General features: G+C 48.8%; 3 protein-coding genes and 1 long non-coding RNA gene across 7 annotated transcripts; 2 read left to right on the top strand and 2 right to left on the bottom strand.

Moving 5' to 3' along the window:
* Positions 1-4,284: 4,284 nt before the first annotated feature.
* Positions 4,285-13,989, top strand: LOC149367672 (uncharacterized). Its single transcript, XM_089575283.1, has 3 exons — positions 4,285-5,467; positions 13,424-13,639; positions 13,730-13,989. Exons 1-3 carry the CDS (start codon positions 4,285-4,287, stop codon positions 13,987-13,989), a joined length of 1,659 nt encoding a protein of 552 aa, XP_089431409.1.
* A 21,057-nt stretch (positions 13,990-35,046) lies between these two features.
* LOC149367671 (D-lactate dehydrogenase, mitochondrial-like) lies at positions 35,047-109,383 on the bottom strand. 4 transcript variants are annotated; one of them, XM_089556735.1, is made up of 7 exons: positions 109,255-109,383; positions 102,884-103,107; positions 94,175-94,516; positions 78,642-78,800; positions 72,553-72,768; positions 70,100-70,446; positions 35,047-35,778 (listed from the first exon to the last, which is right to left on the bottom strand). In XM_089556735.1, exons 1-7 carry the CDS (start codon positions 109,295-109,297, stop codon positions 35,613-35,615), a joined length of 1,497 nt encoding a protein of 498 aa, XP_089412861.1. In that variant the 5' UTR covers positions 109,298-109,383; the 3' UTR covers positions 35,047-35,612. The 4 variants fall into 4 exon arrangements, with proteins under 4 accessions (XP_089412861.1, XP_089412879.1, XP_089412887.1 ...); XM_089556753.1 differs by lacking the exon at positions 109,255-109,383 and adding an exon at positions 108,966-109,124; XM_089556761.1 differs by lacking the exon at positions 109,255-109,383 and adding an exon at positions 104,995-105,018.
* A 5,601-nt stretch (positions 109,384-114,984) lies between these two features.
* Positions 114,985-117,209, top strand: LOC149367670 (uncharacterized). The gene is made up of 2 exons (XR_016287724.1): positions 114,985-115,300; positions 116,878-117,209. It is a non-coding gene; the product is annotated as an uncharacterized LOC149367670 (long non-coding RNA).
* Positions 117,210-125,818: 8,609 nt separating this feature from the next.
* On the bottom strand, positions 125,819-127,047 carry LOC149367669 (uncharacterized). Its single transcript, XM_089567391.1, has one exon. It carries the CDS (start codon positions 126,918-126,920, stop codon positions 125,988-125,990), a length of 933 nt encoding a protein of 310 aa, XP_089423517.1. The 5' UTR covers positions 126,921-127,047; the 3' UTR covers positions 125,819-125,987.
* Between the last annotated feature and the right edge of the window lie 17,132 nt (positions 127,048-144,179).

Below are 144,179 nucleotides of genomic sequence, written 5' to 3'. Positions count from 1 at the left end.
AATACCGGGTGCAGGAGGAGTTGAGGTGCTGAGGATACATCCTTGAGGTGGAAGGGTAGGCGAAACAGCAGACGCATTAATAGCAGGATGTGTCCTTTCCATGTCATAATTACTGTTCATGTCCGTTGGCCAGGCTGAGGTAGGCCTGCGCGCTTCACAAAACGAAAGTAGGCATTGTGAAGGCAGTGTCGGAGGGTCCGTCCCGAGATCTTGTGGCGTTCTTGGGATCTTCAGGCAGCGTGAACCAGGCAGCGGAAACCACTTTATTCTTACTCTTCTGTCTTGCAGTTTAGTCGCTCGTAGTACGCGCTCGGCCTCCCTGCAGACTTGACCTTTGGCGAAGTTTCGCACCGCCTGTCTCGAGTCACTCAGCACCGTGTAGCAGTCTGCGTCGGCGATGGCCAGGGCGATGGCCACCTCCTCCGCTTGTTCCGCTCCGGCGCTTCTCACGCTCGCTGCCGTCCTCGTGGCGCCGGTCGACGCTTCTATGACGACCGCTGCGAAGGCGTTCCGTTGGTATTCGGCCGCGTCCACGTACCGCGCGTGCTCGTCGTTGGCGTGCAGGTCGATGAGAGCATTGGCCCTCGCCGCTCTTCTTCCCTTGTTATACTCGGGGTTCATGTTCTTGGGTATGGGGTCGATTCTGGTCTGGCGTCGGACCTCTTCGGGGACGGGGAGCTTCGTCTCCGCCTCGTTCGAGTGTCCTTTTCCCAGGTCGTCCAGTATCTTCCTCCCGGCTTTGGTCGTGGACAGCCGCTCCAGTTTAGAGGTCTGCTGCGCTTCGGCTATTTCTTCGAGCGTGTTGTGTATCCCGAGTTGTAAGAGGCGGGTCGTGCTCGTGGACTCGAACAGGCCCAGCGCCGCCTTGTACGCTCTCCTGATGATCACATTAATTTTGTTGCGTTCGTGTTGCAGCCATCTGTGGTAGGCTGCAACGTACGCGACGTGGCTGATGATGAAGGATTGGACGAGCCTGATTAGGCTCTCCTCTCTCATGCCAGCCTTCCGGGAAGTGACTCTTTTGGGAGTCGCATAGCGTTGGCCGCTTTGCCGTGAGACGGGCGATAGTTTCGCCGTTTCTTCCATGCTTTTCGATGATTATGCCTAGGATCCTGATTTTGCTGACCTCGGGGATCACGTTGCCGGATTTGGTTACGATTCTGATTTTTTCGCATTCGCGTTGTCTGGTCTTGTATCTGCCATTGTTGGTAGGTGGGAGTATGAGGAGCTCCGATTTGCTCGGCGAACATCTCAAGCCGGTGCCTTCCAGGTGGTCTTCTATCGCGTCGACGGCGGCTTGCAGAACGCCCTCGATGTGGGCGTCGCTGCCGCTGGTCACCCACAGTGTGATATCGTCCGCGTAGATGGTGTGCCTGACGTCTTCGATGTCCGCGAGCTTCTCGGCCACTCCGATCATTACCAGGTTGAACAGCATCGGCGAAATGACCGATCCCTGCGGTGTGCCGGTGCTCCCGAGCTTCTTCTCTTGCGTTTGTAGGTCGCCTGCTCGTAGCTCGGTATTTGAGCTGCAGCATCGCGTCCTGCGTGCTGAGGTGCTCTCTGAAGCCGATCACCGTGGCCGGATACAGCCCTTCTCGTTCTAGGTAGTCTTGCCACCTGTTTAGCAGGACGTGCTCCAGCACCTTGCCCAGGCAGGACGTGAGCGAGATGGGCAGAAGGTTGTCCGTGTCCGGTGGCTTCCCCGGCTTGGGTATCAGGATAGTCTTGGCTGTCTTCCACTGCTTTGGTAGCGCGGCCGCTCTCCAGCACTTGTTGAAGTATTTTGCGAGGTTCTCAATCGAGCCGTCGTCGAGGTTCTTGAGCGCCTTGTTCGTGACGAGGTCTGGGCCAGCTGCCGACCGGCTGTTGAGGGCGTGCAGGGCCGCGCGGACCTCCTCGACGTCGATGTCACGATCGAGCTTCGCGTTGGGTAGGCCGCCGTACGGCGCGTGTTGTTCGGTGGGTGTAGTGGGCAGGTATTTGTCATTGATGCGCCTGGTGAATTCATTGGCGCCGTGTACCGAGACCGCCCGATGTAGGAGCTTGGCGAGTCTGTCCCTTTGGTGCGACTTGGTCTTGGTTTCGTCGAGCAGGTGCCGCAGCACGTTCCACGTCTTCCCGCTATGCATCTGCCCGTCTGCGGCGTTGCAGGTCTCGATCCACTGTTGCGTGCATAGAGCGCGGCAGTGCTCCTCGATCGCTCTGTTGACCTCCGCCACCTTCTTTCTGAGTCTGCGGTTGAGCCGTTGGTTCTTCCAGCGACTGAGTATTGACTGCTTGGCTTCGATGAGATGCGCTAGCCGGCTGTCTACTTTATCAATCGCAGCGTCCGTTTCAATTTCTTTGGTCGCGTCGCGTACGCTCTTGGTGATTTCGGCCGTCCACGTCTCTATGTCTTCAATCTCGCCGTCAGCGTCTGTCTTCTGGCTTCTGGCGTCTCGGAAGGCATCCCAGTCTACCCATCTGTGTGTTTTGATGCTGGTGTCGTTGTGTTCCGGTATGCTGATTTCCACGATGGTGTGGTCGCTGCCGAGGTCGGCTCCCGTGTTTCGCCAGGTGATCGCGCCCCGGACGTCGTTCTTGACGAACGTGAGGTCCGGAGTGGTGTCCCGGGACACAGAGTTACCGATTCTCGTCGGATGCGCCGGGTCCGTGATGAGGGTGAAGTCGAGTTCCATGGCGTCTTGGTACAGGTCGAGGCCCTTTGCTGTGTACTAGTTGTAGCCCCAGGCTGGGTTCATCGCGTTGAAGTCGCCGCAGATGATTAGCGTGTTGCGGCCTGCCGCGGTGCTGGCTCTGTGTAGTATTGTTTTGAATCTCTGTTTTCTCTGTGATGGGTTGCTGTATATGTTGAGCAGAAAAATGCTTCCTTTTCTCTTCTTGCCCGGGATGATTTCGGTGAGTGTGTGCTCGATCTTGATATTGCTTTGCAGCTCGTGCTCAACGAACGTGAGTCCCTTCCTGACCAGGGTGCACAGGCCTCTCCCGTCGGGCTGGCCCTTGTGCATTCTGTAGCCGGGCAGGGATTTCCCGCCACTCGACAAGCCGCCAGCTGCGGGAAAGTCAAGGACTCCATCTGAGAACCGCGCGCCAAATTCCAGAGACAGCAGCTGCAAGAGAAGCCTCAGTAGGAAAAGGTCACCATCACGTGAGCGAGTCAGCTGGGCTGACGCAGCTAAAGGGAACAATATAAGGAACGCGCATAAAATCACCGAGCCCACGAAGAAAGACGATATAAACAAGATGCGAGAAGCCAACGAGACATTAAGACAAGAGAACGCGGCGCTGCGCACGACCATCAACAGCCTCACGAGAGAGATCGCCGAGATCCGTAAGTTGCTGCTATGCAACAACGAGCCTCCACAGAGACGCAAAACAACGAATTCTCCGGGAAGCCCGTTCCAAGAAAACTGCACCCTTTGTTCAACTTTTTCTACAATTTATTAAAAATAGTATGAAAAAAATGGCTGAGGCTTAACTTGGTTAAGCCTGGAGAATGCGAAGCATCATCGTGTCACGTGATTTGGAGGCGACAACCACAGCGACGGCGCGAGGTGGGCCCCCGTTTCTCCACTGTCGTGACGTCATCGTGTCACGTGGTGTGACGTCATGTATCACGTGATTTGGAGGCGCACAACCACAGCGACGGCGCAAGGTGGGCCCCCGTTTCTCCACTGTCGTGACGTCATCGTGTCACGTGGTGTGACGTCATGTATCACGTGATTTGGAGGCGCACAACCACAGCGACGGCGCGAGGTAGGCCCCCGTTTCTCTTCTGTCGTGACGTCATCGCGTCACGTGGTGTGACGTCATGTATCACGTGATTTGGAGGCGCATAACCATGGTGAAGGGCTGAAGGGGTAGCTAAAGTAGTATGCTTCGCATAAAATTCCGGGGGGCTCTTTGTTGACCTAAAGTGCGGTGAGGCGAAAGCCATAAGCGCGGTGTTGCTGCTTGTGTCACTGATGTGTGGTTAAAATGTTAAGCTTCGCCTCTAAGTGCGGAACACGACAGCGTCTCTCAACGCTGCTAGAGAGTCCATACAACGCCATTGCCCGTTCGGTTCTACGCCTTGCTCGTCGGTAAATTGGTTTTTGAGGAAAGGAAATGTATCTGTCTCTCATATCTCGGTGGACACCTAAACCTCGCTGTAACGGGAAGGGAGGAAGATGGGAGTGAACGAAGACACCTTATTCACTAGACGTGCCTTTGTTCATTCCAAACCATCGAGCAGGCATGGCGGACTGGAATCTGCTTCCGGCCACCGAGCGTGACGGACGTACGATGACGAGCTCCGTTGGAGCGGCTACAGCGGCCATGCCCCGCCGCGGAAACAGGTCTTTTGCTTCTGATTTGTCCTCAGGATCCGAGTACCAGGTTGTATTGCCGAGTCTGCCCACCGGGCGTTTCGTTGTGAACACCGTATTTTTGCACGCTGATGTCAGGGCCCGCCCATACCGGGTGGAAGATTTTCGAGACGCGCTCGCTCAGCTATCGCTCTTGCCGGAAGTGGTCGCCCTAGGGGCGTATCGCATGAACCATGTCTGGGCTGTGACTTTCAAAGACGATGAAACGCTGAAGAAGATTGTTAGCGCCGGGGAGTTGAAAGTGAAAAGTGCCCGCTGTCTCGTAATCGACCCCGCTAACCAGGACGTACGAATGAAACTGCACTGGCTGCTTCACATTGTTCCTGACGAAGATGTGCGGCTTGCCCTCGCACCATTTGGAAAGGTGACGGACGTGTCGAGGGAGCGGTGGCGCGTACACGGAGTGTCTGACAAGGGCTCAACAACGAGGCTCGTGACTTTGAAGTTGAACGCCGGCGTGAAGCTGGACGACCTGCCCCATCAAGTGAGCGTCTCTGGCGAGCTGGCGCTCGTGGTCGTCCCAGGCAGGGCTCCGCTCTGCCTTCGATGCCGTGGTACAGGACATATCCGCCGGGAGTGCCGGATCCCGCGGTGCGGTTCCTGCTGTCGGTACGGGCACGAGGAGGAGCAGTGTGCTCGTACTTATGCCAACGTCACCGGGCGGGTGAGCAACGAGGACTGCTCGGAGCTGCTAATGGACGAAGCCGACGCGGAGGAGGTATCGAAAGCGGCAAGTGAGCCAGCGGCGCAAGAACCCACGTTGACGCCTCCCCAGACGGATCAACCAGAGGTGCTACCCAACGTCACTGCAGCACCTGGAAAGCTGCTAGGAGCTCCCGTAGCTCCTGCATCAGTCCCCGCCACACCGAAGGGTCGGACAGAAACATACGTGGACTCTTTGGAGGGTGGCACCCAACCTTCGGAGGAGCCCATGGACGCTCTCTCGGCCGCAACCGGGAAACGCACGCATGATGAAGCCGGTTGTAGTGCGTCTCAACTGGACGCCAGCGGTAGCGACGAGCCTCCGCCCAAAGCGCCAGGTACGAGGCGTTCGACTTTAAAGAGGCGGACAAACGCGCCGGCCGACTCACGGCAGCCGGGTAAACCGCCTCCTTAGGTTTTTTTCTGCTGCTGAGCTTCCTTTAGGGTGTGGGGGGGTGAGAGATGTGTGTCACGACGGTAAATACCACATAATAAGGCGTCCTTTGTATTCGACATGGCAGCTAACCTACGCGAAGTGCTACGTGTAGCCACTTTAAACGTTAGAGGCCTCGGAGCGAGAAGGCGGCAATGTCAGCTAAGTCGGCTTCTTATTGAGAACGACCTTCACGTAGTTGCAATACAGGAAACAAAAATTGAAAGCCAAGAAGCGACTGAAAGAATGGTGTCTACCTTTCGTACGCACTTTAATGCGTGTGTATGTCATTCTGTCGGTGCGTCAGGGGGCTGTGTTCTCTTTATTAGGAATAACAAAGGCATAACAATGCAATCGCTCTTTTCGTGTGAAAGCGGTCGTCTCCTGGTCGCCGATTTTTTGTACTGCGATCTGCCTTTTCGAGTTATTTGTGTGTATGCACCAAATGTAGAAAAGGAACGTAAATTGTTTTTTGAGCGAATTGAGTCGTTTTTAAAATGTGACAAGATTGTTATGTTCTTGGGTGACATGAACTGTGTTTGTGAGACAGTCGACCGGGCCAAGCCTTCGCCCGTACGTGATAAGAGTGCTGAATTCTTGCATGCTCTGGTCAGTGAATACTGTTTAGAGGATATAGGAAGTGTTTATATGACTGGGACGCGACCGCAATACACGCACTTTCAGGGAGACAGCCATGCCCGACTGGACCGTTTATATGTGTCGTCAGACTTTGTTCCTTTGTGTACCTCGTACGAAGTCAAACCGGTTCCATTTAGCGACCATTGTCTAGTGGCTGCAAACTTTGGCAGGATACGCTTTAAAAAGCCGTTTAATTGGGCTTTATGGAAACTCAATGTAAAGTTATTGGAGCAAGAACGCTTTGTCAGTACAGTAGGAAAAGAGCTCGAAAAGCTGCTCATGGACCAACCGTCAAGTTACGCTGTTCAGTGGGAAGAATTTAAGCAGTTCGTCAAAATGAGGGCAATTGAAATAAGCAGTGTTATCAGATTTGAAGAAAAGCAGAAGGAAATCCAGCTCCGTGAGCAGCTAGCGCTGCTCATTTATGTTGAAAGCAGTCAGCCAGGAACTTGTTTTAATGAAATAAGAAATACAAAAGCGCAGTTGGAAAAAATAGACACAGATAAGTACAGAGCAGCGGTGGTGCGCGCACGTGCTGAGAAACTGTGGGCAGGGGAATCGCCAACAAAACGAGCATTAGGCGATGAAAAAAGATATACTTGTCAAAAAAAATTACGCCAGATACAAAACGGTGACGAGGTATCGGCCGATAGCGTCATTATCAAGGGCGTAATCAGAGACCATTTCAGTGACTTGCTGGGTCACACGCGAAGGGCGGAGGGCAGTTTCCATAACGATTTCCTACCGTTTATGCCAAGGCTCGACGATGAAGTCAGAATTCGTCTTGAACAGCCAATAACCGTTACAGAGCTAGAGGAAGCAATAGATCAACTGCCATTGGGTAAAGCACCCGGTCCTGATGGTTTAGGAGCCGCCTTTTACAAATATTTCAAGTCAGAAATCGCTCTAATTCTGCTGAAAGTTATTGTCGAAGCGTACGAGAAAAAGCGTGCGCCATTGTCATTCACAACATCGCACACTGTACTCATACCGAAGTTTGCTGAGCCAGAAAAACGTCTGTTGGTGGGGTCTTATCGCCGGATAAGCCTCACAAACGTAGATTATAAGATATTCGTGAAGGTTCTGGCAAAGCGAATTCAGGGCGTCATAACCATGCTAGTGGGGAGTCATCAAACTTGCGGTATCAAGGGTCGGAGCATAGCCACTAATATACACATAGCGCGAAGTGTGCTTGAGTGCTGCGATGCACTAGGCGACAGGGTGGCAATGATGCTGCTAGATCTCGCAAAGGCCTTTGACCATGTATCTCATGAGGTTCTGTTCAGCTTGCTAGATCAGGCTAATGTGGGCCGTGTAATAACGGAGGGCGTACGAATGGCGTACGCGAACTGCACAACGCGCGTCATTGTTAATGGGGAGCTGACTGAAAGCCTACACGTACGATCTTCAGTGAGGCAGGGATGTCCTTTGTCACCTCTATTGTTCGCAATCTATCTTGAGCCCCTTTGTCTGGCTATACTAAACTCTGAGTGTATAACTGGCTTCAGGTTACTGTCAGCGCATGTCAAAATCTTAGCTTATGCTGACGACATCGCCGTGTTCTGCTCAAGTAAACAGAGTATCTGTGAAGCCACGGCTGTTGTTGAGAAGTTTTGTAAATGCACCGGGGCGCAAATAAATTGGGAGAAGAGTTATGGATTCTGGCATGGTGACTGGGAGGAAACGCCAGACTATTACTCCCGACTTCGGTGGGCCACAACTCCGACGACGTATCTTGGAGTACCGCTGAACTCTTATAGCAACCCCGAACCATACTGGAATGAACAATTGGCAATAGCAAAGGAAAAGGCCAGTGGGTGGCAGGGGCGACCACTATCAATGTTCTCGCGCGCCACTGTGTGTAACCTGTTCCTCATCTCCAAGATATGGTATGTCATGAATGTGTTCAGCACCTCGCGGATCAATATTCAAAGGATACATCGGGTTTTTGCTGTATTTATTTGGGCGTCGACATGGGAAAGAACTAGTCGAACAAACTTATTCTTGCCCGTGAAGAGAGGAGGTCTCGGTCTTGTTCATTTATTTGTACGACAAATCGTGTCCCGCTTTATGTTTCTTCGCGACCAGAACGATTTTTTTCTTCGCACAGTTATGCAAGTTCGTTTATTTCGATTGCTACCAGGAGTTGTAGTATGCTCTGTTGAAAACATGCGTGGTACAGTGAAAGGTTGTCTGCGTGAAGTTGTGCTTGCGTGCAGAATGTTACAAGTGCGATTTTCAATGCAGTACCTCTCCAATGTCACTAGGAAAAATCTGTATAAAGATTTAATTGAATCAATGCTCCCTGTACCCATTTACCGATTGTCAAACTGCGGAGGCCCAGGAGCAGATGTGGTCAAAAGGGTTAAAAGAATGCCAGTTTACCCATCTTTGAAAACTTTCTTCTTCAAACTTCATACCGGAACTCTGTCGGTGAAAGCATGGAAGCATGATAAAGGACTCTTTGTCCCTTGGTCAACAGATTGCTTTCTATGTAAAAAACCTGAAACAATAGATCACGTTTTTTTAGATTGTTGGGATGCGGTTTTTTTCTGGGATGTGCTTCAAAGAACACTAAAGAAAGATTTACCGCTACACCCGCATGGCATCAGGTTCTTACCGGTAGGACAACAGGACATCCCTTATGACACTATTATGCTCCTTGGCCTCCATAGTTTATGGAAAACAAGGACACGATTCAACAATGCAGAAGTAGTTGTGAGATCTCCACGCGAGCATTTCATTGAAGGTGTCATACGTCTGAAGGAAGTGTATCAGGCACTGCCTGATCAGCCAACTTGGTTAAATGTGTTGGATGACTTGGTTGAACTCGCAAGGAGGCACTTTCCGCGGAAGGGAACGTTTGAAAGCTTCGATGCCTTTTTATACCGTCGAGACACTGCAAGGCTGATTAAAGAGCTGGTTTGAACCCCGTTTATTGCGATACAGGCAATGGTTTCAATGTGGTGCTATATTTCTTTCCCTTTATGTTTTGTTATCATAACTTTGCATCGCCAGGCTGGCCTCCCCTAATAGGGAAGAAAAGGAAAGAGAGTAAGAAATCACGCCTCATGCAGTCTCAAATATTAATCATGAGCATGCGCTCTACGGCTAGGCGAGATCTTGCGAACTGATATTGTGGCAGGGAGTATATCCTCGTGCTCGGAACAGGGTAGCAGACGACGCTCTCCCTTAGTGCGCGTGCGCGAACTCTCGCCTTGTTGCGCGCTTATCGCTGTTATAAGGCGCTACCACCAGTTCGGTCGATGCTCGCGCTATATTATTAAAAATCAGGGCGGCTGTACATCTAAAGATATGGATTACAACAGCACGAATCGCGTTACTCTTCGCTCCTGCTTGTCCGGCTGGAGTGGTTCTGCCAGCGGCTCGCTGGACCGTTGCCGGGGCTCCACCCCCTTACCACACTCAATGGTCACAAGGCGTGGTACTTGACTGCCCGGGCGCCACAACACCGGCCTTGGCGTCCGGCCCTAGTTTGCACGTGTCTTCCCAAAGGTATTCCCTGTTCTGACAATCTAGCCTTTTGCTGGGTTGCAAAGCGCAACGTAAGCTAAAGTGTGACTTCAAACAACCCACGAAAAGCAGGATGACAAGAATCTGTGCCCCTTAAAAATTCTGCTTATTAAGTTGTACGAGCACGGGTATTTATAGCACCGTTGCAATGCCACAATATCGATTTTAATGCCCCGCTGTCCCAAAAACATGTCGTTTTGCCGCCTTCCCGCATCACTGGAGAAAACCTGAAGCGCGCTCAATTCAGTTCATGTGTCCGTTGTGCATGGGCACTCCTTTTTCTTTGTGCAGCAGACGCTTAGAAAACCTTCTTTTGTTTTCTTGCTTTTTTCAAAGAATGCCCGCTCACCTTCATCCGGTGATAAGAAAAAACAATCGCGAATTACACGGACGTGCATGATAGAGATCTCGTGGAAGAAAAATTCGCACATTGAAACTGACGCAAAACAAGGAATTCTCCGGGAAGCCCGTTCCAAGAAAACTGCACCTCTTATTCGACTTTTTTTTTAATTTGAAATTGGATGGAAAGCCTCTGCTGGTGCAGATCACGACCATCTCATGCCGTGGAGCTCATACCGTGAAAAACCATACCGCACAGCAGGTCAGCTGGTTAATGCGTTTAAGTGCTGGACGCTGTATAAACAGAGTTCGCCTATGCCTTTCCCATTCTGCCGCAGCCGCCGCGGTGGCTCAGTGGCTATGGTGCTCGGCTGCTGGCCCGAAAGACGTGGGTTCGATCCCGGCTGCGGCGGCTGAATTTCTTTGGAGGAGAAATTCGAGGCCCGTGTACTGTGCGATGTCAGTGCACGTTAAAGAACCCCAGGTGGTCGAAATTTCCGGAGCCCTCCACTACGGCGTCTCTCATAGCCTTAGTCGTTTTGGGACGTTAAACCCCATAAACCAACCAACCATTCTGCCGCAATCATTTGTTATTCTATATATGCCCGGCATCTGTTCTTTCTTAAGTCATTTCAGAGCCAACAGGTGCTATCGCTGTGACGCACAACGTTGGATCTCGGCGTGGCGAAATCCGCCGTGAAGAACAAGAGAAAGTAAACAAATGAATGGAACAAAAGTTCAAAGCAATATTTATTCATACACAGTGGAATAGATATGGAAATATCTTGACCGATAGCCTTAGGGCTAGTGGACGGTTGAGTCCAATATACACTTCATCAGGCAGCCTTGACAAAAAGAGGAAAGACATTAAAGCATCAAAATACCTACAAAAAAGTACACATTTGAGTGAACAGCAATATGAATCAAAGCAAAAACATTGAATACGGGAAGGAAAGAAAAACAAGGTAGGAGGGGGGGGGGGCTCGGGGCACTTCCCGGCTGTTAATGCATATGCATAGGTTCGAAGGTTGCTCCAGCCCTAAGCTACATTTATCTTGCCCAGGTAGACAAGGAAATAAAAAACAAAATTGGGGGTCTTGCAATGCATATTTCAAGATTTGTTGATGATTTTTTAGTTTTAGTAGACAGGGACAGTGTCAATACAAGAGTGAATGACATTCTAAAGGTTTTTCAAGAATGTGGTAAAGGACTGTCCTTCACTTTCGAGTTGCCGTCAGAAAATGCACTGCAGTTTTTAAATTTGAAATTGTTTTTTAGGGAAGAGCACATCTGCTGGATGCATTCACCCCGATCCCAAAAACCGGTGTTAAGTTTTACCTCGGGGCACTCAAAGCTAGTAAAGAATGGAATTGCAATGACTACGTTACGTTCAAGCCTCACAAATTCATGCCATCACTGCATAGCCGACAGTCTGATGTTACGAGTAAGTAGATTAGAAGCAGCAGGGTTTCCACAGGGGGTGATTTCAGCAACTTGCGAGAAGCTGGTGAGGGCAGTGCGGAAAGATTTCTTGAATACAAAATTGGACAGAACGGGAAAAAAATTTGCTGTTATTCCGTATATGCACCGAACGGCTCATAATCTAAAAAAGGTGGCGGGCAGATTTGACCTGAATGTGGTGTTTTCTGCGCCACACAAGTTGGGGGGGCTTTGTCGCATGATAGGGAACCGCCATGACAATATATCAAGAATCAGCCCATTTCGTTGTTTGGTTTCCCATAGATCAAGGTGTGTAGAGTGCTCATGTTCAGTTGTGTATGAACTTCCTCTTTCATGTAAAAAAGTATATATAGGACAGACCGGCCGATGTATAAATATTCGACTTAGGGAGCATCTTCGTTCACTATCAGATTCAAACTATTCGCATCTAAAAGAGCACTGCAAAGCTTGCAAGATTGAAAATAAGAAAGAATGCAGACCTTTAGTCGCGCACACACGTATTTTATTCCGCCATAGAGATAAGACGACAAGGGAGCTCATTGAGGCATATCATATTCGGAAAAGACGGGATGAATGCGTCAGTCAGGCTTCCTTATTGATGGTCGATAAAGAGGTCGCTTTTCTTGACAACACGTGATTTCTGTTTTGTTTTTTAGTGCCTTTGTTTTTTGTTTTCTGGCTGTCTCGTGATTTTTCGGTTAATCACAGTGTTCTGAAATCGCGTTGTAAGGTTTTAATCTTGACTGATGATATAGTTCTTAGACTGTTGTTTTCAGGGCATGTGCGCGAGTGACGTCAGGTCATGTGACTTTTTAACTATAAATGTCTGTTTTTTCTGAATAAAAAATTTTAGTTGTGAGTCAGCGCTCGTCCGTGTGGTTTCCTTCATCTTTGTCTTCCGTCCCTTTCGCGCTGTTTTTTCCACCCATAATGAAGAACAGCTTGGAACTGAGCATAAAGTTATTTGTAAGTTTCACATTGATAAGCTTAATAAGTACTGCATTGCAAATTTTTTCTCCTGAAAGTTTATTGGTTTGGTTTGGTTTATTAGGGTTTAACGTCCCATAGGAACTGAGGCTATGAGGGACGCCGTAGTGAAGGGCTCTGGAAATTTCGACCGCTTCGGTGGCTCTGGTTGTACAATCGGTTGTACAATGTATTAGCGACCTCATCTGAGATTACGCCAGCCGCGATAGATACTTTTTTCTTAAATCAACAACATCGCGTACAATTCCCCATATCATTTTGCAGTTACCTTCCTGCCGCGTAATTATCCTGGTATGGTATTGTTTCTTTGCATTCCTCATCATTGCGACTGACTTCTTTCGGTGATAACGAAACTGTTCCGTGTAATAACTATTGGTTGGATTATTGTTTCACTTGTGATAGTACGAATCTTTTTTTTTTTCAGGATTTCAAATATGTCTGTTGTCATCCAAGGGAATATACCGTGGTCGTTATTACGTCTAGTACATGTACGAGTGGTTTCATCGATGGGGTCGGGGATTTTGGCCACTAGATTCTGACATTCGGTATCTACGTCGTTATCGTATGCGCCTTCAAAATCAGTGCACTGAAGCAACGATCGCACGTGAGAGTAATCGATTGAGCAGCGCGTTCTTAAGGCGGATTGGAATGACAGCGTAAAGTGTCACAGGGATAAAGCGCAGAAGTTGGATTTTTGTCGGAAACGACTACGTCGCAGACCTTCCCTCTTCCCCATCTAGTTCTTTCCCTTTCCTTCAGGACGCTTATTGGTCTTTCCCTTCACATGCATCGTTCCCCTTTCCACACGTCCGCATAGCGAGACCCGACATAAGCACGCGCCCATTTTGTTCCTGACAGCGGCACTGGCCGGACGTTCCCGCTTCTTGGGGTTTGTGAAACTTTGTGAGTACCCTGTTCTTTTCTGTCATGGATAGGAACATACGCTCTATTCTCTCCGCAGCTATCCAGAAGATCCGGGACATTGACGAGGACCCTCGTGACCTGGGAATTCACCGACGCCTGCTGCTGGGGAGGCATTTACAGAAGTGGTGGTGGCTGACGGACTCTTCCAGCGACAGCAGCGAGGGCGACACCGACTCGGAAGATGACGTCGAAGCACCCGCCGCGCCTGCTGCCAACTGCTCCAGCCATAAGCGGCAGCGTGATCCTAGTGATGGTACGACCTTGGACGCTTCACTCTCCCTGTCGTTTAGACCCGGCATGAAAGGCGATACCCTAAACTCAAGTAACTCTTTCTACTCCGCAGACGAGCCCGGCCCTTCAAAGCGGTGCAGGATGGAGACGCCCTCGGACCCTGCTGCTGCGAGCCAGGATTGCGTCATGGCCATACCGGGACCCAGCGGACTCCGCCTCCGGGCCGAGGACAGCGCGCCGGCCCTTCAAGACGAGGAGGAGGACGATGCCTACCCAGTCACCGGAGCACCGTTCCCGGCCTGGCTGGACGGCGAGACCGTGCCGTCCGAGGAACCTGTCCAAGACCCGGACCTCTCCTTCCTGGACATCTAATACAAGGTGAAAGTTGTTCATTCTTCTGCTCTATAAGGCAGACTGCACGAGCACACACACGGAAATGATTTTACAAATTCATTCTCAACATTCATACTCTTCCAAAGATACACGTACATAGGTATACCGGGTGTTTTTTTTTTTAGAAGGTCCAACATTTTTTAAAAAAAAAAGGTAAATTGCTTTAGATATATTTTAGCACTGGGGCTATACTGGAGGCTATACGCCGGGCGCCAGGCAAGAGGAACACTGCTTTAATTAGTTCGCTGATAAATTAAATATGCTAATAAACTTGTCTAATTTTTATTTTAGGGGTTATGTTGTATTCGCAGAATTTCAGATCGTCCTTCAAACAGTCCAACCGAGAAAAAACAATGTCAATTCAAAATTTCTCCCGCACATTACGAGGCGCGAAAAAGTCACCCTGGTAGGCATCTTCACACCGTAACTCAGCGGCAGTGAGCGCCTCTGACGTAGTTCGCTTCGCCCTGCGCTTTGCGTCACACAGCTGATATCACCTGAAGCCCGGACGGGCGGCCTGCGCTATCGTTGCTTGCTTCGCTTTGCTCCGCGACCTCACGGAATGCCGCGTTGGAAAAAAAACGCACTGACACAAAGCGCAGGGCGGAGCGAGCTACGTCACAGGCGCTCACAGACGCTGTGTTACAGTGTGAAGCTGCCTACCAGGGTGAGTTTTTCTCGCTTCGTAACGTGCGCAAAAACTTTTTCATGAAAATCTTTTTTCTTGGCTGGACGGTTTGGAAGACGATCTACAATTCTGCTAATACAACATATCCCCTAAAATAAAAATTATAAAAGTTAATTAACGTATTCAGTTAATCAGCGAACTAATTGAAGTAGTTTGCCTCTTACCTGGCTTCCGCCGTAGCCCTCAGTATAGCCCCAGGGTTAAAATAAATCTGAAGGAATTTACCTTTCTTTAAAAATTTTGGACCTTCTAAAAAAACACCCGGTATGGCAACCATTTCTTGACGTCACAGTAGTACCTTCCAGAGGCGGTCACCAGGTCCGGCAGCAACAATTTCCCAGGAAAAGTGGATTCTGTGCCCTTTATTATTCAAATCAGCAGGTCGGATTCTTCAGTTTTTACCAGTAAATTCCCCTTTCTTTCCAAAATGCAGCTGTGAAAGTTCAGCTCAGTGACCCTTTAAGAGATGTCTTACTCATGTGACAAGATACAAACACAGTGTAACACTTATCTCAACATCTGTTTCTTGTAATGGAAGCATTTGGAATCGGTCATTTTATTATCATTTTTTCTCACTCACCATAAAGGCAAAATCTATGCATTAAAAAGTCTTTGAAGCCGCCTTGGTCTCTAGGTAATACTGTAGGGTTCTTTTTTACTCTCTTGCGCCTGAACCTTTGCGGTTATTTTAATTACTCGAGGTTCAAAAAACAAATTGAAACCGTTAAGTGTCCGTATCGTCATATTATCAAAAACTGGGCCCGATTACATCCCACCAAAAATGCAGGCAGCCTGGTTCAGTCCAAATTAGGAAACTGCTCTTCTGTAGTGCATGTTGGGGCCTAGAAGTAGAAAGCAGAGCGGGCTAATCAGTGAAGTCTGTCTGCTTTAAGAAACAGTTGCTGTACTACAGCTTGATTTTTGAATATCTCTTGCGTTCGTCTTTTATGAACTTTGATTCGTGAGCATTTATTCAAGGAAGCATGTTTAATACCTTGATTTGGAGAAGATCAATTCAATTTTTTTCCCAGCCATAACACTGGATATGGCTGCGCGTGCTGAGATATTAAAGCATGTACGATTTACACGTTGGTACGCTACGGTCTTGTTTCGCACCGCATTATTAATTATCAGCACAATCATGTCCCGATTGAACAAGATCAGTTACGTGAAGCTCCGAATGATGAACTGGCCACCGGTCACAGAGATGGCGTGGCGATTAGTGCCGGGCAACAACAACTGCGGTTGCCGCCGCTTTCTGCCAGCAGTGGTATCGTGTCCTAAGGAATTTCACGTGAAGATCACGTTGGAATTGCATTTTCTTATCAATTCTTCCTTCAGAGTAAGTAGAAAACCAGCGGAAACGACGCGTTGACAAGTAGGAGAAGTACACCGGACAATTCTGGAAACCAAGCTTTGCAGCAGAGGTAGGCAGTGGTGCTGACGCAGAAGGCAGCCTGGTGTCATGGAGGCTCAACATGTAGAAAGTTCCCGAGAAAGGAAGCATAGTATTGAAGAAGCGTAGCTTGTTGGGCCAGTTGGCGCATGGTAAGTAGAAAACCAGCGGAAAGGACGCCTTCACAAGAAGTACACAGGACAACGCTGGAAACCGAGCTTTGCAGGAGAGGTACGCAATGGTGCTGACGCACAAGGCACCAACTGGCCCAACAAGCTACGCTTCTTCAATACTATGCATCCTTTCTGGGCATATTTCTACATGTTCAGCCTCCATCAGATCAGGCTGCCTTCTGCATCAAATGTGAACGCGTCCTTTCGGCTGGTTTTCTACTTACCATGCACCAACTGGCCCAACAAGGTACGCTTCTTCAATACTATGCTTTCTTTCTGGGCATCTTCCTACATGTTCAGCCTCCATCAGATCAGGCTGCCTTCTGCGTCAAATGTGAACGCGTCCTTTCCGCTGGTTTTCTACTTACCATACACCAACAGGCCCAACAAGGTACGCTTGTTTAATGCTATGCTTCCTTTCTGGGCATCCTTCTACATTTTCAGCCGCCATCAGACCAGGCTGCCTTCTGCGTCAGCACCATTGCCTACCTCTCCTGCAAAGCTCAGTTTCCAGAGTTGTCCTGTGTACTTCTCCTTGTGAACAGGTCCTTTCCGCTGGTTTTCTATTTACCATGCGCCAACAGGCCCAACAAGGTACGCTTCTTCAATGCTATGCTTCCTTTCTGGGCATCCTTTACATTTTCAGCCTCCATCACACCAGGCTGCCTTCTGCGTCAGCACCATTGCCTACCTCTCCTGCAAAGCTCAGTTTCCAGAGTTGTCCTGTGTACTTCTCCTTGTGAACAGGTCCTTTCCACTGGTTTTCTATTTACCATGCACCAAAAGGCCCAACAAGGTACGCTTGTTCAATGCTATGCTTCCTTTCTTGGCATCCTTCTACATTTTCAGCCTTCATCAGACCAGGCTGTCTTCTGCGTCAGCACCATTGCCTACCTCTCCTGCAAAGCTCAGTTTCTAGAGTTGTCCTGTGTACTTCTCCTTGCGAACAGGTTCTTTCCGCTGGTTTTCTATTTACCATGCACCAACAGGCCCAACAAAGTACGCTTCTTCAATGCTATGCTTCCTTTCTGGGCATCCTTCTACATTTTCAGCCTCCATCAGACCAGGCTGCCTTCTGCGTCAGCACCATTGCCTACCTCTCCTGCAAAGCTCAGTTTCCAGAGTTGTCCTGTGTACTTCTCCTTGTGAACAGGTTCTTTCCGCTGGTTTTCTATTTACCATGCACCAACAGGCCCAACAAAGTACGCTTCTTCAATGCTATGCTTCCTTTCTGGGCATCCTTCTACATTTTCAGCCTCCATCACACCAGGCTGCCTTCTGCGTCAGCACCATTGCCTACCTCTCCTGCAAAGCTTAGTTTCCAGAGTTGTCCTGTGTCCTTCGCCTTGTGAACGGGTCCTTTCGGCTGGTTTTCTACTTACCATGCACAAACTGGCCCAACAAGCTACGCTTCTTCAATACTATGCTTCCTTTCTGGGCATCCTTCTACATTTTCAGCCTCCATCACACCAGGCTGCCTTCTGCGTCAGCACCATTGCCTACCTCTCCTGCAAAGCTTAGTTTCCAGAGTTGTCCTGTGTCCTTCGCCTTGTGAACGGGTCCTTTCGTCTGGTTTTCTACTTACCATGCACAAACTGGCCCAACAAGCTACGCTTCTTCAATACTATGCTTCCTTTCTGGGCATCCTTCTACAGTTTCAGCCTCCATCAGACCAGGCTGCCTTCTGCGTCAGCACCATTGCCTACCTCTCCTGCAAAGCTTAGTTTCTAGAGTTGTCCTGTGTCCTTCTCCTTGTGAACGGGTCCTTTCGGCTGGTTTTCTACTTACCATGCACAAACTGGCCCAACAAGCTACACTTCTTCAATACTATGGGTCCTTTCTGGGCATCCTTCTACAGTTTCAGCCTCCATCAGACGAGGCTGCCTTCTGCGTCAGCACCATTGCCTACCTCTCCTGCAAAGCTTAGTTTCCAGAGTTGTCCTGTGTCCTTCGCCTTGTGAACGGGTCCTTTCGGCTGGTTTTCTACTTACCATGCACAAACTGGCCCAACAAGCTACACTTCTTCAATACTATGGGTCCTTTCTGGGCATCTTTCTACATGTTCAGCCTCCATCAGATCAGGCTGCCTTCTGCGTCAAATGTGAACGCGTCCTTTCCGCTGGTTTTCTACTTACCATGCACCAACTGGCCCAACAAGCTACGCTTCTTCCTTCAGAGTACTTTTTTAGCTCATGTGCGAACAGTGTTGTGCATATGCAAGGTAAGGAAAGAGTTAAGATATAAAAGGGCATGAGAATAGTATCATCATATATAGTCAGGATTTGAAATCCCGCAAGCAGTAGTTGGCGATTATACTGCAATTACAGGATTAAATTAAATACACCCTATAGTCTCAATAAACAATTGACATTTGCTGCTGACCCATGCAGAGGTTTGGCCCATGCACTTTGCGATGTAAGCGCCCGTTAAAGAAACCCAGGTGGTCGAAATTTCCGGAGCCCTTCACTACGCGGCGTCTCTAATAGCTTGAGTCGCTTTGGGACGCTAAACCCTCCATAAAACAACCAGACCAAAAGCCGGCCCAAAGCGCTATTTTCACCCATGGATTGTTTTGGCTTCGTTTCTTGTTGGCTGTGATACGATCCTGGCTGGGCCGCCATTTTAGCATCATTTGCTCCTTTGTTCGGCCTCTGTCAACACCTGAACGTGTGGTTTCGTGGTCGCGCTTCGATTTTAGGCGGTGTGGTAAAGTTTCCTGTGGTCATGCAGGTTGTGCATCATTCTCACCGTGTATATTAGGACCTTGCGATCACTTGGTTCAGTGTAAAAAAAAAATGGTGTGCTTGCGTGGTTTGGGTGCTCGCACTTGTGCAGTGCCCTCGAAGACGCTGCAGCTTTCTCTGGAAAGTCTTGTCATAATTATTCGGCATAAATACGCTACCATTTCGCGTAATTTATGGGTTGGGCGAAGGGGCATATGTGCGCTCATCCATTTCGAGCATTCATCCTGATTTGCGCAGAGGATATGCAAGTCAATAATGTAAATTGATTACAAAGTGGGGCCAGGGTGAGAAATACGATCCAGGCATGATGGTTTTGCAGTCCCCGAGACATTAGACAGTTGAAGCGAGCAGTGCTTCCAAATATACGGGGTCGTCAACCTGAGCACGCGAGTGAGTGGCCGCACTCTGGACGGCCACTGCGTCTGACATGGCCGCTCATCGCAGCCAAGTGGCGCAGAAGTTGGACTTGGACGTGGGGCTTCGCGTCATCTGCCACTTCGCTTCGATGCACGGCCGTGTCGGACGCAGTGAACCTCCGAAGAGCACAACCATACGCTCGCGTATTCGTACTAACGGTGGACGACCCTGTACATTCCAGATGAAGGGCAGGGGTTTTCTAAACGTATTTTGTGAATATTGCCCACGCGCTAGCTAGTAAATTGCGCGGGGATCATGCGAACGTAAAAATGCTCTGCCTCATTCGAAGTTCCCAGGAATCGTTTACCCTGCGATGATTACTTGAGTCTACATCAGGGATAAAGCTAGAAATCTACCCAGGCAGCTGAAAGAGCACCGCAGTGATGCCGGCAGGAATCGAAGAGCCTCAAGTGCTATGGCAGAACATGCACTAACAGGGCGTGAAATTGCTTGGGAGAACGTGAAAATTTGCTAGCGCGGCTGCACCTGGAATCCTTTGTAATATAGACGATGCTGAAGACAGTCAACAGATCAAAGGGAAACCTTCACCAGGCCTATGCAAAAAGTCATTGCGCCGATTAGTTAAGGAACTGCTTTTTCATGACCGGTCCTTCATTGTGAGCAAGGAGCCTGTTAGGGTTATGAATTGTCAATCAACGTGTTCGACATGGTCAGTGACCAAAGTTTCATTCTACTAATAATGCAAAAATGGAAACTCCACGACAAAGAGTGCCCTATGCGCCGAAGCTAACGGCAGTTGTGCCCTAAGCCCACAATATATTCCACAATTAACACCAAAAAGGTGGCCAGCAGGTTTGGAATCCTTGATTCTTTTGTACCACTTCTCTCAAGATGTACTCTCGGAATCCACGCACTTTTTGTGTTAGAAAGCATGGATGGCAGAAAAGACATTCTAGACAATTGGTGTACTGCAGTAATGTACTGTGGGAATACTTAACTCTGTCAGTAGGACATGCTAGATGCTGTGGCAATGGAGTATACTCCCCCTTTAGACGCATTCACTTGCCTGTGAGATCGAACATCTTTTAAAAGGTTAGGGTACTGGTTCTAAAAAATGGCTGTGGCTCAACTTGGTTAAGCCGGGAAATCGCGAAAGCAATACCCATGGCTACGCCCTCGCTCACATGACAGTCATGCTGTTGTGGTGCTTGTGTGAAACTTGTTGTATACCTTGGTGCTACTGTGGTGATCACTTGGCTAATCTATGTAGATCGCACGTTCTCGCCGAGCCCCATACTGGGCACGTCGCTTAGCGAGTCTTTTTTCACGCTCTTCTGTCTCTGTAGCTCGCCGCTCTCTTTTACGCGCATTACGACGAGCCTCCCTAGTGGTAGGCGACATCGCCGCGAAGCAATGTTAAGGCGCTGGTGGTTGGCACAGCTACTGCTTTCTAGCGGCGTGAGTCGAGCCTAAACCTCTTCTGCGTAACGCCACAATCGCGCTCCTAGCGGAGAGCGCAGGAGTTAGGCGCCTGCGGTCGTGGCCGCCGCGATCTGCTCCGGCGGCGGCGCGTGCCGTTGCTCAAAAGCGCGCTTCGATCGCGGAGGCCACGCCGTGGTGGCACCGCCGCGGCTTGCGACGGCGCGAGTCGGTCGCCCTTCTCTTCGGCGTGACGTCACAAAGCACCTGTTGCGCTCCTAGCGGAGAGCGCAGGCGTTAGGCGCCGGTGGTGGTGGCACCGCCGCGCCACGGCAAAGGCACTTTGAAAGTGCAAGTAGTAAAATTACGAGGAACTTTAGCGGCTAAACTGGTGAAAGGCGAAAGCCTGAGTGCTGCATTCTGCTACGCGATTGTTCAGTGCACATTTTGTTGGTACATTAATTAACTGCCAATTAATGACGCTTAAGCTTCGCCTTTAGGAGTGGAACGCGACAGCGTGTTGTAGCAAAGCATATCAGTTTGAGCACACAAACAAGGCATGAACAGATGGGAAATAAGCTGCAATCAACCAATTTATTTCCTGTGTAGCAGGATTCCCGGGGAAAGGAACTTAGCGACAGATAGCCAAAATGCCGGTCCGAGCTTCGGTCATCCAGCCAGCGATCTCGCGCCGCGCGCTAGCGGAGCGGCGGCTGCCGCTGCTCATCTTCCTCTTTACAATCACCCCCGGGCTGAAGGCGAAGCCATCCTGGCGAGTCAGGGAGACGACAACACACACGGGTCATAGTACGGCTTCAGGCGTGACACATGAACAGTCTCGCCGCTGCGTCGGCGTTGATCTGTGGAGGGTGTCACCGGGTCGACAATGTAGTTAACCGGGGAAGTGCGCTCTACGATGCGGTAAGGTCCGTGGTACTTGGGGAGAAGTTTGGACGAAAGGCCAGGTGAGGTAGACGGCACGTGAAGCCAGACGAGAGAGCCGGGTAGAAAACTGTCATCAGTGTGGCTTGTGTCGAAACGGAATTTTTGACGCCCCTGCTCGCCGGATGTTAACGACCGAGCGAGCTGACGGCACTCCTCGGCATGCTTGGACGCCTCCGAAAGAGTGGTGCACTCGGACACGTCGGGCCGGTAAGGAAGTACTGTGTCGAGTGGTGAGGAAGGTTCGCGCCCGTAGAGGAGAAAAAATGGCGAGAAGCCGGTGGTGGTCTGCGTGGCGGTGTTGTAGGCGTAGGTAATGAACGGCAGGATCCTGTCCCAGTCGGAGTGGTCGGAAGACACGTACATCGACAGCATATCGCCCAAGGTGCGGTTAAACCGTTCCGTCAAACCGTTAGTCTGAGGATGGTAGGCCGTGGCGGTATGGTGAGTGATCTTACACTGTTTGAGAAGAGATTCCACGACATCGGACAGAAAAACGCGTCCACGGTCGCTCAGCAGTGCTCGGGGCGCTCCATGGCGAAGAATGAAGTGATGCAAGATGAAAGAGGCAACGTGTGGTGCCGTAGCAGCAGGAAGAGCCGCGGTTTCAGCGTAACGCGTGAGGTGGTCGACGGCTACAATAACCCAGCGGTTGCCAGCAGCAGTGTAAGGAAGGGGGCCGTAGAGGTCAATTCCAACTCTGTCAAAAGGACGGAAAGGGCAAGGGAGAGGCTGCATCTGGCCGACTGAGTGGTGAGGAGCCGGCTTGCGACGTTGACAGTCAGGGCACGAGCGGACGTATTTGCGGACGTAGGTGGACATACCGCGCCAATAATAGCGGAGACGGAGTCGCGTGTATGTTTTAAAGGCGCCGGCATGAGCAGACTGCGGGTCGTTGTGAAACAGGGCGCAGAATGTCGACCGCAGATGGGCAGGGACGACAAGCAACCACTTCCTGCCGGTAGGGACGTAGTTGCGGCGGTACAATAGACCATCACGAATGGCGAAGTGAGCAGCCTGGCGGCGGAGGGCACGAGGCACGGGTGCCGCCGAGGAATTTGAGAGAAAACGTACAAGCGAAGATATCCAGGGGTCCTTATTTTGCTCGCTGCCCATGGTATCTGTTTAAAACGACAGCGAAGCGCAACCGGTTGGCGAGTGGCAGACAACGTCTGGCGGCAGTGGAGAGCGGGACAATGCGTCGGCGTCGTTATGTTTTCGGCCGGAGCGATAGATGACACGGATATCATACTCCTGTAGGCGTAGGGCCCAGCGAGCGAGGCGGCCTGTAGGGTCTTTCAAGGAGGCCAGCCAGCACAGGGAATGATGGTCCGTGACGATATCGAAAGGGCGGCCATAAACGTAAGGGCGAAACTTTCCGATCGCCCAAACAATCGCCAAGCATTCCTTCTCGGTTACTGAGTAGTTGGATTCCGCTTTTGTCAGTGCACGGCTCGCGTAGGCAACGACATACTCGGGAAATCCGGGTTTACGTTGCGTAAGGACAGCGCCGAGGCCAACGCCACTGGCATCGGTGTGAATTTCAGTGGGAGCAGTGGGGTCGAAGTGGCGTAAAATGGGAGGCGCTGTGAGCAGCTGGCGTTAGGTGATGAAGGCGTCGTCGCAGTCAGGTGACCAATCGGACAGGTTGTTGGCGCCCCGAAGAAGTTTCGTAAGTGGTGCGATGATAGAGGCAAAATTTCGGACGAATTCCGGAAATAAGAACACAGGCCGAGAAAGCTGCGAAGTTCCTTCTGAGTCGACGGCTTGGGGAACTCAGCGACGGCACGAAGTTTGGCTGGGTCAGGAAGCACGCCGTCCTTAGAGACGACGTGACCTAAAATTGTCAGTTGGCGGGCGCCAAAGCGACACTTTTTGAGATTAAGTTGGAGCCCCGCGGCAGTTAAACATGTCAACACGTGCTCCAAGCGGTGAAGGTGCGTCTCAAAATCAGGCGCGAAGACGACAATGTCATCTAAGTAGCACAGGCACGTGGTCCACTTCAGGCCGCGTAAAATGGAGTCCATCATTCGCTCGAAAGTCGCTGGGGCATTACAAAGGCCGAAAGGCATGACGGTAAATTCGTACAGGCCATCTGGTGTAACAAAAGCCGTCTTGGCACGGTCAGCCTCGGCCACAGGGACCTGCCAATACCCCGAACGCAGGTCTAAAGAAGAAAAGAACTCCGCGCCTTGGAGGCAGTCAAGGGCGTCATCGATTCGCGGCAGCGGGTAAACGTCTTTGCGGGTGATCTTGTTAAGCCGCCGATAATCGACGCAAAATCGTATTGTGCCATTTTTTTTTGCTTCACTAGAACCACAGGAGAGGCCCATGGACTACTGGATGGTTGAATGACGCCTCGCTGAAGCATGTCGTCCACCTGAGTGTTGATAATCTGGCGTTCGGCTGCCGAAACTCGGTACGGGCGTTGACGAAGCGGCAAGTGGGCTCCGGTGTCGATCTCATGGGTCACGGTAGACGTGCGGCCGAGTCGGTTTTGAGCCACGTCGAAAGAAGAGCGAAACTGGTTCAGTAGGTGAAGTAGTTGGGCGCGTTGCGGTGTGGCAAGACTGGCGTCGACGGAATCGGCAAAGGCATCGTCTGTGGCCACAGCGGGAGATGCGGGCAAAGTAAGAGAATTAGTAGCAAGAGAACATGATTCGGCGCATCGTTCGGGATCGAGCAAAGAGTCGACGGGCTGAATGTGGCCAAGGCATTCGCCACGGAGAAATATGCAGGGGCTCAAAAAAGGGTTCGAGATCGGGATGAGGCTGCAGCCGTCTTGAACAGTGAGCAGAGCGAATGGCAGAGGCAGACCGTGTCGAGAGATGAAGACGTCGGATGGTGTAAAGACGACAGCGCCGTCAGATGCGGTGAGGCAGGAGACAGGGACAGGAACAGATGAGCACGGAGGAATCTCGATGTCGTCAGCCACAGACAGTTTGCCCCACGAAAATGACGTATCAGGCGAGGTAGCACTGCACGGAAGAAGTTCGAGCTCGGCACGAGCGCAGTCGATGAGGGCCTCATGTTGGGAAAGAAAGTCCCAACCTAAAATAATGTCATGCGAGCACGATGAGAGAACGACGAATTCAACAGTATATAAGGAACCGTAAATGATGACCCTGGCTGTGCAGGCGGCTAAAGGCGAGATGCGCTGTGCATTAGCTGTATGAAGCGAAAATCCGGATAACGGCGTCGTCACTTTGCGAAGTTTTCGGCACAGTTTCTCATTCATCACAGAAACAGCAGCGCCAGTATCAACAAGCGCCAAGGCGGTGTGGCCCTCCACAGAAACGTCGAGCACATTCGCTGGGGACAAACGAGGCCTTGAACTTGTCGCCGAATACGCAGTTCTTGCCTCGGGAACTGCGGCAACTAGTTTTCCTGGCGCATAGGGGAATGAGGACGCAGTGGCGAAACAGAACGGCGCCGCGGGGATGGCGAACGGCGGCGAGAATACGGGCGGCGATCGGAGGCATCAAGCTGTTCGGCGGCCGACGGACGTGGCGGGGGCTGTGGTGCCGCGTAGACGTAGGTTCTGGGGTCATCCACGGGTGGTGGCACACGGCGTCGGCACAGGCGCTCAACGTGGCCAGGGACACCACATGCATAGCAAATAGGACGGTTGTCACGGGTGCGCCAAGGGTTGACACGAGCAGGAGGTGGTCGGGTTGGAAAGGCAGGCGGCGGCGTCGGAGGATAATACGGGACAAACGGCTCGGCTCATGGTTTTCGGACGGCGTCGGCGTATGTGAGCGGCGCTGCAGCGGGAACCGGCGGACGAACAGATGGTAGCTCTTCGGTCACTTGCTCGTGAATCACCGTTTGTAGGGTCGGATCCAGGTTGGAGGGAGGCCCCTGCACGCCGTGAAGAAGTGACAGCTGTCGAGCCACCTCCTCACGTACAAAATCTTTTATCTGGTCAAGCAGCGAGCTGTGGGAGGTTGTCACGGCGAGGCTGGAAAGCGAGTCAGGCTGCACGGAAGGTGGTAGCACCAGAATGCGCTGCCTGCGGAGCTCATCGTAGCTCTGACACAGGTTGAACACTTCGGCAAAGGTGGTAGGGTTCCGGGCGATAAGCATCTGAAATGCTTCCGTTTCGATGCCTTTCAGGACATGCTTAATCCGGTCCGCCTCGGTCATAGACGAGTCCACCCTTGAACAGAGGTTGATGACATCCTCGATATAACTCGTGAACGATTCTCCGTGTAGCTGGGCTCTCACTCGCAGGCGCTGTTCAGCGCGCAGCTTGCGTACTGCAGGGCGCCCAAAGATGTCAGAAAAGGCTCTTTTGAAGGCAGACCAGGTGGTAAAGTCTGATTCATGGTTCCTGTGCCATAGGCTGGCCACGTCCGAGAGGTAAAACACCACGTTGTTCAATTTCATGGCGTCGTCCCACCGGTTGTGGCCGCTTACCCGCTCGTAGGAGGCAAGCCAATCCTCCACGTCGTGATCATCGGACCCGGTAAAAATGGCTGGGTCCCGCTGTCGGAGAGCGCCAGGGCAAACGACGGGCGTAGGCGAAAGGGAAGATGACTGGCTTGCGTCGGTGGACATGGCTGGAGCGATCGTTCTGCTGCGAAGCTCCAGGACGTTGGCCAAAGGCTGTACCCAGCACCTCCACCAAATTGTAGCAGGATTCCCGGGGAAAGGAACTTAGCGACAGATAGCCAAAATGCCGGTCCGAGCTTCGGTCATCCAGCCAGCGATCTCGCGCCGTGCGCTAGCGGAGCGGCGGCTGCCGCTGCTCATCTTCCTCTTTACACCTGGTTTAAGCACCGTACACAGGAAGAAATTAATCATTATTAGGATGGCTTCAATGCAAGTTTTTGCTGGAGTGGAGAGGGCGCGCTCCGACCGAAGCCGCGTGCCGCCATCTTACAAGAGGCAAAAAGCGCGCTTGGCGCCGGCTCGCGCCGCTATTTTCCGGAGTTGTTTTGCAGATTCCACCTGCCGATTCCACCAAAAACATTCAGTTTGTCTTAGATGCGTGTCACATGATAAAGCATGTGCGGAACTCATTGGCAACTGTAAGCCACGTTATTGACATGGAAGGAAATCACGTGAAGTGGGCTTATATAGTGGCATTGGAGACATTACAACGTGGCGAAGGGTTGCGGCTTGGAAAGAAGCTCACAAAAGTGCACGTCCAATGGGAAAACAAAAAATGAAAGTACGATATGCAGTACAAGCCCCGAGTGCTTGAGTTGCTGACGCCTTGGACTTCTGCGAACAAGTGCTCAAACTGCCATAGTTCAAGGGTGCCATTGCAACATCTAAGTTCATTAGGTTTTTTGATCACTTGTTCGACATCATGAACTCTCAAAATCCATTTGCATGATCATACAAGGCACCTCTTCGGTAGGAGAATGAAGGCTGCTGGAAGCTATTCTTTTCCGAGGCCCGTACCTACATACATGGGCTAAGAGATCCGGCAGGACGTCCAGTTATACAGGGACTGAAAAAAACTGGGTCTGTTGGATTTTTGGTGTGCATGACCACCACATAAATACTATAGCATGTACGATAGCATGTGAACAGTGCATCGCAGCCCTGCATTCGGATGAGCTGCCACCTTTAATTAGGCAAAAGAGCCGAGGTGGACTTATTTCACCGGCGCAAGACGTTGTTAGTCCTTGTGAAGCAGTTCAAAAGGGGCTTCGACGGCTACAGGCAGAATATGATACAATTAGAATGGTGACAAGATTGAAACACCTCATCCTTGAAGCCCTGGAAACCTCCACAGAGGAAAAGTGGTTTCAGAAACTGGAGGACCACATCCTTGACCTTGACCCACTTGACAACCATATTTATAGCTTGTGCAAAAAAATCGCAGAAAAATATGAAGAACTGGTCAAAAACAAAGTGAGACCCACTTTTGTCGAGGGTGATTATTTTCAATAACCAGTAGGGTATTTGTCATGATGTTTTTGACCGCGTGTAAGATTTTTTCCTTAATATCTGCGCAGTTGAGCTGTCCTCTGCACATCTGTTGGCTACTGGTTGATTGAAAATAAATGTCTAAATCTAGAATCGCGCATGTGCATTCCTTTCGAAATGCGAGCAGCTGCATCAGCAAAGCGAAAAGGCACGAGCGCGGCTGCACTACGCTTTTCTCCATAAAATTTATGCACTTAAACTGGCTTTTAGATGCCAGTTGGCTGCTAGTTGATGCAAACGAAACGTTTATAACTGGAATCACTCGTATTCGTTGCTCCGCAAATGCAAGCAACTTCATCCGCAGCGTGGAAAAGCACGAGCGACGCAGCGCTAAGCTTTTCTCCTTAATATCTGAGCTGGCAAACTGCCTACTACAAGCCAGTTTGCCGCTGGTTGACGAAAAATAGACGTTTACAACTAGAACCACTCGTTTGCGTTGCTTTGTAAACGCGAAAAAGCGCGGCTGCGCTATGCCTTTCTCCTAATATTTCCGTAGTTAAACTGCCTTCTTCACGCCAGTTGGCTGCTAGTTGATGGAAAATAAACGTTTACAACTAGAGCCACACGTTTTCGTTTATTTCTCAATGCTAGCAACTTCATGAGTAGCGCGAAAAACTAGAAGCACGGCTGCCATCCGCTGCCTTTTGCCTCTGCAGGCTGCGCTAAGCCTTTCTCCTTAATACTTCTGCAGTTAAACTGCCTTCTTCACAGCAGTTTGGTGCTGGTTGATGGGAAATAAGCGCTTACCACCAGAACCACTTGTCTTCATTGCTTTCTGAATGAGCGCAACTTCATCAGCAGCGCGAAAAAGCAGAAGCGCGGCCAAGCGCGGCTGCGCGCTGCGCTGCTTTTCGCCTCTGGTAAGATGGCCGCCGCCCGTTCGACGCGGCTTCCCCCTTGCCCATAGGCGCGTATAGGCGGCTTCCACTCCAGCAAGTTTTATATATCCTCTTTGGTTTTAGCGCTGCCACGGAGTCCAAAGAACGCCACCACCTGTTCGGCGCGGTGCGTTGCCCTTCGAACGCAACGCTTTTTGAGGAAAGGAAATGGTCTGTAATTCTCTGTCATCTCGGTGGACACCTGAGCCGCACCGTACAGGAAGGGAGGAAGTGTGAGTGAAAGAAGAAAGAGGGTCCGTAATGAACAAAATGAAAATTGTATTTGAGGAAAGGAAATTACTCATTAACTGTCTTACAGTTAATTACAGCTCAGTAGACACTAGTCGAAAATTGTATTTGAGGAAAGGAAGTTGCACAGTAACTGTCTCACATATTTCGGTGGACACCCGTCAAATCTCGCGCGCGATGACGTCACGACAACTTGGGTCAATCTGAAACGCGGACAAATACGCCTTGCTCGTCGGTGAATTGGTTTTTGAGGACAGGAAATGTATCTGTCTCTCATATCTCGGTGGACACCTAAGCCTCGCCGTAACGGGAAGGGAGGAAGATGGGAGTGAACGTAGACACCGTATTCACTAGACGCACCTTTGTTCATTCCAAACCATCGAGCTGGCATGGCGGAGTGGTAGCGCGCTCGACTCGCACTCCGGAGACCGGGGTTCGATTCCCAAGCTCAGCAGATTTCTTACTGGGTTTTATTTATTTATCTGGTCTGACTAGAAAGGTTTGACTAATTCGTTAAGTAGGGAATTAATTAAACTCAGTCAAACTTACTTGGAGCATCACTAAACGATCCCTTTAATTGGTTGCATGGTTAGTAGCCAAAGTACAATTGGCCCCGTTTGAAATTCGCGCACTGTGACGTCACGACCGTTTCGACCAATTGCAAAGCGTGACATTTCTGTCAACAGCTCCTGCTTACAACGATGAGGCATTAAAGGCCGCCTTAAAAGCGCGCTTCGATCGCGGAGGACACGCCGTGGTGGCACCGCCGCGGCTTGCGACGGCGCGAGTCGGTCGCCCTTCTCTTCGGCGTGACGTCACAAAGCACCTGTTGCGCTCCTAGCGGAGAGCGCAGGCGTTAGGTGCCGGTGGTGGTGGCACCGCCACGCCAAAGGCTGGAAGTAGTAAAGCTTTCGCTTTGATAACAGAATGTACGTGAACAACTTTCATAACTAGCTTGTCTTATGAATTTTATATTTAACTGCAGTATTTGTTTGCATTGAAGCCATCCTAATAATGATTCATTTCTTCCCGTGTACGGTGCTTCAACCAGGAAATAAATTGGTTGATTGCAGCTTATTTCCCATCTGTTCATTCCTTGTTTGTGGGCTTAAACTACTCAAACTGATAAGCTTTCTTTAATTCTAAGCCAACTTTCAAATAACTCACCTTGTAAGCAATTCATATAAGCAGAAGTAATTCAGAAGGCACATTTAACTTTGCCGTAAGTGTCACACAGACTCAAAATCGGCAACTTCGTATTGGGTAGCAGCAAGGGAAACCTTTTTTTCGTTGTAATAAATCTTGCTACTCTGTAGATATTTGTGTATGTTAGTTGCTGTTGACATGAGGTCCTCGACGTGAGCATGGTTGGCCGCAATTTCCTGGCACTTTGTGCACTGCCAACTTCGTGCTTCTACTAACAAGGCTTGATGAAGTGTTGTTCAAAGAGCTGGGATCATGTCTTATTGGGACCTGCTTAACGAGAACCACTGAAACTTGCAGAAGCACAAGGAGTCCTTCACCTGGGGCCATTTGATCTTAGTTTAATTATCATTTTAATGTCGGATAGTTGTAATGCAGCTCTTTCTGTCTTATTAATATGAGTGGTATACACCTTTGAGCAAGCCCTGAAATCACAACTTTGCAAACCAGAGCTGCAAACTGTGCTTGTAGGCATGACAGGTTTTGAGAAAAATTTTGTCAGTTTTGGCATTGGCAGCATTCAAAGCCCTGACGCCACCACTGCTACATTTAGTTTGAATTCCTTTCAGGCTGGGCTGATCATCGATTTGGAGCGACCATGAGTGTGTTGCAGTCCCGACGGCATTGCAACATCAGGCCGCGCTTTTCATTCGTTAAGTGCTCTTAGTTTGTAAAATAAGTGCCTTATTGGCCTAGACAACTAAATCAGCTATGCACCTCACATCCACTATGTGAATGGCCGGTTAGAATTGCGCAAAACACAAACTCACTAAACACAGATGATAATGCTCTAGATGTTGACGACTTGAGGCTGATTTACTTTATGCGTTAGAGAAGCATAGCTCTAGGCATACAGAAAGATGACGTGCTCCTTGCTTAGTGTCTTCCAAAGTAAGGTGACTTATTTTATGCATTCATGAAGGCACCAAATCAATGAATTATGTTGGTTGCATTTTTCTATCTATATGAATATAGATATATGAATGCTTAATTCCAGAAAGGCCGCCGCAGTGGCTCAGTGGTTATATTGCTCAGCTGCTGTCCTAAATGATGCGGCCGAATTCGGTCCCGGCTGCGGGGGTCGCATTTCTATGCAGGTGAAATGGCCCGTGTGGTGTACGATGTCAGTGCACGTTAGAGAACCCCGGATGATGGAAACTATCCGCGGCCCTGCACTATGGGGCCCATTGTTGTATGGCGTTAAACATCATAAAAATAAAAGATTAACCCCAGAAGGGGTTTAGCGATGTTGTGAAATCAAATAAATATATATAAGAAAATTGAACCACTTTATATTTTTTTGGTCCACGAATGGGTTTTAGATCTACGAAATGCAACCAATAAATATACCAAATTTTAAACATTGTAGGAAATAAAATGATCCAAATGAATACATAAAAGCTTAGGTGAAACAATGTGAAAAATGACATAAGCAATCTCAGAAGTACGACGTCAAACCCACAGCACACACGTACACACGAAAAAAAAAACAAATGAAAATTGACATGCTGAACCACATATAAGCATAAGAAACGAAGACAAACTTCAGATGTTAGGTCCAAGAAATCCACCGTCGACCATTTCCTCTGACTCGGCGCATTCCTTCCCTCTATACAAAGCCAAAGTAATTCTTGACTCCTTCCAGAGATAGCACGTTCAAAACACCCCAGTCCGTCTAAATCCCCTTCCACGTTCACACTCGTGAATTTAGTTCCACAATGCGCTCTTTTCCAGTAGACCCTCTATGCATGAGCAAGCATGCACGATCTCTACGCAAAGCGATAGAATTGTCTTCGGCCCTTGCCTGCGGGGTGTTTATAGCTGCTATGACATTGCTTTGTAAACACAGCTGTAGGTCGTGCACCCATAATTGGCCAAGTTTGTTTTCGCCTTCGGAGGAAACGCCTCGCAAACTGCAAACTGAACGAGAGCGGCGTCCACCTTTTGGCGCCCCTGTTAACTGCAGCGCACGAAGCTTGTAGCACTAGCAAACTGGGACGACGCTAATGCCCCGCTCACAACAGCGGCAATCTTCCCGCAGCTGGGCTCGGCCCGGAATGAGGTCCAAACTAGGCGCGTTTTGACAGCGCTGCGCTAGTCCCGTGACACCGGCCACTGCCGCCCGCGAGCACGGAAGAGGTTGCGCGCGCTCTCCGTGCGTCGTTTTCTCGTTGTTCTTACGTCGCTGTACGCGGCCGGCGGTAGATCAGTGACCTGTCGCCTAGACGTTCCTTGAGGAATGGGATAAATAGCGCCTAGACCGATCGTTCTGCGGAACATGTTGTCGAGGGTTCGACGGCATACCGTCTGGTCAGGAATAATGAGTTAACTGCGCGAAAGGGTTAGGACACCAGGGAGACACATTCACGACACTTAGAAGCACAGACCGGGACTGACATGTGGCAATCAAACTTGCACAAGAGATCGCCGCATCCGGTCTTGCTTGGGCAGAAAGGAAAGAGCCCGTGGTACTTGAAATATGTTGCAAAAAGATTTGCCGGGCTAGTTGGTTCATTTCAGAAATGAACCAACTAGCCCGGCAAATCGTTTTGGAAGGAATCATGGCTTGATGAGATGCAATGGTCACTGACCATGGTAAAACACAAATGACGTTTCGAGAGCGCTATGGCTCCCTTGTTCACAATGAGCCTTGCTCATTGGCTCAGTGTGGTCAGTGGCTCATTGTGAACAAGGGAGCCGTAGCGCTCCCGAAACGTCATTTGTGTTTGACCATGGTCAGTGACCATTGAATCTCATCGAGTTCTGCGGAACAGCAAACCAGCCGGTCTGCGGGAGGAAAATCGGTTTGTGCGGCAAGCGGCACGCGAAGATCACGGAGTCTCCGTCGGTCTCGACGTCACGAGATTAAATCAAGTGGAGAGAAAACAAAACGATAAATTTCCAAGTTCGATTTGTTTTGCCGCCGTACAAACACAACACTACCACAACACAGCCAAGAATCAACTTTTTTCACTCCGGACAAAATTAGATAGCGTTGTCCTCAATTTTCCTATATACGAGGTCTGTTAGAAAAGTATCCGACATTATTTTTTTTTTGCGAACACCTGATGGATATGAAACAAGTGCGCTTGCGTCAGCTGACCTTCAATCTTCGTGCGCAAGCACGAATTTTTTCCTGCCTGCCGATAACGTGAGTCGCTGGGACGCAGCATTTGAGTGAGGCAGTGCGCAGTGCTCTCGTCGGTTCTTTATTGCAAGGTAAATGGCGGAGCGACAGCAGCAGCGCTACTACCTCAAATTTTGCCAGAAACTTGGCGACAGCCAAGTGGAAACCATTCGAAATATTCAGACGGCTTTCGGTGATGATGCTATGAGCAGCACACAGATTAAGCAGTGGTGCAATTGGTTTAAAGACAGCCGCACATCGGTGGAGAGAGAGCCACGCTTCGGTCGGCTATCAACATGCCGAAATGACCAGGACATTGCCGAAGTGCACGCTGTGGCGATGCGGGACCGTCGTGTGACTATCCGAGAAATTGCGGAAGAGGTGGACATCAGCAATTTTTCTGCACATTCCATTATCACCGGATATTTAGCCATGGAGAGAGTTGCGGCGAAATTCGTGCCGAAGCTGCTGGCGGTGGAGCAAAAGCAGCTTCGTGTTGAAGTCTCCCAGGACGTGCTGGATTCCACAAACAGTGACACCGACTTCAAAGACACCATAAGCACTGGTGACTAGTCTTGGGTGTACGGGTACGACCCGGAAACCAAATCCCGGTCGTCGCAGTGGAAGCATTTCACGTCACCAAGACCAAAGAAGGCCCGACAAGTGCGCAGCAATGTTAAAGTGATGCTGACTGCTTTCTTTGACACCCTCTGTGTGGCAGACCACGAGTACGCACTCTACAGGGTCAAACAATGACCAAAGAGTACTACAGGGGTGTCCTCCGTCGCCTACGTGGTGCTGTGCGGGGCAAGAGACCGGAGTTAAGGTCAACAGGAAATTGGCGCATCCATCACGACAATGCTCCTGCACATTCCTCGCACTTGATTCAAACTTTTCTGGCGAAAAACCTGATTCCTGTAGTTCAACAGACTGCTTACTCTCCTGATATGGCCCCCTGCGACTTCTGGCTGTTTCCCAAAATCAAGAGGCCATTGAAAGGAGCGCGATTTCAGACAAGAGAGCACATTATGGCTGCAACGACAGCTGAGCTGAACTCCATTCCGAAAGGGGCCTTTTCGGAATACTTCCATCATTGGCAGCACCGCTGAGAGAGGTGTGTGGAGTCCCAAGGAGACTACTTTGAAGGTTATTAGGCTTTTAACACTCCAGTTATGCCAGTTTTTTTTCTTCTGCCAAAGGTCGGATACTTTTCTAACAGACCTCGTAGTTCTGCACCCCCGATTCACTGAATATATTTGGTTGATGGCGGTATTGTAGCGTCAAGTCCTTCCTATCCGTTGCAACAACTCGGTTTTAGTTGCCAAGCAAAACAAGACCGAAATTTCGCCTTTTGACCAGAGGGGGTGCTTCCCGTGTTACAGGAATGACGTCACAAACATAAGCAGAAAACCAGTTTGTTTGTGACTAAGCTTTCGCCTTTGCAGGAAACGCCTCGCCTCGCCTCGCTAGCTGCAAACTGAACGAGAGAGCGGCGTTTAATATTTCACTGAATATTTGCGGAACAACCAGAAAACCAGCGCGTTGAACTGCCGCAATGCATATGGCGAATGACGACTCACATCATATGTCCAAGGCGAACGAATACAAGCCTGAAAATGTTTGTTCCAGAGGCGGGCAGCAATATGTGCTCTTAATTTTTGTGACGTCTCAAAGGAAATGTTCCCTGCCTAAATTACAGGATGAGGGAACGACCAATTTTAAAGATTGATTAGAGGGCAAATAGACAGCACACAGCTGCTTAACTTGGCAGATATGATCAGGATAGATAAGTTAAATAAGCGAGCGTCGAAAAACCGGCATAGTTGCGCTTTGTGAAACATAAGGGCTATAGAACGGCATCTGGCACTAAAAGGAATAGCAAAAAGGCCACAACAGTGCCTAAACATTTCAGTTTATTCTTCTCACTTCCCGTTCTCTTTTGTACACCATTTCGCACAAAGCGACCTTGAATGCCCCGAAAGACTGAGTTGCGCATTCATTTTCTTCTGAACAGCCAGAAGACAATTCACCGGTGGCGTTGTTCCTTTGCAACTCACCTGCACTCATTAACCAAAAAAAAAATCACGAACACAGGGGAGGCACACATTACTGGAGTAAAAAAATTTACAGGCAAAGTTGAATGCATCAAAATTGTAAAGCAGCTTCAACTATGGCCGCTCAATTTCAGAGAAACGTCTTTGCAGTGCTACTTCTTGAAGATAGTTCATCGCTTGTGCACTGGAACAAGCGTCACTGCTGGCGTTTCAGTGGCAATTAAGAGGCATGCACATCCATGCACGTAGTGGATTTTCAACAATGCCGAGGTCGCGGGCATGGTTACCGCAAGGATGCAGACCAATGGAGCAAGAGCATGTGGCACATCTCCCGCCGGGCTATCGTCCAGAAAACTAGCACGTCCGAACACCGAGAGTGCGTCGTTTTTCCCGAAGACGGAGCAGGCGTCACACGAACAGCTTTCCCGGGTTCATGAGGCCCTTGGGGTCGACCGCGCTCTTCAGCGATCGCATCAGGCTGACGCCCGACTCGCCGAGCTCCCGCACCAGGTGGTTGCGCTTGCCGAGGCCGATCCCGTGCTCGCCCGTCGATGTGCCGTCCAGATCGAGGGCCCTGCATGCAGGCGTACAAGGCAGGGATTTGTGCGTGTGTGCGCGGGGGGGGGGGGGGGGGGGGGGCAATGGTACGGCGTACAGGAATGCACACGTAGGCTGATTTTCCAGTGCACTTATGGGAGTATCCTTTCATTAACAAAAGCCATGTAGGCCCTAGAAACAAATGTACAGATTATTCTTTGCAGACACGTGTCGCTAGAAAGAAGCTTGTGCAGTTCGCGAAGGATGCTGACTTTAAGTATAAGCTGAGGTATAACAAACTGTATTGTAACAACAAATGCTACGGCTATGACCCTATTCACGATAGCGTTTTCGAGCTAGCTGGCCCACCGGGATCTTTAGTGGCCCCTTGTCGCGCTGCTTCTGGCTCGCCACACGCTTCGCCATAGAGGTGCGGGAGGGGCAGTGGACGGGCGACTGGAGATAAGACAGCGCTTTCAATTCTTTTCACAAACATAAGAAGCATAATACCAAAGCGGGAAGATCTAAACTCTGTCATCGACTCATGTGATGCCGATGTTGTATTGCTAACAGAAACGTGGCTCTCTGCAAAGATAGAGAGCAAGGAACTGTTTGATTGCAAGAAGCGCTACAATGTTTATCGTTCTGATAGAGGTCACAGAAGTGGAGGAGGTGTTTTAATAGCCATCGCCGATAATATTGTGTCTTCACCGATTAGTCTTTCTAGCACTTTAGAGTTGGTTTGGGTTGAACTTCGTGTTCATTTCAGGAAACTGATTCTGGGCATATGCTACCGTCCCCCGTCTTCGTGTGCAACTTTCGCTGAAGATTTGCATGATGCTCTTAACATGATCTCAGTACGTTATCCGGGCGCGGCAATCCTTCTTGCTGGTGACTTCAATTATCCCAGTATCGTGTGGGCTAATACGTCGCCGTATCCTCGCCCCTTTTCTACCGAATGCAATAACTTTTTGCGAACCTGTTTGGACTTTAACCTTTCGCAGCTAGTTACTAAGCCAACTCGTATCACGCCATCATCTTCCAATGTTTTAGACCTTGTGCTAACCAACGCGCCGGATCTTATCGCTTCAATCTCGTACTTACCTGGTCTTAGTGATCACACCTTGCTTCATTTCGATGTAAAAATTAATAATCCTAATCGCCGGAAAATCTTCAAGTCAATTAGAGATTACAAGCGGGCGGACTATGATGCTATTAATCGTGAATTAGCTCTTTTCTTAAACAGTTATTTACCAGATTTTCCACAGCGTTCTGTCCACACTAACTGGGAAATGTTTAGGGACACTGTTGAACGTCTCACTAATACATTTGTGCCGCTAAGAATTTTGCGGTGTAATAGCCAATCACCGTGGTTTAACAACGTTCTAAAAAGACTATCCAATAAGAAAAAACGTTTGTTTCGCTCGGCGAAATCGTCGAATTCGCAACAACGATGGGACTGTTACCTTTCTGCGGCCGCTGAGTACAAATTAGCTCTGAAAAATGCTAAGGACACCTTCTTTAACAGTACTTTGCCTGCTTTGCTGATTAATAACCCTAGACAGTTTTGGAACACTGTGAACAAGAAAGATAGTTCGTCAATACTACTTACATCTTCTGACGGCGTTGCATTTTCACCTCATGAATGCGCTAGTGTTCTTAACAGTGTTTTTGTTGCTGCTTTTTCTGGCAATGTTTCCCTTACCAATCAGGAGTGTCCGGTATTGGATGCTTTTCCCATGGATCCAATTCTTTTTGAGACAACTGGCATCCTGAAGATAATTGAAAACCTTAAGATTTCTTCCTCCTGTGGCGTCGATAACATTAATTCGAAATTTCTAGTTAACACAAAGATGTACAGTTCCATGATCCTCACCAAACTGTTTGACCAGTCCCTGGAAACAGGCTGTATTCCCAATGACTGGAAGGTTGGGAGGGTGATTCCGCTGCATAAGTCTGGCGATAAACATTGCCCTGATAACTTTCGCCCTGTGTCGCTCACCAGCATTCCATGTAAAATCATGGAACATGTCATCTACACTCATCTTGTCAACTTTTTAGAATCCAATTGCTTTTTCACTAATGCCCAACACGGCTTCCGTAAATCATTTTCATGCGAAACGCAACTCATATGTTTCACAAATGATCTGCATTGCATTCTGGATCGTGGGTCCCATGCTGATTCTGTATTTATGGATTTTTCTAAAGCATTTGACAAGGTTTCACATGAGCTTCTTTTTCTTAAACTAAACAGCCTTAACATTGATTCCACATTGCTTGCATGGCTGCATTGTTTTCTTTCAAACCGAAGTCAGTTCGTAACAGCAAATAACGTCAATTCAGATTCCTCTCCTGTTTGCTCTGGCGTGCCTCAGGGGTCCGTTCTTGGGCCCCTCCTCTTTCTCATTTATATAAACGACTTACCAACTAATATATCGTCTTCCATTTGTCTTTTTGCCGATGACTGTGTTATTTACCGCGAAATTAATGATGATAATGATGTATGTGTTCTTCAGTCAGATATTAACAAGGTACTGGATTGGTGTAACCTGTGGAATATGAAGCTAAACATTACTAAATGCAAGCATTTGCCCATTTCTCGTCTATCTAATACACCCTCTACCTACTGCATCAATGGCATCACTCTTGAAACTGTGTCGTCTTATAAATATCTGGGTGTTCATGTCTCTTCTAACCTGTCTTGGAAAACTCATGTTGACTACATTACAAATAACGCCAATCGCATGCTTGGATACCTTCGCAGAAATTTTTCATGTGCACCGAGTTCATTAAAACTATTACTTTACAAAACATTGGTCCGCTCTAAATTGGAATATGCTTCATCGGTGTGGAACCCTGGGGTCGAATCTCTCATTTCTGACTTAGAATCTATTCAAAACCGCGGTTGTCGCTTCATACTTTCCAACTATCATCGTACTAGTAGTGTAACTGCCATGAAAACTAACCTTTCCCTACAGCTTCTTTCCCATCGCAGGTCAATAGCTTCATTATGTACTTTTCACAAAATTTATCATAATCCTTATCTTAAAGAGAAGTTACTAAAAAGACCACCCTATATTTCCGCACGCATTGATCATCGTCACAAAGTTTGGATCCCTCCTTGTCGTACAAGATGTTTTCACGATTCATTCATACCCAGAACTTGTGTCAGCTGGAATCACCTTCCCCAGAATATTGCTGTAATTACGGATACTGCTGCATTTCGTAACGCTGTTATTAAATTTATATAAGTATGTGTCTATAACTTGGTTAATTTATTAGCTGCTGCTTTCTTTTGCGTTTTGTTTTGTGTAATGCTGCCTTTTGTTAATTCTGTTATTCATTTTATACCAGTGTGTGCTGTAACTATATTCAATTTTTCTAGCTGCTGTTTTGTTTTTTATATTTGCATGTTATTCCCACTCCCCTCTGTAACGCCTAACGGCCCTGAGGGTAAATAAATAAATAAATAAATAAATAAATGTAAAATAAAAGAAGGCCACTTTGAAATTTTTAAAAAATTTAAAATTATTAAACTGAACGTGTTTTAATCTGAGTGTGTTCGAAATTTTTATGTTTAAAACCTTCTAGAACGTGTGTCTCGAATGTATTTCAAACTGCATGTGCTTTCATTTGGAGTGTTTTTGTTCTGTAGGGTGCAAATTTTAGGTCTGTGAGATGAAGTGTGAAATGGAATCCTGTATAATGTGTACGAGCCCTACTGCCGAACTGTACATATAGGGGGCCGGGCTCTGTCAAGCCGCAGTTATGCGGCTTTTACCAGTCACCCCCTTTTCTCCTTGAGAGAGAAAATAAAGACGATTTGATGTGATTTGATTTGAACTTCAAAGCCGATGTATGTTTGAAACCACAGCGTACACGAGCCGCAGTCGGGCGCCTGGCGACAGGGCGATCCATCGAAATATGTAAACACTTTCCGAAATAATTTCCTCATTTCAATGCGCATCTGCTAAGGTGGAAGTATATTAACAGCTGGCGATCAAGTTTAACAACACGAAAACGAAGCAGCAGAACGGCGACGCACTACTGTGACACCACAAGAAAGAGAACGACGCATGCTCATGTGTCGTTCGCTCTCTTGTGCTGTCGTAGTTCCCTTGCATTATTGACAAACCCGGCCAACACTGTTATTTTCATGATTTAGCAACAGTGAGGTCATTACGCCAACTACGAGGCAGAGGGTGCCAAAAGTAGGTACTCTGTGACTTGTCTAATGAGCCTGTTGTCGACCCTGTAATACCCTACAGGCGCTGTCGGTAATAAATTAATGAATAAAAACGCCTTGTAGCGCATAAGAGAAGACGCATAATTGTGCTGAGACATCTAAAACTGCGAATCGCTCTTCGAAAAATGTTTTTTAATCGGAAATAGCTTGATAGGCACACACGCGGAATCACCGAAACGGAAAAAGATCAATTAGAAATATATTGCGTAAGAACTCCATCTCTCTATCTTGCTAACCTTCGTCCCTGATAGAGCATACAGGCGTGCTTTTGCTGTCGCAGCGAATGTCTTGGAAGTTAACGCAGCGCTGGTCCACATCTGTCTGATTCCCTTCTCTTCTCATGTGCTAAAAACTTTGCACATATTAACAAAAGGACCAACGTTTCGACGCTAGGCAAGTCTAAGATCTTATGTCGAAGCCGATATAATTCTGAAATATCGCAAAAACACCTAGGCGCTCAATCATCTGGGTGTTCCTCCGAGACGAAAAGCTCCTCATATGATCTGGCATGCTGCCATGTTTATTTGGTCACAAATAGTCGCTTTCAAACAAGAGAACTAAGACACCTGCATGGAAGGCAAAGTGGCCACCATAACGCAGTACGGCCATCCCCGTTACATCCCACCGGCAGCCAGGAGGCCCACTCTTTTTTGTTTGTTCTCGCCACAAGCACCACTCTGAACTGTCGACGTAGCCACTGAATCCATTTCGGGCCATGAAGAACTGGGAGGGAAGGCACTCGAGCGCACGAGTTCTACAGAGACGAGCGGATTCCTGGCTTATCCTGCCACAAGGCTCGTCATAGTTCGGAAAGCTACTCGCAAAGGCGCTCCCTCTTTTCAGCCGTGCCACCTCGACCTCACTGCTTGGTAGATGTAGAGACGGCGGTCGTTGTCACCTTGCTAACAATTCTAACACGTTAAATTGCTCCTAACCGATGCGCCACTTTTCTTGTTTTTCTTGCCACGCTCCACGCGCGGGTGACTTGTGTGGCTAGCTTAGGCTCCTCAGTGGCAAGCCTCCCCTGGCACAGTAATGTGGTGAGGTTGCCGACTGTTACGCGCCGCGTCAACATCTTAGGGACGTGAGGTGAGGGACTCGTATATTCTGCGCCACAGCGGGGCCCGCAGGGCAAGACAAGTGGCATCCCACAGAACTGGTGAAAGGCGTATACGGTAGCCGCGTGGGAAGATTTTGCGTCGAACTGCTTGACATCCGGCATTGTGCGTATGCAGTTCGCTCGACTGGAAGAGCATGGTAACTTCTATAAAAACAGCCAAGAAAACGAGGACGACGGGAAGGCGCCAGAGGGACACCCAACTGATCCATTCAGCCAGAAGAGCAGAGGCGCCGTAGTCACCGCGTGCACAAGAAGAAACTGCCATCGAGAGCGAACGATAAAACAAAGGAAGACAGACGGTAGCAACTGCCGAATAAGAAGGAAATTTTCAATCCAACATTGGTGGTGTGCACCACAGGCCGAAATCTGAACGCAATAAAAAAGCAGAAGAACGGGCTAACAATAAAAAACAAAAAAATGCTTGGTCAACAGCAAGAAAAAGTACGAAATCTTCTTCGCAGGGCTGCATCAGAGAGGATAAGAGATTTTTAAAACGAGGACAAGGACCCTATCCGCGCGGTTAAAGCGATATGCTTCCTTGTGGGATGCTAAGTGCATGCAGGCAATTAAAGTTTGAAAAGATAGCGACCAGTGGGGGTGCTCTCCTAGCATGCACTGAACATGAGATCGGATTTGTTCCGTTTCTCTGGAACGCTATAAAGAAAGGATGTGTACATCCTTTGTCCAGACTTTAGAGCCCAGAGAGTTTGCTTACGAGCCACACCGCGTGGCTCGGTGGTGAAATCAATGGCGTCCTCTATGCAGACATACCTAATTTATAGGTATGACGTTCGGAAGAAAACTTATTGAGACTGTTTAAATCGAGTAGGTCGACAGGTGACTTGTTACTGAATCAGATTCTGGGGCAGCTGAGCAAAGCAAAAATGCTAAATCAGTTGGAATGTTTGTGAAGGACGAAAGGAGAGCATCCCGTGAGGGACAGCCTCGAACACGAAACCTTCAGGGTGAAGCACAACAGTAGCTGTTCTTCCGGCGACGACAATGGCGGTGCAGGAAGAAGGGCGGACGCATGAAAGGTTACGCACCCCATGGAGGCTGTGCAACACTGGTGCTCAGCCCTTCTAACAGGGGGGCCGTGTAGTACACAACGGCTCGTGTTGGCGCAGCAGGAAACGTCAGGAAGCGCACGTTCTGCGACTCTGCAGTTTCGCCTTTGGGTTTTTCACAAGCAGGTGCTCTGGAGGAGAGCCAGCATTGTGTTCTTGTTGCTAGGAGGGCTCCACGCTGGAGTATTGAAGTGATCGTGCGGACGCAGCCTGGAAAGAGCGCCGACTGCGCTTCTTCGCGGCAGCTGCATCTTCTGCAGCTCACACGATTTCCCTCTGGGGCGAGAGCGAGTACAGAGGCTTGTTAGAGGACCGGTTGTGAACCGTCCATGCGTCAACGCTGCGGCGTGCAGCACTCCCTCTGACTGTTAGGCTTGTTTTCATGGGTCGCCTCTGTTCGGGATGTGAGGCCTGAAAAGTCGCGTGCAGTTGCATGTTCGGGAACAATGCTAGGAACAAGTTCTCTTGGCGACACAGCACGAAAAAGGCTTCGTTTTCTAGTTTGCCAATCGTTGCTTTCCAATCCGAAATCCTTGCCTGTAACACTATAGGAACGTTTGACCTTAGGCGACCGCGCTTAAACCAGAGCTTTTCGCGATGGGCCTGTTGAGGAGGTGGTGTCGACAAGTCATGCATATCACATGGAATTTCAGGTGTGCTTTCAATGATGTCACTCTAGTCGCCACAGAAGTAAATCGGTGAATCCCAGTGATTGCAGCTTGGCTATACACCCGACGTAGAATGAGTTTCGTTAAGGAACTGTACGGAACGACGACTCACATTAAGAAGACGTACACAGCTAGGTATGGCCGCTTCTCTTTGGCAGAACAGAAGCCAGCTAGACCGACAACATCCATTGCTACGGTAAACTGGTGAATTCAGTAGTTTGACAGCAAGCCGTTTTATCGGCGACGGGCATGGAGGTTAGATTACAGAAACGCCGGCCATCAATTAAGATTTAAAACACGACATTTTGTATCGGAACCCTTGACCAGAATCAAACACTGGTGGAAACGGGAAGACTGTTTATGCTTCAAAATGTGACATAGGCAATGGGCACCAGCCTGCTGAAGGGCACAGTCGTTGCAGTTTTGTGCGCTGTAAGCTTTGGATAATCAAGACGCGCTCGCTGCTCTAGACTTTGTTGTGTGCTTTCACACTTTTGCGAGGGTCACAACGACCGAATGTCATTATGCGCGTTCGAGAGCATAACCAGTCACTATTAAAGGACAGGGGTTCCCTCTTAGCTATCCACTGTGCGCCATGTTTCTTTTTCGACACAGTCATTTCGGCGTGCCATAAGAAGAGAACAAACTAAGATTATCATGTCGCGCGCTATGGGGAGAAGTATACGTCAGCCTGCTACCTATTTCTTTTCTTGGTTGCATTAAACAGATCACTCGTTTTGCATACTTGAGAGAACGTCAGTTAATAATGTGCGTTTACTTTGTATTTTGTACACTGTGCTTCGCTTTCTTGGCGAAGCAATATTAATACCGTGTGTCCGTACAAATATTCTTTAGCACGAAGTGACAAAAAAATCAAATCCTGCCCTATCCCTCCTTTCTTAGTCCATGTCTGATCTTGCAATGAAGTGTGCGTTCGTGAAACGGGCTGCAACGTAGAGCTAGCGGGCGGTTGCATTTTGGGCCTTCTGACTGATTGTCGAGTCCCGCGCTGCAGTGATTTTGTATTTTGGTTCTTCCAACAATGCAGCCACCGAAAACTTCCCCGGAGCCTGAGCTAGTCTGGTGCATTCCCTTTTTAAAGCGTCAGCTCTTAAGGGGGCAATAAATGGGAATGAAAGACAGAGTACTACAAGACAGGACGAGGGAATAGTAAGTTCATCTATACATATAGGTTAGCGTCACGCGAGAGCAAATTAGTCTTTTTGCCGGAAACAAAACTTTTATAGGCCACAAAGCTTTGTAAAAGCAACCTCAACGTGGCGCCGCCAGGTGCAGATTTGTGCAAACGCTCATGGCGGCATTTTTTACACGCTTTCTTGAGGACCGGCATTTCGCCGTGAGTAGGCATTTACTGCGAAAATACGAAGACAGCACCGCGGCTAGTGTATCCAACAAAGCAAACAGTCTCGTAATTAAAATGGCGCAAAAAAAGACGATGGAGAGGTAGGCTAGACGCAAGAAAATTTGGGATAACTGCGGCGACCCGCACTGGGGAGGATGCGAAAGCATTGACGCCTCCTCGGCACTCGTCGCCTCCCTTTGCCTCTATTTTCCATTTTTTTTTGGTAATTTAATTTTTAAATTAGCCTAATTATCTTATGCTTTAAATAAACATCAAAATATTTACTCTGATTATACCTATTTTATCTCAAACTTCTTTTTTTTTCAAATTTGGCGCCTTGGTTGCTTTCCCATCCATTTACTATATCCCCGTCCAGCCTATTCAACAGTCAAATGGTTTTTGCTGATAATAGAGATAATACACTGACTCTAGAGGCAAAGCTGCGCATTGAGCCCATTCAAGCCAGCGGGTAACGCATGAACGCCGCCATGATCCAACGGTTTCTGTGTTGCCAGCTGTTTAGACACTTATTAAATCTCGACAAAGAACGGAGTTGGAACCTGGCAGCGTAGTCCGTGGAAGATGGCGGTATGCAGAGTAGCTCTCGACTGCTGTAAACTGCTGTAAACAACGGGAAAATCGTCGCATTTGGAGCATTTTCGATGGTATGAAGCGTCGCATATCGACTGTACTTCATATGGGTGCCTAGATGAATTGTTATTTGAATGCAAGTACCGCAATTGTGACGGGCTTGGAGTGTATTTCGTCCGTCGAGCGCGCGGGAATTTTTTTTTTTGATGTCCTCTGTTGTGGAACGTCGGAAATTTGATTTGGCCCCAAAAGGACGATCACAATTTCCAAAGGAAACGAATGCCCAAAGTAAATGAAGCAACTGCTCTGCCTGGTTTATTTTGAATGGTCAGAGATTTGTCGTAGTAAATGTCGAAGGTCTGTGAAACTACCGCGGGCCGCATGCATTTTTTTTTTTATCTTTCTCATTCACCGAGGAAAACGGTGCCGTGTCTTTTCTAGTGCGGGACGAGCTCACAATGAAATTTTTTGAACGCAGCAGCGCTCACAGTTTTATCACGAACGATTAAAGCAGGGGGGAGGCAGAAATGCACGAAACGGCATGTGCCGCTCGAGGTACCTTCCTTTCATATCTACCGTTCTGTGCAATAAATTGTGCGTGCTTGGTTCTTTGTTGTGCGTTGTGGTTCTTTGCGTGCTTGGTTCTTTTTCTTTTTTTTTTGCTTTCGATATGGATGCTCGACACTGCTATTGCTAAGAATTTTTTTATTCCTCTCTTTGGTTTCAAAAACCGTCCACCGCTAGTACTTTATAAGCACGGGATAAAAAGGTTTCTGCGATTACATGTATGCTGTCTTGTTTTCACGCCGATTTTCTGTCACCGGCTCTGTTCAGAGCGATAATGCGCTGTCACATGCTTGAGCTGCGGATTATAAGGGTGTGTTCTTTTTTCGTTCTAATAAACACTTGGTAGACTGTGCATCTCCTGTCCTCCTTCTCGTGCCGTTGTCGTTGCGCGGCCGTCAGTTTCAACAGTTTCACCTTTACTTACCGCATGCATTAGTGCTGCAAAACGTAATACGAAACCCATTCAAGCAAAAACAACTACAGCCTTAATGTGTAATCTGTCAAGCAGATTTGGGGCAATGGCGTTAAGATAGCCGAAAGCCAAGAAAAACTAAACGGCAGCAAGGTTGATTCGCTTGGTGTCATCGCCTTTGATGAGAGTTCCGAGAGCGGGAGATTTACGTTCACACGCGTTGCAGTATTTGCAGTACATGGTTGCAGCGAAATGTGCAGATGTATCATTTCCCACGTTTACTCACAGATGATGCGACATGCATGATCATTTTAGACATTTTGCCGAGTACGCAACGCACAAAGATGAAATTGCGGTGCAAGAGAGAGCGAGTCAATATTTGTCATCAATAAAACGGAGAGTTGAGCTAGTTGGTACATGTTTCTTGGAAAAAACAGCGCTAAACGAAAGGACAACGAAAAAAAGAGTACAACAGTACCGGCGCTGACTATCACCTGAAGGCTTTATTAGGAACAACACGCAATATATACTCCAATGACAACCAAGAACGCATGGCAACACCAAAAGCTACAATGATACATCAATCACCTGGATCCAGATACTTCAGTTCACAGTCATGAACTGTTACAGAGGGGATGCTCACGCACGAGTCACTGTTTTTTTGAATATGAAAGGCTTCACTGATTTCCCGTGTTAGTTTATCTTTGTGTTTGTACAGAATCTTAGTTTCGTTAAAAATGGGGGTACATGATTTTTCAGAAGAATCAGGTTGGTTACTCTGGGAACAGTTCCTATAATCCAAGGCCAAGTTTGACGACGGAGCCCCCCTTAATGAAGTGTTGTGGTCTCTTAAGCGGGTGTTCAAGCACCTTCCTGTTTGACCTATATAGGTCTTCCCGCACGTGAACGGCACTTGATACACAACCCCTTCAGCACAAGGGACAAACCGCCGGTCATGCCTAATCTGGCAACCTTTTTTTGTTTTTCTTCGTTTCTTTTCCTCTTCCCTGGCCCTTCTATCTACAATGGCGCACAATTTGCCGAGCTTGTTTGGTGCCGAAAAAAGAACGTCAATGCCATATCTGCTGCCTACATGCTTCAAACGGTGTGACATTTGGTGAATGTACGGTAGAACAACGAATTTCTTTCTTTCCTTTTTTGAAGGTTCCTGTGGCTCATGCCTTTTAACCCTTTTAATTATCTTACTGCAAGCAAGTAATAAAACATCATCTGGAAAGCCCGCACTTCTTAGCCTCTGAACCTGCTGATTAAAACTTGTACTGATGGCATGCACGCATGACTTGGTTATGGCAGCACCTAAGCAAGAAACTGCTATGCCACATTTAACAACCTTGGAATGCGCTGAACGAAAACTGAGCAAAGGCTTCTCTGATCTCTGAAGGAAGGACCAGCACACGTGATCTTGCTTCGTTGTCAATCTTATATCTAAAAACTGCAGCTCGTTGTTGTGAGGTTTTTCAAAGGTGAAAGTTAGTCCGTGCCCGCTTGCGTCGAAAATCTTTAACACCTCATCGACCTGCCTATTGAAGTTATGATGTTCGACAAAAACAAGATAATCATCCACATATCTAAAGATGCGTTTTATACTGACGCCCAACTTACTTTTAATAGCCTGATCTACATAACTGAGAAAGATGTTACTTAGTACAGGAGCCACTTTTGAACCAATACAGACCCCCTGTTTTTGAGTGTACAACTTCCCTTCCCATTCAATAAAGGTGGACTTAAGATAAAAAGACAAAAGCTCCAAAAAGGCACCCACAGAGATCCCGCATTTCGAAATGAAATCACTTTCATCATTATCGTCTATTATGCACTTGGTAACATATTCTAGCAGGCTATTGTGCGGAAGTGAATAAAATAAGTCCTGAACATCTATGCTGAACATACTGCACAAACCCGGATTATGACACTTCAAATAGTCAACAACAGCCAGGGAATTAGACACAAGAAACGGATCAACAATTGTTAGTGAACTAAGGTATTTCTGTAAGAAACATGACACCTCATATTTATTTATTTATTTATTTGGTCATACTGTTAACCCTCAAATGAGGGTCGTTACAGGGAGGGAACAAAAACAAATACATAAATGATCAATCATGAGTCAGAGTTCAAAATTTGTACACCATTTCTCAAAAATGTATCAACACCTAGCTCAAATTGTTGCACGTTCATACTCTCCACAACATCACTTGGCAATTTGTTCCACATTTCAATTACGTCAGGGAAGAAAGAATACCGGTACACATCCGTACGTGTGTTAATAGGCTGTAGTACCCTGCTGTGGTTTTTCCGGGAACCACGTTTTAGAGGCGCTTTCACATAATGTTCTTTATTTATTTTTAATGTCCCTTGCATTATCTGGAAAAAAAGTTTGAGTCTATGTTTTATTCTTCTAATTTCCAGCGTTTCCAATTCACACTGCTGCATCATCTTTGTAACCGAGTCAGTACGGCGATACTTTGAACATATAAAACGTGCTGAAATCCGCTGTACTCTTTCTACCTTCTTTTTTAAGCATTTTTGGTGAGGGCTCCACACAGCATTCGCATATTCGAGAACTGGTCGTATAAACGTTTTGTAGGCGACTAACTTAATTTCTCTAGTTTCGTTTGGAAGTTTTCTCCTAAGAAAGCAAAGCTTCTGGTACGCTTTTGAATAGATATTCTCAATATGAATACGCCAGTCTAGATTATGCGTCACTGTCACCCCTAAGTACCGAAAACTCTGCACCTCGACCAAGGTATTTTCTCCAATATTATATTCAAATCTGATAACGTTCTGTTTTTTAGTTACGTGAGTGTATGTAGATTTATTGTAGTTAATTACCATGCCCCATCTTTGGCACCACGAGTTTAATGATTGTAGGCATTTATTTAGTTTGATCTGATCTTCCGTGCAGGCTACACGCGTGTAAATTAAACAATCATCGGAGAATAGTTTAATTTTTACAGGTGGGTTAATATTAGACGGAATATCATTAATATACAATAAAAACAAAAGTGGGCCTAAAACAGACCCCTGCGGCACTCCAGACACAACTTCACACTTCCCCGACTCACTTTTCCCGATTCTGACCCTTTGATAACGGTTTTTTAAATATGCCTGAATCCACAATACTACATTTTCACTAATTCCTAGGCTCCTCAATTTGGAAAGTAGTTTATGATGTGCAACCTTATCGAATGCCTTCGCAAAGTCTATACATACAACATCTACCTGTTGGCATTCATCTGCAGCTGTACAAAGGTCATGTACAGTTTCGATTAGCTGTGTCACCGTCGAAAGGCCAGATCGGAAACCGTGCTGAACTGGGCATAATAAATCGTTTTTTTTTTAAATACAGAATATGGTTTGCTATTGCATGCTCTAGGACTTTACAGCACACAGAAGTGAGCGAGACCGGTCTGTAGTTGTTTACACATAGCCTATTGCCACTTTTAAATATCGGAACAACGGTGGCATCGCGCCAGTCCTGAGGTACTGAATGATCCCGCAAAGATTTTTCGAATAAAAGCTGCAAATAATACGACATCCATTCAGCGTACCGTTGAAGAAATACCGTTGGTATTTCATCTGGGCCACACGATTTTTTTGCATCCAACCTAAGCAAATGCTGGAACACGCCCTCCCTTGTAATGCGTAGGTCTTCCATTGGGTATTGTATTGCGCAGACTAAAGGATCACCGTCACTGTCACATCTATCCTTCGTGAAAACTGATTGGAAAAAATGATTAAATACGTTTGCAATATCTTTCTTTTCTGTCACAACTGCGTCGCCATCCACTATCTGTTCTATTTCATTCTTTCGATCTGCGAAATATCGCCAAAACTTTTGTGGCGAGCTTTTAAGGAAGTTTGTAAGCGTTTTATTGAAGAACGTTTTCTTCGACTCCACCAATGCAGATTTTAGCATTTGTTTGGTTATTGAAAGTTCTGTTGCCCTGCTTTTTTTCTTCCTTAACCTTTTTATCTTACGCTTAAGGTGTATGATGCTCCTAGTTATCCATGGATTTTTTTGCTGTGATTTCCTTATACGTGTGGGGACAAAATGATCTATGCAATATTTGATTATGCCTTTAAGTCGGTCCCATAGTTCTTCTACACTTTCGCGGTTGGATGCTATTTCAAATTCATTAAAGCTTTCTTCCAGAACGTCTAGGATGGACGTGTCATTCGCACGGCCATAATCCTTGACATGCATCACGACATATGGTTTCTTACAGATTCTTGTGTGCAGCGGTACATTCAAGCAAACCATCTTATGATCTGATAAACCATTCTCAACTGATACAGTATAGTCTGGTATTCTACCGGATATGAAGACCAAGTCCAACAATGACTGGGACTTTGGTGTAACTCTTGTGAAGTCTTTAACTATTTGCTTAAGATTATGTGAAAACATGATCTGCATCATTTTATTGGCGCTCCTTATTTCTGCATTACCCGTTGATAGACTTTCCCAGTTAATATGCGGCAAATTAAAGTCACCAGCCATTATTAGTCTTGTGTTTTCATTTACATGGGAGTTAAGAAATACATTCAAGCCATCCAAAAATTCTGGCGGAGTGGCTGGTGGTCTGTACACAGTCCCTAACATATACCACATGTTTGCACAGCTGATCTTGCACCAGACCGTTTCAGAGACATTGCAGTCAAGGGCGACAGCGTTTATAGTGCTTTTCACAATAATAGCCACGCCACCACCTCTGGAATCTCTGTCGCATCTAAACACCTTGTAGTCAGGAGGAAAAATACTACTGTCATTAATTGCGCTATGTAACCATGTCTCAGTCAACATCAATACATCAGGGCTCTCAGAAATTAGTAGATACTCTAAATCAGTTACTTTATTTGCTATACTGCGGGCGTTTACAAGTAGAATTCTGAGCTATGACCGAGAAGAATCGCTTTCCGTGTCAGAAGCCTTGTCTGAAGTTTGCAACTGAAGCAATGTAGGGCTAGCAGTCTTTCCCCTCTTTTTGAATCGAGGAACCTTAACTTGCTCAGTACGGTACAGACACCGTTCATTCTTTTCACGATCCCAGACGTAGATATGATTGTTTATCTTAAGCTTGTCATGTACCAGTTGCACCTTTTTGCCGTTTGCTCGTTCCTTTTCACTGCTTTGCCATAGTTTCTTTCGTAATTCAACAGTTTCTTTAGCGTAGTCTTGACTAATGCTTATCGAGCTGCCTTTCAGCTTGCCGCAGTTCTGCATCACAGACTGTTTTTCTCGCGAATCATAAAAATGCATGATTACCGGCCGATTACTACCGTCTTTTTTCTTCCCAATACGATGAATTTTGTCGATCGTGTTCACTTCTACTCCCAAGGTTCCTTTAAATACATTATCAATAACAGCTTGTTTCAGGTCGCGGTCTGATTCACCCTTGTCCTCATCGATACCAAAAACTAAGATTATTGGATCGGCTTCTATTTTCATACTCTACCAACTTATCCGCCTGATGACGAACAAGGGATTCTAGGGTTTGTACTCGCTTGTTCAATTCTGCAATCACATTAAGTGTAGCGGTCAGTTTTTCGCATTTCACGTTCATTTCGGTCATTTCAGCTCTTAATGCATCTATCTTAGCATCTGATGAAGCCTGATTATCAATGATTAATTGCAACATTTCTGCGGTTTTAGGTCCAGGATTTTCTTCAACATCTCCTGAAACCAACAGTGTCAACACCATAGACCAAGAGTCAACCAAAAAATTCAGGAAACTGCGAGGGCACGGCAGGGCTAACAAAAAGCGGTCATCACTTCTGAAAGTTTTAGCATTATTCAAATAACGAACCTGCAACAGCAGTAACGGCCGCTTAGGCATGTTGTCGCCAGGCCAGGTGCCGTGCCCTCTGAAGCCTCCCTCGCTGCTTGGCTCCTTTTGTAGCCGGTCCACTGATGACGTCACTGTCACCGTCGTCGACGAAAGACGATCCACGAGCTGGATGCCATCAATCCGAAAGTCTTTGATAAGGCGTGAAGAACAGCGGTGCCCCGTCCGGACTGCAGAAAGATGTAGCGTTGGCGAAAAACCATGGCAGAACCTGCAACAGCAGTAACGGCCGCTTAGGCATGTTGTCGCCAGGCCAGGTGCCGTGCCCTCTGAAGCCTCCCTCGCTGCTTGGCTCCTTTTGTAGCCGGTCCACTGATGACGTCACCGTCACCGTCGTCGACGAAAGACGATCCACGAGCTGAATGCCATCAATCCGAAAGTCTTGATAAGGCGTGAAGAACAGCGGTGCCCCGTCCGGACTGCAGAAAGATGTAGCGTTGGCGAAAAACCATGGCAGAACCTGCAACAGCAGTAACGGCCGCTTAGGCATGTTGTCGCCAGGCCAGGTGCCGTGCCCTCTGACAACAATTGCCATGTTGCTCTCTCTGTAACAATACAGCGGAATGGAACATCGGGCTTGTGCGTTTTTGCTGAAAAAAATACATCCAGGCAGTCTTCTTTAGCATTCTTAACAGACGAGTGGAGCAACTGTAGAATTATTTCCCCCAGTAACTTCAAGGCTTCTCGCTTTTGCTGTTTAACATTTGCAGACAATGGTTTAAAGTTCTTTGCGATGGCTACTCTGGCTTTTTCAGTAAACAGTTTTTCCGGGAGAATGACAAAATGCCCCTCTTTATCGGAAACAGTCAGCCTCAACTTTTCAGACTCCAGAAAACTAACCAATGGCGCTAAGTTACGACGCTAAGCGCCGGTCCTGTTGTACTCTTTTTTCGTTGTCCTTTCGTTTAGCGCTGTTTTTTCCAAGAAATATTTGTCATATGTAGCTCCTTGTCCTACTAAGTGCCTTGACCGCATAGCTTATTTCCATTAAGCAACTTGAAATCAGGTTCGAAAGCAGAAGTTTAAAACCTAAACTCCGAGAGCGTTTACTCAGTTTACTCGTGAACATCGTTCACAATCGTCCAAAGAAGCACAATCAGTAGGCTAAACATTACAAAATGTGTTTAAAGCATTGGAAATACGCTTAAGAGTGACATTTATTTTCTCTACCACAGTTTTCTGGATTCAAGTTAAAACTTCACCCATCCTTGACTTGGGGAGAAAAAAGTCCGCTGGCTACAATAATGTGTTGTAAGATGGCGTCCAAGATGGCGACTTATTGTCGTGGACCGCTTTGCTAGCTCAGCTTTATCCCCTGTTGCTGATAACTAATTATCCCACGTCAATGAAACTTTTTCTTCGATTAATTATCACTCATAAAATACATTCAAAATCATTTCAAAATTTATTTTCTCTATTTTGCCGTCCATGGCTGTTTTCCCGCCCACTCTTGCTATCGACGTGCCCGCTATTTCGACCTTTGTTCGACATTTTTGGCTCTAATTAATTAACTAATCATCCTATTGACATAACTACTTTTTCGCAGCATACCTACGTGATGATCTTTCGTTTACAACCACTCGTTTGATGCTACTTCTTCAGAGAACGTCACAACTGTTGCGGACGCGTTTTGCGGACACGTTTTGGCGACACCACCCCGCCGACGTAGCCTAGAAATGCTTTCGCGTTAAAAATTACAGCCGATTCAGCTTACGCGTCCACATTCGAAGCACGTGCCCTAGCACGTCGCGTTTCATTTCGCTTTCGGTTCGAGGCTAGGGTTTCAAGGTCAGGCATCAGGCACAGATCGCAGTAGAAAGATGGGATGCGCACATGGAACAATCACAAGAAAGAAGACGGGACCGGCGAAAACTAGCAACTAAGGCACAGATCGGCGAAGTCGATGACTGGAGACCTCAGCGGTAACGCACTATAAAATTTTGGATTCACTTAGCACACCTTCAGGGGGCAACGCGATAGCTGTGTGTTTGCATCCATTGCGCACCGATGGAAGTTGATGAAGACGACCACGTGCACTGCACAGCGCGAGAGTGTGGCAGTTGAACACTAGGTGTGATCGGCTGCGGCATTAACATATAGTGCTCTCATGCAGTGGCCATCGAAGCTGATCTGTTCGCCGCCCTTTTCCCGGAAGTTTTGTAGAACCAGCTTCCATCCGTCCGAAATGCGCTTTAGGCCTTACATAAGTGCGCAGCATGCTGCGCAGCAGGCTCAAAATTCTCATTTCTGTACTTTGAGTGATTTATCGTCGATTTCAGCTGGGCCAATTACTGGGGATTTCAGATTATCACTTCTAATGAAGACGAGGGCAAACGAAATTGTTGTGACATCAGCAGTGAGGGGCACGCCAGAGGAGCTTCCAGCGCGTGCACACAGGCGGCGTATTGTAAGCGGACCACAAAACAGGAGCGGAAGCAAGAATGCCTTCGGAGGCACAAACACGAGTCCGCACGCGTGCAGTGGGGGACAGCATTTTACGGACCACACCGCTACTTTTTTTCTCACTATGCGTTCATGCAGACAAGCATGTATGCACTTGGACAACGTGTGGGGCGCGGTGCGAGCGCATGTCGCAATGACTGTGTCCGAGAAATGGAAAACCACCGACTTTCCTTTAAAATCTGGAGGCGCCGAAGAACATAAGTATCTTAGCCTAATCACGTATTCAGACTTGGAATGCGACAAGTATGTATAATGCACAACATCGAAAGCATTTAACGCTCCAAGTTACATCAAATTCGCCTCACTCGTAACCAGATTGCTTCCATATACATCCCTCGTGTGATCAGTGATAGAGTACGACACAATGTATTGCTTTCCACAGACAAACATTTAATACCAAATTAGACAACATCCAATGCGAGGCTATCGGAATCGTTTAAAGAAGCGCCAGCCTCGACCTACCTTCAGCTCTTGTCCGATAGCCGACCGGAGCGTGACTCTCTACACCGATGTGCGGCCGTCTTTAAACCAATTGTACCACTGATTAATCTGTGTGCTGCTCATAGCATTGTCACCGAAAGTCGTCTGAATATTCCGAATGGTTTCCACTTGGCTGTCGCCTAGTTTCTGGCAAAATTTGATGCAGTAGCGCGACTCCGGTCTTAGCAACTGTGCAAGGTATACAACCCTCACGTCAACTCACCACCTGTTGAGTGGGCCCCTTAAAATTGGTTTCGTTTGGTTTATAGCGGTTTAACGTCCCAAAGCAACTCAGGCTATGAGAGACGCCGTAGTGAAGGGCTCCGAAAATTTCGACCACCTGGGGTTCTTTAACGTGCACTGACATCGCACAGTACTCGGGTCTCTGGAATTTCGCCTTCATTGAAATTCGGCCGCGGCGCCCTTAAAATTGACAGAAGTAATTACATTTCAATGTTGAAGCACCTGAATGCTAGAATACAACATACCAAACATCTAAGCGAATATGGAACGCACAACGGCACATGTAAGCATCTTTCCAAGCTGTCCGAAAATTGAAAGTTGTCTGATAAAGGGGTTAAATGATCGTCTCTGGATAGTTTGTTTTCGTAGTTGAAGACTGTTGGCTGACTGCAGCATGTTCTGGACTTTGTCTTTCCTCACATCTCGGGTGTTCAGGCTCCGATGGTTTCGTTTCAATTCTTTCTTTTTTAAATCTTCCATTCTGCAGCCTAGAACTTCACAAGATTTGGATATGTGTGCATTGTCCTAGTGCCTGTTTCGGTTCTTTGTGCTTTATGACCCATTCCTGGCAACAGCCTTGGCAATGAGGCGAGCAGTACACAATAATAAAAATAAAATAAACATGAAATTAAAGTGGTGTTAACCCTACACATGCTTCCGGGAGAAAACCTTTAAAACAGATTATGCGTCTTTGTCAAGGTTATGCGCGCATTCCCGCCATCTGAGGCGGAAGACCACAGTTGGGCGGAACGTACCCTGATTCTTCTCCGCTTAACCCAAAGGAAGCATTCAAGAATATAAAAGATCGCAACGATCACAGCAGAGTCAATAACAAGGGCCGCCTGCGATCACACTTACTGCGTAGTTATTCAACGAACACGCGACAGCAATGCGTGTGCTATTGTTCGCTGAAATATGGCAATAAATTAAATGAACGTTGCAAGCACAAAGGTCTGCGAGCAGCAGACGTGCTGGCATGATTTTGTGTACGAGGTCTGTTAGAAAAGTATCCGACTTTATTTTTTTTTACGAACACCTGATGGAATTGACACAAGCACGCTTGCACCAGCCTACCTTGAACCTTCGTGCGCATGCACAAATTTTTTCTCGTCTGCCGATAGCGTCCGTCACTGGTACGCAGCGTTTGAGTGAGGCAGTGCGCAGTGCTCTCGTCGGTTTTTTATTGCAAGGAAAATGGCGGTGCGACAGGAGTCGCGCTACTGCATCAAATTTTGCCAGAAACTAGGCGACAGCCAAGTGGAAACCATTCGGAATATTCAGACGACTTTCGGTGATGATGCTATGAGCTGCACACAGATTAAGCAGTGGTGCAACTGGTTTAAAGACGGCCGCACATCGGTGTAGAGAGAGTCACGCTCCGGTCGGCCATCAACATGCCGAAATGACCAGGTCATTGCCGAAGTGAACGCTGTGGTGACGCGGGACCATCGTGTGACTATCCGAGAAATTGTGGAAGAGGTGGACACCACCAATTTTTCTGAACATTCCATTATCACCGAAAATTTGGCCATGGAGAAAGATGCGGCGAAATTCGCGCCGAAGCTGCTCACGGTGGAGTAAAAGCAGCTTCGTGTTGAAGTCTCACAGGATATTCTGGATTCCACAAACAGTGACACCGATTTCATCAACACCATAATCGCTGGTGACGAGTCTTGGGTGCACAGGTACGACCCGGAAACCAAATCCCAGTCGTCACAATGGCAGCATTCCACGTCACCAAGACCAAAGAAGGCCCGCCAAGTGCGCAGCAATGTCAGAGTGGTGCTGACTGCTTTCTTTGACTCCCTCTGTGTGGCACACCACGCGTACACACCCCACAAAGTAAACATTGACCAAAAGAATACTACAGGGATGTCCTCCGTCGCCTGCGTGGTGCTGTGCGGCGCAAGAGGCCGAAATTGAGGTCAACAGGAAATTGGCGCATCCTTCATGACAATGCTCCTGCACATTCCTCGCACTAAATTCACACTTTTTTCGCGAAAAAGCAGACTGCTGTAGTCCAACAGACTCCTTACTCTCCTGATATGGCCTCCTGTGACTTCTGGCTGTTTATCAAAATCAAGAGGCCATTGAAAAGAGCGCGATTTCAGACAAGAGAGGACATTATGGCTGCAACGACAGCTGAGCTAAACTCCATTCCGAAAAGGGCCTTTTCGGAATACTTCCAACAATGGCAGCACCACTGGGAGAAGTATGTGGAGTCCCAAGGAGACTACTTTGAAGGTGATTAGGTTTCCAACGCTCCAGTTATGCCATTTTTTTTTCTTTGGCAAAAGGTCGGATACTTTTCTAACAGACCTCGTATAGGCGCCGACTGCAGGGGGGGGGGGGGGGGGTGCTGGAAGGTTCCAGCCCTCCCCCCTTACCGTGATTTGACCACCCCAGAGATTCAGCTATGGGGTAAGGAGACAGCATGTCTTCTTTCATGCGGTTTCACACAAATCGACTGAAGAACTATGAGGATACGTCATCGTTGAAGAATAAGCTGGGCACTGTGGCACCGCAAGCGGCATGACGTTAACGAACAATTTCGTCTTTTTTGGTTTAGGTGAGACAAGAATTTCGGCAAATGCTATCGCATCAACGGTGTGTTCCTTACGGTGCTGCTGTGCCCAAGGCTAGTGTATTCATTCCTGGGTGATTTCATTGTCTCACTTAAGCGTGGAGAGTGACGTGACGTGGAGACTGACCCTGGCCCGAACACGCGAAAACTTGCCTCTGAAATCCATAAAATGGCTGCTGACATAGCTGCGATTAGAACTGGAACTAAAGCTCCTATTGAATCACTCGCAGCCTTACACGCTACGCGAGACTCGTTGGCTGAAATTGACAACAGACTCGAAAAAGTTCAACGTAGAATTAGCCAAACAAAGAAAACTTTGTCTCACTTTTCGCGAATGATTGACAATCTCGAAAACGCAAGCAGACGTTCAGATCTTATCTATCGCTTGAATGAAGCAGAAGATGAAAGGCAGGACCACGTTGAACGCGAAGTGGCTTGGTTATCAAGGACAAGTTCAATAAGTGTCAGTTGCAGGAATCGAAAGACTGCACCGCCTTGGTGTAAGAAGGAAGGTAAAACACGGCCTCTGATATTTAGGCTGATTGAGTTCTGGGACACAATTAAGATGCTCAGGAATTGTTCCAAGCTGACGGGATCAAGTTGATGCGTACGCACAGACTTTTTTTAAGGGCTCGAAATATCACGAAGCAGCTTTGGGACAGTGCCAAGCCGAGCAGAGATAATTAAGAGAAGGTTTTCTTGCTTTTCAGTAAGATAAAAAAAAAACAGAGCTGTTTGCCTAGGATGAAGTAAAGCAAGAAAGAGTGCCCATTGAAAGAAGCGAGAGCAACCAAGGAGAAAACTAGTTCTTGGTGTGACAGCACAAAGCCTAACTGTAGTGAATGTCAATGCGAGAAGCGTAGCCGACAAGGCGGCTGAGCTTGAAGCCTTCCTGCTTGAACACACCTGACATTACTACTACTACTGACACTTGGCTTTCCCCTCACATACCTAGTGACGACGTCTTCCCGCCCGGGTACACTGTCCTCCGTAAAGGTGGGGGTCGTGTGGAGATTCTGATAAAAAATAGCTTTCCTGCTGCACCGATGCCTGACATTGTTAATATTAAAGTAGTTTGGTACAAAATTCTCATAGGCAAACTGGCTCTCTATATAGGCACAATGTGTCGACCTTCAAGCTCTAGCGCATATGTATTACATGAATTAACTGAGCACAGAGGGCAAAACGCTTGCCTAGAACACGTTCTGGGCGTGTGTCGGGCTGAACACGCGATATCTATAGATAACATTTGGTTAAAAATGGTCTATGTGAAGTTAAACTTATAGGGTTTCGTTGTCATATTTTGACTTCCTGGTCGCAGCGGCTTTGGGCGGTGCGGAACCGACAGTTCGCTCGTTCTAGACATGCGTTTTGCCCTCTGTACATGCACCGTCACCTTCATTGGTGAAACAGAGTTATACTAACCGGTGACTTTGATCTCCCTGGCATATCATGAGATTTCTTCAAAAGTGGCAATGTGGATAGCGCCTGCGCTCAAGCTCTTTTGGATATGACTTAATTTTGATATCAAGCAGATAATCCTTTAATCCACACGTGTCACCGAGAGCTGCCAAAATATTCTACGCCTTACTTTTGTTAGTGATGAGCAGTGCTCTGAGGGGCTTTCTTCGGAAACAGTTGATGGCCTGGCTGATCACAAAGCGACCAAGTATACTTTTGCATTCGAGTTAAGGTCCGTTGATAGGGTAAGAAAGTTGGTCTACGACTGGGATCGCTCTGACGACTTGAGAATCCTTGAATATTCGGAATTGCCTTATGTCGAGTTCCAGCATCGTTTATGCGATTCTGATGTGTTTCCCGAAAAGCCGTGGTTAACTTTAAAAAATAACATTGAGCACTGCTTGGCAAAGCAACACATGCCCTGAATGGCGGCTGTCGTCGCTACACCTCTTAGAGTCTTTGACGGCACGTCAACGCCGAAGAGCCGGAAAAACTGCGCGGGTGTATAACAAATCACCAGACTCGCTTTGTCGAATGCGCTGAATGCGTTGTTTCTTCGTTGCCGTTGAAATGTGGAAAAAAGTACACAGGCCAGACCGGCAGATGCACTAACGAAAGACTGAAAGAACATAAAATTAACGCCGATCAAGCACGCAGGCATATTAAAATACATATGAGAGTTTCCCCATCCAAAACTTGCATGGCTGAGTATGCACAATGTAAATCGATCGATAAACACACCGAGCAGCTGGTTCGCGAGATAGTTGAGGCAGCTGAGATAGCAAAGCTTGGAGATGATGGTATCAGCAAACCATGCATCTGTACTTTTGACAAAAAAAGAACTGGATCTGTTGGATGTACGATGATTCTCGTGGAAGTAGTGATACGTGTGGCAGAGGTCACGTGTGTGTCTCGAGTGGTTCGCAACAGAGCATAAAGCAATTCATGTCTCGAAATAAACTTGTTGGAAGACAGCGCTCGTGGTGTCCGTGCTTCTGCGCTGTTACTTGATTGAAGACGAACAACCAAGAAGCCCAAGCTGCTGTTCTGACCTCTTAAGCTGAAACTCGCCGTGTTACTTTGCGGCAGCTAATTTACTTACAGCATTTACAGCTCATTACAATCATCTCCGTGCAATAAAGCTTCAGTTGCTAGTCAGCGCCTGTCCCGTCGTCTTCTTTCCTCGTGTCCCTGTTCCTGCGCTGTTTTCCTCAAGATGTACCAACTCGCTCAACTTGCCGTTTTACCGATCTAATGACTCACATGGAGTGTATACAGGAGCACAAGCCGTAAAGGAGAAAACTAAACGTACTGAGACGCTTTGCATAGCAGAGAACGGCACACGTGATCGCCCTTCCGTCGTCATACGGGCGCTGCCCGAGAGATGGCACCACTTTGTCTCGGCGCACAGTAGGCAACCTGCGCATCCGCGCTCTTAGATAGCCACACGTGACACGCGTCAGCTAACTGGGCTACGCTGAGAGAGGCTAGGCAAGGAATGCCGTCAGCTAAACGTGCGCCTTTGATGGTTCAGAATGCGGTCTCATGTTTGTAGCGGCCCAAGAAGCTGACGGGTACAGTTTTTAGTCGTCCATGGATGGACGGATGGAAGATAGGAGCGGCCCTTTTGAAAAGGGGCGGTGTTGGCTTTTTTTCCTTAATTTTTATTCACCTGTGGTATCAAGTGGTCAAATGATTCCCATTTTCTTTCAATATGTTTCCAGTCCTACACTCTATGTCACCTGTCTACTTTTGAGCCACCAATCTTGTAATCTCGCTTTCCAGTAGAGCACTTTAAGCGCCCCCTGGGCAACGCAGGTTGCCTATAGAGTAGGGCCCGGATATATCGAACACCCTTATTAAAAATGTAAAATGCAACAAGACCAGCAGATACTAACTCTGACTGCGTTTTGCAATTTTTTTTACTAAATATTTACTACCATTTTCTAAGCACTCAGTAGAAGTCCGCCCTTCATACCTTTACCTACAACCGCTAGCTGGGACCTTCCTTCCTTCGAACCCTTAGAATCGTTCCTTTAACCAGAAAAAAGTCATAGAAAATAACTGACACATACTGTGATGTGGTTTTGCAATTAAAAAATTCTGCATCGTCAAGCCGTTAGGTGCATTAGCCTGTTTGTGCTAAAGCAAGTTCGCAATTTTGGGTGGTATCTTAGCTAAAGTGGTAAGAGCTGCTAGTTCGTAACTGGGAGTCAGATTTACGGATTATAAGGACGAAGATATGTTCACCTGCGCATGCGCATTGAGCGCTTCGCGCTTATGCGGCACCATCCGATTTGGAGTTGTCTTGCATCTTGAACCTTTGTGTACGCTCGGCATGACATAGCTTCGTATGATGTCTACACGTAATACTCGCCATGTCTAAGCCCAAGCGTGTGAGTTACTGCCAGCTAACTCCTGGGAGCCCTCAACGGTGTCATGCACTTATCACATCAAACCTATAGCTTTTCTATTTTTCCAGCCGACACAAATTTGACAAGCCACGCCAATTCACTGTACCTAGCAACACATGCTAACCTAATAGCATATGCGACAACAGGTACTATCCATTTGCTCAGTAAATGCTAATACGCTCTTGTTTGTGACTGTAGTAGAGCACTGCACGGGCCTGAATCTGAGGCCCAAGCCCGGCCCGGGCCCGAGACCTGAAGCCCGAGCCCGGCCCAGGCCCGCTAAATTATCGCTCTAGCGAGCCCGGCCCGGCCCGTGAATCCCGGAGTGAAGCCTAGCCCCGGCCCGGCCCGTTTCACAGTAACGCTTGAGGTATACTGCTCACTCTGAGCAAGTAGACTGCTACTAGACCGATAAGAAACTGGCCGACAAAGGTTCTGAAGCCACAGTTTGGCTTGCAGAAAGTTGGTTCTTTTTAACCCAGAAGGAAGTGATTAAGAGTAGTGCTCGCCAGGCCCTCTTTTGGACAGTGAACTCGTGTAGGTGCGCAAAGATGAACTGACAAGTTCCGAAAGCCAAATAAAAAGGGCTGCATACTCGCATAAGAGACTACTTTGCATTTCCCCATAATTTTAATCAGTTATATTTTGCCGCCCGGAAGAATAAACATTAAAGCTGCCTAGCAAGCATTGGGATGACATTTTTTAGTGAACGCGATCTCACAGGTTGAACTCATAGCCGGACTGGTCGCCTTTCAGCAGAAAAGAAAAGCTAAAATGTTTGAGTATTTCACGGTGTGTGTGTTTTGAAGACTATAAGCGTCCTAAACTAATATGTCCTTCCAGAATGCATTTCTAATAGTGTATAGGTATGTTTCCGGATGACGAACGATCAATGGTCAATTAGGGAAGGTTAAATTTTACTCTTGCTGGTGGAGGAGAAGATAACGCGCGAATCACGTCATACCTTACAGGGCAAAACACTTATGTCAAACAGGCTGAAGAAGCGAGGAGAGATAGATCTGGTTATGAGATGAGATTTACAAACTCTCGCGAGCTTTTGTGGCTATTTCATTTACGAGACGTTCCGGTCAGCTGATCAAAAAGAAAACCAAACGCGCATTAGTTTATCAATCTTCTTGGATGAGAAAATCATAGCTGTAAAATAAAAGCTATGTTTTGGGGGCTTAAGGGCCCAAGGAGAGTCAGGCTGTGAGAGACACCGAAGCAGAGGACTCCAGATAATTTCGACCACCTGAGTTTCTTCAACGAGCAATGATGCTACAAATTGCATGACTGTCATGCTTGCCGTCGAAGCAGAAATGCGACCGCCGAGGCTAGGAGCATACCCTGGCTCACCGGCTCAGTACAAGCGCCTTGACCACTAAGCCACTGCGGCGTGCAGATAAGGAAATAAATAAGTCAATGAATAAAGCTTAGTTTTTTTTCTCAGCGCATACTATAACCCATAGCTCATCCGTGTCGCTGCTCCAATGCCGCAGTTGTGTATTTCACTCTGCAGTATTGAATGAATAGTCGGATACCACCCGTTTCTATATGGACCCAAGCCCAGCTCGGGTCCGCAGCTTTAAGCCCGAGCCCGGCCCGGGCCCGCAACTTCAGGCCCAGGCCCGGCCCAGGCCCGGCAAAACAGATCATGTCCCGGCCCGGCCCGGCCCGCGGGCCGGGCCGGGCTCGGGCTTTCGGGCCGGCCCGAGCCCGTGCAGTGCACTAGACTGTAGTGCTCTTCACTCGCTTCCTGATGTACTAAGATTTACTGCCCGCAGTTACTGACACCTTTTCTTCACGACTTGCATTCTTTCATTGACCAGAACACTCCGGTTGACTCCCTGTTTTTGGTGTATGAAAAACCCTTGGATATTGCCGCGTCTACAACAATAGCCGCTCGGCGGCTGTTCGGCACGCAGCTCGTGCGCCACGCGGTTCGCTGCTGAAGAAGACGAAGCTCGACGTTCGATCCTGGCCGTCTCGGTGTGTGCTGGCATCATCTCGGTGTTGGCGTTCCTCTGCCGTCTGGACGCGGCGCTACCTGTACCAACTACTACGTTACACTGGTGGAGGTGCTGGGTAGACGTCCCATGTCCAACACCTCTTCAGACAGCCGCTCATCGAGTCCCGACCAGCTACCCCTTGTCTGCACGCCCGTTCACCGCAGCAGCCGCCGCCTCCTGGGACTGGTCCCAGAGTTTGGTCTCCTCCCAAAAGAGGCACGCACTCATCGACCTGGTGAGCATACCACCATGGCTCAGGCTAGCGCTTCCCACTTGACGCTCCAGCAACCCCGCGTGCCAGCCAGCTTCCATGGCGTCACTTTCGAAGACGTTGAAGACTGGCTTGACCAGTTTGAGCGGGTTGCCGATTTCAACCAATGGAGCCCTGCGCAGAAGCTGCGGAACGTGTATTTCGCCCTCGAAGACGGAGCCAAGATTTGGTTCGAGAACAGGGAGGCCGATCTCCAAAGCTGGGATACCTTCCGCCAGCAGGTCCGGGACACCTTTGCTAGCACGGACCGCCGGGATCGTGCGCGGCGCCTCCTGGACGCTCGCGTCCAAAAGCCTAATGAGACCGTTGCCATGTTCGCCGAGGACGTGACCCGTCTTTGTCGGCGCGCTGACCCAGATATGGCGGAATCCGCGAAGCTCCGCCACCTGATGCAAGGTGTGAAGGACCAACTCTTCGCTGGTTTGGTCCGGAATCCCCCGCAGACGGTAGCCGACTTCATCAAAGAGGCGACCGCCATTGAGCGGGCCTTGCATCAACGCTGCCGCCGAAATGACCCCTTGTGCGGTGAGCCAAGCGCCAGTGCGGCTTCTTTGAGCGTGTCCAGCGACAATGCGTCGCTGCGCGAGCTCATACGCGCTGTGGTCCGTGAAGAGCTGCAGAAACTGACCCTTGCCTCGTCTGACCCGACGGCTGCGGCTCTTACCGAGGTTGTGCGCGACGAGATTCGTCAAGCATTTTCACCGCCTCCTCCAGTCATGCCGGAGCCACGCCCCATGAGCTACGCCGCGGCTCTCCGTTCCGAGTTGCCACCTGTGCAACGCTTGCCGTACCACCCGCCGCCGCCAACCGCTCCGCCACCGTCATTCTACCAGCGGCCTCAGCGAGGACCTGCCATGCGTCCACCGGCCCGGAAGGCGGCTGTTTGGCGCACTTCTGATCAGCAGCCGCTCTGTTACCATTGCGGGGAAGCCGGCCACCTGTATCGCCGTTGCCCATACCGTGAAATCGGCCTCCGGGGTTTCCCACGTGACGCTCCTTGTCCCCGTTTCGGTGAGCGACCCCACGAAATAGAGGAGTACCTTGCTGCCCATGACACCACATCTAACCGCCGACCCCGATCTCCGTCTCCCGCACGCGTCACATCGCCCAGCCGCCAGGCTTTCTCAGATGGACTGCGGGGCCGGTCTCCAAGCCCGCGCCGGGGAAACTGAAAGCGGCGACCTCAGGGGGGAAGGTTGCTGACAGCGGATATAACGAAGACCCCCGAACGCCGCCGGAGCGCGATGCCGAGATCCCGACGCCGCCGCAGCACGATTCTGTGAACCCGAGTTTCCCTGACACCGATGCAGTTAGCGCCGACCTCCGCATTCACGTTGACGGGCACCCAGTGACTGCTTTAGTCGATACAGGCGCGGACTTTTCGATCATAAGCAAGCACCTCGCGGATCGCCTCAGCAAGGTAAAGACAGCCTGGGATGGACCTCAAATTCGTACTGCTGGGGGTCACCTCATGACGCCTGTCGGAAGATGCACTGCTCGAGTCACCATTGCCAATTCTGCTTTTGTTGGCACTTTTGTTGTTCTGCCGCACTGCTGCAAAGACCTGATCCTCGGAATGGACTTCTTGCGTGAGCATGGTGCCATCATAAACCTTCCTGATCGTCTGGTAACATTTTCGACCCCTGGAACGATTCCAGCCGACACCGAACCACGCAGAGTGGCCCTGCGCATAATCGACGCCGATGTGACCGTCCCTCCGCGATCCTGTGCCCTCGTTACCGTCATTTGTGACGACCTGTGCAGTGCTGACGGCGTAGCAGAACAGAACACTGCGCTTGTACTCTCTCATGGGGTCTGCGTCGCCAGAGGTATCGTCACGCTACGGAACGGCCTGGCAGATGTCCTTCTAACGAATTTCGGGACCGAACGGCAACACATCGCCAAGGGCACTGCGGTCGCATACTTCGAGGGCATCGCCGAAATTAACGACTGCCTTGCCCTCCAGAGCGAAACGTCCATTTCTTGCACACCTCAGCTGATCCTCGACGTGAACCCAGGCTTACCCCCAGCCGATAGAGAGAGCCTAGTCGGCCTACTGCATCAGTTCCAAGACTGTTTCTCGTCTACGTCGGCAGTCAAACAGACGCCTCTCGCTAAGCACCGCATCATTACGGACTGCAGTACCCGACCAATTCGGCAAAACCCATACCGTGTCTCACTGCGGGAGCGTGAAGCCATAGCTGAACAAGTCAAAGAGATGCTGCAGGATGGTGTTATTCAGCCGTCGAGGAGCCCGTGGGCTTCGCCTGTGGTTTTGGTTAAGAAGAAGGATGGTAGTCTGCGATTTTGCGTTGACTACCGGAAGCTTAACCAGGTTACCAAGAAAGACGTGTACCCGTTACCACGCATTGACGACTCTCTTGACCGGTTGCGGCACGCGCGCTACTTTTCTTCGCTGGACTTAAAAAGTGGTTACTGGCAGATCGAAGTTGACGAGCGGGATCGCGAGAAGACAGCGTTCGTGACGCCGGATGGCCTTTATGAGTTCAAGGTCCTTCCTTTCGGTTTGTGTTCAGCTCCAGCAACATTTCAAAGAATGATGGACGCTGTTTTGTCGGGCCTGAAATGGCAGACGTGCTTGGTATACCTGGACGACGTTGTTGTATTTTCGCCAACGTTCGAAGAACACCTCCAGCGCCTCTTGACCGTGCTACAGGCTATACGATCTGCCGGCCTGACGTTGAAGCCCGAGAAATGCCACTTTGGTTATGAGGAGCTCCTTTTCCTGGGCCATGTCGTCAGCCATCGTGGAGTCCGGCCGGATCCTGCTAAAACAGCTGCCGTCGCCAACTTTCCCACTCCTTCGGACAAGAAAACGGTCCGGCGTTTTTTGGGCCTTTGCGCGTATTACCGGCGGTTCATTGCCAACTTTTCCCGACTTGCTGCACCGTTGACGCATCTTACAAGAGAGGACGTCCCATTCACGTGGACAGAACAGCAGCAGCAGGCATTTGATGAATTACGGCGACGCTTGCAAACCACGCCTGTCCTTGGTCATTTCGATTCTCGTGCGGAGACTCTCGTCCACACAGATGCCAGCAACGTGGGTCTCGGTGCTGTACTCGTCCAGTGGCAGGACGGCGCTGAGCGCGTAATAGCATACGCCAGCCGCACTCTGTCTCGTGCCGAATCTAATTATTCCACGACCGAAAAAGAATGCCTTGCCGTGGTATGGGCTGTGACAAAATTTCGACCTTACCTGTACGGCCGACATTTTCAAGTTGTAACCGACCACCACTCTCTCTGCTGGTTGACGAACTTACGAGATCCCTCTGGCCGCCTTGCGCGTTGGAGCTTACGCCTTCAGGAGTTTGACATGTCCATCGTCTATAAATCAGGGCGCCAGCACAACGATGCCGACTGCTTGTCCAGATATCCAGTCGAGGCTGCGCGCGACGACGACGAACCGGACTTTCCTCTCATCGCAGCCGTAGACGCAGCGACTATTTCCAGTCAGCAACGTGAGGACCCGGCGCTGAAACCTCTCATCGACTTCCTGGAAGCACGTACCGAGGAGGTTCCCCAGCCCTTCGCAAGAACCAAGTCCTCCTTTTGTCTGCGCAACAACGTGCTGCACAAAGCCAACTTTTCTCCAACCGGAAGCGACTACCTCCTCGTCGTTCCAGCGAATCTCCGTGAAGAAATCTTGCAGGCGTGTCACGACGAGCCCACCGCAGGTCACCTCGGCTACGCCCGCACTCTGGCTCGGATCAAAAAGAGCTATTACTGGCCTAAGCTTGCGGCGACTGTACGACACTATGTGCGCACGTGCCGTAATTGTCAACGACGAAAAACACCCCCTGTCAAGCCAGCTGGACTTTTACATCCCGTTCAAGTGCCCAGACTCCCGTTTGAGCAAGTTGGCATGGACCTTCTCGGCCCTTTTCCAACTTCATCTTCGGGAAACCGGTGGATTATCGTCGCTACTGATTACCTTACGCGCTACGCTGAAACCAAGGCCCTCCAGCGCGGCACAGCAGCCGAGGCTGCGAAATTTTTCGTGGAACGCATCGTCCTCCGGCATGGCGCTCCAGCACTAATTATCACGGATAGAGGCACCGCTTTCACTGCCAAACTCTTGGAATCCCTCATGCGGCTGAGTGGCACTACTCACAGGAAGACAACCGCCTACCATCCCCAGACGAATGGCCTGACCGAGCGCCTCAACAAAACTCTCGTCGACATGCTGTCCATGTATGTTGACGTTGAGCATCGATCTTGGGACAATATCCTGCCATATATTACTTTCGCGTATAACACGGCTCAACAGGAAACCACGCGGAGGACGCCCTTCTGTCTGTTGTACGGCCGCGAAGTGTCGACAATGTTGGAAGCAATGCTGCCCCATGATGGCCGCGACCCCGACGTTGGCGCCGAGGAGTTCACGCTTCGCGCAGAAGAAGCTCGACAACTTGCAAGAGTGCGCATCCTGAACCAACAAGACCGTGACGCCCGACGTTACAACCGCCGCCACAGACTGATGACGTTCGCCCCGGACGACAAAGTGTGGGTATGGACCCCCATTCGACGCCGTGGCCTTTCCGAAAAACTGCTCAAGCAGTATTTCGGCCCCTACCGAGTTCTCCGTCAGCTAAGCGACGTAACCTATGAAGTCCTCCCTGACGGGGCTTCCCGGACTACTCGCCGTCAGCAGAGACCAGAGATTGTTCATGTAGTGCGGATGAAGCCCTATTTTTCGCGAGACATTCAGTGACTACGTGCTGTGCGTTACTCTGTTTTTTTTTGTTTCTTTCTCCCTATTTTCTTGTTAAAGCATCGGGCCGATGCTCTTTCCGAGAGGGAGGGTAATGCCGCGTCTACAACAATAGCCGCTCGGCGGCTGTTCGGCACGCAGCTCGTGCGCCACGCGGTTCGCTGCTGAAGAAGACGAAGCTCGACGTTCGATCCTGGCCGTCTCGGTGTGTGCTGGCATCATCTCGGTGTTGGCGTTCCTCTGCCGTCTGGACGCGGCGCTACCTGTACCAACTACTACGTTACAATATGGTCCTCCATGAGCGCATGACACTTAAATCTTAACTTTGACCCCTTAGTTTTGGAATGGACTCACGGCTTCTTAACTAACCGCCAACTATTTGCTTACGCAAACCCACATTCATCCCCGATTCCTCCCGCCCTTTCTGGTGTGCTTTGACGAACTGTCCTTGGTCGTATTCGCTTGCTGATCTCTATTCATGGTCTACCTTATAATATCGCTTCCGAAATTCGCCTCTTCGGTGGCGGTTGCGGCATACATCGCCCAATAACTAACGACACAGATGTTTCAGTCTGCACGAGGACCTTAACAGAGTACCAGTATGTCATGATACACGTATCATGACATTAAATCCAGGACTTGCCTGCTATCACAGCATCACCTCAGTAACTATGTGACTTTCTACTTATTGTATAAACGATATCTCGTCGCCCTTACAGACCCCTGAACAAATACTTAGGTGTTAATTTTTTCTATGATGTAGCTTGGACACGCCACGGCCACGTAAAGAGCATCACCAGTTCCGCTCGCTGGCTATCCAGCCGTCGGCGTCGCAGTTCGGCGCTTGCACCACCCTCTGTTATATTGCTTGCCTACGAGACTCTCCGCGCTAAGCAGGAACATGGTAACTCCATTTTAACCCTCATCAAACTAACCTAACCACTGCCCCTGAATCTATCTAGCACCACGGCACTTAGAGCAGCAGTATTACAGCATTACTGATCGACAACCCCCGCCCCCATCGTATAATAAACCCGACTGGCTCGTTTTCACAAATTTTATCATTCATTTCCACCCGGTGAAAAGGTTATCACAACACCGTACCGCTTTTTCCGCAATACTCACCCCAAGAACGTGTTCTTAACGCGTACTATTTCATCAGCGAATCTCTTATACTTCCAAGTACTTTACAGGCACTGTTGCCCCCAGAACTGTAAATTCCTGGCAACATTTCTGCTTCTGGTGACGTTTTTGTGGTGACTTGGTGAAAATTCTGGCTAGTTTTGAAATCGCGTGGCCATGGATTGGCTACTTTCTGGGTACTTTTACCATTTCTGTGGGTATTTCTTGAGTTTAGGACCTGGCAACACTGTGCGCAGTCGTGTTTGAACTTGTGTTTCAAATGGTTGCTCCCGGTCCCTCGACTAGCGAAGACGCTGAGACAGCCCGGCGTAACGACCACAGCAGCGGTGCGAGCAGTCGAATTAGAAGCAATGCGTAGAAAACACGCGCGTGCCCTTACAAAAAAGTTTTAGACAGTCTATAGAGTGTCTATAGACTTCTGTCAGTAAAGTCTATAGACTGTCTATAGACTAATCCTAGACAACCGTTTATAAGCAACACAAGTGCCATAGACAGTCTATAGACAATCTATAGATTTATGGCCATACACTTTTAGTAGACTTTTGTCTATAGACAGTCTATAGACTATGAATAGACAAAAAGCAATATCTATAGAAGTCAATAGAGTCAATAAGGAGTCTATTATAGACTATGGCCACTGGCCACCAAGCCCACCTGGTGGCCAGCTTGTCGGCGACCTCCTTGATGGTGGCGTACTCCTTGGGGTCGCTGGGGTCGAACAGCATCATGGTGTGGAAGTTGCCGTCGCCCACGTGCCCCACCACGGTGCCCTGGATGCCGTGGCGCGCGATGTCCTCCTTGGCGGCGGCCACGAGCGCCGGCAGCCGCGAGATGGGCACGCACACGTCCGTCACGTAGCAGCGCGTGTTGGGCCGCAGCGCGCACGTCGCGTAGAAGATGGCGTGGCGGGCCTTCCAGAGCCGGTTGCGCTCCTCGGGCTCCCGCGCCCACTGCAGCTCGCCGGCCCCGTTGGCCTGCGCCAGCTCCGTCACGGTGTCCACCTGCGGAGCACAGAGACAAGACACGTTCCAGTTGCAATGGCCTGTTCAGTTAGATGACTACGTTCTAACAGCAAACAGACTCTCTAAAGATAGAATAAGGTAACCACAACCTTCCAGCAATCGTTTTTCTTAAAGACTGCCCGTGACAGGAATGACCTCTCTGCTGAAGAAGAGTGGAGCGACCTTGCAGCGTGATTTTAGACTGCTAGGACGTTTATGAGGATCCATAACTACAGCGCAACAGGATAATAAAGGGCGGGCTTCATATGGCGGATGCATATTCTAGCTTTAGGTCGAGTACGAGTGGCTCGTAAGCGATAACTTTCATGTGATTAGGGACGAGGCGAAGGTGGCGTTTAATAAATCTCAGTGTTTTGTTAGCTAATGATATCACGTTGGAAACATCTGTATTCCATGTCATGTAATTAGATAATGTCACGCCTCAGTATTTGAAACATGGTACCAATTCTATGAACTGCTTAGAGATTTTGTACTGAAAGACAGGTCTGCTATGGCGCTGTATTATGGAATGGAGCTTACATGAGCCTGGGTTAAGGGTCATGAGTGAGTTTTCACGCCATTTTTCTATGTGATCAAGGTCCTGTTGTAGAGCTGCTTGATTAGTAGAGTCAGTTACTGGGCAGCAGACTACGCAGTCCTCAGCAAGCATTCCAATTTGGCAACACGCATGTTGCAGGAGGTCCTGTACATATACTATAAAAAACAAGAGAGGCGCCTGATGTTACAGGAAGAGAGTTGGAAGACTGGTTATTTACAATGAGCGATTGAGAGCGATTTGTTAAGAAGACTTGGATCCACATTACTATGTTAGGATGTAGGTTTAAGCACGTTTAACCATGATAGTTTTATTTTAATCGTTGATGCTCATCAAGTTGATGCGGTACTTTGTAAAATGACTTAGCGTAATCCACCAAAATAGCGTCAGTCTGAATGTTAGTGTCCAGGTTAGCACGTAAATAAGTGAGGGACGTAGCTAGCTGTGTTTCGCAAGAATACCCTTTGCGAAAACCGCGCCGAGATGCATGGAAAAATTTGTTAGCATCTAAGAAGTCCATAATGTGCGAGTATGCGACATGTTCCATGAGTTTATTGTTATAGGTAAATCTTACATTATATGAAACAATTGCGCTCATAAATGGTTTTTCGCTGAAAAATGTTCTTGCGCTGAATTATTGGGTGTGTATTATTATCAGCAGCTTAGTATATAATAAATATAGGCACCTAAAACTTCCGAGAACAAAAAACTATTAATGCTTTAGTCTGCACGTTAATATTTTTCTCCCCTTCAAAAGTATTTTTTACTTGGTCAAACCTGGCCCTTGGAACAATTTATCTATCTTGCAGATTTTTATCCCAAGAAAGAAGAGTACCAGAATTGCCATAATTAAACGTCGTGTTGATATTCGGAAGTTTTATGGATAACCAGATATAGTCGCATCAACCTCCAAAAAAAAAAAGAACAGAACTGAACAGCGCTAAGTCCTGACGACGACTAAGAAAAATGAAAACATTTTATTTTTTTTTAACTTTGGCCGCATATTCTTCTGCATATCAGCGTTCAGAAGCGTGAAAACCATGTTGCATTATACGGACGCTGTAGCATAGCGCCGCTTTTGTAGCGTCCACGCAAGTGCAATCCTTCAGAGGGGGAACGACCAGAGTTCCTCTGAACTTCAAGAGGCTTAACTAGAACACCGAGATCGCATGAAAACCCCTCCTGGACTTTTGACGAGGGCTACACTCGTTCCCTTTGGCAACTTTTGTTCGCTCGCATCGTTGCAGAGGGACCATCCCTTACAAAAAAAGTTCTACACAGTTTATCGAGCGTCTGTAGAATTCTGTCTATAAAGTCTGCAGACTGTCTATAGACAGATCCTAGAGAGCAGTCTATAGGCAATACAGATGCCATAGACAGTCTATAGAAATCTATAGATTTATGGTCTTACACTTTTAGTAGACTTTGGTCTATAGACGATCTATAGACTACGAATAGACAAAAAGCATTATCTATAGGAAGTCAATAGAGTCAATAATAAGCCGACTGTCTATAGGTGATATCACGCGCGGTCGGAGAGTGGGGCGCACCTGCTCGCGGACGGCCTGCTCCGAGGAGCCGTGAAACTCGAGAAAGAGCGTCGGGGTCTCCTTGAAGTCGGTCTTGTTGTAGCTGTTGCACGCCTTTATGGTTTCGTCGTCGAGGAACTCGATGCGTGCCACGGGGACGCTGCACTGCAGGGTCTGCACCACGGCCTCGATGGCCGCCGTCACCGTCGGGAAGGGACACACGGCCGCCACCACCACCTGCACCCACAGGAGGATTTTGAGGGAAGGAAACGGCGCAGTGACCGCCTCACATCTCGGTCGACACCTCAACGGTGCCTTAAGGAGAAAGAAGAGGATTCCGGAGTAATTTAGACCACTTGGAAACCTTTGACGTGCATTGACGTCGCACAGCCCTTACAAAAAAAGTTTTAGACAGTCTATAGAGTGTCTATAGACTTCTTTCTACCGAGTCTATAGACTGTCTATAGACAAACCCTAGAGAACAATCTATAGGCAATACAAATGCCATAGACAGTCTATAGACAACCCATAGATTTATGGCCATACACCTTCAGTAGACTTGTCTATAGACAGTCTATAGAGAATGAATAGTCAGAAAGCAATATCTATAGGCAGCCAATAGAGTAAATAAGAAGTCTATAGACTATCTATAGACGGTTCGAACCCGGGTACTCCGACTGAGCAGCCGGCCCAGAAGGGAGGCAAAATCCAATAAGGTTTCCCCCCGTTGAATGCTGCGGCAAGAACGGAAGTTACGCGGCAAAAGCATGCACGCCTCAATAGCAAAGAGAGACAGGCGGAAGGAGCGGTAAGCAAACGCTCTGGATCCTGGAAATTCTCTCACAATTAGCGGCGAAAAAAATACTCGGAACCAAGCTGCAAGGGGTCAACCAAAAAAGAAGGCAAAGAAAAAATGAAATTAAAACTGAACAAACCAGGTTCAACGACAGCATTCAAGAAACGATCATAGATAAGCCATGTAATTCGTAAGGATATCCTGGACAAGGAGAATATCTTAACGCATTAAACTGCCCTCGATAACTCCTACCGCTTCGATTTCGGTATGGTGTCAACGATGTGTTGTGTAGTTTCTTTAGACAAGTGCATTTAAAAATTCCAATGTAGTCAAAGTAAATATTGTCCAATAGTTTCAGGCTGACTATTTTTCGCCTAGTATTACAGACTCCCAGCCAATACTACCAAGAAAGTGTGAGCTCTTTATGCTGCAGTGATAATTTTTTAGGCAAACCTTGCGGGGCATTTCTGCGAATTTTCTAACCTGTCTGCGAGAGCACGAGCAAAAGCAAACGCGTGCTACGCAACCGTATTCTAACACTGGCCTAACATTCGTCACGTACAGTGTTTCCTGCAATATCTGAGGAGCGCTCCTAAACATCCTCTCAAACAAGTACAAACCAAGTGGGATGACACTCTCTGGGAATGCTTTCGGCATAACATCAGTGGGACGAAAGCACGGCGACTGCCCACCACAACTATACGCCCGTCAGCTTTCTTGTGCTGGTGTATGTGCGGTGCTGTATACCTGTCTTGCGTTAAACGTGGAAAGTTACTACTAAAAGAAAAGTATCTTTTTAATGCACAACGCCGTTTTCACCTTCAGTAAAGGGAGAAAAGAGCGCTCCTGAGTGACTCAGCAAGGCAATCTCATCAGCGAATCTCAGATTATTTAGATATTCTTCATTAACTCTTATCCCCAACTGTTCCCAATTCAGGCCTTGGAATACCTCTTGCACACAGGCGGTGAAGAGCATTGGCGAGATCGTGTATCCCTGCCTGAGGCCCTTCCTTATAAGTTTATGGTTAGGTTTATAGTCTATGGGGGTTTAACGCCGCTAAGCAACTCAGGCCGCGAGGGGCATCGTAGTGAAGGACTACGAAAGTTTCGACTACCTGGGGTTCTTTAACGTGCACTGACATCGTACGATACACGGGCTCTAGAATTTCACCTCCATCAAAATTCGACCGCCGCGGCCGGGTTCAAACCCACGTCTTTCGGGTGAGCAGCCGAGCGCCATAACAGCTGAGCCACCGGGGCGGCCTTTCCTTATTGGAATTTTATTGCTGACTTTATGGAGGGCATTGGTAGCTGTGCAGTTGCTACAGATATTTTCCAGTAGTTTCACACGAGGCTCTTCTACACCCTGATTCCGCAATGCGTGTATGACTGCTGAGGTTTTCACTGAGTGAAATGCTCTCTCGTAATCAATGAAGGCTATTTAGTAAAACACGTTGCGGGGTAGTTGGTTATGCATTTTCTTTCGTTAAAATTTAAGCAGCGCTAACTTTTAGGACGAATACACAGAGGACATGACAGGACGGGCCTACAGGACGGGCGCTGATAGTTGGAGAGGCCTTTGCCCTGCAGTGGGTGTAGTCATGATGATGATGATGATGATATCGATGATGATGATATCGATGATGATTATGATGATATCGATGATGATGATGATGATATCGATGATGATGATGATATCGATGATGATGATGATGATGATGATGATGATGATGATGATGATATTGATGATGATATCGATGATGATGATGATATCGATGATGATGATGATATCGATGATGATATCGATGACGATATCGATGACGACGACGACGACGATGATGATGATGATGATATAGTGGTTGGTCATATTTTACGCATTTCTCTATAACCTGACTGAGAAAGTGAAGATGGTCTATTGTCAAGTGTCCCTTACAAAAGCCTGCCTGATCATTTCGTTGATTGAAGACTAAGGTTGTCCTCATTCTGTTAGTGATTACCTTAGTGAATGCCTTGCAGGCAACCGACAGTAAGCTGATCGGTCTGTAAGTATTCAAGTCCTTGGCATCCCCTTTGTTATGAATTCAGATAATGCTAGCGTTCTTCAAAGCTTCTGGTACGCTGAAGGTCATGTTTCAATGCGTATACAGGGTGGCTAGTTTTTCTGGCACAATTTCCCCTCCGTCCTTCAACAGATCCGCGATAGCACTGTACATGCCCGCCCTTTAGTACTGTATACGCCTCATCTGTGCTCCTCACCTTGTTAAGCCTTATTACATCCCAAGTAACACCCTCTAGTTCCTCGAACAGCACTGCTAATCTCAGTGGATAAGGTTGTAGCGTTAAACATTGCCAGATTCGGTTTTCAATGGAGGCCTGTCCTGAGCCAGAGATTCTTAGCACCCTCCGCGGCGTCACATGCACGGTGTAAGAATACATTTAGGTGCTGACACTGCGCCCGGCGGCGCAACCAGATTGTGTTCGCTCCTCCTTGCGCTCCGCAGCGCCCCCGCGCCGCTGCGGTCGGCGCATGTACTAGAGGGCAAACAAGATCTGTGCGCGGTCTCCGCCGCGGCGGGCGGTCAGTGTCAACACCTAAATTATTTTTACACCGTGGTCACATGTCTGCCCGCCGCTTTGGTCAGTTGCTCCACACCGGCTAGAGAGTGAGGGCCGAGGGTAAACCGGTTTGTTCATAGAAGGTTGTGACCAAGTACTACACCAGGGTGGCCAAATACTGTTCTGAACACAATACGCCATATCAATACGAGACTTCCTAAGCTGTAGAAACACAACAAAGAGAAGCGTTAACATTCCTGGCTGAAATGACTGCGACGGGAGGAAAGAACGTAGACGACAACGTAGATTAGCGTACGGAATTAACGTACGGAATTAACGTAGATTAACGTACGGAAGAAAGGCGTAATTTTCACATCGTGCCACAACCAGAAACGCTTCATTATCATGCAGCATCAGCCAAAAGGTGATCGCATATTTATTTTCGTTACGTCTAATCAGTACGACCTCAGCAATTTCTGTTACGGTTCTTATTGTGCTTATTTTCACAGCGTTGCACGTGGTGAGGAGCTAGCGCAGCCACAGTAGTGGCAGGGAAGTGTAAAGTGATACCCTGAATCTGATTAACCCCGTATGATATGCGATGTCAGTGCCAGGTTATGGAAAATCTCAGAGTCTAAAATTAATCCAGACGTCATTACTACGCCGCTTCTTATAGCATACGTGCATACTCGAAATAGTAAGCCTCACCCACCATACGAATTGACTGCGTCACGCAGTGACTACTAGTATGTCAGTCAGGTATGACTACTTGTATGTCACCATTAGAATCAGGCCTTACTGAAAGCGCCAAGGCATGAACTACTCTAATATATTTCGTGCGCGTGCAGAGTATATTCTAGTATCCCGTATTTTTTACGGTGACGTTTACATGGCAACCGTAGTTGGCTTCCAGTTAGGTGTAATATCAAAAAATCTCAATGCAGTCTTTAATAGGAAGCCACTTCGGCACAAAACTTTCTTGGTGCGAACGCAATGACAAAGGGAGATCTTTCTTTGCAAGCGCTATGCGCAGCGAGCGAACGAACAAAGGCGAATGCGTCGCGAAGCAGACGGCACTCGATTCTCTGAGAGCCACCATGTACCACGCCGTGACAGGCTGGGGGCCACTACGAGAAAATCTCACTGTACTAGGGAAAATCCTGCCACTTTTACGCCATTTTACTCCGAGCGTAAATTCACTCACGCCCACGCAACCGGCCCCTGGTTCCGTCAGAGTGCATCTCTGTGTGGCTTGCAAAGGACGTTGAACTTTGTTGAAGGTGATGCTGCTCCCTAGAACGGGACAGGACTCGGCAATGCAGAGGCCGAAATCGTCGCAAAGCTTTCTTGTCCCCCAGATGCGGGAATTTCACGACAGCAGCCGTCCTCTGTGGGCCAGGGCGTGCCCCACCTCAGACAACGACATGGCCGAGGAACAGCAGTTCTTTGAATACAAAGCATCAATTCTGCAACTTCAAAGTGAGCCCCTAACACCTACTTGCTTCAGGCACTGTTGTGTGCCGCTTGAGGTATTGTCTTCTTTCAGCGAATACTTCGTCGTCTCGGTGAACGAGACATGTCTACCACATGATGCCTGCTTGCAAAATGTTCATAACGCGTAGAAACGTTGCTGACGCAGGAAAAAATCCTGAACGGCATGAACTAGAATAACCCGTCTGGCAGATGAAGGCCGTCTTTCGGTCTTTCTCGTCGAATTCGATCGGCCGGCACCCATTCCTGAGGTCCATCGACGAGAAGACCTCGGCCTCACAGGGCTGGTCGAAGGTGTCTTTCACCGTTGGAAGCGGGCAGACGGCTCTCTTCGTCGCGCTGTTTAGTCTCCGGTTGTTCACGCAAAACCGTAAGCTCTCGTATCTTTTTTTTTTCTTTTTGACGAGGAGAATTTTCCGGCGCTCTTTAAGAATAAGAATCAGAATCATGTTTATTCAGCATCATGTCGGTGTTTAGTGCGTCGACAAAAAGCCAGTGAAAGGCTTGACGAGGCCGACGCCCCCCACAGAGGCATTGCAATGGTACACAACATGAGAGCTGTTCGAAGGCTGAATGACCTCGTCACGTAGCATCTCGTCGACCTGTTCCCGTACGGGTAACCGTTCCTGCAGCGAAACTCGTATAGGGTGTGCGGAGGGCACCGGTGTTGACCCAACACTTTACGTAAAAAGATGTGCGGAACTACAAACACTCGGGATGAATCTAGTCACCTCTCGCACCCCAAACTGATAAGGCTAATAAGAACTTCGGCAGTGTCCTTTCCGTGCAGTTTCCAGATTATTTCCGTGTGATGTAAACGATACCATACGAAGCCCATACGAATTTCAACTTTCCCAAACGCGTTTTCCATACAGTCTATGGAGTATGTTCACATACTCCATGTTCATACTCCATACAGTATGTTCACTTCTGTGCAAGCTGTACGGAAAACAACGAGGAATTGCCGCAATCGTCGTATGGAACGCTTCGCTAGGCGTCGGCACCAGACAATTGCGCCGCTGAAGGGAGCGCGGCGAGTACAGATGCTACGCTGGGAAAGGGGGTTTTCCGAACAGAGCGACATCAGTGTAACACCGTCCAACCATCAATTACCGAGAGAGGGCACGCTTCGAAGCAAAACTTAATCTAACCGGAAAATTAAACCACTGACCGAGCAGCAGAACTCTATGTAGCCCCTGCGTAGTTTGCCAGCCTCGCTCAGTTGCAGTGCGGGCATACCACGTGAGTCATGAACTCGTCCACTTACCTGCGGTAACGAGGAGAGCCGCAGAGTGGCCTGCGTGATGATGCCCAGAGTGCCTTCGGAGCCGACGAACAGGTTGGTCATGTTGTAGCCCGCCGACGTCTTGCGCGTGCGGCGCCCTTTGCCGGCAGTGTTGATGACCGTGCCGTCTGGGAGCACCACCTGCGGGACAGAGTCGCAGCTAAGCTCACAGGGTCTCATATGGTTGGCTCGCCAAAGCGTTCTCCGAGCTCACTGGCCCCGAAAATTGGCAAGCGTATAAGCCGTGTGGCGTAATGCGCTGACGTCAACAACAGATGTGCCGCATGGATTTTTTCGCGGCTTCGCATGCCACTCGCGAATGCGATCTGTGCCAGAATGAAGACCACGCGCCCTCCCCCCTGGTTTCCACAGGGCTTTCCCTCATCTGCGCCAGCTGTAGGAGAGCCGAGCGTACCCGGCGCTACGACTTCGCCTTGCGCTCTTACCCGAGGACAGCCGACGCGTGCGTGTCGAGAGGCGTCGCATATAGAGCCTTCGCTGTAAAAAGTGGCGCAAACGAGTTGTGGTGCCTGATCAAGGGTCCAGGGGAGACTGTGGCGCCATCGTTCTACACCGCATGATGATGCGCTAATGACATGGATAACAAAGCCATCTTCCTTCGAAAAAGAACAGAGGTGTATGGGGGGAGTATCGGGATTTGCACCATACGGTGGGTGCTCCCACAGGGTGGACGCTTCATACAAAAAGAAACAGCGGCGTTTTCGATGAAAGAGGGCTATACTGCTAACGTAGTCGATTCACCAAAAAACATGCTGTCTGTTGGCCTCCCCTTAGACTGAAGGGTGGAAACGGCGTGACACATGATGTCACTCTGGTCAAATGTTTAGGGGAATCCCCCAAGGTGGATAGGAAGAGGGACTGCTCTGGTGAAGCGGTGGTCCTGGGTTCGAACCCCGGGCCAGGACGAATTTTTCTTTAACTACGAAGTTTCTGAGAGAGCTGTATAGCTTTCCTTTGTAGCCGTATGGCTGCGCTCGGGTGGATGCCAATGAGTAATTACTCCCTTATTACATGATGGCACTCTATGGGCGTGTTTTTCAATCACAGCGCCGCGCATTGCCGCTCCTCTCGTATCTGTTTCCTCACTTCCCCAGAAAGAGTAATGTTCATAGAAGTCTACAACTACCAGATAAGGCTCTGGCAGTTGGTTCTAAAAGGTTGTCTAACTCAATGTGGGATACTTTCAGATGTGGCTCGCGATATACGGAGCACACTGTCATAGTTTTATATGTAAGCATCGTGGCTGCTACGGCCTTTAATTTGGTTTGAAGTTGCTTTAAGTTATAGTCTGCACTACAATGGCGACTCCACCCGAAAGCTTGCTCACCTGCTCTCGATCGCGGCAGAAGACATGTTTTTTAAGCATATTTGTGTGCTGGGGACCTAGGTTAGTTTCTTGAGTGCAGACGATGACGGGAGACAGGGAAGCAAAGATTTCTGTTATGCGGCTTAACTTGCAAAAAAGTCCCCTGCAATTCTAATTTACTGTAAACGCCATGACCGATCCAAGGTGCCTCGCCGACCGTCCGACGCGGACGGTACGCGGCTTCCTTGGGTGTCCATCACCTCATGTGAGGTGCTGGGCGCCCCTGCAGAAGGAACGCTGACATTTCAGTTTGACCTCGACCTGTGGGAAAAGGCGTTGAGGCCCGACCCCCGGCCTGCTTCGGGGTTAGCGTAGTAGTGTTAGCTACGCCACCTAGGGGCGCGGATTTCCCTGTCACAGGCTCAATGTGTATGGCCTGGACAGGTGCCGAAGCCTGGTGCGCCGCGCCACGCATCACATCGGCGAAGTTTGTTTTTGCAATGAAGGAGAACGAATAAAAAATAAATTGCAGAATAAAAGATCCAAAATATGGTTATCACTTGCTGATTATCGACCTATAGCGGCAGTCCAATTGTGTAAGCTATATTTTTCATACCCGAGTTATCACGACCATGAGCTCCGACCACGCATGTGCCAGAGCAGATCGGGAATATTAGTCTCCCCCAAGTAGCAACGTGTGCGCAGGTGCTTCGGAAACTATGTCACGTAAAGACTATTAAGCATTACAGTCTTTACGCGACATAGTTTCCGAAGCACCTGCGCACAAGTTGCTACTTGGGGGAGACTAATATTCCCGATCTGCTCTGGCACATGCGTGGTCGGAGCTCATGGTCATGATAACTCGGGTATGAAAAATATAGCTGATACATTTGGTAAAGACTGTAATGCTCTAAAGCCACCGCGGTGGCTCAGTGGTTACGGCGCTCGGCTGCTGACCCGAAAGACGCGGGTTCGATCCCGGCCGCGGCGGTTGAATTTCGATGGAGGCGAAATTCTAGAGTACCCGTGTACTTCGCTATGTCAGTGCACGTTAAAGATTCAATGTCATCGTGGCCAAGATTTAATGCTGTTGATGACAAAGCAGTATGTACAAGCAAGAAAACACCTCCGTCTACTCGCGGCCTATGTTTACAATAAACGGCATACTCTTTCGGGAATAACTCACTGTCAGCAATATCTGGGTTGAGCCAAGGTTCTCTTCTGCAAATGGGTGATTCATCAGATGGGTGATCGTATGAAGCGCATTTTGCGCAAGTTTTGCGGCCGCGACAACTCTGTGAGCCGTGGCCAAACGCTTTGGTTTGATTTGGCTTATGGGGTTTAACGTTTTTCTACTTAAAACAGTGCGCAGGGACAGGACAAAGTCGAGAAACACTCAGACACAGCACTGTGTGTGTTTCTGCTGTGTCTGTGTGTTTCTCGACTTTGTCCTGTCCCTGCGCACTGTTTTAAGTAGAAAAATGAACCAACTGGCCCCGCTACTTCCCATGATGGGTTTAACGTCCCAAAGCGACTAAGGCTATGAGAGACGCCGTAGTGAAGGGCTCCGGAAATTTCGACCACCTGGGGTTCTTTAACGTGCACTGACATCGCACAGTACACGGGCCTCTAGAATTTCTCCTCCAAAGAAATTCAACCGCCGCGGCCGGGATCGAACCCGCGTCTTTTGGGTCAGCAGCCGAGCACCATAACCACTGAGCCACCGCGGCGGCCGAACCTCTGGCAATTGAAACATCTGCGCGGGTGGGGTATGTATGGTCTTACACTTATTTTCAGGTAGCCCACTTACATGCGGTCAGGCGATGTGCTGTTACATCTATTACATTTTGGTCAGTACACGCTTCAAGCATTTCTTTCTCTCAGAGGTGGATAAAATCGATTTCCGAGATAACGCCTCGGTCAGTATTCAGAGATAGGTGTGAAGTAACAGACAGGGACGGCTAACCGCACTAGGCCCTATGACATCCCATTTATAGCCCTGTAGTTCTTGTAACAGCGCTACTAGACTAGCCTTACTGGATGAGGTTCTAGCGTCGAACGTTGCCAGGTTCAGTTTCCAGTGGGGGCATGTCCGGAACCAGAGATTCTTAACGCACTCCACTGCGTCACAGGTCTGACCGCCACCTTCGTCAGTCGCTCCGCAGCCGCCGGGGACTGAGGGCCGAGGTATAATTGGCTTGTTCATATGGGAGGTTGTGGCCAAATACAATGCCAGGGTTGCCGAATTTTGTTCTGATGAGGGAGTGCTTTGTCGGTTCTGGTCACTGAGATCAGGCCGCACCCCAGGCCTGGGTACGCACTTCCGTCGACACGCGGAGTTTTTTTTTAACCCGGTGGAGAATCGCGGGGCAAAGGTACTCGAACCCCAGTCCTCTTGCACGCGAGGCTGATGCTCTACCTCTATGCCATAACTGCCATAACTATCTGTGGAAAAATCTAATACTTACATTTTTCCTTTACTGCAAAAAAAAATTTGCAGCATATATTCCTGTCGGGTGTAATTTTTGTGGATATGTGTCAACGTAAATTCACATACAAAAAAGGAGGGTGTACCAACGTGGCATTCATTCAGTAGGCTGGGGCGACCTGAAAGAATGAAAACTAACAAGTCCGTACCTGCACTGCTTAGGTATAACGGGATTAATCTAATCATAAAATAAAAGCGGAGGCCCAAATCAAATGTAAGTTTTGCCATCCGTAGGTGGAAAAATAAAGTAAACGGTTGAGTGCACGGGGAGATACAGTGGGTTGGGAATTCAGACAATATCGGGCAGTGTGTTTAGGGTACCATTTCTTGGCCTTTTTCTTCAAAGCGGAAGAGGGCTGCGGTGGCTCAGTGGTTGTGGTGCTCGGCTGCTGACCCGAAAGACGCGGGTTCGATCCCGACCGCGGAGATAGCATTTCAATGGAGGCAAAATGCTACAGGCCCGTGTACTGTGAGATGTTAGTGCACGTTAAAGAACCCGAGGTGGTCGCAATTTTCGGTCTCCTTCGCTATGGTGTTCCTCATAGCCTGAGCCGCTTTGGGACGTTAAACACCATAATTCAGAGACCAAACGAAAGCCGAGGAGGAGCGGTCTGATTTTTTGGGGTTTGTTAAACAGTACTGGTCCCAGTCTCTTCAGGTAAAGCTGTTTAGCAGAATCATGCACTGTGCACCCGTAATCTAGGCAAGATCGCACTAGTGTGAATAAGTGTACAAAAGGCATGCCCGCTCAGAATCCTACAGTTTACGTGAAAAAAAAAATTTTGGTAAATTACTTTTTAAGGAAAGGAGGAAGGAAGGAAGGTGGGAGTGAAAGAAGAGAGAAAGAGGTGCCGCAGTGGAGGTTGTGGGTTTCTACGTGGACGCAGGCCACCACCCACCGCGGGTTCGAGCTTCGCGCGAGCCAAGGGCCCCGATCAGCCGTCACCACACACACACTGGGACACCGATGCAGTGCACTCAACCTCCGCTGGGAGGAAAGTGATTCGCCGCAAAGAAATAGGCCTCCAAGTTCACAAAGGAGACGTTTATTCACGTCGTCCTTCAGCAGTACACACACACTCAATCGTCACCCCGTCCCGGGGGCGCGCGAGGAGCAAGGCTCCGCTGCGCGCACGAAGCGACTCGAGCAATATGCGCCGCTAGCACGCCGCTGCAGGAGAATGTCCCCGCGGCAGTGCTGTGATCTCTCTCTCGTGTCGACCGTTGGGCCGGTTGCGAGAGAGAGTGGGCAATCAACGCAAGGTACGCCTGTCTGAGGTCGCTGGACCCCGCTGGACAGGCTCGAGCCGCTGCAGGTCAGAGGACACGTGCGGGCGAGCTCGAGTAAGCACTGGTCCGAGCGGCAAAGGCCGGCAGGGACAAAACAGTTGCGTACGCACCTTACGCTGTCTCGGAGGGATCTCTCTCTCTGGGCCCCGCTCGGACGGTCGCGCGGCGCGCGGCCGCCCAAAGCGGGGTCCCGAATTCCCGCCAAAAGGCGCCAATGGCAAAGGCCCTTGGGGAGCCGGGGCGGAGCTGTGGCTAAATGACAGTGATTAGTCACCCAGCCGCCTCTCCACCGCCTGAGGCGGGAGCAAGGGAAAGAGGAGAAACAACGCGGGAGGCCGGCTAGCCGCGCAAAGGCGACGGCGAAAGCCAGGATTCCCACAAGGTCTCCGGAATAATTTCGACCACCTGGGGATCTTTAATATGCACTGACATCGCACAACACACGGGCGCCTTTTGCGTTCCGCCTACATCGAAACGTGGCCGCCAATGTAGGGTTCGCACCCGGGTATTCCAGCTCAGTAGACGAGCGCCTTAACTACTGAGCCACCGCGGCCACCTAAGGGTCAAGAAGGTCATCAGGTTGTTTTTATGTGTGGAAGCAATGCGAGTTTCTGTCGAAATTTTTACTTTAAATTTGTGAGCATTTTTCACTGCTAATTCTTTTGTAACTTAAGTGGAGGGTGGAATTGCTCTGTAAGACTAGTTCGAGCGAGAACATAACATTTATTGTTTTCTGAGGATAAGACTGGAAGTAATTTTTTTCTGCCCGTGTTGCTAGTTTATAGTCTATTACACTTCTCTCTCGCACGTTGTAACATGAGAGGATGGGCAGGTTTCTTGAACATCGTCATCGCAGGATTTTGGCATGGAATAAGCTGCTGGTATGGCGCGACGACCCCACTGCTCCGGCAGGCCGATATGCCCACGGTGGTTGCGACGCCCACGCGAGCCAGTCCGCAAGTGTGACGGCGCAAGTTGCGCCACAACCACCGTCGAAACATCGGCCTGTCGGAGCAGTGGGGTTCGCGCCATACCAGCAGCTGATTTCGTTCACGCAAGCCAGGATTTTGAGCAGCACAATCGTGGAGCGCGGATGCGCTAGTCACGTCATTTTTTTGTATTTCAACGACTTTCTTTGGAACTCGGAAAAACTATACACGTGAGGCTTTCTTTATCACAAATAAAAAGAATGGGGGTTTCTGAAGCTGCTCGCCAACTTTGCTATTCAAATCTGCTGTCTAAAGTCAATATTTACGAGTTTAGAAAAATCATCTCAATTGCTAATTCATTTCAAAACAAAAACCTGCCTATGATGCGCAAGCCGGTTGGTAGGTGTATGTAAGTAGTTTCTCTGGCCTACCTCAAACAAAAATGCCACAATAACGGCTTTTTTTCAAGCTTCGGTGTTTTTCCGAGTAATCATGATTTGTTAGAAAAATTCAAAAGTGCTTCTACAAACGGCTGAGAAAGATGCGCCAGCATTTCGTAATGTATTTCATTAGGACGTGTTTACGAATCTTCATCTGAACAGGAGGCTCAACCATTTGTCGCACAGTGTTCGGGACGGTGGCATGCGATTTCACGTTTCGTGCAGCATAAACTGTCCAGTTAAGTTAGAGGCTAGCTCGCGGCAGGGATCCGAACCGGCGACCTATGTTAGCTGTGTTAATGCCCGATATTCGATCGCTGCCTCAGCGTCAGCTCATTTTTAAAAGACCGTTTGTCATATCTGTAGAAGTCCAAAGTGGCTGTTTAAATACACACAAGGCCTGACTGCAGCTGAGATATTTTTCCGCGCTAAATCACACAGCAAATTCAACTCCGATTGGAGTCAGCTTCTATATGCAAACAAATGCTGCTGCAAGTACTCAGAGAGGCTGCTTTTCAATACTTGCGATTGTGAGCATACGCGAAAAACGTCGATGGATAACGCCGTAGTCGTTCGAGCTCAGTGTAGTGGAGCGGGCGCAAGCAGTAAAGTCGAACAGAGCAGGGGAGAATTTGATGGCCATAAAAAAAGTGCACGGATGTGGACTGCTTTTGTGAAAAATGTCAAGTAAATCTAGGCTGCTTCTGTGACACATAAGCGGACAATCTAAAAAACTTATTTTCAGCCGAAATTCGTTCCAGCGGACTATACACCGGGTGCGGACTATCTGAGCAAAACACTTTATGTTAGTCCAAAATTTGCCCATTTAGACTAAACTGTATATCAGGTACTAACTATAGTCCGAAAGACACGGTAAGTTGACTGAAACGCACACTCGTATATTTATTTCGAGGGAAGGCAGTGAGCACCAGCCTCGAACCTGTCAGGAAGCAGGAGAGATCGATAGGAAACTCATCGGACTCGTTGCAGAATCTACCCGCCCACGGCCATGACTTGAGGAAATCAAATATCTAATGAGAAGTGAGGATAGATTAGCACGCGAACTGTCTGAAGCATTTTGTTGTCAAGGGAAGATGCGACACGCGCATCTGCACCACTTGAGACTCCCTGCGAGCAAGTGAACTCGGGTTATTAAAGAATAGGCTATAAAATGCTGTCTAGCCTCCTTAACCTACACTGCGGTTTTTATGCTAATAAATTCACATGCGCTCACTGCCTTTCTTCTCAATAAATGTATGCACGTGTGCGCGTTTCAAAAAACAGTTGCAGTCAGCGTCCGACCACTCATGTCTTGTGTGACGGTCTAAAACAAGTAGCGCTCAATTACACTTCTAGGAAAGTCCCTTCAAAGGGTTGAAGCCCAGGCGTACATGAAAAGAAAGGTTAAATAGGAAATAATTCAAGCAGTTCAACATCCTTCTGCGTATGCCTGGGCCACCATAGATCGCAGAGGATCCCGAACCTCCAGGTTTTGTCGTATACCTGTTGCAAATCGATGGCGGCAACACGACAGGGCTGTGTGTGTATACAAAAGCTTTGCGGGGAGTATTCTCAAGGTGAACTAGATGACCTGTTATTCACCCTGCCTTTTTACGACCGCATTGAAAAACTTCGAGGAGTTCAAGAGGTCCTATCACGAAGGTTAACCTGATATTGGTAATGCTTTCAAAGCATTTGCCGACGCAGCTGGTAAGGGCTATGGGCCTATAACTAATAGGGGATACCGGCTGCTTTCCAGGATTCAAAAATGGCACAATAATGGCTTTTTTTTCAAGCTTCCGGTATTTTTCCGAGTAACCAAAATTTGTGAGAAATATTCAAAAGTGCTTCTACAAATGGCTGAGAAAGATGCGCGAGCATTTCGTAATGCGCCAGCTATACTACTATAAACTACTTCAGTTCGTACAACTCCGGAAGCTGCACATTTACGACAGGGAAGAAAACTCTAGTTATCCTTTCCGACACAATAACAGACGCATGCCAAAAACCGGAACCAATTATGGTAAACAAACAGTTCCTTATCAAATGGCTTCGATTCTTAATAAACTTGAAGGTAACTTGAATTTCACATCTAATATTAGCGCATTCAAAAAGCACATTAAAGATGTCCTAATAATATCAGGTGTTTTGTACGGGGAGTGACGAGTACTTATGACATGCACACACAGGATGTATCCTTCTCTTGTACCATGGTTTTTCACTTTATTTTTTTTATAAGTGTCCTTCAATGTAAAGTATACTGAACAAAATCTCTGTATAATATTCTTTCATACTACTGTATATATTTATATCATTCCGTATACTGCGTTAATGTTGTGATTATATCGGCATAACTTATCCAAATTTGTTTTAATTATGTGCCTTACCTTCTCGTTATGCGCAAATCGCATTGCACTTCCGTCGACTGCAGAGGGACAGAGGCCTCGTCAGGCGCCACAGCCTTTAGCCTCTGCCCCTGCAGCAGACACTGTAACTGCTCTGCTCAAATAAATATTTTTTTCAGTTTTCAGTAATGTATTTCATTAGGACCGGGTGCAGTGTATTTATTGCATTGTAGTTTTACTGCGCGTCTCATTCCTGCTTCGGTAGAACTTGTAGGCCTAGTTGGTTTATTATAGATGTGAAGAAAGAACTGCCCGAACGAGACATAGACGGCGAGGAGGCCGTCCGTGGGCGCCTTTGCCTCTTGGCCGTCCGTGTCTCGTTCGCGCAGTTCCTGCTGCCTCTCTGTCTTTGCATTTTAAAAACGATTCTGTGTATTCTAAGGAATTGAAAACGCTTGAGAAATGATTGCCGAATATGTGGGCGTGTTCTTCTATGCTTTGCTGGATGACAAGCTGGGTGACGCTCATTTTGAAGGAAAAAAAAAACAGCGTGAACAGCGCTTGTTTTCTAGTGCTCGTTCTTTGTCCTGCCTCCTTGCTCGTGGTGTGTCTGTTTCTTCGCCTGTACTTGTTTGTGTACCAGGAGCAGAAATGTAAGAAAAGGAATTGTGAAAGGGGAGAAGTTGCACTTCAGTTTACGAACTTTCTCCCGTATATTTTATTTTTTTATGTGATCAAACTGCTTATTGATGAAACATAGCTTTGCCATGAAGTGTTCTTGCCATTCCGGCGGATATATCGGGCTTTAAAATTTATCAGCTTTTCGTGCGCTGTGCGCCTGCTAAAAGATCTCCATTCTTTTTTTGTTCCTTTTTTTCTTCCCGCCAGTCTTTGTTGTCCCAAAGCTTGTGGTTTTAGTCGGACCACTCCCGACGGCTGAGTAATCGTTAGGCGAGCGGCAGCAATGTAAAGATTGTGAACGTTTTGTTGAATTCATCGACACTAAACGAAAATATTTTCTCCGGAGTGGCTTTTTCCCGAAAGCGTGCCCACTCAGCTATGTGGAGCTTCCAACTGCACGGTTTGTGTGGGAAGATTAACGGTGATGACAATAAGCTAATTACGACAGGCAAGTGATCGCTTCAGTAGAGGTTGGGGTCGTTGACGATATCCTATACAGCTCACTATTTCAAAGTTTAGAGAGCAGTGAGTCTGCTTTCTTTATTCAATAGGCAGACACTTGCGCAGAATAAAATCTTCTAAAATGCAACTTCTAGTGTCAGTTTGTACACTTCATCAAAAAGTGGAGTGGGCATTAAAATCGCCGACTACCATATATGGCTCTGGTAGGTGTTTTGGAGGTCCGTCTAAGTCGTGCAGTGTTACTGTTAGATGTGGCTCGAGATTTATAGAACATAGGACAGTTTTAAAATCAACAATAGTGACTGCAAAAGCTTCACATTTAGTCTGCAGTTTGATTTTGGAAGCTGCAATAGCACGCTGAATGGCAACAACACCACCTCCAGTCAAGTCAACATGAACGGTCATCAACTTGCCCAAACGACAATTCTAAACTTCCAGAGAGCCTACATGCTTGCTCTCGGTCGCAACGAAACAATTTCTATTTCTTTAATATGTCCTTGTGTTCAGGTTTCCAGTTACTTTCTTTTAGACAATGTTATTGGGCGAGTGAATTTAAAAGAAATCTTACATCGCTCTACTTTTTTTAGCAATCCACGACAGTTCCAGTGAATTAGGAAGTCCATTTTTACTAGTTTCTTCGGGGTACGGATAAAACATAGGCTAGCAGTTTCTCGGAACCCGCTATACGAGTGTTTGGTTTGCTGCCACGCTCACGTGAGCTGCGTTGCCCCTGCATCATGAATGTGCTGGAGTTTACGCACATTGCCTCGCGCTGGAGGACAGCGTGAAGTCGTGGGTGTTCGAGATGCAGACCTCTCCTGATGGGGTGAAGTCTTTTTGGCTGCCGACTCAAAGGCCGGCGGGCCCTTTTGCAGAGCATATGGCGCCCCACCCCGTCGCACCCCGTCACACCACATCGGAAAATTTTGTTTCTATAAGCCGATGGCATCTGGGAATCATGTGTGCACTTATTCGAATGAAAGAAGGCTCGGACTTGAGGAAAAATAAAAGTTCTCTTTCTCTCTCTCTCTCTTCGAATGAAATATTTTTCTTTCTTTTCACAGTGATTATTTCTTTTTCAGGCCTTCATGTTCAGCAAGACCTTGAGTAGTTCACTTGCCACATAACGCTGAACAGACACGGACACACAGGGAGACAGGAAGCGCCCGTCCTGTGTGTCTCCCTATGTGTCCGTGTCTGTTTAGCGCTATGTGGGAAGTGAACTCTCACCAACTCGCCCAAGCTTCCACTCTGCCTTGAGTAGGCTGAGTGATTGCCTTCAAACTTTGCACAGTGCGGTAAAGCTGGAAAGTTCTCGTCAGGATCGTCTTTTGAAGCCCATTTGCCACAGGGACTTTGATGAACAAACTTTTGACAACTGAAATATTGACGGTGGTTCGGAGTATATGAGCGAACGTTTATCTTCAGATATCCTACTTCTATGGAGTCTGGAAGTGTGCTAAGGTTGAACGCGAGTAGTAGGGCCGTGTGGCCGTGGGCCGCGAGTAGTACGAGCAGTTTTTATGACAGCGATGTCCCCAGTGAGCATTATGTTTGCAAACATTTAGTGTTGGGCATCGTCTGAGTTCAACTAAAAGGTCCCCACCTGACATTTTAGTTCCCATATCCTGAGACCAAGGCTCTTGTAAGACATTTTGTAACTAAAGGTGGCGATAAAATCCGCGTAGGTTTTTCTTCGACCTTACTGTTAACGGCGTGCAGTCTAGGGAAGGTTCCTCTTTTTTGATGAATTCTGCAGTTACTTTAATATCCTTCACTGCTGTTATTTACTGCAGTTCGCAATTTCCGGTCACGTGTGCCATGCAGAGCGCGGTAAAAGGCGTAAGAGTCGAAACCATTAAGCCGCGCGAACCTTGCGCGCAGGTAAGCTCTTCCCGCTGCCAAGAACCGGCAAACGTTTCTGCTGTGCTGCCCAATGCGAGGCGGTCGCTGCTAAGCTGCGCCCTCTTTTATGATGACTCCGCCGCTCTGCGTGCTTCCCTCTTTCGCCTGCGCTGCAGCGCTCCATTGTTGTTGCGTCGCCGTGCCTCAATCGATGGGGGGGGGGGGGGGGGGGGAACAAGGGGTAAAAAGTGCCAAGCAAGTGATGTTGCCCTCATCACAGTGAGGAAGGCTCACTGCTGGCTGTCCTGCCCCTCTCACACTCCCCCCTCGCCGTACATACAGGCACGGCCATAAGTAAACGGAGCACGCTACTGCGTTTGAAGTGCAATCACGCGCTCTCCATTTGTAATGAAGAAGCGTTGTTTGTCTACAAGAAAGCCCACCAACCTCCTCTACCAGCAGGCACGTACCACTGCTGGAAATTTCAATTAGGTGACGCGTGAAAAATGTTCGAGAACAGTTGCGGGCTCAGTACACGGGCCTCTAGAATTTCTCCCCCAAAGAAATTCAACAATCCCGGCCGCGGCGGTTGAATTTCTTTGGAGGAGAAATTCTAGAGGCCCGTGTACTGTGCAATCTTAGTGCACGTTAAAGAACCCCAGGTGGGCGAAATTTCCGGAGCCCTCCACTACGGCGTCTCTCATAGCCTTAGTCGCTTTGGGACGTTAAACCCCATAAACCAACCAACCATTTCCTTTTGTCCGCGCCTATACGTGAACGCAAACGGCACCAAGTTTAAGTAGAAACTCTCGCTCACAGAGGAAAAAATGGCTGAGGCTTAACTTGGTTAACCCTGGTCAGATGCGAAGCATATTGATGGCTAGGCTTGGTAATACATGGCTTTCCTTGGTTGAATACTTGGTCATTTTAATACAGCCACTAGAAGCCTTCGTCGTGGGGGAAGACAACGGCATGGCTACAGCGGAACGCCGACTAACCCCGAGACGCGCGTTGGGTGAGCGCCTGGATTGCCACGGAAGCCGCGTCCGCCTGCCCGGTGGAGCGAGCGTTTCACCATAGTCCTTCAATGTTTTTTCTGGTCACGAAACTCCGGTCAAAGTTTCATATAGGGACAGCGCGCGCCGCTAGAGGCGCGGCTGTCGGCGAGGGGGCACGAGTCGCTGCGCGAGCCCTGCTCGCAGCGGCTGTTTTCCGGCCATCCGGCTCATATTCGCTTGGTAGTTATGCTTTCTGGGGATCGGTATTTGGGCTTACGATGGCCACTACTTTACCGGTTATCACCTGAAAGCTTGGCTGCAACGTCGAGACACTAAAAACCCTCTACGATCGACGACGGCCACTAGTAAACCTTGTTAGCGGCTGTTTACTGGCAAACAGTTAACGCACTTACTTTCTCTCGTTGATTTTCACAAAAAAGCGATTTTCGTACAATGTTCCAGCCTTGGCATTCATTTTTACCGCAACTTGCCCACAACGTTATTCTGGAGATCAAGCGTAGCGATCAGTTGCGCCTGTCTTGGGCGAGCACTCGCTTTCATCTAAGTGCACAAGAATGCTTAAGGCTGGCGTTTACCTTGTGATAAATACTGCAATCTCAATAATGCTGAAAACATGACGTTATGGCGGTATTTTAAGAACTGGAGGGCGCGCTAGAAGAGCGATCACATGACGAATGCACCGGTAGTTTGATCATGCTCTCATTTTTTTTTTTTGCTGACACTTTCGGAGGTGGCAAAGCCAGCTGCTGAAGCCTCTTGCTTCATAAGCCATTTATTTACACTTTTTCACGCTGTGACTACGGAGGCGCTACGAGTGCAAGGAAATATTGCTCATGTGCTCGCTTCGCGCTACCAAGATAAGAGACAAGCTGTGAGCGGCGACGCAATAAGCCAGAAATGAGCAATGATAGAAATCACGGAGAAACATGTACAAAAAATAAAAAGCGCTAGGTGTTCAACGTGGTTAAACCCAGCAGACGTGCGAACGCATGTGTATAGGCTGTTTGCGTCATGGTTTTGCTTTGCTGGGTCGTTGCACGTCTGGCGACGATATTAGATTGAAGTTAAGCTCTGATCGAGGTTAAGCTAGTCTGATGTGTTCGTTCAGAAGGTGGACGTTGATGAAGACGACGGTGTACAATGCGCGCAGCGCGAGAGTGTGTTACAGTTTAGTTTTTCCCTGTTTGGATCTGCACGAAACCCTGGCCAATCTCCCACCGTGGGTATGTGCCATAGTTTTTGAGGCAACAACAACAACAACACGAGACGTGATCGGCTGCTGCGATAGCACAGTGCTCTCGTGCAGTGGCCAGCGAAGCTGATCCGTTCGCGCCGCTGTGGGTGCGAAATTTCTAGTCGCAGCAATATTTATTTCATTTCTGCACCCTTAAATTCAGGGACGCCACAAGATTCTTGGTTGGGTTTCATCCCATGCAGTAGTGCTTTCGCACCAAAAGCCATCAGCACATTGAAGAGCACAGCTGTCTAAAATGCAACATCGTTGCAGATTCGTGCCCAAGTACGCTGGTAGGAATACCCGCGGGACGACGCCGGGCCTGAGTTTCGGTTTCTCGCGCATTGCAGCGACACTGCTTCTTTGTTGATCATAAGCTCGTGAGACCGAATCAGTGGGGCAAAATGCCTCTCGCAGACACGTACATGCTTCGAGTCGAAGCTAAATCCACCGCTTTCCTGTCGGGGTATCGCCCGCTTCCATATTTTACGCTGCTCGGCGTCGCTCGGCAGACAGAACAGCGAGGCCTTTTCCTGCTTACCTCCGAAGCCGGAGCGGCAACCCGTCACGCAGCAAGTATTCGGCATCACAGGCTTGCACGTCACGTGCACTGTACTTATTTTGTAAACGAAAGCAGAGTGAAAAGAGAAAATAGTTGCTGCCGCATTGCCGGAGTACCATTATACCCGTAGACTCGAGGCCGTAGAGACGCTCGCTCCCTCGCGTCGTTGTCCCCACAGGACTCGTAGCGCCGCCTCGTGGAAGGCGCGGTCAACATATGAAGCTCTCCCATAGCGTTACGGTGAAGTATCAGGACCATAAAAGCATGGAATGACTATGGTTTCACCTACACCGAGTGTGAACGCGCGTTCGAAATGCGCGGGAATGCCGCTCGAGGACATTCCGGTGTCTGTGCGATGGCATCGTTCTCCCTCTCCCAGCGCGTGACGGCGATCTGTCGTGACGTCATGTGTCACGTGGTATGTCACGTGATGTGACCTCACTGTACCACGTGGTCTGCACGGCGTGCAACCACAGCAACGGCGCGAGGTGGACCCCCGTCTTCCTCTGTCGTGACGTCATGTGTCACGTGGTATGTCACGTGGTGTGACGTCACTGTACCACGTGGTCTGCACGGCGCATAACCACGGCGAAGGGCTGTAGTGTACCTCCGTCTTCCTCTGTCGTGACGTCATGTGTCACGTGGTCTGTCACGTGGTGTGACGTCACTGTACCACGTGGTGTGCACGGCGCGTAACCACGGCGAAGGGCTGTAGTGTACCTCCGTCTTCCTCTGTCGTGACGTCATGTGTCACGTGGTATGTCACGTGGAGTGACGTCACTGTACCACGTGGTGTACACGGCGCGTAACCACGGCGAAGGGCTGTAGTGTACCTCTAGTAATATGCTTCGCATAAAAACAAATATGAAATCTGTGGCGGGGGCATCACGTACCTCAAGGTTGAGCACGTTCTCGCGCATGGTTCCATAGCGCACGGCGTTGGTGCCGGAGGCGCTGGTGGAGCACATTCCCCCGAGCGAGGCGTCGGCGCCAGGGTCGACGGGGAACCAGAGGCCCGTGTCACGGATCTGCTGGTTCAGGTTGCGCCAGGTAAGGCCCGGCTCGACGACGGCATCGAAGTCGGTCGCATGGAGCTCCACCAACTTGTCCATCTGCGAGACGTCGATGCAGACTCCTCCCTGCATGGCCTGCACGCCGCCCTCGAGTCCCGAGCCGCTGCCGAACGCCATCATCGGGATACCCTTCTGGTAGCACAGCTTGGCCGCCCGGCTCACCTGCAACATCACCACCACCCTATTTTCGAAGCGCATTCTGGTACGGCCAGAGCTCTTTTTCGAAATAGTTGAGGTGCTGCTCTATAGTTCTCCCTGTCTGTGCATCCATTTGCCACACCCTTGGGACAGATCTTCCTGCTCGCTGAGTGTGCGCCTGACTCTTCACCTGAGTGGCTCCATTACAGCCCGCAACGAGAGTATTTCTTTTCAACCACCTGCAGAGGTCCTCAAAGGGGAAGTTCTTATACAGACCGATGGTACATAATCAATAAATGGCAGTTTTCAGAGACAGACTGTGATGGCGTAATTTTCAGTCGTCGGATCTCTGAGGCCATACCACATGGCAATTCACTCACGTTCAGGCGCCGAATGTGGATTCCCCAACAGTCTCGACGTCATGCCAACGTGATGTGTTTGAACTGAGTAGAGGGTAAACTATTCCAAAATAAAAGAAAAATCTCTCAGATATGGATACATCTTTTGTAACAGAACGAACGTCAAGAGAAACAAAAACGAAAAAATTGAATTCCACTCAGAACGAAGTTTCGGCCTAGCTGTCCTAAGTGTGTCTTTATTAGTGTCGTGACCGCTTTTCAGATGGCGTAAATGAAATGTGATTATGAACATATAGCGATGGTTACTGTATAACTTTGTTCATTTGTGTGCAGCATGCGCATCGACAACCATGTTCCGGGGCTTACAAGGCGCTTATCACTACGAGAATTTCACCAGCCTTAGACTTTAGTCAGCCGAAGAGCCAGGCTGGTTTTTGTAAAGCCTGCTGGCAATGGACTTACGCTGTCAGTCAGGCGTGACAGAAATTAACAAACTGCTGCATATAGCCGCCATAAACTACGAGAAAACATTTGACTCAGCCATAACATAAGCAGCCATACAGTGCTGAGATAGTAGTCCTCGCTGACTACCAGAGGCATTCCACGCATGGCTCCTGTGTCCCTAGTAGACGAGTCATCAATGGCGCCGTTGGCCAGAAGCGATTCTGGCAGCAGCGGCGACAGCGGCGTCGTCTTCTCTTTGTTTGAGCGGGATTATGTGCGCCGACCAGCAGATAACGCGACGGCGGACCCAAGCGCGTGACTAGTGCACTGCACGGGCTCGGGCCGGCCCGAAAGCCCGGGCCCGGCCCGGCCCGCGGGCCGGGCCGGGCCGGGACATGATCTGTTTTGCCGGGCCTGGGCCGGGCCCGGGCCTGAAGTTGCGGGCCTGGGCCGGGCTCGGGCTTAAAGCTGCGGACGCGAGTGGGGCTTGGGTCCGTACAGAAACGTCTGGTGTCCGGCTATTCATTCACTATTGCAGAGTGAAGTACACAACTGCGACATTGGAGCAGCGACACGGATGAGCTATGGGTTATAGTACGCGCTGAGAAAAAAACTAAATTTTATTCATTGACTTATTTATTTCCTTATTTCCACGCCGTGGTGGCTTAGTGGTCAAGGCGCTTGATTACTGAGCCGGGGAACCAGGGTTTGCTCCTATCCTCAGCGGCCGCATTTCTGTTAAGGCGGCAAGCATGACAGCCATGTACTTTGTAGTATCATTGCTCGTTGAGGAAACCCAGGTGGTCGAAATGATCCGGAGCCCTTTGGTTCGGTATCTCTCACAGCCTGACTCCCCTTGGGCCCTTAAGCCCCAAAAACATAGCTTTAATTTTATAGCTACATTTTTCTCATGTGAGAAAATTCACAAACTAAAGCGCGTTTGGTTTTCTTTTTGATGAGCTGAGCGGAACGTCTCGTAAATGAAATAGCCACAAAATCTTGTGAGAGTTTGTAAGTCTCATCGAATAAGCACACCTATCTCTCCTAGCTTCTTCAGCCTGGTTGTCATGACAAGGGTTTGCCCTGTAAGTTATTTTTTATTTTATTTTATTTTATTGATACTGTTGACCCTTGCTTGAGGGTCGTTACAGGGAGGGAATACAAATGCAATGGACAACAGAAAAAATTCATGTCTCATAACATCAAGTTGAGTGGCCCCGACACAAAATATCGATAGAACGTTCGAACTTGTGCACGTCCGATTGCTCAACAACTTCAACTGGCAAAGCATTCCACATTTCGATGACATCAGGAAAAAAAGAGTACCTAAAAACATCAACACGTGAGTCGTAAGGCTTGATTGATCGAGTGTGGCTTGTTCTCGCGCTGCGTCTTCCCGGAGGCTGAACATATCTATCTGATTTTATCTTGAAGTGCCCTTGAATTATTTGAAAGAAAAGCTTTAGTCTTGATTTTTTTCTCCGATTTTGAAGTGACTCGAGCCCACATGAGTTCAGCATTTCCGTCACTGAGTCCCTTCTTCTGTATCTTGACGAAATAAACCGAGCAGCCATTCTTTGAATTCGTTCCAGTTTATCTTTTAGAACTTTTTAGTGCGGGCTCCAGACGACACAAGCGTACTCCGAGGATGGGCGGATGAATGTTTTGTAAGCTATCAGTTTGACATCTTTTGTTGCATGTTCCAATTTCTTCCTCAGAAAGTAAAGTTTTTGGGAAGCTGTCGAGCACACGTTATTAATATGTTTATGCCACTGCAGATTATGTGCAATTGTGACGCCTAAATACTTGAAGGTATCAACATTTTTTAGATTATTTTTTCCAACATTATTAGAAAATAACTGCACAGTCTTCTTATTAGTTATATGCGTAAAAGTTGATTTTGTGTAATTAATTTCCATGCCCCATTTTTCGCACCAAAGATGCAAGGAATTAAGGACACGGTTTATTCTAATTTGGTCGGCAGCTTGTGTTATTCGAGAATAAATTAAACAGTCGTCTGCAAAAAGCTTCAATTCTACGGGAGACTCGGTAACCTCGTTAATATCATTAATATAAATTAGGAACAGTAATGGAGCTAAAACCGACCCTTGAGGAACGCCAGAAAATACTTCTAATGTAGAAGAAAAACAATCATCCACATGCACAACCTGCCTGCGATTGTTCAAATAGGCTTTAATCCACTTAAGAATGGTTTCGCTAATTCCTGCTTTGTGTAACTTGAAAAGTAATTTACTGTGTGGAACCTTGTCAAATGATTTTGCAAAATCTACGCAAATGACATCTATTTGCTCTTGGGCATTATGGCTGAACTAAAATCATGTATCGTTTCTATAAGCTGTGTTATGGTAGATAGCCCTCTTCGGAACCCGTGCTGATGCTGATAAAAGAACGCGTTATCCTCGAGGAAAGTTAGTATATGTTTACTTATGATATGTTCCAATAGTTTACAGCTGATACTTGTCAGGGAAATTGGGCGATAATTATTTGCGAGTAGTCGGTCGCCGTTTTTAAAAACAGGTGTTACGACTGCGCACCGCCAATCTTGTGGCAAGGAGTTAGTGTGTAGGGACTTTCTAAAGATTATCGTCAAGAAAAATGATATCCACTCAGCGTATCGCTTTAAAAACTGGGTTGGAATCCCATCCGGCCCGCTAGCCTTTTTAGAATCCAAAAGTAACAATTGATTAAACACGCCGGCCTGAGTCACGACCAGGTCTTCCATCGAACATGAAAGGGAGGAAGGCGGGTACGCGTCACAGTCATCATTGCTTGGTTTAGAAAATACAGACTGGAAAAAGTTATTGAAATGATCTGCTATATTTATTTTTTCTGTTACTATGTTCTCACCAATTTGAATTCTATTGATTTCTTCTTTATTGCCACTAAGGTAAAGCCAAAACTTCCGAGGTGCCGTTCATGTCGTTCGCACGTTATCTTCTGCTCCATCAGTAAGAGTAAAATTCAACTAGCCTTAACTGGCCATTGATCATTCGTCATCCCAAAGTTTAGGACGCTTATAGTCTTCAAAACACACACCATGAAATACTCAGGTCTTTTAGCTTTTCGTTCCTGCTTAAAGGCGACCAGTTCGGCTATGATTTCAACCTGTGAGATCGCGTTCACTAAAAAAATGTCATCCCGATGCTTGCTAGGCAGCTTTAATGTTTATTCTTCTGGGCGGCAAAATATAACTGATTAAAATCATGGGGGAATGCAAAGTAGTCTATTGCGCGCGTATGCAGTCCTTTTTATTTCGCTTTCGGAACATCCGAGTTTATCTTTGCGCACCTACACGAGATCACTGTCCAAAAGAGGGCCTGGCGAGCACTACTCTTAATCATTTCCTTCTAGGTTAAAAAGAACCAACTTTCTGCAAGCCAAACTGTGGTTTCAGAACCTTTGTCGGCCAGTTACTTATCGGTCTAGTAGCAGTCTACTTGCTCAGAGTGAGCAGTGTACCTCAAGCGTTACTGTGAAACGGGCCGTGTCGGGCCCGGGCTGGGCTTCACTCTGGGATTCACGGGCCGGGCCGGGCTCGCTAGAGCGATAATTTAGCGGGCCTGGGCCGGGCCCGGGCTTGAAGCCTCGGGCCTGGGCCGGGCTCGGGCTTCAGGTCTCGGGCCCGGGCCGGGCTCGGGCCCCAGATTGAGGCCCGTGCAGTGCTCTACGCGTGACCACTCGGGCCAGCCTCGCAGTTGGAAGAGGACAAGCCTCTCGTCTCCCCTGTACAGAACAGCAATGGCAAAGCGGCGCCTGTTGGAGCAGCTAATGGGCTGGGGAGAGGTCACAAATTGCATGATTTTCCCCCGAGCTCGTCTGGCCTGTGGACCGTGAACTAGGTGAGGACTAGATGTACACGCCAGGTCCCGCAACTCGACCTGCGTGCCGGATAAAGCTGGAGGCGGACCCGGCTCCAATGTTTCAGCAAGCGTGCCTCTCTCCTGGAAGGCGGAACTCTTTCCCGTCTTTGGGTGAAATGTTTTCTTTGATCTTCAACATGGCCATCAGTCATTTTATACTCAAAGCAAGCCGCACCAGCGTTACAATACGAAAAATATTAGCGTCTGTCTAACCAGCCGCCTCCCTCTCACACCTGATCCATCTTCTCACCCCGGCCCCGCCCACCTGCGGCCTCCAGAAGCACTGCTCACCCATGGAATCCATGCAACAGCAGAACGAAAACGCGACGGCGAAATCAAGCTGACAGAATGTGGAAACCAAGTGCCCTCTAGCAGCAGCACTCCCCACCCACCCCCCAAGTCTCGACCCACCTCTCTGACCACCTTCACCATAATTCTGTCGTGACTGTGAAGCCTCGGCTAAGAGTTAATGTACTAATTAGAGTAACAGCGTCAGACTAATCACGGAGGGTAAATCTAACTGCTTCCATAACTGTCTTATCAGATGTTTGATATCTTGTAATTGTTTGCCTTTTCCAGGTTAATCGCTACCTAAAGTAGCGCTGTGTGCGCCACTGCAGTTGGCCCATTTGTTTGTGCACTCTTCTCTATCTTCCACGTGTAGGCTTGCCCTGTCCCATCTTCGTTTCGCTTTCCGACACCTTCTTTCGTGCCGCTTTACTCATGTCAGAATGCATTAACTAGCCGAGCAAAATGTTCCACCTGAATGCAAGCCAGTTGTGTCTAAAACGCTGTCATTTCAAGCATCGCCTAGGATGTGGCGCATAAGGGCGCAGTTTTCACTACGTATGCATGCTGCGTGTATGGAGTCCGGCAGAGTTGTAGTGATAAATGTTAGGACGGCATGCTTTGTATTTAGCTCCATGACCTCTTTTCTTATCGTAATTCGGCGGGTTACTGTTAATGCTTGTTCGGCACGATCTCCTAATTCCGTATCCGTACTTTGAAGAAGTTCATTCTCGGAAACAACTCCTTCGAGTAGTTCAGGGAGCGATGACATGTCACCTGTACATTGAATTCACCAAGGTTCTTCATGATAATAGCACGACGCCTTGTTTTTTCGCGTTAATTTCCACGAGCAGGCCTCCAGTCCTCTTTTTATATTCTTTGCAGCTTTCCCCACGCAGTTTCAAGGGATTGTTGCAGTGACGAACGCGGGCAGGTTTTCACGTGCTTATCGGTCACAGAGTACACGGAGGAAACCCTGCGAAAGGTTTGGTTTGGTTTATTAGGGTTTAACGTCCCAAAGCGACTCAGGCTATGAGGGACGCCGTAGTGGAGGGCTCCGGAAATTTCCACCACCTGGGGTTCTTTAACGTCCACTGACATCGCAAGGTACCCGGGCCTCTGGAATTTCGCCTCCATCGAAATTCGGCCGCCAAGGTTTCCGCTGCTTTTTACTTCTGCCAAGTGGTTGGCCTCGGTTCAATCCCTCCTCAGAGGCCGGTCAGAGAGAGTCTTTTCTTTCTCCCCAAGATTAGGATCGCTATTCGACAGCCCAGCTGGTCGCCCACCATGAAGCCGAGCTCAGGAATATGTCACACTAAACACAAGCAGCCGCACCGCACAACGGCCAAGAAAGGCCAATGGTAACAGAGTTAACCTTCGCTGCCTAGAAAGTAAAAAGAAAGCGAATGCGATGGCAAGAAAGTGCAGAGAGGGGGACAGAAATTGTGTCGATCCGAGGGGGAAACGCGGGTTGCCTCCGCCCCTTCAAGGTCAGAACATTCGGCGTCCCCTCAGCCACCAGGATTCCCTCAATCCCGAAACCCGCGCACAGCCGAGGCCCGCGGGTGGTTCCGACCATATAAATGTCACAGATGCCCCTTTAGAGACAAGGCTAAGTACTCTCGCATAGAGCGAAAGATTTGTTGCATTAGACCTATAGGTCATCAGCGCAGTCCACAGCACACTAAGAGTTAGTACGTACAGTCGTCGACAGACCTGTCTATGGCGCTCGAACGGCGCACCAGGGTGTACATTCGCGTCATTTACGAGTTGCCTCGGGCTCGAAACAAGCCATATCAGGCATGCCCTTTCTCAATGACGCTACTTATCTCCTCATGTCCTTAAAGCCTATATCGGGCCCACCAGGTAGAAGCGACTGTCTTAAATGCGCAATAGAGCGTGCCCATGGTGTGCTTCAGACAGATGTGTGGACGACTGTACTGAACACAGCAGGTGACTATGTCAGCAGTGAAGCCTTCCCCAGTATGGCAGTCATTATAGGTCGAGAAGAAAGCAATCACGCTTCAAATTATTTCGTAGCGTGCTGAGCAGGAACGCTGTAAACCGTGAGAACTGTATTTTTCAAAGCCACTGCGTGTCTCAGCGTTTATCTGCGTATACAGGGTGTTTCACCTAAAATTTTACGAAATTTTTTAAAATAGTCTTTTTTTTTTAGTTCGAAACCACATTTTTCGACACAGCATTCTCAACGGTGCAGTGCATTAGAATGCAGCTGAGGTGTGGTGTGGCACACTGGTTTAGTAATAATGAATAGCTAACTTTTTAACTGGTGCTGTTAGGCTCCTTAATTATTGACAGGCGTGTAGCCCGTCATAAGCAATATCCAGATCAGTTTTTAGAACTTGGAAAAAGCGATTGCCCTCGGCGCTCTGGCTCAACAAATTTTGGCTACATCGCGCGAAAATACGTGCACTTTCGATAAGTTAAACAAAGCAACCTCTCCAGAGCACGTAACTCGTCGAAATAGCCAAAATTTGTTGGGCCACAGCGCCGAGGGTAATCGTGTATTCGAAATTATAAAAACTATTATGGATATTTCTTGCTCTGGGTTACACAGCTCCCAATAATTAATGAGCCTAACGGTAATAGTTAAAAAGTTACAGTTAACAGTTAAAAGAGTTAACTATTCAATATTAGTTAACAACGTCTTAACCACGTCTTAAGCATGTAACCACGTCTTAGCTGTAGCACATCTTAGCTGTATTCTGAAGTGCTTGACCGCCGACAATGCTACGCCAAAAAAAGTGCTCTCCTTCCTTAAAAAGCATATTTTTAAAAACTGTAAAGACTTAGGTGAACCACCCTTTGTAAGATACGCGAAAAAAAAACCACTACTGTCGTCGTTCAGTAGTCCTTTTCCTGTGAACCTGTTAGTGAATGGAGTCGTCTGCCTTCAGATTGTTGCAGTTCATACATATGACGCATTTGTGACAGCATATCTGTTGTGTTGCAGTCCTAACAACTTGTCACGTCAGCATCACCTATGTACTCCACCCCTGCCGGGAGGTGGCAGTACGAGATTAAATAGATAGACAAAATAGAGATGAGGTAAGGCCGCTCGCCGAAAAAACAAAGGTCTCGAAGAGAATGAAATGAAGAAGAGCACGGGTTCCCTGATTTTACATGTTAGAACGCTAAACTGCACAAGGGACAAGAAGAAGACAGACGACCACCCCTGGCCGTGTTTCCTTCTGCTGTCCCTTCACGCAATCCACATTCTAAGATTGTACTTGCAGTCAGGTAACAGCGACCACCACGGCTGTCGGTGAACCTGTCCAACATAGGTTTCTTGAAGCCTGCATCGCCGACACTTCGCCCCGTGTTCGAAACGACTTGAGTGCCGTGAGATTGATACCTCCCCACTATATACCCTCGGCTCCTGGGGACAGGAGTCTCACCTGTCCGGTGTCCTGGGCGAAGACGACGACGTCGGGGGCCGCGGGAGGGTGCGGCCCTTCGTCCCGGCTGTGCTGTTCGCGGATGGCGTCGGTGGTGCTGACGCCCTTGGGGCCGAAGATGGACTCGAGCTCCCGCATCACGTCCTGGGAGAACCACCGGCGGCCCCCCTGCCCGCCCCGGCACAGCGAACGCCACGGCACCCGCGACACCAGCATGGCGGCGGCTATCCAGGAAGAGAACGTCGCAGTGCCCATCAATGACAACACACACGAACCACGTGACTGAACAAAAGATAACAGAATACTCATGCCATAAAGAAACCTTCATGTATTCCTACTTTCCCCTCGTGATCAGAGAATGGAATCGCCTTGGTCCCTCAATCATAACTGCAGCCACATTATCTCAGTTCACGTCACGGATAGAATCCTTATCAATTAACCAATAATGCAGTTTCACTGACATACTCAATCGCCTCTCAACACTTCATTAGATTGTTAATTAATCGTGAAGAAAGTCTTTCTTTTTTTCCGCTCCTGTGTTCCCATGCGCTCTAATTGAATTCCTTATGGAAATGTTCCCCCTGACTCCTAGACATGTATTTTTCTTTTTCCTTGCTAATGTTTACCTTTTCTTTTATTTTGCTTCCTCCTTTCTGTTTGCCTATGTTTGATTTGTATTCACTCTTTTTTGATGAATTCCAGAGTGCACTGCTCAAATTTTTATCATGTTTGTCCTTTTGTTCACCCACCAGCTATGGTCCCTGATGGGACTGGCAGTATTGTAAATAAATAAATAAGTTCCTCTCTTTGGCTGCACCTTCGGTGACCAGCATGAACCGCAGCGATGGCGCAGTTGTTATGCATGTGCTCGGTTCCTGACCAGAAAGACACCCGTTTGATCCCCGTCGCATTTCGATGGAGACCTGTGTACTACGCGAGTGCAAGCTAAAGATCCCCAGGTGGTCGAAATTATCGGCAGCCCTTCATTGCGCCGTCCCTCATAGCCTGAGTCGCCTTGGCACGTTAAACCTCATAAAACCCAAACATTTTTACGCTGTTCTCAATGACAGTACTCGTACATGTTTAGTTTGATAGGAATTCTTTGCAGTGCGAGTGTGGAGGTGATCTCCATTTTGCGCCACGTTTTATGTTGTCTTTGGTTCTGTTTATTTTTTCCAAACTGGCCAGCAACTGTGGTGGGGTTGGCAGCATCGCAAATACTGGCGAGGAATAGGGCGCGTAGATTCTACCTGCTTTGGTCGAATCCAACCTCACAACAGAAGTGATAAAGCCGTATGCCTGCGGCTCTCAACAAACAGATGTTACAAAGCTTCGCGGCCTTACACCTCTGTTGAAGAAGCATCGGCCCGATGCTTTACGCCGACAGGAAAGTTAGCACAAAAAAGTAATAAACACTGACAACGCGAGCAAAGCATCTCTTAACGCACGCAGTAAGGCTTTAGGCGGGCGGCAGGTACAGCTTCTAGGGAGGTGCTGCGCCGCTGTGATGCTGTCGCTCCGTTGGATACCACTTTCTAACAGGCATGGGCACTTTCGAAGATGCGTGTATCTTTGATACTGTGGCGTATGGCACAACTAGGCAGATATCATTGCCCGGCGTCCACAAACATATTTTTAGGCCCACTTCGCCAGGTGGAAAACCAGACTGTGTGCCGAATCTCTTCTGCCCGAGCGCAAGCGTAAGTTGTCGCCAGTCTTCTTTTTCGGCCGGACCACGCAATGCCGCTACAATGCTGTCCTTCGATACATCTTGTGTATCAGTGTAATAAGTATCGCTTATCAAAAATTAAAGTATCGTAATATCCGTATAGAAAATGCATTATTGTAGTGTAGCCTGAATTTTAATGATACTCAATACTCAAACAAAAAGTTTGCCGCAGATTCTGAGGTCGCTATGAGCCAGACTTTAGGCCAATGGCGCTCGCTCATGCGATAGCGAACGGAAAAAAAGAGAAAAATTGTAGAGAGATGTAGCCCATGACGTTGTCCCGGTCAGCAATCTTTTTTCATACGTACGTTTGCTAGAGCGAAGACGCATATGTTGCCCTTTAGCAAACGCGATAACATAACAGACGGGGAGACGGGCTCACCGTTATGGTAGATCAACACCCCTTCATGCTTTGTAAGCAGGATAAAGGTCACGCACTCTTCCACACGCCAAGGGGGCCAGGGCCTTGTCTAGCTGTTCTTTACAGTTTTTAGTCCTAGATTCTCCTTTTCCACGCAAAGAGAATAAATTTGGTTCGACCTGACTTGACACGCGGGCGGACGAGGTCATCGTCACCGGTAGCGTGAAATGCATCAGCAGCTGCGGCATTCCTCTTGTTTGGAGGAGCAACGCTACAGGATGCCTCGAGTCCTCGAGTGACCGTGGCTATGTGCAAAATGTACGGAATCCGGTCCAATCAATGGACCTATAAACCTGGATGAGGAGGTGTCGGACTCGACACAACCTTGTCCAGGCTGCAGTGGTTCTCTATGGCAGTGGTGCGGCCGCTGACGCGAGCGCCGTTTGACAGCGTTTCTTGGCGACGTTGCACGGGCCCGTTAGCGCGCATTGACGCGGAACGATTAGCGGTAAGTTTCCTTTCGAGCGCACACGTGCTGGGTGAAGTGACGCCTCAAACCAAGCAAACTTGGAGCGCAGCCAACTGTCAGTGCTGTATGCGGCGAAGGCCCGACGATGAAGCAAGTTAGACACATGCAGATACGCCGATTGCTCAACAACGAAACGGCTTGTCGCGATCGTATACCGGGAAACCCCGCACTTGCAGTTGGGGGAGAGGGAAGAATGACGCCACTCAGCATGCGTCGCAAACGTGCTCTGAAAATGTCTGCGGACGCCGCGCGACCTTGGGAGAGGGCAAATGATCAAACTTCGCAGCGCCAGTCGCACGCGCTCTCATCCTGCGCATTCGGAGCGCGATAAAGGAGCCCCATTCTCTCAACCCGCTCCTTGTCAGCGGCCCTTCCGGGTGAAGCGCGATAGCGCGCCGCGTGCATACGCTTGCCGTCGATAAGGCCCATTTCACATGCTTATCGTCGGCCGGCGACAGGAGAGAGTCCAGACGTCTTGAGGCGGCTTCCGGTTTGAATTGAATCCAAGCGTCGGTGTGATCGATCTGGGACTGGAAATTGGCGGGCGCCGAGACGCCGTGCCAGGTCAGGTCGCGTACTACCGCGATGAAAAGAAACGCGAACAGCGGAAAGCCTGGCTTTCGCTTAGTCCGAGGATACGCGTCCATCTCCGTATGCCCTGGCTGCCGCTAGGCAGATCGGTGCCTTCAGTCGACACCGCCGTACCGCTAGAATCTCGTTCCGGCAGTTCCGTCGAGCGATATCTCGCCGCACGTGTATTGCGAGATGATAAACTTTCCTTGTCATTATGCCCGACAAGTAAAATACGGCACGCTTTCGTGCTGTCGCGATGATTACGTGCGTAAGAGAACTGAAGCGTTCAGCACAAGCTCAATCGTCGCTGGTTCCTAGGTTTGGTTTGGTTTATGGGGTTTAACGTCCCAAAGCGACCGAGGCTATGAGAGACGCCGTAGTGGAGGGCTCCGGAAATTTCGACCACCTGGGGTTCTTTAACGTGCACTGACATCGCACAGTACACGGGCCTCGAATTTCTCCCCCAAAGAAATTCAACCGCCGCGGCCGGGATCGAACCCGCGTCTTTCGGGCCAGCAGCCGAGCACCATAGCCACTGAGCCACCGCGGCGGCGCTGGTTCCTAGCTCTGCATCGAAAAAAATTTTATTCCCCTACGGTGTAGGCGCTAAGCTACCGGCTTGGGTATCTTGAGCTTAAAAAGAAAATCATGCCGGGAGTGTCGAACACCTACAGGATCGGAATGGTCGCTTTGCACCGCCAAGAAATTTCTCAGAGAAGCATTGCGGAGGTAACCGGAAGACCGCTTTCGACAGTCAACAAAGTTTTGAAAGCCTACAAAACTGAAGGCAGACTCTCTGACCTTCCTCATGGTTCGCGGCCCCGTTCCACGACTGCGGAAGAAGACCTGATTATTGCAGCCGCCGTAGACAACCCTTTTTTAACAGCCGAGCAGATCAAAAGACAAGCTCGGGCTAAAAGTTGGTGTTCAAGTGGTCAAAGCCGCTGGCTTGGGTCCCCTTATACGGCTGTATGAGCGGTTCACTGAAGCAGAATACTGTAAAGTAATCGAACAGGTTGTCGTCCCCTGTGCTTTGGATGGATGTTCAAGGATGGGCTCTTTTATTCTCAGCATGACCTTTCGCCAATCCATACTTCACGTACAGTGGAAGCCTTGCTAGAGAACTTTGCCATCCGTAAACTTCCGTGGCCATCGGAAGCAGCAGACATAAATCCGATTGCAAATGTCTGGGGAATCATCAAATGACGCTTGTCACGACTGCAGCTCCATAAAATGAACGAGGACTCCCTCTGGGCTGCGGTTCACGCCGAGTGGGACAGGCTTCGCAGCACTGAGCTATAGCCACAGAACTGTACGCCTCTCGGTTAAATCGCATGGAATCCGTCATTCATGCCGAAGGGGGCTTTACCAAATATTAATTAATGCAAAGTATTTTTTTCTCGAGCAGTTCTGCATTGCGATAAGTTGCAAATTTTGTGCCAGCTTCAGTTTTTGTTTGAATTGCTGTTCGTATATTTCTTAGAGAAATAAATCTGCTATGGTCTGGAAGGCATTCATGCTTCAGTTCTCTTACGCACGCAATCATCGCGACAACACGAAAGCGGGCCGCATTTTACTTGCCGGGTATAATGGCAAGGAAAGCTTATCATCCGCCCGTCGTGTTGTTGTTAGTGGCTGTTTATTGGTATTAATAAAATAAAATATGAAGGGAAAAGATGCTAGCCGCGGCATCTGCTATCGAAGCCTGAAGCACCTGAGCTGTGGGTAGTGGGAATAAAAGGACAGGGAGAAGGAAAGAAAGAAGGGAGCGATAGAAGAAAGGATAGAGGTAGGGCGGCAATATACACTATGTACAAATACAGGGAATAAAGATTAAAAAGAAGTAAATGTGGAGTGCTGACACTCGAAACACACACGCGGTGAGATAGCGCCGGCCAGAACAAGATTCTAGCGCTGCGGCGGTGCCGACTGAAAGCGCCGATTTGCGTAGCGACAGCCAGGGCATATCGGAGGTGGACGCGGATCCTCGGACTAAGCGAGCCGACGCTGGACTTCGCCGACTGCCCGGAAAGCCACGCTTTCCACTCTTTGCGTTTCTTTTCATCGCGATAGTACGAGGAGTTGCTAGGGCGGAAGCAAAACTGTTTATTCTAATCAAAACACAAGAAATATTGTCTCGCATCTAAAAGTGCACCGATTATAACAAATTTCGTGTTGGGCTGCTGTCGCGCTTAATCATGGGTTGCCTATTCTACATCAACCAACCTAGTAATATGCGTTGTGGGGCTAGTTGCTTGATTCTCACAATTCTTTTTTGCGCACACAAAGACGACACAATAAGACAAGGGAGACAGGACGGAGCAACCTCTGGTGTCTCTCGTAATGTCGCTCGGACCGAATTAGCTGTGATGTTGCATGTGAAAGCACTGACCGAAAATCGCACTGCGACATGACTGACTGGGCGGAAATTTTCGCTCCAGTCGCGAAATGGTACACAGGCCCGAGAGGGGGAGAAATCGTTCTCACGCAATAGATAGCGAAGCATTCGCTGGAGGCGGCAACACAATAGCGCGCTGGGTCCTCGAGTGTTCGGGACGCGGCCAGACCACGGAACATCCTCGCGGAGTAGAGCAGCTCTAGGCGTCCTAGAGCACGCTAGAAATTTCTATGTTAGAAATCAGTGGGGCGCACGTTTTGTTTTTAAAGGAAGATTGGTTACGATAAGCGTATAAAAGACAACAGCGCCTGTCACATTCCTGCCTCAATTGGTGTCGCAATGAATTCTATCCTCGGAAGAGGCTCCATAAGAGACTGGAACGGTGAAATACACTGCAGGACCCACAAATCATTTTCACGCCGTGGCTTCCTCGCCACCGCATCACTTCGAAGCGCTCACACGTGCAGTCATCCGGTACGCGGACCCACTCACCGCTCTCTCCGACGACGCCGCTCGGACGAAGAAAAAGACAAAACTTGGCGGACTGTGCTCTCCGGAGCAATTTGAGCGGCGACTGACGGCAAACACGACGCAGCTCAGGAATCCCGGACACGTTCCAACGCTCTGTGACGTAACTAACCTGCGCGCCGTCTGCTGTGAACGCCGGCTGTGCGCTTTGCTCGTGTCGCGATATCGTCAGACCTCCTGCCGCCTTTCTTTTTTTGTTTTTTGTTCTTTCCGGTGGCTGGAAATCGGAGCTCCTGCGGCTGTTCGCACTTGCCTTGTAGTCGTTCGGCTGCGCTCGGATGGATGCTGATGATCATCGTGTGCTGCAACGTAGTGTGCAAACGCGCTGCTCAGAACGAGCGCATCGCCCGAAGCCGCGCCTATCGCTTCCACTCTGCACGCCATTCACCACTCATGTGACGCTCCCACCGAGGATTGCCCTCTGATGGGCGCCATGCCCGTCGTCCTGACCTGAATCAATACGAGTCCGTGCAGGCATTATAGGGGCTGGTACTATATTATATTACATAAGCCAAATTGTTGGGAATTTAGACAGTGATAATTATTGCATTAGAAAGATGGGATGCGCACATGCAACAATCACAAGAAAGAAGACGGGACGGGTGCAATCAATATGCAATATGAATCAACTTGCCCAACAACGCATCCTGCTGAACTGATAATTATATATGGCGATGCACAGAACCGGTCACCTTAGCAATTTGCACGCGCTCTACGATCGGTACGCACTGAACTCCTACGCAGTCAACCACCTCGGCAATACTCTAGGTATGACTTCATTTGATGGACCCATTTACTAGGCCTTCCGGTTAAGTGTCCAGCAGTTGAAACAGATTGCACGGAACTGTTGGAATCAAATGTTGTTTTCAGTTAGCCAAAGTAACTCGTGGGCGTTGACACAACTGTGAAATTTAATTTGCTGAAAACTTCCTGGACGCAGCAAATCTCCGGGCCTTGAGCAGGGCTTATCAGACGGCGGCGGATTAATTTCGATTGCCGAAGGCTGTCTAATGCTGTCCTGTTTTGGGAATGCGCACCGTGGATGCGATTGTGCATTAAACTGGCAGTGAACTCTCAAAACTACAGATGAGAATAATAGAAACATTAAATGTTCATGCGCTGGTCTTCTGTTCTACACACGCCCACCAGCATCCGAGCGTGCCTTTTTTTTCTCCCTCTTTCTTACCGCACGCCAACGCTCTGAACTGCCCCACAGTACGGGGAGGGAAGCGACGTCGCCATGCTGCCAGTTCTTGGCCTGGCAATACCTTCCTGTTCACCATTATGCAAACCCCACTATAGACCCCTCTGTCCGATAGTTGCTTGGGCCGATTGCGCAGCAGAAAATTATCGGGACACTTAAGACTCCATAAGAGAGGATGCGATCACATCAGCAGCTGCATCTTCTTCCTGCGCTTGTGTCAGCTTCTTTGCGTTTCTTTACACATCAACCGATACTATTAGCGATGCTAATTAGCTCCGCGTTGCCGCACTGCAATGTACACACTGTGAGGCGAAGTGCTCATACAAGCCTCCGTTCATCTTTGCTGAAAGAATGTTCCTCGGTGGCGTAGAAGTTGCGTTCCCGGCTCGCGCCCTCAATGGTCAGAGGTTCGATTCTTCCACTTGGCCACTGATTCTTTTCTTTCAAGAGAAATCTCTTTGCTTTGTTCAAAGACGCAATATCAAGTCATGGCTACGTTACAACGTTCTCGACCCATCTGCCGCCGTGATAAGATACTTCTAACTGGTGTGTTTGGATTAGCCTGGTGTGAGTGTTGCTCTGTGATAGGTATAATGGCGGTCATGCGACCTTAATGACGTCATAACAAACCGAGAGGTTTTTCTCTCATCGACAGCCTTAAATGCTGTCACATTAAAATGCTCCCGCAGTAATTCTGATGCAGCTATTGCACCTGAAGACGAGTCGGCGGAATGCAATGCACGCCACGCGGAGTCGGAAAGTGTTCGCCAATAGGGCTGAGACGCCATCGGAAGGATTACGGCGCCGATGGCGGAGGTCCCTCGAGTCCGGGGAGGTTTTTCTCTCGCTATCTGGAGTCGGTAGGCACGTAACACTTTCTTGTGCCTCACCGGTTGGTGCCTCTATGCAGCACGCGTCTCTTTTACGCCAGCAGCAGCTGCAAAGACCCAGCTGTGCCTGATTGTGCGACCCGTGGTGGCCCTGACCTCTCATCGCCATCTCAGCCATTTGAAGCCTGTGCAACAGCAACGCTCGTTACGCAGCACCACTGCAAAGGGCGAACATGTGCTATGGCTGTCTGACGTTGTGTCTGAGCTTACTGGCCATAGAGACGGACATGCAAGAAAAGCTGTTCTTTGCTGACGTTGATCGATGAGATGAATGCTTAAGCTACAGGTAATACAGTGGACCACGCTTAAAACGAACCCCACCGTCGCGAGGATTGCCTTCCTTGTATCCACGGTTCGTAGTAATTCCCATTTTACACCGAAGAAATACAAAATCAGGCAAAAGTGGCTCTTCTTTTTCTACGAGTTCTACATGCGCATTTCCGTCTTCAAACTGGAATACCTATCACGGCGCATTCAAAGTGCTCTAGCCTGTTCATGCATGCTGCTGTCCGAGGCCCTTGCTGCCAGAAAGCAGCTTTGGGATGCGATATAGCTAATCTCAGTTTCTGACAGTCCGGGAGTGCTCGTACATTGCTCATAATGAGCAAATCGAAACTAAACGACCTAGGCTAAGAAGTCAACCTAAATGACTTCACTTCAGGCCAGCTGTGCACCACCGACGCATTTCCACAAATCCATGTTCCTCTGCACGTGTTCGACTGCGTCCTCCATAGTTACGGAATCTATAAATATTGCCCCATAGAAGCAAGTCGTGATGCACTGAGCAGTCAGTTGAATTCAAACGGCACTAATCACTTCCACGGCCGGAAATGAACAGGTCGAAGCAGGGACATGGGCATCTGGTCTGCCAATTCCGATTAGCGTGCGCTGTGACGCACCGCCGATTTGACAGCTTGAGCGTGACTGTGGTGCCCATGTCGAGCGGCTGGTCTTTCTCGTCCTGTCCGGCGGCAGAAGAGGATGGTCAGGGAAGGCAACACATGGTAATCCGCACAGTAGTCGACCACGAGATGGACGTTCTTTTTTCCTTGCAGTGCTCGAACTCAACAAGCTACTCGCGTCATCCGTATCGCCCTTCCATCCTTTTGCCTAGTGGCACACTCGTCAAATAAAAGGAAACTCGCCTTCATCCAGGCCTTTCTGTAGCGCCCCAACCATCGCGGCTTGACGATAACAAAGGGGAACCTTTAAATATGGCGTAAGCGAAGCGTCCGCTCGTGACGTGTCGTAATTAATGCAGCACCCAAATCGAAACGCCTGTGCTAACTTTCCTCGCTAGAGGACCTCGGCGCTCAGGTTAGACCGCGGCCGGCGTTATCGACTGCTTCGTCCCTCAGAGTAAGGAAAATTATAGCCATCGTCAGTTACGGGAATGTCGATATTGGGAGCACTGATAAGCACACCTGGCGCACTGCCTGTCTGGTTAACTCCAGAAAGAGTTTATCTTTTTTATTTTTATCCCTAGCCTCATGAAAGAGATCATTGTACTCTTCTCTGACAGTGTGCATATTACTCTTTAACATTAAATAGTGCCGCTATATCGACATGCATTGTATGATTGCTGTCAAGCGTCTATTTCATTTATGTGGTATACACCTTTCCAACCTGGGCGCTGCCATATTGTTTCCGGCGGCGGAATCGGTTTCTAGCAGTCCAGAGAGGAGGCGTTTCGCCGCTTCCACCGTGCTAGCGGGAGGTGCCCACTGCAGTCCAGGGAACAATATGGCAGCGCCCAGGGAGCCCTTTTTGGAAAGGTCTATAGGCCTGACTGCTACAGTAAATGAGAATGACTTCGTAGATGAAAACTGAACGGAACTTCTAACTGAAAACTATTTTAGCACTGAAGTGCTCCGTATTAGCTGGCTCAATATGGTTCCGTGTGCTGGATCAGACACCTCCCGTGCTGTAAGAAGTGCTAGTACCTAATTAGGAAACCTTTTCCCGCAGATGTTTAGCCCTTTCTTGTTGTAAAACAAACAGAAATGAATGAAATTTGTACCTTTTATGGATTTAGTTGGTTGCAGCCCCACTTGGACACTCAAGGAAAGAAATAGTATATGGGGTGAAAAAAACCCGTTTTCGTATCACGTGTTCAAAATGCTTGCCGTTCATTGCGATGCACAGTAGAATGCGGTCTTTGATGCAATTCACAGCAGAAATGAGCATCTCTTCGGGAATCTTTTCAACTGATAACTTCATGCGCTCCTTCGGGTCTTCGAGGTTCGCTGGCTCTGTATTGACAACTGTTTTGTCCGCCACAGTGAACTGTGGTGGCCAAAACACCTGGACACGACTGCGAGTCCTTTTCGATGGCGGAAGCCAACGCTCGTACATGACACCTGAAGCGTCGAAAAGACTAGGATGCAGATTTCTCGGAGATGAAATGCTAACCGTCGGGGTCTTTGGCGGTCGCCAAGAAGGAAAATTGTTTGCGCGAGTAACGGTGAAGGTAAAAACTAAAAAAGCAAATACTTTCCCAAGCAGCACATGACAGTGGTCCAATGTAGGAATTGAGTTGGCAAACAACGGTCCTATGAAGGCCCCGCGTTGCCAATGTTCTCCCCGCCTTGGCTCAGCCATTTTCAAAAGTTGGCAGTATTGGACCAGTTTCTCGAGCGTTTTCCCCGCCTTGGCTCAGCCATTTTTAGAAGTTGGCAGTATTGGACCAGTTTCTCGGGCGTTTTCCCTCTCTTGGCTCAGCCATTTTTATAAGTTGGCAGTATTGGACCAGTTTCTCGGGGGTTTTCCCCACCTTGGCTAAGCCATTTCTAGAAGTTGGCAGTATTGGACGAGTTTCTCGGACGTTTTCCCTGCGTTGGCTCAGCCATATTTCGAAGCTGGCAGTATCTCACCAGTTCTACAATGCTTTCTGCAATAGGCAGCTCGACCTCGTGTCGTAGGCAGCGCGACGCTGCCTACGACATTGAGAGCAGTCTAGGAGCGGAAAAAAAGGGTTGGTTAGATAAACAAAAATGAAAAGTCTTGATCCCCGTTCCCAAGTCGCGAAGCTATGTTGGAAAGCTTTTTCTGAAATATGGAGATTAATCGGGCATTATCCCTCCTGTAGCTTGAAGAAGAATTAGTTGGGCGAGAACGAAAGGCTCTCTAAGAAGAGCTCCGCGTTTACATAAATACCGCAGTAGCGCATCGTAATTCCCAGTGGCGGGGCTAGTTGGTGATTTTCTTTTCCCGAAATTTCCTCGCGGAGGGGAGACGCCATGCTCGCATGTAAGAATACGCCACGCGGAAGTAGGGGGGGCAGCCGGTCACAACTTGAGCGTGGTCTGCTTTGTTTTCCTTCCGAGAGGGTATTGTGTAGGCGCCCAGGGCGGAAGAGGGGGCCCCGAAACTAGGGTGTCTCGATGTGTGGGAGGGGAGAGCGGAGAGAAGCACACGCACATCTAGGCGCCCTACGAGCACCTGTTTCTATTCACCCCAGCACAGGACTTGCACTTGCCGATCTGCGCCCTGCCTGTGGGATTAATGCATTTTCCTGGCGCATTTTCCCTGTTTACATGAGTGGGATGCACGAGAAAGTTGACATGATGCGCTCCTCTCGCGTTTATGTAAACGGAGCTTATCAGCCGTCCTAGTGTTATGCGCTTTTCTTACAGTTGCACTGTAAAAAATAGCCGTCACTTTGACGGTCACCCTTTGGTCAATTTCGACGGGTCCTCGGTGTATTCCGAAAAGACTGTTCCTTCGGCGTGAATCAGGGGGAGAGGGCAGTGCAACGAGGAGCACAAAAAAATAAACAAAATTTTCGGCCTTCTGATTAGCTCTTCTTCGTAAACGTCATACGACCGATGACCTATCGCGATGCGGTCGCGTGCGATTCTCCAGTCTCCCCGGAGCCTTCGATGAGTGGACCTGCGTCGCTCGCTTCTCTGTTCCTTGCTGCCTCGTTTTCGCTGCCAGTCTCGCCCTAGCAGTCAACGCGGTCGGTCGCGCGCGACGCTCGCTCCGTCGAGTTCGTGCGCGCCTCGAGGCCGCGGCGTGTGCCGCTGGCCCTTGCGGCCCTCCGCCATCCTGTGCCTACCGTGATCGTGTGTGCCCTGTGCGCTGGAGCCCTGTGTTTTGGATTACCGCTCCTAACCAAGTTTTCCTCGGCCCTTCCACCATACCAACTACCTGGTGTGGTTATCCTCGTGCCTGTTCAGGAGCCTGGACCGACGGCCGCAAAAGTAAGTTTGTGCCACTTTTCTTAGGCCTTTCGCCGCCCGCCCACGTGGTTCGCGTCTCCTGATTTCGCCTTTTTCCGATCTCACTCACTTTAAATCTAGTCTTCCCTCACTATTTTCTCTTTTCCTTCCAAATCTTCCTACTCTTCGCGTGCTCACTGTGTTTTCTAGCGCTCGCATTTCTTCTCATCGTTCTTCTCTTTTCTACTATCCCTTTGACCGACCAGTAGCCCTATTCCTTCCACCCTCGTGTCCTAAGCCTTTCTTTCCTTGCCGTTCCGCGTGGGACTCACCACGTCACTTAAATTTTCTCAAGTAATTTACTTCAACACCAGTCTTTTCTATTTATTTCCACTCTTCCTTCCAAGTCTTTCTACTCTTCTTCTCGTGTTCACTTGTTTTTTACTCGTGTTCCCTGACCACCTCCCTCGTGTCCTAAGCCTTTTCTTGCCCACCCAAGTGGGACTCACCTGTCCCTTGAGCTTTCCTAACTCACTTACTTCAACACTAGTCCTTTTCTCCTTATTTTCTCTTTTCCTTCCAAATCTTTCTACTCTTTCTCGCGTATTTGGTCGTGTCTTTTACACCCGAGGGCAAACATTTCCTCGTTCTTCTGCCTATCCTTGACCATCCCTTTGTCCCACCCCTAACCCTATTTCTTCTACAAGCCTGATGCAATAAGGGAACAAGACAGTACACCTTTTGAACTAAAGTGTAAAATTTTTCCGCAAGGTGCGATATATCACAGCGGTGGACTGTCGTCGCAACTTGACAAAGCCCATGCCTTGCAAGCGACATTAAAGAGTTAGTGAGGTTAAAATTCATTGTTGTGCATGACAGTTGAAGCGCAACACAGTTCATAAATGGAAGTTGGACAGATGCGTTATCTCCCTTTTATAGAAAAGAGAACTATGTTTTGATTTCATTTACAAGTATTTAATGATGGCAACAAATTCTAGCTTTAGTAAATAGTTTTTCATGTTCCCTTTATTCAACATGCTTTCACAGTTTTATTTTAATTGTTTGGAAAGCTTATTGGAGCTGAAAATGCCCTTCGAACCTGCGGTGTGTAATAGAAGCTGCAGTCACTTGCCTTCTATTTATGGGCATCTATGATGCCACTTAGCAGGTGCAAGGTGGTCAATCGCAACGACAAGTCAGTGTCAATGGATTGAGGCCCCTCTAGTGATTCTTTACTTCATTGTTTAGTTGTGTCCACGTTTTGTATGTTGCCTTGATTATGAGGCACGTAATAATATATCTGTTTACTATATTTTTTACCTGATGTCCTTCCTGACTCAGGTGCTCAGCTACTGATTCCAAGTGAGGGATCAAACACCATCCATAGTAGCTGCATTGCTCTGGAGGCTAAATGCAAAGAAGCACGTGTGCTAAGCGATGTCGGTGCATCTTAAATTAAGAACTCTAGGTGGCCAAAATTAATCAGGAGCCCTTCAGTACAGCCTTTCTCATTGGCCATATCCTGGAATTTATTTTCTTACAATTTTCTAAAATGATGACCATGATTTTTGTGTGCTTGGAAATAATGTCTATTTTCTTTGTTCACTTTTCCTGTGCAGATGCCATTTGCGACAAACTGCATTTGACGCATCAGAGGCACAAGGTTTTATTTGCAGCTGGCTGCCCGGTTCATGTGATGGAAGGAAGAGACGCCTTGCCGAAGTCTTCTCCCCCCTCCAACCAAGCACGCCACCTGCGATTGCGGGGACAGCCCCCTGCACTGTGCTCGCATGTGTGCCTCCCAATCCCCTGGTCTCTTCCACTTCCTGAGGGCCCTCCCTCCCTACAGCCCCTGCCACCACCCATCCCACAGCCCCTGGCACCACCCTTCCCGGCCCCTAACGATTAATTCTATTTGGACTTTTTCATAAAATAAATGTTTTCATGAATACTTTGGTTGTCTCATTTTATGAATATTTGCATGGTTGCTTACGAGTGAACATTTGCATTAATGTTGGCCACTGAAGATAAAAATTAACATAGGCTTTACTGGCGAGTCATAAATAGAAAAGGGCAGTGGCATGCCAATATTTAAGCCACTGATGTGACAGGTTGTATGCACTGTCATGAATGGAAAAGCCTGTGCTTAGTCTGCATTGACAGTGCCAAATGGCTGAACATAACAATCTTGGCATCAACAGTGGGTTATTTCAGTACATATTGGTAGGGCCAGAATGGCTATCCATGGGACTAATATTGGCATCAACAATGGGACATCAATGGAATAGCTGATGTTCAGTGCATAGTGGTAGTACCAGCATGGTTGAACATTGGACTGATACTTGCAGGACCAATGAAGTTTGAGTGGAAAGGCCAGTGATATGCCCATGCTGGCAGTGCCACAATGGCTGAACAATGGGAAAATCTTGGTATGAAGTATGGGCCAAGGTTGGAAAATGTAGTAATGTGCTCCTATGCCAATGCCAGCCCAATATTGATGCCACTGTATTCCAACAATGAGCCATTGTTGGTACAATCTTGGCGTGCTGCCTGGGTTCGAACTGGAGGTTCCGGAGACAGACACGATTTGCGATCAGCGCATCCCAACACCGCCCGTGACACTGACGGACAGGCTAAGAACAAACGGCTGTGAACCAGCTGATTTTAGCAACGACGAAGGGCCTAGAGATACTGGACTTCTTATAGGATCAGATCACATCTGGGATCTAACGACCAGACGATCCGCAAAGATCTGCGGAAAACTGAGAGCAGTTGAAACAGCTGCTGGTTGGACCAGTTCAAGGCGTAAACGAAGGGCCCCACTGCATGCAAACGGTCACCCTGAGAACACAGAACACAAAAAAAGCACAACTGACATATTGACAAAATTCTGGAGATTAAAATCGATTGGGATAAATGGAAATGATGAAAAGAACAGAACAGATACTATTTTGGAGTGTTTTGAGGACACGGTACAGCTGAAGGAAGGTCGTTATGAGGTATCCCTTCTATGGAAGCCTGTTACGGCTTTGGAGGATAACAAAGACGCCTACACCAGCTGACAAGACGTCTGCATAAATCTCCAGAAATATCCAGTACAGCGCACTGGATATGGCGGAACTCGTCGAAAGAACGACAGTGCTCAAACACTGTATATCACTTTCTGATTCAGGCGGTAATTTGCGACCTTCACAAGCTGCGTGTTGTTTTTGACGCCTCGCCTCACGACAGGTCAACAAAATCTCCCAATGACAACCTGAAAAGTGGTCCAGATTTAACGGCCGACCTTGTGGACATGTTGCTCAACTTCCACAGACATAAAATAGCTCTCGTAGCGGATATCGAGTGGGCGTTCTTACAGATCACTGTAACATCTGAGGATAGAGACGCCCTGCGTTTCTTATGCTATGATACGATGCCTGAGCTGGGTGGCCCACTTCCATCAATTCTGGCGTGGCGCATAAACGAGTTCCATTCGGGACGACTGCAAGTCCTTTCTTGCTCTCTGCTACTCTCCAACATACCTTAAAGAATACAGAGGAACAGTTCCCGATCACTGCAAATCGGCTGCAACGCAGCCTTTATGTCGACAACATACTGATAGGAGCAGAAAACGAACAGGCCGCATTGTATCTCTACAACACGGTGCTCTACAATGCGTCAAATGCAATATTCGGAGCGACCTCGATGCAGCTGCACAAATGGGCATCAAATAATGAACAGCTGTGTCGAAGATTTGAGCAAGAGTCGAAGGAAGCCAAGCTGCTGGGCTTCCTGTCAGGACTACCGAAGGTGTTAGGTCTCACGTGGGAACCAAGTATCGATCTGTTAACATTCTGCCCCTGCACCAATGATCTCCACGACAGAACCATCCACCAAACGATCCGTCCTACAAACCAACGCACGGATTTACGATCCCCTAAGGTGGCTATCCCTTTTCATCATACGAGTGAAGGCAGTATTTCAACAGCTTTGGAGCCTGAATATCGAATGGGACCATGCCCTTCCCGAAGAAATTGAAGTGGAGTGGTCCAGCTATATTTACGAACTGTCTTACCTCCCGGAGGTCAAGGTGCCGCGATACTACAAGGCAAAGGCAAGCAGAGACGGAACAACCAGTCTGCACATTTTTTGCGAGCCTAGTCGCCTGGGGAGCGGTCACCTACCTGACGACAGATGGCGATGATGGTAGTGCGACACAATACCAATAAGAAAAGATAAGGTCGCTCCAAATAAAGAGCTTACCCTAGCCAGACGAGCTAATGGCATGCCTGATGGCTACGCGATTGGGCCGCTACATTCTCGACCAGCTAGAAGAACCTCGCCAAAATGTCGATTTGTGGACACATTCAACCATCGCATTACACTGGATTCACGGGAACGGCGATCGCTGGCAGCAGTTTGTACGCAACCGCGTGGTCGATATTCAGAGAATGACTGGAGGATTTACTTGGAGGCATTGCCCAGGAAGGGAGTATCCTGTAGATCTCCTTACCCGCGGTCTACCCGCACAGAAACTGTCAAGGAACGAGCTTTGATGGATGGGTCCACGATGTATCTGCATGGAAGTATGCCACTGGCCTCAGAGCGCAATCGCGCCTACATTCACCGAGGCGGAGCTGGAGCGAAGAAGGGAAACGAAGGCACTAGTCGCTGCCGCAACTACACCGGTTGCGGATGCCTTCACGGAAATACAACGTTTCAGTTCCTTTTCACGCTTGACCAGTGATCGCCTGGGTGCTGATATTTGTCGCGAAAGCAAGACACCACAAAAGTGAATCTGGACCATTGACATCGCAGGAGCTAAACAGGGCAGAGAAATACAGGATATGTCATGAGCAAGGCACCAGATTCTCCAACGAAGTGCAGTGTGTACAGAACAGCCGGAGAATCGCATCAAACTCACCGCTAAAGAATGTGTCCTTACAGCTCGACATTCACGGTGCTCTTCAATAGAGCCTTATGACAGCAATTACCCTATCATTCTGCCTAAACACAGTGACTTGTCCAAGCTTATTGCTAAACAACACCACCAACAAGTGCTGCATGGAGGCATCCGCGATACTCTGACTCAACTCAGAGAAAAATTCTGGGTGATTGGCCCAACACAGCTGTTAAAAAAAATGTCAAGGAGTGCGTTATTTGTGTGCGCTACCATGCACAACCAGCCAACGAGGTCTGCGCGCCAATTCCAAGGGACAGAATAACAGAGGCTCATCCGTTTCAAGCGATTGGAGTTGACCTCGGCGGTACAAAGTGTTACATCGCTCTAATCACTTGTGGCATCAGCGAGCGCTCCACCTTGAATTGGTGAGTGACATGTCTACACTCTCCTTTTCTGGCTTTTCGCCGATTTATTGCCCGCCGAGGAATACCCCGTACTGTCTACAGTGATAATGCACTTACCTTTAAGAAGGCAAGCAAGAACCTGGCTACTCTCTGGAGCATTATCAGAAGCGACGAAATCAAAAACTACTTCGCGAGCACCCGAGTTGAATGGAAGTTTGTAGTGGAACGCGCGCCGTGGTGGGGTGGCTTCTACGAACGACCTGTCCGCCTGACTATGAGAACCTTAAAGAAAACGTTCGGAACAAGCTGCCTCAGTTTTGAACAGCTCACCACAACGCTCACAGAGGTGGAAGCCATCATCAACTCTCGTCCACTCACGCACGTGCCCACCGAAGCGAACGAATCTCAGCCGCTGTCATAATGTTCGTTATAATTCGTCATAATGTTCCTTCACTGGTTTTATTGCAGCGTATTGGGCGCTCCAGCGTGTTGCTGACAGCCTTTTCAGAGCCACTCCTGTGTGGTTGATCAAGTCCTATCGGTGAGTTGACGCCGGGAAGAAAAGAGTGCCTGAATAGACAAAAAAAAATTCATGCAAGATTAATTCTGAGCAAAGGAATGATAACCACACAGGTTAAGAGAATGGTCTACGCAGCCATCATAGATGGCTTTTTCTTTTCGTTTTTCTCCTTAATAATGCCTGTACACCACATCGCGCACCAGCCATGTTGGCAACATGGTGAACGTGGTGGCCTTGTGAACGGCGCATTGTTATGCCGGCAATTTCCTCGCTGGCGTCCCAGAACCCTCCTCGCAGCGTCGCCCGTCCTCCTCCTTTTTTTTCTTTCACGGCTGTTGCGTTCTTCGGTCTATTCCTCCGGCGAGTCTGCCTCCGCGCACCGCCGCCGCGAATCTGCGCGTCTTCTGGACCGCGGCCTGCTCAGCGCGCTTCTCAATGTGCTGACGCATGAACACGTAGGTGGTGTGATGGAAACGTTTATTGCCAATGATGTAAATCGTAGGGGCGCCTGGTTTTCCGCAAAAGTTTGCATGATGACGAGAATTGGTCAGGGTATCGGGCATGAGCAGTCCGGGTTTGTAGTTGTCGCCAATGTGCAGCCTGCTAGCAATGTGCAGGGAATGCTAGCAAGTGTGTTCGAGTTCCGGCGAAGAAAAAAAAAACTTTATTGAGACTGGGAATCGAACCAGGGCGTTTGGCACTTCAAGGGTAGTCGCTGCCATTCCGCCACGAACACGGTTTGAGCAAGAATAAAGGCAGATCTAGTGAACGCGCGGGTTTCGTGAGTGAAATAAACAAATGAAAAAAATTGCAAGTATGAAAAGAAACAAAAATATAAGAAAATAGATCATAAAACACGAAAAATATTACAGAAAAGGCACATCTAGTGAACGCACGGGTTTCGTGAGTGAAATAAAACAAATAAAAAAATGCAAATATGAAAAGAAACAAAATAATAAAGAAATTAAAGTATAAAACATGAAAAATATGAAAGAACACAGACCACCTGGTCCAGAAGACGCGCAGATTCGCGGCGGCGGTGCGCGGAGGCAGACTCGCCGGAGGAATAGTCCGAAGAGCGCAACGGCCGTGAAAGAAAAAAAGAGGAGAAGGGAGAAAAAAAGAGGAAGAGGAGGGGCGACGCTGCGAGGAGGGTTCTGGGACGCCAGCGAGGAAATTGCCGTTATGCCTAGTCCGTCATGTTCTAGGAAATGTAATATTGCAGAAGCAAGGTCAGAAGCTTTTTTCCCCTTCAGTGGCATAAATCCCAAAAATACCTCTTTTACCTCCACCTTCCTGTTTTCTACTTTGACTTACCTGATCGCTCCCGCCTTATGGTTGCGAGAGATATGTCTGCAGGGCGTGCTGTTACAAGAAAATCCCGTAGTAGTGCGCAGATTTGATTTCCAAAACAAGCTTCTCATTCTCATGTCTTGCGAGCACGCCAATGAATTCTTTTTGTCTTACTGGGGAAAGATAGACGACCACGCCTTTTATTTTGTGTTTGGTATCTTTTAGCCTTAATATATAGGTTGTAAGAAGAAGAGGACGACTCCGCGGTGCCGTACTTCGTCGTCATCGCTGGTGGTTCGGGCGCGAGTCTCGTGCTGGAGCTGCTTCCTTCGGCTGGTTCTGCCGTCTTGCTACGACCTGACCGCTGCGTGCGTTGGTCGCCGTGACCCTGTTCAATGCCATCAATGCCCCTACCATGGCTGCATATCCTCGAGCTCTCCGCCGCCAAGCTTCCCATTTCTCCGTCCGGGACGGTCTCCTTTACCGCCGAAACTATAACCCTGACGACATAAAATGGTTACTGGTTATCCCACGCCATCTCCGCTCCGACGTTTGTGCCCTGATATGTTTTGCCGTGCTAGTAGCGTGTCCCACCAGGCATCGGGTCCAGGAGTACCGCCGCAGTGCCGAAGGAGGAAGGAACGTGGGCCGGAGACGGGGAGTAGGGCAAGTGAAGGAAAAACTGTATTCACATATTTACATTATTTCATTTCATTTCATTTCATTTTATTACCTTAAAGGCCCCTTAAAAGGGGTGTTACATAAGGGGTGGCAAGAGTAAAAACACAAATTCACAATGACAGGAAGGTTTCTACGTTATCGGTGAAAAGACTTGGGCAAGTGATGATGGCAACGTTGTTCGGAAGGCCGTTCCAGTCTGCGGCTGCACGAGGAAAGAAGGAATTAGAAAAAGTGACGGTGCGTGATCGTGGACGGGCAACTTGTAGGCGATGGCTGGTGCGGTGAGATATGCGTGCGGGTGGAAGAATATAAGGTACGATGTGCATAGGGCTGTGGAAGAATTTGTGAAATAAAGACATGCTAGCAATGCGACGGCGGAGCGATAAGGGTGACAATCCGGATGCTGTTTTTAAGGACGAAACACTGATGTCATAAGAGTAGGATGAGTGAATGAAACGAGCAGCGCGATTCTGAACAGATTCGAGGGCATTGATGAGATATGCTTGATGAGGATTCCAGATGGGCGACGCAAATTCTAGTTTGGACCTGACTAATGACTTGTAAGCTAATAACTTGACATGATGGGGAGCATGATGAAGATGGCGCTTTAGGAAACCTAATGTCTTGTTTGCTGACGATATTATATTAGTAGCATGCAGGCTCCAAGAAAGATCGCTAGAAATAGTTATGCCTAGATACTTGTATGATTGAACTAGTTGTACGGGAACTTCAGATATTACGTAAGAGAAAGTTAAAGGATTACGGCGACGGCTAATGGACAAAAGTTTACACTTACATGGGTTAAGTTCCATTAGCCATTTATTACACCACTCCTGAACGGCATTAAGATCATTTTGAAGAGAAGATTGGTCAGCGGTGGTAAGAATAGCACGATAAAGTACACAGTCGTCAGCGAACATGCGTATGTTAGATGTTACATTTGAAGGCAGATCATTAATGTATATAAGAAATAGTAGTGGGCCAAGCACAGATCCCTGTGGGACGCCCGACGTTACTGAGAGTGAGCTAGAGTTCTTATTGTTAACGGAGACAAACTGCGAACGATTAGTCAAAAATTCTTCGATCCACTTCAAAATATGGGGGTGCAAATTTAATCGAGAAAGTTTTATCAGCAGGCGTTTATGGGGTACTTTATCAAATGCTTTGGCGAAATCTAGAAAAATGATATCAGTCTGTAGATTAGAATCAAGGTTAGCATGCAGGTCATGAATGAATGTGGCAAGTTGGGTCTCGCAGGAGTAACCCCGGCGAAATCCGTGCTGAGCAGAATGGAAGAAGTTATTCGAATCAAGGAATGCCATGATGTGGGTATAGATGACGTGTTCCATGATTTTGCAGGGAATACTAGTTAGAGAGATGGGGCGGTAATTAAGCGGCGAGTTCTTGTTACCTGATTTGTAGACTGGAACGACCTTCCCATTTTTCCAGTCTATGGGCAGTTGACCTGTGAAGAGTGACTGAGCGAATAACAAGCACAACAGAGATGAACATATATCTTTGGTATTAATCAGTATTTTAGCGTTGATATTGTCAATTCCAGCAGAGGATGATATTTTAATGTTTTCTATTAGTGACAAAATTCCTGCAGAAGAAAATATAAGAGGAGGCATAGTATCTTGAATAATTGGGGGGTTTTGAGGAAATGTCGGCTCTGTTTCATTAGTAAACACGGATGAAAAGGCTGTGTTGAACATGTTGGCGCATTCAGTTTCAGAGAAATTTGCACCTGAAGCATCAGTGAGGGAAACAGTGCGTGTGTGCTGGGGGTTAATGACTTGCCAGAACCTACGGGGGTTAGTTGACAACATTTTAGGCAGATCGGAGTTTAAAAAAGTGCGTTTGGCTTCTCGAATACTTGATAAATAAGTTTTTTTCGGCTGCATAATATTTGTTCCAAGCGTTCTGACTGGGAAGCAACTTGGCTGATCGGAAAAGACGCTTCTTTTTATTTTCAAGACGTTTGAGTGTGTTTGTGAACCATGGGTTTTGAGGGTTATTTCGTATATTTATGTTTGGAATAAACCTGTCGACCAAATCTTCGATTTTCCTCTTAAACAAGGACCAGTTATCATGGATGGATCTTTGATGAAAGCTGGATTGAAATACTGGTAAAAATGCGCGAAGTTCATTATTTATTGCTGTGTAGTTTCCTTTATCGTACAGTCGGATAGTTCGTTTAGAAGTTACGCGTAAGGACGGTTTAATGGTGAAGCCGGCATGTATGACGTGGTGATCGCTGACGCCTGGTAGATACGTGACGGAATGAACGCATTCAGGATTATCCGTTAATATTAGGTCCAGGATATTAGCACAGTCTTCAGTTACACGGGTTGGTTCGGATATAGTTTGAACGAGGTTAAAATTAAGGCAGACGTCTAGAAATTCATTAGCATCCTTATTACCTGTAGCGGTTAGATTATGCCAGTCAATGCTCGGAAAATTCAAATCTCCGAATAGGAGAGTGCAGGTGTTAGGGTGCTTAGCTTTAATTTCATTTAATGCGTTATTAAGTTTTCGAGGGAAGTCTGGGTAGCTAGGAGGCCTGTAGCAAACGCCAATCACAACTGATTTAGGTGAAGCATGGCATAAAACCCATAATATTTCTATATCTGATGAAAGGTGAACAGCTGAGCATGATAGATCTCGAGCGGTTGCAATCAGTACCCCCCCTCCCCTTCGGTCTGGGCGATCTTTGCCAAAAACACTGAAATTAGGCAAGTCAGCAAGGACTTCACTATCAGGAATGTCGCTGTTTAGCCACGTTTCCGTCAAGACTAGTATGTTGCTAGCAGATGAAGTGACAATATGGGAAATAATGTCGCGCTTTGAAATGAAACTCCGCACGTTAGTAAAGATCGCTGACAATGAAAGTGCTTCTTGCTGTGCATGCTTCGAACGATCTGTCGATAGGTGCTGAGATGGTTGCTATTTCACTTCTTTTACTGTTTGTGATGATTCATCGAATATGTAGCGTTTGGGACCAATATGTAATGTTTTGAAGCGCAAAGAGAACTTATCGGATACTGATCTGGCAAAGGTTACAAGATGTTTGCGGGCGTTACGAACGGGAAGGGAGAAGTCTTCGCCAATACTGTAGTTGGTGCCTTTAAGCTTAGTTCCTAAAGAAAGGATGCTTTCTTTAGTTTTCGATGAGGTGAATTTAACGATGATTGGCCTGGTGCGATCAGTTGAGTGGCGCCCGAGGCGGTGAGCACGCTCGATTAGATTGGGTTCGATGGCAAAATCTAGTTGAGTGGAGCAATGACGAATGACTGTTTCTTCCGAGTCTGCATACGTTTCAGTGGGGTTAGTGTCAGGAATATTGTAAAATATGAGATTGTTACGGCGAGAGCGATTTTCTGCATCGTCCATACGTGCTTCAAGTTTGTCGATCTTGCAGGTAAGTTTGGTGTTTAAAGTTTTCAGGGCGTCTATCTCAGAATGAATAGTGGAAAGTGTGGCGTAGTGTGATTCCAGGGTGTCCATGCGCTTGTTTAAGTCGGTCAAGGTTGTTTCGGTAGTTTTTAGTTGATCTTTAATGTCCTGTAGATCGGAAATTAATGTAGCTTGCCCGGTAGTTAGTTTCTGGAGCTCGGAAAGTATGCAATCGTAACGGTCGGGGCCTGGGTTAGATTCGACATCGCCTGACAATAGTAAAAGAAAACGGAGAACACGTGAACACTCGGCAACAATACTACAGCAGCATTGAGGGCTCGGCAGCTGCATTAAAAAGTAGTTACTGGTTTTTTTAGCATATAGGGAAAACTTGTTACTAACCTGCATTGCGAAAAGCAGAGGATTAGTAGTCTGCGTTGACACACAGCTACCGAGCCCACAGAGCGGCGGCGATGACAGCATGGGCTTTATATGCCTGATAAAATTATCAGATGTTGATGTTCCTGGCGATGGGGCTGGCCACTGTTGGTCCGGGATGACGTACTCTGGCGGCGATGAGGGCAGTTGATGGGGTAGCAATGGTGATGGGGCAGGCGGATAAAAATGGTCTTCTTCATGATACTTCACGGCGGCCGTAGGCACTGATGAACAGGAGGCAGACGGTAGAGCGGCGAAAAGCAGTTTCAGGGCGAGGGTAAACACCTGCATTGCGAAAAGCAGAGGATTAGTAGTCTGCGTTGACACACAGCTACCGAGCCCACAGAGCGGCGGCGATGACAGCATGGGCTTTATATGCCTGATAAAATTATCAGATGTTGATGTTCCTGGCGATGGGGCTGGCCACTGCTGGTCCGGGATGACGTACTCTGGCGGCGATGAAGGCAGTTGATGGGGTAGCAATGGTGATGGGGCAGGCGGATGAAAATGGTCTTCTTCATGATACTTCACGGTGGCCGTAGACACTGATGAACAGGAGGCAGACGGTAGAGCGGCGAAAAGCAGTTTCAGGGCGAGGGTAAACACCTGCATTGCGAAAAGCAGAGGATTAGTAGTCTGCGTTGACACACAGCTACCGAGCCCACAGAGCGGCGGCGATGACAGCATGGGCTTTATATGCCTGATAAAATTATCAGATGTTGATGTTCCTGGCGATGGGGCTGGCCACTGCTGGTCCGGGATGACGTACTCTGGCGGCGATGAAGGCAGTTGATGGGGTAGCAATGGTGATGGGGCAGGCGGATGAAAATGGTCTTCTTCATGATACTTCACGGTGGCCGTAGACACTGATGAACAGGAGGCAGACGGTAGAGCGGCGAAAAGCAGTTTCAGGGCGAGGGTAAACACCTGCATTGCGAAAAGCAGAGGATTAGTAGTCTGCGTTGACACACAGCTACCGAGCCCACACATTTACATAGAGCGGGACTGAGAATGGCTCTCAGTGGAAGGGGAACGTCTTCGTCAACCGTAGTCGACTGGAGCTAGCAGGCTTCTTTTGGCCACACTCACGGCCGAGTTAAATATCGTTCGGTTTCCCCAGATTCCTGGCTGGGGAATAATGGTCGACGAGCACTGTCGAATCGGATGGACCGAAGGGGACCTTCTTGTTACCGCCCACGGCTGGGCAGGTGCGAGCTTTTCCACTCTCTCTCGCAGCTGGGTCGATGAGAGGGGGAGTTGCCGCTGGTCCAGCCCTGCGGGAAAGGAATCTCCCGAAGTCTTCCAGCAGGTGAATGAACTTGCTTCCCCGCCGATTGCCCAGAACGCGAGTCGGAGACACAGAATTCTTCAATTATCCGCCAGCGTGACCGGCGCCGGCCCGTCGCCTCCTCTGTGGTCGCTCGGACAATACCTCCGGCATTCCTGCTACACTAATCCGCTCAAGGAATTTCGCTGTGGTTTCTGCTGACAATGGCCCTTGAAATTCCTGCTACACTAATCCGCTGAGGCTCGGAGGGGCATTCCAAGCATCCCACTTCCCACCGCCGTCGCGGGGTTGTCGGCCTCGATGAATGTTCACGGTAGCTGCTTGATCGGGCCCACGTGGTCCGAAGTACAGTCACAACAGAAGGGGCTACTGCTGACAATGGCCCTTGAAATTCCTGCTACACTAATCCGCTGAGGCTCGGAGGGGCATTCCAAGCATCCCACTTCCCACCGCCGTCGCGGGGTTGTCGGCCTCGATGAATGTTCACGGTAGCTGCTTGATCGGGCCCACGTGGTCCGAAGTACAGTCACAACAGCCCATCATCACACTGACCCGCAAAGTGCTCACACTGGTGCCCTCAAAACATATCACCGCCTTCGTCAGCGCTACTATGGCGTAGAATGTACACTTTTGTCCGCCGCTACATTCGATCGTGCGATGCCTGTCAGCAACGAAAGGATTCACCTTGTCGCTCGGCCGGTCCCCTGCAACCTTTACCATGCCCTGCTCGCCCTTTTGACCACATCGGCATTGACCTTTTTGGCCCACTTCCCTGCACTCCCGCCGGTAACCGATGGGTAATCGTCGCCGTCGATCACCTGACCCGTTACGCAGAGACAGCCGCCCTTCCCACGGCGACGGCTCATGACGTCGCTTATTTTATTCTACACCACTTCGTCCTCCGTCTCGGCGCACCTCGGGAGCTCCTCAGTGACAGGGGCCGTGTATTTTTGCCAGAGGTAGTTCAAGAGCTCCACTCAGCACGTCAAACCGTACACCGTGCGACTACCCGCACACAAACAGCCTCACGGAGCAATTCAATCACACTCTGGGCGACATGCTCGCAATGTACGTTGGGTGAGACCATTTAAACTGGGATCAGGTACTTCCGTTTGTCACCTTTGCGTATAGGCTGTGGCTAGAGTTCCGTCCAGACGGAACTACAATTTGCGCTAGGGTTCCGTCCGGACGGAACTACAATTTGCGCTAGAGTTCCGTCCAGACGGAACTGTATCTGACACCATACAGTTCCGTCCAGCATTATCTGCCACAAGAGTTATGTCAAGACGGAATTAAAGCTGGCGTTAGGGATTTGGAAACCAGTTTGCTTGCTGACTTTTGCATGTCCATTTAAAAAAGTGGCAATCCTGTTCCGCCTAATGTGTGACACGATATTCTGCTGCATCATTTTATTTTCCAAGCAGTCAGTGAGAAATGGCAATAGATCGAGTTTTGGCTTGGGTTTGTTGGCGCGTTTGCATCATGCTTGTTGACCGTTTGTGTACGTCTGTCTTTTTCTCGCTACGTCACCTTGCAGCACAAATAGCGACAGGGCTTCACATAACTTCGCGAAGAGTTTCTGCCCTCTGCTTCTAACAGTGTCATTTTCCCGATCCTGCATGCATGCACGGAAGTTATACCTTCGAGGATGTAACTAAACGCCGTATGCGGACCCATATTTTGGTGCCGTATACATGCGTAGAGAGAACATCTGGACACAGCTTTGTCAACTGGTTATTCCAGAGGCAAAGAAATACTTTATGCGGGTAGAAATCACCTATTTTGTATAGTATGGACCGTAAGGACATTAGACAGTTTTAGTTTTACGTACGTAGAACCTTCACGCACGTAAACGTGAGCAGTCTACGTAGCGTACGCTCATGTCGCTTTGTACAGTTTTAGCTACACGTACGGGACGCAAACTGTGTAGATCTGCAATAGAACCTAAAAAATGCGCTAGCATGTTGTGCCGTGTCATCTAGTACAGACAATGAAAACTAATTTTGCTTAGTCGAGCTGCTTGGAGCGGAGCCAGGCCAAGCCACAGTGCGGGCGGTAAACTTTTCCCCTTTCTTCTGACAAACGTTGAGCGATTTCATTCCACCAAACTGTATGTTGCATGTTATCTTCAAAGGGATTGCATTCCTTCACGTCCCGCATCATATTTAAATCGTCTCTTTTCGAGAAGCGAAGGCGCGCTGGTGTCCCACTCATTTTGACGACGTCTGCGTATGGAGTCAAAACGTGCACCGTTTTGCTTTTCCCGCCGACTGTGCCGAGGGTCTCGCGATACCCCGCGAGGTTTTGAGCTTCGAGTGGTCTCGCGAGACCGTCGGCACAGTCGTTGCTATGACGACCACAAACGCTTCTTTGTAAGGCTTACAAGCTGCTGAAACGGGTTTCTATCTGGAAAACAAAAACTAGTTCTCACCTAAAACTTCATGCGAGAGCAACAATGGAGCAACTGAAGGCAAATACAGCGGTTTACAGCACTATACCACGTCGAGGGATTAGCGACGAAGCTGTTATCGTTGTGAAGCGGGCGGGCAGGGCGCCGCCATCTTGCCAACGCCGCGTACGCAAGCAAGCAACGTGAAGGCCGCAACGCAAAGATCCGAATCTCACGTAAGTCCGTGCGACCCATGGTGCGACCCATGCAGACACTTTACGTTCTGCGCATGTGAACTGGTAACCCGTAAGCGCTCTACTTACGTGAAGCTTCTACGTACGTGAAACTAAAACTGTCTATTGTATGGACGGAACTCTAGCTGCAGTAAATATTCCGTCTGGACGGAACTGCAGCAGCAGCAAATGTTCCGTCTGGACGGAACGCTAGACACTCCCTTGCGTATAATACTACCCACCAAGCGACGACAGGTTTCTCCCCTTTCTTCGTGTTATACGGCCGTGAATCATCCTGTACCATCGACACCATTTTGACCCTACCGGCCCAATCCTTCTGAATACACAACTATCTCCGACATTGTCCACAAGGCTGAAGACTGCCGTCAGCTGGCCCGCACCTTTAGTTCCGACACACAAGGATACCGCAAAGACGTGCACGACAATTCCAGGCCTGCTCTGACGTCCTCCACTGACTCTCTCGTTTGGCTTTGGGTTCCTGCCGACAGCAAGTTCCCCATCAAGTACCATGGCCCTTATCGCGTCATTCAACGCATGTCTCCTGTCAACCACCTCATTGAGCCAGTAACACTTTCCTCGAGGTTGTCCACGTTAGCCGCCTCAAACCGTACTGCAACCCGCCTGTCGTCTATTCGCCGTAAGTCGCCAGGATGGCTATTCCTTCTCACCGGCTCCATTGTAAGAAGAAGAAGACGACTCCGCAGTGGCGCACTTCGTCGTCATCGCTGGTGGTGCGGGCGCGAGTCTCGTGCTGGAGCACGAGACTTCGGCTGCTTCTGCCGTCCTGCTACGACCTGACCTCTGCCTGCGTTGGTCGCCGCACCCAGTAATAAATTCACTGGTCAAGGTGCTCTTTAAGCACTGGGCCATATTGCCGCAATGTAGCGTTGGTTTGTTCATTCCTCAGAGCTGCCGGCGCGCCGCTTTATCATTTTGTTTGTGTCACAGAATTGCCGGCATCTTGTAGTTGACTGATGTTTATATAAAACAGATGTGTCCGTGTTTCTTCAGGCGTGTAGCCTATTTCATGTAGTCTCTACGTGGCTCTGGAAGAGCACGAGTACGTGCAAGCTGTTTCAGTTGCAGTTTCTACTAGCTAGACAACCCCCTCGCAGTGCACGAGCGAAGCCGTACGTGCTGCTTGGTTGGTCTATGTCTTACCCTTTCCCAGCTCGAAGTCACCCCTAGTACAGCCAAACTCGATCTGCTTTTGTGTATTCGTAAACTTTTCTCGTATACAGGGTGACCGCGAGCAGGACAGAATTTGTGGGCGTAGGTGTCTCCTTTTTTGGTTGTCTTTCACTTTTTCTGTTCCAAAGTCACCCAGTTCATAGTCGAAGACTAGGGCTTCTTTTAGTTATCCGTTAATTTTTTTTCCTACTGCAAGATGGCGGCCATGCAGTGTCAATGTGTGGGGGCCTACGTGCTGCCTCTTTTGAGTGTGAACTACTTGGTGCGCTGAGTGCTTTTTGGACATCGACTCGGTGCGTAAAACAGCGTCCGCGAGTGCCTCGTTCGCTAGAGCCCGAGGACTTAAAAGGGGGCCGAATGGCCACGAAATTCAGTCCGATCCTCGAAGGAAAAGCCGCCGCCGCGTACCCCCGGGAGTCAGAACCGCCGCACCGCATCCTCGAAACTGCAAGCTGCTCCAGAAGGACTGTCGCCTTCGGGTGCCGCCCTGCCTGTGCTTCTGTAGATGGGCTGCCACCGCGCTCCCCAGTCAACTGTATGTGCTTTCCCCTTCTGAGCTTTCTTTTCGACTATCGCTAATTGGGCTCTCGCTTTCGTTCTGAACCGTGTAGACAAGTGTTTATTCCGATGTATAACTTAATTTAGTGCATTTAATGCGATGTGTATTTCCGCAATGAGTTGTATTGGTTTTGTAGAACGTCCATTCCGCCTTAGTAAAAGCTGTCGTATTCTTCGTATCGAACCTATAAACGTGGTTTTGCTGTCACCTCTTAACACGCCTCTGTTTCATTCACTACGTTTGCTTGCCAGCTACGCCGGGCATCGAACGGTCACCCCCTCATTGTCATGACTCGGTGATGACTTCGCGTGATCACCAACCCGTCACAGTTAGTGATCCAAGCCGCGACTAGATTTATATCGATTGATCGCATCCAGGCCGGAGCCGCTTCTACATTGTTCCAGAATGTTCTAGTAAATTTCAGGTTCTCTTTCCTTCCTTGCACCAGAGGTGCCCCGTCAGAGACGGTCTTGTGATGAGTTGACACGCAGGGGTAAGGCGAACACTTGAAGGTTTATATACAAATATTTACAGCATATACAAGTTAAGGCACACTAGAGACATATTAAGCGGCAAAAAAATACAAAACTACAAAAAGTGGATCTGGCTAACACTAGGGGAGGCCCCTACTCGGCATAGCCGAAGATGCATAGCATCTCACCTTATCACAGAACCCCTATACCGGCTCTGGGGCCCGGTTTTAAAGCCCTAAAGACCCGGCCCACATTTGGTGGCTTCCAATCATGTAACAATATTCACATCCAGGACAGCAGCTTGGGCATGTTGGTTATTCATTCTTGATGGAACAGCGCAAAACATCGGGACAAGAGACAAGCGCTGACTTACAACTGGTTTTTATTTCGAAGAAACATTGCTTCTTATACCTTCTTCACCCTCTCAAAAAGCACATGCGTCGCAACCATATCGTTCAAGCGTCCACAAAAAAGCATAAAACAAATAATCACAGATACTTATAATCACATTTTTAGCATGTCAAATTCTTTCTTAGTCAAAGCTACAGACGGCGTGCTGACACAATCGTCGCGCAGACTCGCTATCGAAGCTGCCTCGATTATTTCCCGGACTAACTGGTCTTTGTGATTAGCCAAAGCTTTGCATTTTTGGAAAACCGGTGCACAACTAGTTGAAGGGCAATCTCTGCAATGGATTCCCAGGTTCCTGCAAGCTTGCTCGAAATTATTTTTGTGTTCTAGCAGCCTTTCATTCATGCACCTGCCAGTCTGCCCAATGTACTGTTTACCGCAAGTCACTGGCAACGAATACACAAGGCCTTCGGTGCACTCCACAAAGGGGGTTCGATGCTTTATCGTGCATCCCTGCTTCTTTTTGGTCGGATCGGAGTTGACTCGTCTGCACAGACTTTTGAGTTTATTAGGAGCAGTCATCACTACATTCACGCCAGCTTTTCGACCTATGCCTTTCAGGCGATGGGAAATATTGTGAAGATACGGAATTGCTACTACCGGCCTCCTTTCTTTCTGTTTCTGTGCATCATCTTGCTGCTCGGGCCTAGCCTGCATCAGGTGCTTTTTCATCTGCTTGGCAACAGATACCAACAGGTGCGAGAGGTAACCCGAGTTGCCAAGCCGTTCCGCCTGGCGAAGAAAGCTCACATTCATTTTGTGAACACAGGATTTCCTTAAGGCATTCGTGAAGCACAAGTTCACAATAGCCCTCTTGGTCAGCTTAGAGTGAGCTGATTGGAAGGGCATTGGCGCTTTCTCCGCTCTGGGCTCATAGGCCCAGCAGGCGTGCCCTCTAGTGAACTCAAGTCTCAGGTCTAAAAACCTGAGTGACCCTTGAGCAGGAAGCTCGTGCGTGATAAGGTACGTTGACGACTACCTAGTTCTTTGTGATGGCCAAAGGGCGAATACGCTAGAAGCAGTAATGGAGGAGGTGGGTCGCTTTGCGCAGGCTTTGCAGCCACTTATTATCACGCACGAGCTTCCTGCTCAAGGGTCACTCAGGTTTTTAGACCTGAGACTTGAGTTCACTAGAGGGCACGCCTGCTGGGCCTATGAGCCCAGAGCGGAGAAAGCGCCAATGCCCTTCCAATCAGCTCACTCTAAGCTGACCAAGAGGGCTATTGTGAACTTGTGCTTCACGAATGCCTTAAGGAAATCCTGTGTTCACCAAATGAATGTGAGCTTTCTTCGCCAGGCGGAACGGCTTGGCAACTCGGGTTACCCCTCGCACCTGTTGGTATCTGTTGCCAAGCAGATGAAAAAGCACCTGATGCAGGCTAGGCCCGAGCAGCAAGATGATGCACAGAAACAGAAAGAAAGGAGGCCGGTAGTAGCAATTCCGTATCTTCACAATATTTCCCATCGCCTGAAAGGCATAGGTCGAAAAGCTGGCGTGAATGTAGTGATGACTGCTCCTAATAAACTCAAAAGTCTGTGCAGACGAGTCAACTCCGATCCGACCAAAAAGAAGCAGGGATGCACGATAAAGCATCGAACCCCCTTTGTGGAGTGCACCGAAGGCCTTGTGTATTCGTTGCCAGTGACTTGCGGTAAACAGTACATTGGGCAGACTGGCAGGTGCATGAATGAAAGGCTGCTAGAACACAAAAATAATTTCGAGCAAGCTTGCAGTAACCTGGGAATCCATTGCAGAGATTGCCCTTCAACTAGTTGTGCACCGGTTTTCCAAAAATGCAAAGCTTTGGCTAATCACAAAGACCAGTTAGTCCGGGAAATAATCGAGGCAGCTTCGATAGCGAGTCTGCGCGACGATTGTGTCAGCACGCCGTCTGTAGCTTTGACTAAGAAAGAATTTGACATGTTAAAAATGTGATTATAAGTATCTGTGATTATTTGTCTTATGCTTTTTTGTGGACGCTTGAACGATATGGTTGCGACGCATGTGCTTTTTGAGAGGGTGAAGAAGGTATAAGAAGCAATGTTTCTTCGAAATAAAAACCAGTTGTAAGTCAGCGCTTGTCTCTTGTCCCGATGTTTTGCGCTGTTCCATCAAGAATATTCACATCATTGGTTTATCGAGAGCCTGGCCAGCCCTCCAACTTCCGTAGGGCAAAACGCCCTTTCCACAAACACAAACGCACGGTCGTGCCAGCACGTGCGGAGTAGAACATTCTCTCCGCCACAAAATAAAATAAAAACAAACACAAATATACATTCGTGCCAGCACGTGCGTGAATCGGTACCACGGGGCGGGGGGGACACCCGTAGTTCCCGGCGCGTTCGCGAGCGGCCGCGTTCCAAGAAAGGAGACGCTTCGCTTTGAGCGCCCCAGCCGCGTTCCGATGACCCCGCGAACACTACCGATCCCTTACACGCCCTTCCCAAGATTCTACAAAGGGCTCAAATGCCACTTTTAGAATTACAGCAACAAGGGATCGGTCCAACTCATGAAATCGCCGCGAGGGCGGCGTACATAGAGCAGTCACATATCGTGTCATCACAGGCAAACAATACCTGACGCAAAATGCACACGCGCACCAACAAAACAAGCGAAATGCAAAAATTCAAGTACGCGTTTCACAAAATCAAATACAGCGCCTTGACTGAAGTCCAAGTTGTCGCGCTGCGACCCATCTGCACCTGCAAGCACACACTCGTCCTCGCGAATGAGCACACATGCACACAGACAATCGCAACCGGAGCGTTCATTGGCACTCATATAGGGTCCGTAAGCGGCCACGTGAGCCTCCTTGGTCGCACCGAGCGTCCCCGTGTGCGTTCGAGCCAATGCGTGCTAATCAACCCGATTAACGCCTGACGGTCACTCACTCATTAGGCGGGTGCCACAACGGGCCGATAACTAAAATGTTGCTGCCCTCCAGGATCGAAAACGTTGTGGTACTCGATGGGTCCACATCCCTGATCACGCGACGCCCTTGAGTGCACGCTCTCTTCGGCGCGCCAATACGAGACGCGTGCTGCGTAAGGAGCATAGCCCCTGTCCAGTGTATTCATATCAGTGCGGCCGCTTTTGCCACACGGGATTTGGCGTACTGCAGCACGGAACGTACTGCTTCACGCGCTGACTTTCAACGTGAAGGCCACGCGCCTGCCTCCAGCTACTCTGCCTCGCTTGGAGCCATTTGTCCCGTTCCTGCACGGGAAAACCTTGACGTTGCCGTTCCCTGCTTGATAGGCATTTGTCGACTTCACGGCATCATCTGTCTCTGAGGCTGTATGAGGTGACTCGTAGTCACTTGATTCGAATTGGCCTTGAGTCAAGTCCTCACGCATTTCCTTCTCCTCGAAGGACCTGGTCGGACGCCCATCGGGTGCGTTCGACAATTGCGCGGCGCTCCGCCCGGTAGGCGCAACAGGCCCACCTCCGTTCTATGGCTCGGATGGAACGTTCCTGCCATCACTGACGCTACGAGGCACTTCCTGCCCTATGGCCGACACAGTGTGTGTTTGCAGCAACGCCAGATTTTCACCTGTTACTAGCTCCGTGTCGGAGGTCACAATCTTTGTCATAGAGCCTGCAGGAATTCCACCGCTGTCCTGTTTGTTATCGGACACCTTGGTCTCGATTGGCCCTAGATCATGAGAATTGGGCTGCTCCTGTTCTTTGCTAGCCGCGGTGGCGGAAAAGCCGTGATATTTCCGCGCCCTTCAGGAATCTCGTTTTCACTTCCTGAACCTTTAGCGGCCTTTCCTAACGAAGATGCGTTCCCGCATACCGGCTGATTGCTTTCAGCGTCCTCACTGCTGTTTTTCTGACCTCTGCATGACAAGCATAAAGCTTTACCTTCCAGCATAGGTGGCCTCACCTCTAGCGACTCGGAGTCGTTCCCCCTGGCTAGTTCACTAGCTCTCCTAGACTCCTTGAGCTCAGCGAGCTCCAGCGCTAGCTGCTGGCGCTTTGCTTCTAATACCTCCAAGACGCACTTGACATCCTGAGGTTTTTCCTCGCACAGCGGCGCCTTTCCTTCATTCACTTTTGCAAGCTCGGCCTGAAAATAAGCTAAGCGCGCCTTCGCCAATTCTACTCGGTACCTCACGTCGAGCGAGGGCCGGCATGGATAACTCTCCATACCGCCTTCCGTACCCCTCAGCTGTCCTACCGGCTCGAACATATGCACAGCGACGCTAACAATGCGACGAAGGAAACACAGTTTCGATGCGTCGATCCGCATTGCCAGCCCCTTGGCGTCGCAGTCCACCGCCACTTTCACCGGACGCTGCGATGAGCTGTCGCACGCCGCTGGTCCTGAGCACGTTGTCGTCACTTGCTGGGACCCGCCGGTGACCGTCGAGTTTTCGACGCGCTGCCTTCCTTGACCGGATGCAGTCTCGCGTCGCTGGACAACTGCCGTAGTCCTTGCCGCTGTCTCTCCCTGCAGGTCCGTTCTCGAACGCTGACCTGTTGCCTTGTCGTCGCCTTTTTCCCTGCCTTCAGTCTTGTTCCTGCGCCGTCTTCCGATGGCCGCAGGATCCTCGTCGACTGCGCCAGTAAATTTCACAGGTTCTCCTCCTTCCTTGCACCAGAGGTGCTCCGCCCGAGACGGTTGGTTTAACTCGAACACTGAAGCGTTCCTTCGCACCAGGGGTGCCCCGTCGGAGACGGTCTCGTGATGAGTTGAGACGCAGGGGTAAGGCGAATACTTGAACTTTAATCTACAGATATTTACAGCATATACAAGTTAAGGCACCAGAGACAAATTAAACGGCACAAAGATACAAAACAACAAAAAGGCGGAACTGGCTAACACTAGGGGAGGCCCCTACTCGGCATAGCCGAAGATGCATAGCATCTCACCTTAGCGCAGAACGCCTATACCGGCTCTGGGGCCCGGTTTTAAAGCCCTAAAGGCCCGGCCCACATTTGGTGGCTTCCAATCATGTAACAATATTCACATCATTGGTTTATCGAGAGCCTGGCCAGCCCTCCAACTTCCGTAGGGCAAAACGCCCTTTCCACAAACACAAACGCACGGTCGTGCCAGCACGTGCGGAGTAGAACATTCTCTCCGCCACAGAATAAAATAAAAACAAACACAAATATACATTCGTGCCAGCACGTGCGTGAATCGGTACCGCGGGGCGGAGGGGACACCGGTAGTTCCCGGCGCGTTCGCGAGCGGCCGCGTTCCAAGAAAGGAGACGCTTCGCTTTGAGCGCCCCCAGCCGCGTTCCGATGACCCCGCGTACACTACCGATCCCTTACAGTTCTAGTAACCTTGCGCGTTTTATCTCGAAAGTTCCCTATCAGCTTTAAATTCAGCACGGCCGAGAGCGGCGGCATTCTGTTCGACGACCGCCGAGCTCGCCTCTTGCTACGCTGCTGCGAAGTCATTCAGTTCTTTGCGGGCGCAAGGCAGCCCAAATAAAGAGTTTCGTTTAAAAGCCATTCTCGCTGCTTTCCTGCTCACCGGACTGTAGTCATCGCTACGTGACATCTGGTGCAGGTGCTAACGGATGTCCCTGTTACCCTCACTCTCTGGGAGCTGCCAAAGCAGCCCGAGCCGTCTCCAAGAAGCTCACGAAAAAACCGCAGAAGCCGTCCCAACCGGAAATGAAGTGCGAAGCAGCCGTCATCTCCAGGAGCGTCCACCTGAATATGGACTACTACCGGACCGCACGCGAGCGAAGGACTCCTCAATACCGACGTCAGCCATGACTACGACACCAGCCCCCTCCCCTTATTTTGCACCAGCCCCTACTGGCGCCTACGTTCAACGGTACACCGGCCGAGGATCCCGAGGAATGGCTGGAACAGTTTGACCGTGTCGCCGTCTTCAACAGTTGAGATGGCCAGACTAAAATTAGCCACGTTTTCTTCACCCTGGAAGGCCCGCCCAAAATTTGGTTCAAAAACCATGAAGCTTCTCTGGCGGCGTGGGAATCATTCAAGCGGAAGTTCATGAAGACATTCACAAGCGTCTTCAGAAAAGACTACAGTCACGCATCCAGCACCGGAATGAGACAGTGACCTAGAAGACACGAAGCGGCTTTTTCGACGTGTCGATCCTGACATAACGGAGGAAAAGGTGGAGCTTTTGATGCTAAAGAGGCACTTTTCAGTGGTGTGACCTGCAATCCACCGAAGTCGGTCCCTTAATTCACCAGCAAAGCAGCCGCTACTGAGAAACCTTGGAAGCAAGAGCCCGCCGTTTTCTTCGACAGCTCCAAGTGACCACAACAACCTTCTCGGATGGCACAGCATTTGCAGACAACCTGCGAGATCTCATCCGCGAAATTGTGCAGGAAGAGCTGCGTCGCCTGTTACTATCTTCCCACGGGCATTAAGTAGCGACCTTTGAGGAAATCGTCCGCGAAGGAGTGCGGCATGCGCTTGGCTCCCCGTCACCGACGCCTCCAGTTGAAGCTCCAGCCTTGACCTAGGCCGCTGCAATACGCAGTCCTCAGCCCCAGCGACACCCTCCTCCCCCCTTCGACGTGAACCAGCTGTTCCCGAACGCCGCCCACCTGCCCCCGCCCGCCCAGCCTGCGAACGTCGCCCAAACCCAAAGAAATGCGACACCTGGAGCACTTCAGACAACCGCCCGATGTGCTTCCATTGCGGAGAAGCCGGCCATATTCTTCGCCACTGCCCATACCACCGTATCGGTCTTCGTGGCTTTGCCATTGACGCACAACGAACACGCTTCGGGCAACGTCCGAAAGAAATCGACGAGTGCCTGCGTCGAGAGGAGCATGCGCCTAACCGCCTTTCGCCCTCACTATAGCCGTCAGTCTCGCGTTTCGCGTCGCCACGCCACAGCTACGCAGCCACGGTACCAGGAAGGCCTCCCAGCCCCCTTAGGGGAAACGAAAGACAGCAACCTCTGGAGGTGAGGTCGCTCACGAGCAAAACGCCGAAGATCCTCCAACGACCATACCGCATGAAGGCGCCGCCGCCAACACGCCCACGCCGCATACGATGACAACCTCGGCCACGGCGCGAACCGTCTTCAAAACTACGCCATCACTCAGAAAAGCTTCGACGACACGCCCTACCCACGATTCACACACACGACGAAGCCGTGACCCGACGCCGAGGACGACGTGCAACGCAAGGGCCTGGACATCCGATTTAGAAGTGTTATCGACGGCCGGAAAGTCACCGCTCTAGTCGACACAGGAGCCGATTATTCGGTGATGAACGGCACATTCGCTGCGCAGATGAGGAAAGTAACGATCGCTTGGGACGGCCCGCAAATTCTCACCGCAGCGGGCCACCTCAATACGCCATCGGGACGAAGCACAGCGCGAGTGACTCTCAAGGGGCATACCTATCCCGCGACCTTCGTTGTGCAGCGGCAATGTTCCTGCAGTGTGATCTTGGGCATGGATTTCCTTAATGAGCATCAGGCGATCATTGACCTGTGATCCAAGCTGATCACACTTTCGACGGACGAAGCCATCTCTTCGATGAGAACTCCGGATGAAACCAGTGAAGGAAAATTATGACCAATTGGCAGCAGCCATGGAAGCGCTGTGTTAGCCACAGGAAAATGTGGACAAAAGGAGTGCAGCGCAATGCAGTGCAGTAGCTGTTTCTGACTTCCCTTTTCTATGATACTCGCACCTGCGGTGTGCAGTACTTGAAGTTAATGCGGCGCAGCTGTGTTTGCAGACAAAAGGACTATCCCTTGACAAAGTGGCGGCAAACATGGAGGCCCAAAGCTTTTCCTCAAAGAGGAACGCGTTCGCCTTGTGCGCGATGCTATATTGAGTGGGCGCTCATAAAATCAAATGAACTCGGCAGGATGGCAGGTGAACAAGCAAAAGATTCAGGGCATTCATTGCAGAAAGAAAATAAGAGGGCGATGCTGGAGTGCATTGCTATATTTTAGGCCAAGCTCTGCTTAAGATCAAAAGCGATTCTAGAGCTGGCAACTTTGTTTGACCCTCTTGAATTGAGGAAGAGTTTAAAGTTTCTATTCCGAAACTAACAGCTATCTACGACGAGTTGTCTGAGAGCGCACTTTTTATATAAATACCCAGGAAGAGGAGACACCTCAAAGGAGCCAGAATTGCTTCGAAGACGCCAACAGTTGGGCAACATTGGACTTCCTAGCATTCATTACGGAGTGGGATTTTGTAGACTCCCTTGCCACCCTTTTATTAGGATTGCAAGTATTTCTCGCGATATGTGTGCTGTGGCATCGTGTGAGAGGAGTTTTTCCAAGCTGAAACTACTCAAAAACTTCTTGAGATCAACACCGGGTACGCCTAGGCTTTCAGATCTGGCATTATTATCGATTGAAAGTGAACTAGCTAAAAGCACCGATTTTGATCAAGTGACCCGAAACTTTACAGTTTCAAGACCAGAAAACAAAAATTTTGCACTTTTTGCCTGAGTGTCCGCTTTTAAAATAACCATGGTATTTTCGTTATCATGTACACGAAAAAAAAAAGGCTTGTATGCGTTCGCACATTGTGTATATCGGTGGGTTCTTGATCGTTTAACGTATAAATCGAGTGATATATGCTAGCCTGCTTCTTATGCCTGGCAGACTTAATTCTTTGTTCCTTGTGACTTTTCCAAGTTTCTTGTTTTCTGTGTATGTCATTCGAAGTCTTGATGGATGGCTTGTTTATTTGTTGACTTAAGTTCTTTGCTTTGTGTTGGAATTGCCCTTGAGCCGTAGATTTGTCTCTCTCGTTCTGACTTGTCCTTCCTATATGTGCATATATCCCTGCGCGCGTGATAACGTACAGGTGCCGTCAAAAGTAAATGGAAGGCAATATTCCCGAAAAAAATTATTCATTGGCGCCCCAATTCTTCTATCCTTTGATACATATGTGCAGACTAATTGTGATTTTGCGAATTGCACTCTTCACCAACAAATATTGACCATTATGCGTTAGATTTAAAGAAATTAATTTTTTTAACAAACTCGCCTTCCATTTACTTTTGACGGTGAGTGTGCATGGCCTGACAATGTTTGCATTCGCCATTCGTTTACTCTTAGTCATTCCTACGGCTGTAAGTGCAATCGTTTTGTGCATGCTAAAACTTCCATTATTTCTTACGCTGGACTGGTGAAACCAGCTAAAGAAACACGTACACAAGGTGGCAGGGCACAGGAAGGCGCTTCTGCTTGTTCTCACGTTTTATTCGCTGGTTGCGCTGTGCATGACGTATACGCAAAATAGTCGCAACCGCTTTCTCTGTTTATTGCATCGCAACTTGCAAGTGCTTTCTAAAAAAAAGAACAAATAATAAAAATGCATGCGCATGATTTTCTGCCTGTTTCGCTCTTTTGATGGCATCTTTTACTGAATTATCACTCGTTCGTACGTCCGCTACGTCTGGGTGTTAAAAAAGAAATAGAAAAAAAATGCCTTCGCTCGCACCAAGTCGTTGGGTGCAGAACGAACCCGACGTCAGAGCAAGCCATGAGGATTGAAGAAGTGGTGATGCGATGCTTCAAGGGCGGGGGTCGCGCAGCGCTTCCGCACCGGGTGCGGCCGACCCTATAGCCACACTGTTCACAGCTAATGCGTCCAGGAATGCGGCGCCCACTGCGCCATTCAAGTCGCTACTTTCCTGGCTGGCCTGGTCCTGGCTGGTCACTATAAGCCTTTTTCGTCGCATACTTCCATCTCCATCACTCCCATTAAGCTGTTTGTCCTTTTGCCCACTTTCTGATTTCCATTTTCAGCTTAAGTTGAGGACAACGTAACGAAAGAAAAATGGTAGGTGTAACGTTAAGAGATCGGAAGAAGGCGGAGTGGGTGAGGGAACAAACGCGGGTTAATGACATCCTAGTGGAAATCAAGAGGAAGAAGTGGGCTTGGGCAGGGCATGTAATGCGAAGGCAAGATAACCGGTGGCCCTTAAGGGTAACGGAGTGGATTCCGAGAGAAGGCAGACGTAGCAGGGGGCGGCAGAAAGTTAGGTGGGCGGATGAGATTAAGAAGTGTGCGGGGATATGTGGCCGCGGCTGGCACAGGACAGGGTTAGTTGGAGAGACATGGGAGAGGCCTTTGCCCTGCAGTGGGCGTAGTCAGGCTGATTATGATGATGATGAAGATGATGTTCCCGCAAGTTGCTCACTCTTTAGAAATTGCAACAGAAATATTTACATCCGAGCGCGCCTTAGTACCAGCATGAGGCACGAGGAATACTTAGAGGTTTAAGGAAAAGCACACTTTGTGAGAAGGCGAGAGATATGACCCGCCTAAAACACACGGCAGAATCCAGGAAACCCAAAGCAAATGCGGCGGTCCGTGCATGGAGAAGAATCTTTGAATGAAATTGCACGCAAAAGCAAAGCTTCGTTTCAAGCCCTCACGAGGGAGCCAAATGAAAAAGCAGAAATTAGCGGCGCATCTCTGACGCACCGGCGCCGCAAGCGACACAGTTCTGGACACGTTCCAGGGCGTCCGGTGCCAGCCAGCCTCGCGCTTCGCTGCCCCGTGGGATATTGGACGAGAAAAGCGTCAGCAGGGCACAGACCCGCATGCCGATGACGTTCGTTCAAGTGGACTGATCCCGGCTCGCACCGCCTAGAGACACGAGGTTGTGAGGAAGGCGCACACAGACGAATCTGATATTCTTATCCTGAACTGGCATTTTGCCGAAACTCAGCAGCTCCGAGAATTCGTGTCCAAGGGAATGCAAAATGATCGCAAAAATAGCTATTCGGTGCATGTGCGTTTTTAAG

Source organism: Amblyomma mixtum, chromosome 1, assembly GCF_055824585.1.
Source record: "Amblyomma mixtum isolate Tamu chromosome 1, ASM5582458v1, whole genome shotgun sequence".
Lineage (NCBI taxonomy): Eukaryota > Metazoa > Arthropoda > Arachnida > Ixodida > Ixodidae > Amblyomma > Amblyomma mixtum.
Note: the sequence above shows the minus strand (reverse complement) of the source record. Positions and strands in the feature narration are given on the sequence as shown.

What these genes read in the sequence shown, in the direction of transcription:
- LOC149367672 (XM_089575283.1), top strand. Translation starts at nt 4,285, where the DNA reads ATGACGAGCTCCGTTGGAGCGGCTACAGCGGCCATGCCCCGCCGCGGA. An exon ending in GGCCGACTCACGGCAGCCGG is followed by an intron (nt 5,468 to 13,423) that starts GTAAACCGCCTC and finishes TTCTCTCCGCAG; the next exon opens with CTATCCAGAAGATCCGGGAC. An exon ending in GCAGCGTGATCCTAGTGATG is followed by an intron (nt 13,640 to 13,729) that starts GTACGACCTTGG and finishes TCTACTCCGCAG; the next exon opens with ACGAGCCCGGCCCTTCAAAG.
- LOC149367669 (XM_089567391.1), bottom strand. Translation starts at nt 126,920, where the DNA reads ATGCTGTCATCGCCGCCGCTCTGTGGGCTCGGTAGCTGTGTGTCAACG.
- LOC149367671 (XM_089556735.1), bottom strand. Translation starts at nt 109,297, where the DNA reads ATGATCATCAGCATCCATCCGAGCGCAGCCGAACGACTACAAG. An exon ending in CGCAGCCGAACGACTACAAG is followed by an intron (nt 103,108 to 109,254) that starts GCAAGTGCGAAC and finishes CTTCCTGGATAG; the next exon opens with CCGCCGCCATGCTGGTGTCG. An exon ending in TCGCCCAGGACACCGGACAG is followed by an intron (nt 94,517 to 102,883) that starts GTGAGACTCCTG and finishes GTGATGTTGCAG; the next exon opens with GTGAGCCGGGCGGCCAAGCT.